At 39.5% G+C, this 144,179-nt stretch overlaps 1 protein-coding gene and 1 long non-coding RNA gene across 3 annotated transcripts; one reads left to right on the forward strand and one right to left on the reverse strand.

Moving 5' to 3' along the window:
* Positions 1 to 8,953: 8,953 nt before the first annotated feature.
* Positions 8,954 to 105,650, reverse strand: RYK (receptor like tyrosine kinase). 2 transcript variants are annotated; one of them, XM_072955149.1, is made up of 15 exons: positions 105,204 to 105,650; positions 72,685 to 72,806; positions 61,752 to 61,851; positions 59,462 to 59,596; positions 56,507 to 56,560; positions 52,612 to 52,756; positions 46,387 to 46,487; positions 43,194 to 43,319; positions 41,846 to 41,932; positions 36,885 to 36,954; positions 29,999 to 30,131; positions 28,626 to 28,735; positions 28,310 to 28,469; positions 11,224 to 11,360; positions 8,954 to 10,078 (listed from the first exon to the last, which is right to left on the reverse strand). In XM_072955149.1, the coding sequence occupies exons 1-15, from the start codon at positions 105,430 to 105,432 to the stop codon at positions 9,967 to 9,969; spliced, it is 1,821 nt and encodes a 606-aa protein (XP_072811250.1). In that variant the 5' UTR covers positions 105,433 to 105,650; the 3' UTR covers positions 8,954 to 9,966. The 2 variants fall into 2 exon arrangements, with proteins under 2 accessions (XP_072811250.1, XP_072811225.1); XM_072955124.1 differs by having other exon boundaries at positions 43,194 to 43,327; positions 46,386 to 46,487; positions 105,204 to 105,636.
* A 672-nt stretch (positions 105,651 to 106,322) lies between these two features.
* On the forward strand, positions 106,323 to 110,038 carry LOC140691529 (uncharacterized). Its single transcript, XR_012067252.1, has 3 exons — positions 106,323 to 106,419; positions 106,729 to 106,884; positions 109,609 to 110,038. It is a non-coding gene; the product is annotated as an uncharacterized lncRNA (long non-coding RNA).
* Positions 110,039 to 144,179: the final 34,141 nt, after the last annotated feature.

The raw sequence follows: 144,179 nt of genomic DNA on the forward strand, positions 1-144,179 counted from the left end.
ATAAATAAAGAAGATGTGGTGTTTACACACACACTCACAGAGGAATACCACTCAGCCATAAAAAAGAATGAAATCTTGCTATTGGCAACAACATGGATTATACTAGGTGAAATAAGTCAGAGAAAGATAAATACCATATGACTTCACTTATATATGGAATCTAAAGAACAGAACAAAATAAAACAGAAACAGCCTATGGATACAGAGAACAGGTAGTTGCCAGAGGGGAGGGGCGTGGGGAGGGATGAAAAAAATGGTTAACTACGTGAGTTAATGAATGCTACTTAGCTTGACTGCGGTGATCATTTCACAATGTGTGTGTGTGTGTGTGTGTGTGTGTGTGTGTGTGTGTGTACACACGAAACCATCATGTACACCTTAAATATATATAATTTTTGTCAACTACACTTCAAAAAAGCTGAAAAAAGATTTCAAAAGTTAAATTAGATGTTTAAAAGGGCCGTCTCTTGGAAGAGACGACACGCTCGGTAGTTTTGCAGGTGAGGGGCCACCTAGACTGCCGGGAAGTGGGGCAGGAAGGGGAGAGAGTGCAAGTGGAGGCACAAAAGGGACGTGTGTAAGAACAACTGGGTTAGTCTGGTGAGTAGCGAGCCAGGGAGGGGAGAAGGTGTGTGTGAGGGAGAGAGCAGGGGCCAGGTGGTGGAGGTACTGTGTGCTAAGATGGGAAGTCTGGCCACTGTGCAGGGGAATCAGATCTGCTCTGGGAACCTCCATCTCACCACGTCACCCTCTCAAACCCATGGCTTCAGCATAGGTCTTGTCATCTCCCAGACTAAGCCACCTCTAAACCCAGTGCTGATCCCACTCCCCCCACAAACCACTAAGTCCTATTCCAACCACTGACTCCCTTAGCCTACATCTACCCTGCAACCTCCTAGACCCTCAACATCCTGCCCTGACTGCCCTGCCCAGCTGGAGCTCACAGCTGACCACTGGAACTCCATCTCATCAGTACCCTAAACCCTCTTGCACTGCTACCCTCACACCTGTCCACACTCCATCAGCCCCACATTCAGTCCTCCCTTCTGTGGCAGACTCCTGGCTGGCTCCCCTAATCTGTTTTCTTCTTCTATAATACAGAGTTTTAGCTGGGGACATGGCTGCCAGCTAGACCCGTTTCCCAGACTTCTGTGCAGCCAGGTGCCAAGTTCCCACCAATGGAATGTGAGCAGAAGTGATGCGTACAACTCCTTTCTCCTTGACCTAAAAGGAAATTACTTGCCTTCCACTTCTGCTCTCACCGCTTCCAGGAGCTGGAACACTGATGTGGCAGAGGCCCAGCTGTGGCCACGCAGCCCCACCAGCACAGCCTACGGAATGGTGGAACAGGACAGTAGGGACCGAGGACCCTGACAGGTTCTGGAAAAGGAGCCACTCTACCGGCCGGTGCCACCCTCTTCCCTTGGGACTATAATGTGAGAGAGAAATATTCATATGATTTAATCCACTCCTTGTTACAGCAGATTTTACTGCAGTCAAATCTGTGGAGAAAAATGCCGTAACCGATGAGAACAGTACCACCATGCATTCCTCGTCTCCACCTCAGCTGAGTTCCACCTTCACTTGGTCCTGATCAGCTCACTTGCAAATTTCCTCTAGTAAAAGCACAAACTCTCATGTTTATCAGGACCCTGTCCAATGTCTAACTCTCAAACCACAATCCTGTCTCTTAGGGCACTACAAATGTTGAGGCCACCAAGGAGGGTCTCCCACCATGTCCCACACACCCCAGCAAGCCTCTCCTCTTACCCCAGTGGCACTGGGGTCCTTGTCTCTGTGCTCTGATTGGACTCCCTGGAGTAAATTCACAGCTCCACTATGTACTACCTGTGCAACCCATCTCAGTCTTCCTTTCCTCATCTGCAAAATGGGGATGACAATACTGCTTAACAGGACCATGAGGGTTGATGAGATAACGCATGTAAAGCGACTAGCTCAATGCCTGGTATACAGTGAGCAATGGCCACTTGCTACTAACACTACTAACACAAATGTGGCCACATTGCTACCTGACGGAGGCCCTCACTGAATCTCCAGCACCTACCGAAGTCGAAACCTCTCAGTATGCTGGGCCCTTCACAACACATCTACCATTTACCCCCAGAATTTTCTCTCATGCCACTCTCTGCCTTAAACACTATGTTCCAATAATACCAAACTGCCCACAGATCTAAAAAGAGTAAAATACACATTCACTAACTTGACAAATGTATATTAAAATGCCTAATTTTGGAGTATTAGTGATTACTCCAATAAATTAATTCCTCTTCCTGGAAAAAAACACCCACCTCTCTAAAAGGCACCAACATGAGAAAGAGCCTATTTTGTATCTTGTGTCTGGGAAGTGATACTGAATTTAGTTTCCTAAAATAAAAGTTAGGTTACCCTTCTTTCTGCTCTAAAATATGATGCTATGCTAAGGAAGTTATGGGGGGGAAAAAAGCAATCTTTATATCTACTTTTAAATCTTATTCTATTATTTAAGTGCACTGGAAATACTGTATCCCATGGAAGGGGAAGGAGGCTCCTTTAAGAGGGACATATGATACATAAGCCAGTCAGTGAGGCTGGCAACAAAGGGATGCTAAAGAGCCAGAAGATGTCCAAAGTGGCCAGCAAGGACGGTGGCGGCAGGGGAAGGCCCTCGGGGCAGAGCCAGCCCCAGGTTTCCACAAAGCCCGGCAACCTGGCTGCAGCCTCCTGTCTCTTCCTCTTCCTGCCTTCCCAGAAGAGTCAGGACGGACCCTAGAGAGTACTTACCACGAGACAAGAGTCTGCTTGGCTGACCAAGAATGTCTGTTAGGTCAAATACAGCTGCCCTCCGCTAAGCTAGGTCATCTGTGGGTCTTCCTAGGGGGAAACAGAGAACATAGGCCAGAGGGCTGCTGCCTAGAGACTCCAACACAGAACTTAAACACAGGTTTACCAAGACACTGCGCTTCCTGACAGAGAGATTACGGCCACGTCAAGCCCATTCTGGCCTGAGCAGGGTACGAGTTAGAAGAACTTCATTCAAAGTATGAACTCTGGTGCTTTTCTGGGGCTGTGACCAAGTCCTCCTCAAGTCCACCAGGGTCCGCAGAACGTCCTGTTCTCTGGGTTGTGCAGACAGCCTGGAAGGTCTTTTTTCAGATGTACATTAAGTAGTGCTGTGACCAAACAGTTTCAATCCCAAAATTAACAAGCCTCATATGAATACAAATAGTCTAAATAAAGGCACAAAAAATATAATCCAATAAATTCATGTGATATTTCATTAAAGGAATAAATAAATGTTTAAGCTCTTTATGTAAGAATTTTTATGGAGACAGCCAGCCAATCTCCAGCTTACTTCCAGAGGTCCTAGGCAGTCAGACCATGAAGCCAGAGGAAAGGCATCTGATGGCAGATACCAAGGGCAAACACTGAGGAGAACATAAATACCCTTGCAAGGCCAGATCTATAAAGTGGTGGCAGAATTATGGACCAGCAGAAAATAGTAAGGCCAGAGGCCAAAGGAACAGCAATCCCCATGGAATAGTGAGGATTTCCGGACATAGACTAAGAGGCTAACGTGCTAGGTAGTAACCCCTGCCAGGCCTTCTCCTCCAGGAACGGCAGTACTCACCCACCTAGCAGCAAGCTGACGGCACTCCCTGTGTTTGCTAAGATGTCACAATCACTGTGCTTCCTCTCATAACTGACGAAACTCTGGAGCATTAAATACACTATGGAAGGAGGCCAGAGGCCACTTCCTTACCCCATTTCTGCACAGGGCAGACATTGCTAGTTGCCCACCAATGGCCACCCCTACTTTCTTACCAACGGAAGCCCAATTTTATCCAAGGTAAGAATGTGCTCAACTAAAAAGTTTCCTCGAATGTGTATACACTGGTGAATGAACAGTATATATCCATTACAGTGAAAAACTGGGCAATTAAAAGAAATAAAGTACTGATACATGCTACAATATAGATGAACCTCAACAATGTTATGCTAGGTGAAAGAAGCTGAAGGCCACGTACTGTATGATTCCATTTGTATGAAAGTCCCAGGATAGGCAAATCTAGAGAAACAGAAAGTAGGCTTGTGGCTGCCTAGAGCAGGGGTGGCAATGGGATTAGGAATGGCTCCTAATGGGTATGAGGCTTCTTTTTGTGATGATAGTAAAAATGAATTCAGTTGTGGTGATGGCTGAACAACCCGATGAATTTGAAAATCACTGAGCTGTAAAGTTTGAATGGGTGATGTGTGAATAAAGCTGTTGAAAGAAATCCAACAAACCTCCTCTCCCAAGATGCCTGACTGAAGCGGTACCCATGTGCTGTATTTCTGGCCAGTCAGATGCTGGTGGAAGTATACTATGGAAAAGTTGTTTCCTCATTAAAAAAACAAACAAAAACCCAGCTAACTCATGCCTTTTGCCTTTCATCCTTCTCTCATCTTCCTACCTTGTAAAAACCTAGGCCTTGGTGGGGTCTCAGAACAAAAGCATGTTGGAGACGAGAGAGCAGCAAAAATGGAGGTCATGGATGGTAACGGATGGTGTCATGGGTAATGGATGGTGTCATGGGTAACGGATGGTGTCCTGGGATCACTGCACCAGCCCTGATTTGTCTCTCTCTGGATTTGTTATGGGAGAAAAATAAAACTCTGTCTCGTTAAGTGATTATAGCTGTATTTCTGTAACTTGCAGCCAAATGCAATCCTTAATGGCACACGCCTATCTAATATCAGCCTGTGCTCATTCTTGGAGCCAAGAAGGCAAACGGAAAAAAGACTCAGAAAGATGCAAAAAAGTTGATTACAAACGTAGTATAAGACACCACGGAGTCAGCCTTAATTTCTTTTTTAAAGGGTAAGTAATTACTTTATTGTCAAACTATGTATGTTTTTCCCAATTTTTATATATTCCCAAGGGAGCTCTTACACCTCTCTAAAAACAAATCACTAAAAAATGCTTTAGTTCAAAATACTGACATATCAATTATGAGCAAATGGCATGATATTATTTGCTCAAAGAGGAATAATTTCAAGTATCATCAATTCCTATTTCTTTTTTTTTTAATGAGTTTCTAACAATTGTTCCTTTAGGGTTAAGCCCTCTAGGCCTGATTAACCTTAATCCTGACAAAGGCCCACTTCCAGTCTACTCATACAGAAAATGTACGTACTTTTATGCAGGATGTTCATGTATCCCAGAGAATGAAGTTCAGTATTATTCTGAAATATTCAGGACAAAAATAAATGTGGAAACACAAATTTTAACTTAACAAGCAACTGTTTACATTTTTCTTTTCTAGCCCCATAAATTATATCACCTCCTTTAACTGTATGGTATGGGGGTGAAGGGCATGGGGGACCTGGAAAAGTCTTCCACACAAGTCAATGAACATGGAGTAATTATTTTCATGGATAACTCTAAAGGTGACCTTACAGAAATATGAATCAGAATTTGCATTTGGGCTAATTGTTCCTACGACCAAAGAGTTAAAAAGGTGGCTGGGAAGGTGTGGATGAGGGGTGCTTAAGCCAGTGGGATGGGGTGGAATATGGTCTTGTCTACCAATCTGTCTTTTTATTTCATGCTTATTGGTAACACATTGCATAAAACTTAAACTCTTCAAATTTGAATATAAATATCTCAGTATTTTAAATAGGAGATAATGCTTTATGGAATTGGCATTTTTTAAAAAGCCTAACTGCTCTCATGTGCAAATTTATATATTTTTACTTACCAATTCATTAAATATTCAACCCTATCATGTGTCAGCACTAATTCAGCAAATAGAGATTTAGATCTGAGCGAAACACAAGTTCCTATCCTCAAGGGATGCACACAGCCAAGTGGTAAAAATAAGCCACCATCTCAGCAGTTGTGAGAGTGCAAACCCAGGGAACGAGGCTGAAAAGCAACTATGGAGACTGGAGGAGCAGGGTGAGGTGCTGGGGGAGTCTCCTGGGCAACTCAGTTTTAGGAAGTATTACAGAGGCCGGATAGGTGGGGTAAGGACCAAGGAAACTGCAGGGCAATGTGGCAAAAGATGATGATGAGCGAGGCCGTGGCGGGTCTGAAGTCCTCAGGAAGTGAACTCAACAGAGATAGGTTTTCATATAATGGGAATGTGTAAAGTTCCACGCATCACCTCCCTTTACCCTCACATTTTCTTCCAATATAAAACAAATAACGTTTACCACAACAAGAGAGACTGCGGAGCAGCTTCCATGCTTGTAGACCAAATGACAAGAACTAAGATTGTTCCACACCCAAAGGGGATTTTTCTCCCTCTGCTCGATCATTCCTGTCACCAGTGAAACACTTCCTGGTACCGTATCTCCACCAGGAAAACACACATGCCCTGTGCCGCCTGTCCCCCCTCCCCCAATACTTCTTTGCTCTCCTTGAGTTACTGCTCCGTTTCCCTTCACAGCAAAACGTTCAACAGCCCTGACTGCAGCAGGGTCTCCACTTCCCCACCCAGTATCTGCACTGCAACGTGCTCCAGTCCCTGCGGCTTCTTAATTAGCCAGGTCCCACACAGGCTTCTTCCTTCACTTTGCAATACTTTCTTCCCTGGGCTTCCATGACACCTCATTTTCCTATTTTTGTTGTTGCTTTTTCCAAATACTGTGTCTTCTTCTCAGTCTTCTGCTGCTGTTGTTATTTCTTCTTCCTTCACTAGTCCATTAAAAGCTGGAGTGCTCAGGACTCAGGCCCAGGACCTCTTTTCCATCTACACTCTCTCCTGAAGCAAGTTCACCCAATACTGTGGCTTTAAATATGGTTTATATGTTATACTCCAACATTCACATGTTCAATGAGACTGCTTCCCTGAGCTGCAGATTCTCATCTATCTACTCAAAATCCCCACTTAGAGGCTGACCAATTGGCGTCTCAAACATGGCTTACAACAAATTACTGATTCCTGCTGCCAAAGCAAACTTCTGTTCCTCCTAGAGATTTTCCATTTCTGTATACAGTGTGGCTACACAGCCAGATGTTCAAGCTCCAAATCAACTAGTCACTCCTGATCACTCTCTTTCCTTCTCCACCCACCCCCAACCCCACATCCAATGGATCCAGGTCCAATCTGCCCCTTCCAATCTCTTGTACTATCTGAATTGGTCCAAAACCACTAATTTTCCTTCCTTAAACTATGCAATAGTTTCTTATAGTCTCATTACTTCTACTCTCGCCTCCCTACAATCTGATCTCTTTAAAATGACAAATTAGATCATGTCACCCCCTTATTTAAAAAATCCAAATCCTCGAATGAAATTCCACTGTGTCTAGAATAAATGTAAATGTGCCCCATGGCCTACAATGCCCCCGTCTGTTTCTGTGTCTCTCAGACTCTTCTCCGACTACATTCCAGCCACAATGGCTTCTGTTCTCTTGTTCCAGCAGCAGCGGCTGGAGGATGGACAGGAAGGGAGGCCAGCTTGTCCCTGCTTTACAGCTTCTGCAATCATGTCCCTTTTGCCTGGATCTTCTCATAGCTGGCTTTGTGTCATTCAGATCTCAGCTCAAATGCCACCTGCTCAAAGAAGCCTGGCTAAATATTACATCCAAAGTTATTTTCTATGATACCATCTATATTTGTTTAAGATAGTGCTTACCAAAATCTTACTTACATTCTTTATCTGCCTCTTCTAACTAGAATGTAAGGCCTAGAAAGGGAGGAACATCATCTGTCTTGTTCCCTCGTATCTTGAGAGGCAGACATACAGTAGACAATCAATAAATACATACTGAAAGAATAACCCAATCCTCCATGCTTCTATAAATACAATTTTCCTACAGTGAGGGTGTTACAGGAAAGGACAAACTATAATACAGTTCCTGGTTACTAGAGCCAATTTATAACACACCAGTGCTTTGTCAATTTGCTTCTTTCCTATAAAAATTACATCTTCTACAAAATCTGTCCAGTGATATTCACAAACCACTGGAATAAGACCAGCCCTGGAAATCTTATAACCATGGAAATCATGCTCTTTTCATCGAAGTCAAAGACTCCAAGTAGTTCAACAAGAAAAATCTGTGTAGAGTCTTAAACCATAAAATAAAATGGCTTACTAACAAAGAGATATGGTTGAAGGCACCACATATCCAGGCAAACTGAGAGCACCTCTCACTACCTGCTAATTTGGGACAGAAGTCGATGACAGTGCTGTTTTCTCTGCACTGATCTTGAGTACAGAACTATTATTTCTAAACAATGCACAAACCTACACACATTAAAAAATGCAATGAACGTTGGAAGGGATGCTAGAGTTGAACCGCTCACTTCATGTGCCTAGTACATAATAGATGCTAAATCAATACTTGTTGATTACATGCCTTCGAAGATTGCAGGTTGTGAACAAAAACATCTAACTTACAGATAGTTCAAAGAGCTTTAAAAAAAGCTGGCCCTTCACAGAGCTGAGTATTTCATAAAACCAAAGAACCAGTGTTAACAAACGGCACACAAAAAAATCATGCTCTTGGTCTGCTTGGGGTAGAGCACATACTGTGTGGGCTATTTTCCCAGATGGGCTGCTGATTCATAAAGCTCTTTTAGGAACAGCAAGAGCTTCCAACTGCAGTGCATTCTGTCCTACGTACCTGTGAGGATGGGAGCAGAGGCAAGCACCATCAGGCCTAGCTATTTAAGAGGCCCACTCAACTCTGCCTTAGGTCAACTAGAAAAACCATAGATACATACATTCCCCGAATTTAATGGCTCTGGAGAAAGTTTCAGCGTTGTAATACTTTCTGGTAATAACAATCTCAACTTTTTATTAGAACCTGGAGACTGAGCAGAGTCAGCTATATTATTGGTGTTAGGGATTGGGAGCCTGAGTGAGACACCCATGAAATGAAACAGGGACATCTAGCTGTTGCATGTTCAAAGACTTACCAGACACAACCAATCATTCATTATGAACAATATTTTCAATACTGTCATAATATAGAACAAATTCTTTAATTTTCAAGTGTTTAAAAAAAACAAATTCATACTCAAGCCAGCCTTGAAGATAAGCACGAAATGTACCAGTTTACATTTTCCCCCCACAACAACACAAGCACCCATTCTGTGCATAGCACTGTTCTAGGTGCAATAAATGGGATTCTTAACCTTAGAAACATGATTTCTGTTTCTGCAATCGTGTTATCTCCTTTTCCAGAGAGTAAAAATAAATAAAATCACCACTGTTTACTACTGATTTGCCTCAAATCCACTTCTGGCTCACAGAACCGCTAATTTCTGCCAAATTTAAGATGTTTCAGTGAACTCAGCTCCTACTTCTCCCAAAATAAAAAAGCAGAACTCCTTTTCATTAAAAAAAATAAAAAAGAAACAATTTCCCATAAAAGGGCAGCTTCTGTTTCTAATAAGTATTTTTTTTCTCTAGATTTTCTTTAAGTTTTCTTCCTCTAATATTGCCTTTTCCTGTACAAGACAAACCAACCTCTTTCTCTGTTTTTCTTTTCCTAAGAAAAAGCTGCATCTTGAAGACAAACCATTCCCAAGACTAGTGATAAATATTAAAAAAAAAAAAAAACAAAACTTTAAAGGTGAATCACCTACATTACCTTGATGAAGTCAAAAAATAAAAAGCAGTTGGCACTAAGATAGCTATTCCAGATATCTGTATTTAAACAATTTTAAAAACTGTTTATTTATTTTGTAAGAATGTACCCCTAGTCCAAAGTTAAGTATGCTTAAAAACATTTTTGGCCAAAAAATTTACAAAACCCTTTTCAGTTCAACCTAATAAAAGTGATACCTAGAAAATATTCCACATTATTCAGTCTGTATTAAAAAGTTCAGATTCTAAAGCATTCCTAAGGCACGGTGTTCTGGAAGACAAATGTGCTTCTGCTGGCGCTGTGTGATGTACGAAGCATCCATGACTGGCTCCAAGTGAGCCCCGACAGGCACCTTTCTCCTGATGCTGTGGGACTGCGAGAGACAGTCAGACATAGGCCCCCAGGGCCGCATGGAACTCTGTGAGACACTGTACCAGCTGCTGGAACTTGGGCCTCTCCTCCGGATCTAAGGCCCAGCAACAAGCCATCACAGCAAATCTGCAGTGACAAAAATGGAACATTTGGCTAGTATTGATACAGCACTTCTTACTTTTTGATCAATTTGACACTAGTTATGTTTTCTGTCTAAATGTGGGTGTGGAGAGGATGACATACTAAGTATTACCATCTGCTGGCAGCTCTGAAATGAAAAGAAGCTTAAAATGAGTTACCTGGATTTTATGTGTAAATTTCAATTCTTCATGAGAACATGTCAAAATATATCAGCAAATAGAGATTTTATGTAACTACCTAAAACACAGTCAAAATAATAACATGTGTTATCCTGCACAGTTGACATGGGGGTCAGGGTGCCCAAGATCTGCCTATAACTTACAGTCAGCCCTCTGTACCCCCAGTTCCTCCACATCTGCAGTTTCAACCAGCTGTGGGCTGTGTTAGTACTCTAGTATTTACCACTGGAAGAAATCCACATATAAGTGGGCCCACACAGTTCAAGCTCTCATTGTTCAAGGGTCAAAGTATTTAAGTTCTGAGAGAAAGAATTTGGAGGAAGAGGAAGTTTAAGCTGTAAGAACCTTGGATCTACAGTGAAATCAGTGTAAAAGCTGCCACCTCACTATGGCATAAAAAATTTCAGGGGATTCTGGAACTGAGGCCACATTCATCTGTGCACTCAATCACCCTTGAACAGCCTCCTACCCACTCCAATACCGTTATATGGGAAGACCAGCTATGTGACAGAAGCAGGAAACAGAACTACCTCACTCACCAGCCAGAACATCTTCCTTAAACGTCTATCAACTGACAACAGCTGTCAAGGTAAGATGGCAACAAGAAAGGCTCTTTATAACTAAGGATGTTCTTAAGGTTGTTTAAGTAAAAGTCAAGTCCTCACTCTACAAAGAATAACCGACAGAGCATTCAGTGTTTTCTCACTGTGTACATTAGTTTCTTGGATTAGATTAATCCCTATAAATACGAGATGCAAAAAGTCCTCGTGTCAAGTGCATTAAGGGCGAATGAGTCTGGCTGACTTTGTGGTTCTCTACAAGAGTCTAATTCAAGTCCAAAGAGGCATTATTCTCAAAAGGAAAGTCTCTGTATGAGTATGGACATCCCTTCTTTTATCCTGACATTGCAAATGGAATGAAACCCATGTCTTCAAGCTCAGAAAAACTTACAGTTCATCAGGACAGTTTATCGGCTGGGCTATTCGGTAACCATCTTTCAGGTACGCGGCCATCTCAAATGGGTCAATGTCCACGTAGGGCGTCTGGCCTAGAGTCATGAGCTCCCACAGTGTCACTCCAAAGGCCCACTGAGAAGAAGAGCAGTGTCACCATGAGGGGACAATTAAAACAGTCGTCATGCACCCAAAATAGCAGATCAACCAACTCTTAAAGAAAGCAAAATATCATTTACAAAAAGAAGTCTACCATACCTAGTTAGTCTCTTGCATGGACAGAAAAGAACATTTTAATGAATGCATCCTTTAATGTAAATGTCTTTATTGTATGTTCTCAGGTAATTAGAGCCACTGGAAAGAATTGTTTTACTGCTGATTACAAGCCCCACTAACCAAAACTGTTAATTATGTCTACAATTTTCATAATATGAAAATGTGTTGCTTTAAATAGTGTAGCTAGTCAACATTTTGAGAAGTGAAAAATGAATATAACTTTAGCCTAAAGGGAAGAGCATCTTGAATAAGTGAAATATGCAAATTATGTAAAAGACAACATAGATTTTTACTATATTCAAATAATTTAAATTAACAGATGAGAGTGTCCTGAAAGAGTATCTTCGAACCTCGCTTGAGTAAAAGATCAGATTTATTAAAATCAACACGTAAAACTACTAGTAGGGGCAGAAATCATAAGCAGTGTCAACAGTGCTCCTTCATGGTCCAACCAGGGCTCCTCCTTTTGCCTGCGGCTTCTGGGGAGTGTGTGGACAGCAGGCAATGCGTCTACAAAGAGCTGCTGCCATGTGGCCAGGAAGGACTCAGACTGGGGACTTCCGCTGCTCTGCTGACAAGCATGAACCCTGAGGTCAGAGGAGCTGAAGGTGGATAAGGAGGAAGATACCTGTGTACATGCTATCGTGTTTATGAATCCTTTTAAGTTCTAGACATCATACGGATGTCTCATTTAACTTTCACAAAAAAAACTATGAGAATCATTGGCAGCTCAATTTTACAGGTGAGGAAACTGAGGCTCAGAAAAGTAACTTGCCCAAAAAACTACTTTTTATTATAAAAGATGAAGGGGGAAAAAATAAAAAAAAATTTTAAGGGGAAAAAAGAGGAAAAATACACAAGAACAAAGTCTGTTTATAAAATCTAAGCATAATGCATTAAATTTTAAGTTATTATTTTTAATAATGAAATCCAGAAATACTGTCTAAAGTATACAGATTTTTAAAGCCTTGTATCAGTGAACAACAGCTTTATTTATTATAATCTATGCAAATAAGAAAACAATGGAACGAGTATCTTTTACAACATCTTTAAAACTATCAATGAAGAATTCTATACTAAGCTAAAATACACTTGAAAAATTAAGGCAAAATACAGTTTTTCAGAGAAACAAAAGCTGAGAGGATGTCACTGGGAATTTGGATCTGCACAAAGAATGAAGAGTGCTGAAAACATATGAATAACAACTACATATTTTTTCCTCATTTTCTTAATAGATTATTTAAAGCAAAACCAGTAACAATGTATTGTGGGGTTTATAATATATATGGAAGTAAAATATATGCCCATAAACAGCATAAAGGAAGGGGGTGAATGGAAATACAGCACTGGAAGCTGCTTGTATGAAACACGAGGTGATATAATATTATTTAAAAGTAGAAGGTCTACATTGTAAACCCTAGAACAGGTTTCCCAACTTCAGCACTACTGACATTGTGGGCTGGATAACTCTGTTGCGAGAGGCTGTCTTGTGCATGGCAGGATCCCTGGCCTCTACTTGCTAGATGTCCCAGTTGTGATAACTGAAAATGCCCCCAGATATTGTCAAATGTCACCCCAGGGTGGGGGGTGGGGGCAGGCAAAATTGCCCCCAGTTGAGAAATGCTAAGCTAGATGGATTAAAGAAAATAAAAAGACACAAATAACCAGTATGAGGAATAAAAGAGGAAACATTTTTACAGATCCTCTAGACATCAAGAAATATTATGAACTCAACTTTATGCCAATAAATTCAGTATCTTTGATGAAACGACCAAATTTCTTGAAATACACATATTACCAAAATACACAAAGGAACAGAAAATCTATACAGCCCACTATCTTTTAAAGAAACTGAGTTCGGGAGGAGGGTATAGCTCAGTGGCAGAGCGCCTGCCCAGCATGCGTGAGGTCCTGGGTTCAATTCCCAGTACCTCCAATAAAATAAATAAACAAACAAACAAACAAACCAAATTATCCCTAAACAAACTGAGTTCATAATCAAAAATCTTTCCACAAAGAAAACTCTGCATCCAAACAGTTACACTGGGTGAATTCTATCAACTTGAAAGGAAAAAAATTGTACAAATCTGGATGAGCTTCCTAGAGCTGCCAGAACGAAGAACGAAGTACCACAAACTGGGTGACTTAAACAGTGGTATCTGCCTCACAGCTCTGGAGGCTAGAACCCCCAAATCAAGGTGTCAGCAGGGCTATGCTCCCTCTGAAACCTGCAGGGGAGAATCCTTCCTTGCCCCTCGATAGCTTCGGGTGGTCTGAACGCCAGCAATCCTTGCTGTTCCTTGATTTGCAGCTGCAGCACTTCAATCTCCACCTGTGTGCACACAACATCCTCCCCTTGCATGCCAGTGTCTCTTTTTATAATGGTATTAGTCATACTGGATTAAGGTCTACCTTAATTGATTATGACTTCATCTTAACATTATACCTGCCATGACCCTCTTTCCAAATAAAGTCACATTTTGAGGTATGGGGCTCTGGATTTCAACCTATCTTTGGGGGGAACACAATTCAAACCACAGTACAGTCCTACACAAACTCCAGAAAAAACAGAGGAGGGAACACTTCTCAATTCATTTTGAAGCCAGCATTATCCTTAATACTAAGACCAAAGAGTTTAGCCTTTAGGAACTTAGTGTCTTTTTCATTAACAGTGATCATTTGATAGAGCAATGCCCACCCTTGAGGTCTGTGCTTTGGGAGGAAGGAAGAGACAAAGATCAGACGGAGACGGATGTATAGTTTTTAAGTCCCCATAGAAACAGAGCCTATTGGAATAAACCAATAGGTTTAAGGGAAATGTTCTATTCTGCTTAAAAATGGAAAAATGATTTCAAATTAATAAGAGGTAAAGGAAGGTCCATGCTTACATCCAGGTAATTTGTCTACCTTTAAGCTTTAATTTATATGAACTTTTAATGATGACAGTGATTAGTAAATGCAATGTTTAGTTTTTAAAATATTGTCCAATTCCATAGGGAAAGTAGTTCACTACACAGATGGAAGAGAGCCCAAAGAAGTGAACTGGGTGGAAGGGTGTTCCCACCCCTCCTTCACAAGATGAGATGTCTGTTCTTATTCACTGATAGTGTCAGCAGCAGGGGGGAGGCATAATCAATCCAAACCAGATTCCAGAGGAAGAAACAATGAGAACCGGTAACAGGAGGATACTGCCACTTGATCAACAACCCCATCTACTGACAAGGGATGTTCTAACAACCTCTACTGTCAGGGACTTTCACAGCAATGCTGGTGGTAACTGAGACCCAGAGTGTATACAGGTACCATACCAGTGTAACATACATAAGCTGACTTTAAAAAATTACTTCTTTCACATTGTTCTGTCCACATTATCACTAGGCACCCACCTCAGGTTCTCGTATTAAATACTGCAGCAGTAATACACCAAAAAAAGAATACGCCTAAGGGAACACTGCAGTTTCACTTCCTTAGAAGCAAACAAAAAAAGTGATTAATTACATGTTGGCTCACCAACCCTTATAAAAAAAATCAAAACCAAACAACACAAGGATGATTTGTGGAAAACTTGCCCTCCAAAGTCTTCTGATAACTGAACCATTTAAAATTCAGACAGACCTATAATTTCCTCTCATTTGACGTTGTTTGAAAGAGGGCAAGAAGAAGGTCAGGATGTTTCACCACCCCCGAGTTTTTACTTTTAAATGTAACAGTCAATAATGTTGGGGCTATTCAGAGATTTCCATTCTGTTACTTCGGGAATTTATAATGCAAAGCTGACCTCAATATATTATATATGATGAGAAAAAAAATTCTGCCCAATTCTAAATGATCTCATTTGACCACAGTAAAAGCATCAAGTGTTCCACGGTTAGGCCTTTCTGTTCATCCTAGAAACCTAACAGCCCTTTCTCGCATATGGAAATGGGTTCAGATTGCACCAAAGTGCAATTAATTTAATCCGGGCAAGTGTTTTCCAAACTTGAGTAACAAGAAGAATCATCTGCGGAGTTTGTTAAAAGTATAAACTCCTGAGTCCCAAATAATTCTGAGGCCCAGAACTCCATTATTTAAACAAGAGTCCTAGCTGGGTCTTAAGATCCAGCAAATTTAGGAACCAGTCTTAGATGTGTTAGCCGTGGTGGTCAGGCAGCAAACACAGTATTTATTTATTTTTATTGTAGTATTGCCTACATACAAAAAACTGTTTCAATTTGGTAAGTTCTGACACGTGTATACCTCTGAAACCATTGCCACAATCAAGATAATGAACACATCCATCACTTGCAACAGATTCTTACAGCTCTAATCCTTTCCTCCCAGTCCTCCCCACCACCACTCCTACTATCCCCAAATAACCATTAATCTGCTTTCTGTCACTAACATTAGCCTGCATTTTCTAGAATTTTACATAAATGGAAAGATCAAACTACACTTTTTTGCCTAGCTTCTTTCACACAGGATAATGCTTTTGCGATTCATCCATGACATAAGCGAGTATCAACAGTTCACCCCTTTTCATTGTTGAATTGTATGACTACAGCAGTTTATCCATTTACCTGTTGACAGACATTTGGATTACTTCCAGGTTTAACTACTAAAAGTAAGGCTGCTATGAACATTTATGTACAAGTAAGTACTGGTAAGGACATATACTTTCATTTATCTAGGAGCAAAACAACTGGATGCAGAATATACAATTTAACTTTTTAAGAAACTGCCAAACTGTTTTCTGAAGTGAATGTACCATACTGCATTCCCATCAACAGTGTAAGAGAGCTAGTTCCTCCAAAACCTTGCAAACACTCCAGCCTACAATTTTAGCCATAGTAACGGGTGTGCAATGGTATTTCATTGTGGTTTTAGCTTGCCATTTTCTTAATGACTAATTATGTTGATCATATTTTCATGTCCTTATTTGCCATCTATATGTCTTCACTGGTGAAGTACTCTGCCCATTTTAATATTGGGTTGCTTTTTAATCACAGGTTTCTGCTGCTATCTGAAAGTATTCTTATGAAACATTTTGGAGACTGAAATGGCATAAAGCAAAGCAGCAATCTTGCTAACACGTGCACAATATCAAGATAAACCACAGATGCTTACGGATACAGTTCAAAGCTCCGACAGCTTGATTCTGAGATGCTGAGTGTAGTGAGTGTCCAAGAAAGGAATTTGGTAGAGTCATCCTCTCTGCTCAAGGTGTGAGAAACCTCTATAAATGGCTACTGCAAAACAAACACTTGAATGTTTTTCACTTTTCACTTTTTTTTTTTTGTAAAACCAAAAATCCTCATTGGATTTCTTCTGGTTAGTGAAAACAGGTACTAACAGAGGTCTTTCACAAAAGCAAAGTGGCATAAAGTGAACTTCTGAAAAGTGGGAAATAACTGTACTGACTTTTGAGAGTTCTCTAAATATTCTGCAGGTCATGTCCTTGATCAGATACATGATTTGCAAATATATACTCTGAGTGTGACTTGTCTTCTCATTCTCTTCATACTATTTCAAAGAGTACAAGTTTTAAATTTTGATAACGTCTAACTCGTTCTTTTTCACATCTTGATTTGATGTCTTACCTAAGACATCTTTGCTTAATGCAAAGCTCCAAGGATTTTCTTCTACTGTTCTCTTCTGCTAAGTTTCACAGTTTTAGGTTGTGCATTTAGATCTGTGATCTGAGTTAATTTCTGTATATGGAGCAAGGTATGAATCAAAGTTCATTTTTTGTAGCTGGATATCCAATTGCTCAAGGACCATTTGTCTAAAGGGTAATCCTTTCATCACTGACTTGCCTTTACATTTTTGTTGCAAATTAGTGGTCCATACCTATGTGGGTTAAGTTTTACATGCTCTATTCTATTCCACTAATCTATCCATAATGTCACCACTATACTGTCTTGATTACTGTAATTTGAAATCAGACCTCCAAGTTTCTTTTTTCAAAGCTGTTTTGGCTATTCTATGCCTTGGCACTTCTGTATCAATTGTATCAATCTGTGAACTTCTATCAAAAAATTAAAAGTCTGTAAAGATTTTATTTGGGAATATATTGAATCTATATGGATCAACTTGGAGAGGACCAGCATCTTAATACTGAGTTTTCTGATCAACAGACAAGGAATACCACTCCATTACGTAGGTCTTTAATTTCTCTCAACAATGTTTTAAAGCATTCATTATACAGGTCTTTCACATTTTTGTCATATTTATTCCTAAGAATTTCTTATTTTATGATGCTTTATGTTTTTTTTTAAACTTCAATTTCTGAATTATATTAGTATATATAGAAATACAACTGATTTTGTACATTGATCTTGTATCCTGTAATCTTTCTAACCATCTAACCTCACTAGTTAGTTCTAGTAGCTATTTTGTATATTACACTGGATTTTCTTCATAGATAATCATGTCGTCTACAAATAGTTACTTTTTCCTATCCAATATTTTTGTGCCTTTTATTTCCTCTTCTTGCCTTAGTGCACTGGCTAGAACCTTGAGAACAATACTGATGAGAGTGGGTGTCCTTGTCTTGTAACTGGTACTAGGTAACAACAATTCAGCCTTTCAGCATTAAGTATGTTATTAGTTATAAGGCTTTTTTGTTGTTGTTGTTAGACTGAGGAAGTTCTTATCAGACTGAGGAAGTTCTTATCTTTTCCTAGTCTGCTGGGAATTTTGGGGAACTAGAAATGAATTGTTTTTAATGGATTAAAATGGATTGTTTTTAATACTATTTCTGCATCCACTGAGATGATCACTTCGTTTTTCTTTTTTAGTATGTTAAAAGAGTAAATTGCACTGCTTGGATTTTCAAATGATAAAATAAGCTTGTATTTTTGGGATAAAGCCAATGTGGTCATAATATTATTTTTAAATGTATCTATGGATTCTAAAGTTTTCTTTAGACTTCTTGTGTCTGTGATCATGAGGGATATGATCTGTAGTCTTTGTCTGTTGGTATTTCAAGGTAATGCTGACCTCGTAGAATAAGAGAATGTATTCTATCCTCCAGTTTCTGAGTTGTATATAATTTGGATTATTTCTTCCTTAAATGTTTGGAGGTATTCACCAGTGCTCTAGAGTTCACTCTGGACCTAGAGTTTTCTTTTTGGGCAGGATTTCAACTAAAAATTCATCAACATTTAAAAATAGATATAGAGCTATTAAATAGATATAGATTATCTACTTTTAAAAATAGATTCATTTATTTTATTTTAAAATTTTATTTATTTTTGAAAGGGCAGGAGGTAATTTGATTGATTGATTGATTGATTGATTGATTTTAATGGTGGTACTGGGAATTGAACCTAGGACCTCCTGCATGCTAAGTGTGCACTCTACTGCTGAGCTATATCCTGCCCCTGGAGAATCTACTTCTTGAGTGAGCTTTGAAAATTCTTGTTTTCCAAAAAATTTGTCTATGTCACCCACGTGTCTGAATTTATTTGGAGAAAGTTGATCAAAATATTCTCTTACTGCTTAATAGCTGTAAGAATCTGTTATGATACAATCTCTCTCAATCATTATACTGTTAATTTGCAACTTCTTTCTTTTTTCCTGATTAGTCTGGCAAAAGACTTACCATTAGATATTCTCAGAATTAAGCATTGGTTTCACTGATTTTCTCTTATTTTCGGTTTCATATTTCACCGACTTCCATCTAATCTTTATTATTTCCTTCCATCTACTTACTTGGGGTCTAATTTGCTCTTTTTCTAGTTTCTTAAGGTGAAAACTAAGATCACTAATTTGAGACTTTTCTTCTTTTCTAATATTGATGTTTGATAGTATGTATGTCCCACTTCAGCAGCATCTCCCAAATTTTGAAATGTGTCATTTTCATTCAATTCTAAATACTTTGCGACTTCCCTTTGATTTCTTTGTCAATACATGGGTTATCTGGAAGTGTATTATTTAAATATTTGAGGATTTTCCAGATTCCTATTTTTGATTTCTAAGTTAATTCCACTGTGTTCACAAAACCCTACTTTGTATAAACGAAATGTTTACATTTATTGACTTCATTGCCCAGAATATGGTCTACATTAGTAAATATTCCATATGCACCTGAAAATATGCATTCTGCTGTTGTTCAGTGAGTGTTCTATAATCGTTAATTAGATCAAGCTGGTTGGTACTGATATTCAAATCTATATCCTTACCGATTTTCTATTTTATCAATTACTGAGAAAGGGGCATTGAAATATGTTCAATTATCTTTTAGAAGAACTTAAGTAATAAGAAAAACCCCATGTATATTTGACCAGGCAGTTACCATTTCTGGTACTTGCTCCTTTGTACAGATCCGTATTTCCATCTAGTATTACTCATTACTAAAGGACTTCAACATTTCTTTTTGTTGTTGTTGTTGAGGGGAGGAGAAGAATTAGGTTTGTTTGCTTGCTTGAATGAAGGTACTGGGGACTGAACCCAGGACCTCCTGCATGCTAAGCATGCCCTTTACCCTTGAGCTATACCTTCCCCACTCACCTTAACCTTCCTTATAGTGTGTGTCTGCTGGTGATGAATTCTTTCAGCTTTTGTATTTCTGGAAAAGTCTTTACTTCCTTTACTTCTCCTTCTATTTTGAAAGATATTTTCACCGAGTATAAAATTCTATGCAAGTTTTTTCTTACAATACTTTAAAGATACTGGTTTACTGTCTTCTTACATTGCTGCCCTCTACCTTCACTTTGTCCCTTTAGGAACCCCAATTACACATAAATTCAGCAACCTGAAGTTGTCCCACAGGTTAATGAGCAATCCTTCTTTAAGAGCTTTCATGTCTTCTCTCTTCTATCTCTTGCTTTACTCCCGTATCAGACAAGAGGTATATCTCTTCCTGCGACAAACTATACCTTTCCCTGGGCTTATGAGCCCATTCGCCCATCATGTCTTGGACCTCCAATAACCACATGTCCAATCTCCTTCTCCCCATTGTTCCCTGGCCTAAAAACCAAACTAAACAAACCGAATAAAATAAAACGCAAAACAACACAATAAAACCTCTCTTGAGCATGCCATCCCATCAAGCTATGACCCTAACCCTCCTCTTCACAGCTGAACTTCTTCAAAGTGTAATCTACTTATTGCCCCCACTTTCTCACTTCCCAGAGCCCTTGACAAGTGCTTTATCTATCTCTAATGACTTACTAAACCTGCTTGTTCAAAAGCGTCCAATGATTTCCTCATCCTTTCTGACCAATGCAGATATGTTTTATAGACTAGAATCTCCTTGAAACTATTTCCTTCCTTGGTTTCTAAGACACAGCATTCTCCAGATTCTCTTCTTACCTTTCTGTTTTATTTCATTGTTTATCTTTCCTTTCTCACTAACTAAAAATAAAAATTCCCTATATTCTTCCCTTGGCTTTCTTCTCTCTTTGTATTTACTACGTCTGAGATCACTCCCTTGTTCATACAATCACCAGTTTTATGAACTTGATGCCCAGTTTCTAATATCTTGCTTCTGTGTCTTTCCAGAGTTCAAGACCTACGTTCCACACATCAGCATCTTGAACTCCACGTGCCCCACATCAATCACGTTTCCCATCAAAACCAGATATTCTGCCTATTGTCCTCTATTGTGCTGTACCTTTGTAGTGACTTAGAATTTACTGCAACAGGAGAACTAAAGAGAAGTACAGATCAAAGTTGGAGCTGAAGTTTTCAGAATCATGGGCCCTGGGTAGAAAAGCAAAGTAGACGTGTATGCAACATATCTTACAGTTAAGAGGGAGACCTTGGGCCACAAAAGTCAATTAATAAATCATTTACTCATAAATAACAACTGAAGTCAAGAGAACAAATGGGATCTCTGAAGTGAAGTCTGTGAGAGTGAGACAAGGAGAAATGTGAGGACTCAGTACAGAAACAGAGAGGAGAAGAGGACAGTGTGAGGCCATTTGGGATGCTTTTACACAGTCAAGTACATAGCTCTCCAAGGATAAGATTAATAACACTGGCTGTGAATGGCCTTCAAATAAATGACCCAAAAGACACACCACACACATCAACTTCAATTTTGTAAATATGTAAAATATGGAACACCTGCTAAAGGAAAATAATTAAGGCAGAGTTCCCCACTGTCCATTCTGGGAAAGATGACTTGTGCATGAAGATACAAGGCAGCAAGTGACAGGTATCATTAGGTAGACACAAAATTCTTGATAGGTGCCACTAAGTAGATACAAGGTTCTCTGGGCATCCAAAGAAGATCTAATCAAATGTCATAAAAGCAGCTGGCATGTTTGGATCCAGCAGGAATTCCAGATTGGCTGAAGTGTATATAAAGAAATGCACAGTAGAAAATATGAAGCTATAAAGGGGAGGGAAGGTTAAGGACCGGAAAACTCTGAAGACCAAGGGGAAGGATTTTGGAGCTTTCCCTACCAATTCCTTTAATTAAGAGTTCACTTTGAAGATCAAAACAGCATGCAGGAATATTCTTAGGAGTAGAAGCCTGCGTTCACTCAATTTTCACTAACATTAACTAACCAATTTTCATAAGTGTCCAAAACTGACACTATGCTGCACACATGGTACAGGCTTTATTAGTATATATCCCTTTCTAAATACCCAGTTTTTGAAGTTTTAATGTTCTATGAATTTTAATTTTTCAGTCACATATCTTCTAGGCCTTTCCAATAGCCACAGCTGAAATATGTATCTACAGAATTATGATACTTTAAAAAAGATCTACTATTTAAAATTTAAGATCCAATTAGTAAGTTCATACAAGTGACCTTTAAAGGGGTCCTCTGAACAATTCTTCAATGTAAACTATTAACCCTAAAATCTTAATAATCCTCCATATTTATCACCATGGCAAATATTTTTTTATTCCAGCTAAACAAATGTACCCAGGTGCATAATGACTATATATAAAATGCACTGATTGCATCAGGTATCAAATTTAGTTCATGTTGCCAACTCAACTTCCAAAATCAGCCATCTTTAGATACAGAGTGTCATGCATGACTGAAAAGAGACCTCTTCTGCTATGTATCTGTCCTAGGATCCATGATTTAAAAAGACAGAAGAGCCAGTATTGGAGCCCTACCTACCAGGCCATCACACATGTCTGCTATTTATGGTACTTCTGTCCACTGTACCAGATGCTCAGACATTGCTCCATCAGAACACTGGGGCCATTTGAAGGGAATATTAAATAGAATGATAAGGACAAGGTAGGAAAGGGAAGAAAAGAGATGTTCACATGATTTCTTGAGGAAAATATCTGTTCTTAAGGAGAGCCAAATAAAGAAAATACATCGAGGGTCACTACACTGTCACAAGACAGCAACTGGTCTCTCTGAAAAGATATTAACTTTTGCTAGAGTAAATCCATTTATTCCTCATCCCCAGGAAAGATTAGGTCTACTAAAATAATACTATTTCATAAAACTAAACAATATGTTCTTTATGTTAATATTAAACTTTAAATCTTTATTTCCTAAACTAATGTCTGAATGATCTTTTCACTTCTCCAGCTTTTTCCTAATGTCTTTTTATCAATTCTTCTTAATGTCAATTCAATATTTAAATAAATCTAAGATTATTGATGTGTAATATCTGCAACCATAATGGAAACAAAATAAATACTGGGAATCTAAGTATTATTCTAAAATTAATAATGAAGAAATGGTATAAAATAGAAAGTTTTCTGTCCCTTTAAAAATAATAAGCATTCTTACGGGGGAGGATACAGCTCAGTGGTAGAGTACACGCTTAGCATGCGCGAGGTCCTGGGTTCAATCCCCAATACCTCCTTTAAAATAAATAAATAAATAGAAAGATAGATAGATAAATAAATAAACCTAATACCCCCCCAAGACAAACAAACAATAATAATAATAATAAGCTTTCTCTGAAAACTATTGCTCTTTGATACCACAGTAGCTCAGAAGACTACTCTTCATGGGCATATGATAAGTGTGAGCTTCTTCTGCTCAAGTATGTTCAGAGTTGTGGCAGTGACTTTCCATGGCACTGGGCAAACACAAATATTAAGAAATTCTACTGCAAACAGAATATCTGTATAACTTTACAGACTTTCTAGAGATAAACTCTAGAGATAAACTCTTCACAAAAGAAATAATGTCAAGGAACAAATTTTCATATTCTCTGCACCTTAACAACTGTCCAAATACCTTAAAGGATCTCTTCATTGCCACAAACCACACTGATAAGATTAGCCCGGAAATTATTTGCTTGGCTTTTTTCCCCAAGAAAATGCTTTTTAAACACAATGTAATACTATAAAGGCAAGAAAACCACCAAGAAAGAAACTCTTAATTATACATTCCTGATTGCATTTAGTCTCTTAAGAGAAGATAAGTCTCGAGAGCATAATTATGTTAGCTACTATAATCAACTAAATAATTCAAAGAAGATATAAATCAAGAAATCTATTTCCAAACAAAAGAAAAGAAAGTCACCAAAAAAATCTATGGCAGTACCACATCTGATGAAAACAGAGTAAGAACAGTATCCAGATAGTCTTAAGAATGCCCATAATGACGTCATCTCTTAGAATAATATTAGAGATTTATAACTAGTCAAATCTAGTTGTGCGTATTTCCTAAGTTCAACAGTTAAAAGCTGATACTAACATTAAGAATCTTGACATAGTGAAATATTGAATCCTTCCAGTAAGAACTGAAAACACAACCCAGAGAAGCAAGTATTATTTTTAACATGGAAAACTTTAATATATTTCTAAACAAATCAAGTAGAATTTTTAACTATAAAGAAATGCCAAAAGGACTTTGAAAGGACAGAGAAAATGTCCCTTCCAAGGCAGTTAATGTTGCTACATTAACAGCTAAAATACGAATTTTACATGTGTAGATATTCTGGTGGGAGTGGGATTACATTACTTATTTTGCATTTGACTCTGAATGAAGTTTTATAGTCCAAAAGTAGATTATTAAATGTAGCTTTTTAAACCCCCAATTTTATCTATATAGGAAAAGTTGGTACAGAGCATGATTATGTGTACATATTTTCAATACAGATGTTTAAAAGCAACTTTAACACGTGTGCTTTAATATAAGAATTCAAAAAAATATTCAATCCCACAAAACTGAAAGGCAGGATTTTTACACTAATAGTCACAGTCATAGGAACAGTGTTCCCATTCCTTTCAATCTAAATTATCCAAGGCAAAAGATATCTAGGAGAAAATATATTTTTTTAAGGAAATGAATTTATAAGAATCTTCTAAAGAAGAGAAATATGAACATTTAGGAGCTGACCATGTTAAATGTAAATCAATGGGTATTCTCACCAACACGTTCTAAGTACAGCTCAGAAGAACTTGGGTCACACAGACATTTCAAATAAGTTTATGCCAAGACATGCTAAAACTAATTATAATTTTAAAGTATTTCTTCTGTTAAGTTGCTTACCATTAAGTTTGTGGTGATTTTTAAACATAAAGCTGTCAAGTATCAAACAGCAATAACGTATTTGGTGTGACTGTAGCCTGATGGGCAGCAGATTCTTACATAAAATATGTGAACTCTCAGAAAATTTGTAAACTATCATAACCATAAAAATAACTAATTCTAAGTACAACTTTGAAATATTTGCTTAACTAAGCCACGTATCCTTTACATGGACTTTACCAGCTCATACAGGGCAGTGCACCCAGCTGAAGAGATGCAGATCACACTGCTTAGAGATGTGTTATTAACTAAGGTCCCATTGGCTGAAATGTATCATCTAATTTTTACTCTGGAGTTCCTGTGAAATATGCAATCATAAATGTTATAAAGAGTAACTCCTATTACTACTTTAAAAATGCAATGGAATACTTACACAGATAAATACATTAAATTAAGCAATGCATATTTTGGGGGCTTCCACTGCGCAAGCAAACAGCACTGCTGGCTACCTTGCATACTCCTCTGAAATATTAGCTATCAGTGTTCCCTTTTCTAAGCAAACAAACAGTCTCCAATCTCCTGAAGTTACATGACATGCTTACAGATTCTATTTCCTGCCTGTTAGATGAGTTTTGGGTTCACCACAATTGCCACCTCATTTCTAAGGCAACTATGCTGTATTTCAATGAGTAATAAAAACATAAAATTTTTTAATCAACCATTGAAAAGGATATTAATAGATAAACAAGATTACACTGTATAGCACAGGGAAATATACACAAAATGTTATGATAACTCACAGAGAAAAAAATGTGACAATGAGTGTGTATATGTCCATGAATGACTGAAAAATTGTGCTGAACACTGGAATTTGACACAACATTGTAAAATGATTATAAATCAATAAAAAATGTTAAAAAAGAAAAGGATATTAACATCTCAAAGAGTTGAATGAATTAATCTTTCAAATCAATTATGGAATGAGATTTTTCAAAAAAAAGAAAGTGAGAAAAGTCTCTCTTACTTTCCTGCATTCAAAAATGTTCAGATGCAGGCTTTTCTAAAGGGATGGATTAGAAAACCATACAGCTGTAATTCAACATAGTTCTAAAACAAAGTTAAACTCATTTTTTCCCCATGAAAAGAACTGTGCTTTAAGGCAGAAACCGGCAAGGGATTGCAGCTATAACTCAGAACCTCTGAATAAAGACCTGGCAACCCTAAGAACAAGCACCTTATCAGAGAGCACAACCATCCTTGCTGCCATTCAGGGCAGCAGCTGTGTGCTGGCCTAAATCAAATCCGCTTCCCTTTTTTACATCATTTGGGAAAAACAAATATCAAAACCAGAAAAGCAACCCCTCCTTTCCCCTAAAGAAGTCCATGTTCTCTTTGGACAACTGAGAGAACTGTGTGAGCTGCTTTGCATGTTTGTCTTGCTTTACTTGGAATTTTAACTTCTTCACATTAATGTTAGAAAGAGAAGTTTTATTTTGCTATCACAGCTCTGAAAGAACAGGCTAGGCCAAGCTCCCCACTGTTATATAAGCTAGGCCCTCGGGGTTCTGAATCTAAGAGACAAGATGCATTTCTCCCACCTCCACCCATTCTCCAACGTGCCCCACGCCTCTGGCTAGGAAAGACCCTGGTGACATGAGGCCAGTTTCCACCCACTAGTAACCTCTGCAGCAGCTCTGTGAAGCAGACAACATCTTTCTCACCATCACTCATATTTACTCTGCCCATCTGTCAAGTGTCAGGTAAGTTGTTTTTTTTTTTTTCAGAGTAGTTGATTTTAAATTAAGTTAAAACAAAGTATTATGAAGAGATGCAAAATAAAAAACCTTAATTTACAGGGAAAAAATTTTAAAACCTATATATGTAAATTGGTCATTCACATCATGTTTTATCAAGACATTTGATGTGTAGAAAAGCACAATATAACAAACAGCTAACCTAGCTTCTGAAAAAGAAAAAAAAAATTAGAAGATCATAATAACAAGAAATGGCTCCTCCCTTAACAAATCACTCTCATTTCAAGGATTTTGAATTAGAATATTAGTTTTTCAGAAAGGAAATTTTAGCTAATTTCAATTATTGAGTGTAGTGGATTGAATGGTGGCTCCAAAGATATGTCCACATTCTAACCCTCAAAACCTGTAAATATCACCTTATATGACAAAAGATGTGATTAAGTTAAGGCCCTCAAGGGTAGAAGTGTATCCTGGATAATGAGGTGAGTCCTAAGAGTAATCATACGTATCACTGTGAGAGAGCAGGGGGAAGTTTTGAGAAACAGACACATGGTGGATAAGCTGACACGAACATGGAGACAAGAGATGCAGCCAGAAGCCAAGGAGTGCCAACAGCCACCAGAAGCTGGAAGATGCAAGAAAGGTTTCCCCCTTAGGGCCTCTGGAAGGAGCAAGGCCCTGCCTGCACCCTGATTTCAAACTGGGCCTCCAGTATTCAACTGTGAGAGACTAAATCCATTGTTTTACCAATAAGGTTGTAGCAATTTGTTACAGCAGCCACAGGACACTAGTACACTGAGGGAAAGTGTGTATTAAAAGAGTAATCCTTAAACCATACAAACTTAGAAGTAAAAGGGTAACCCTATATTATAAATAGAATACATCAATGAGACACAACATACAATGATATAGTAACCCCATTTCTACAAATGAAACTTTAAAGCAAATTTCTCTATAAGATTTTACATGTAACACTAATAGATATCATTTGAGTGAGACAAGGCGACTTTATAAGCAGAAGTTTTACCTAATCTCTAAATATTCAGGTACAATACTAAAGTGCAGTAAGCAAGAGACACGAAAATTAATTAATCTTCCAAATCAGACTGAAAAGTGACAGAAATTAAAAACAGTTATAAATGCCTACAAAAAACCCACAAATAAATGTGGCTTCTGAAACTATACATCACTAAGTATAAAGGATCCCACTATATGATCTGCTTGAATGGGCAAAACTGACATAAGGGAAGAGAGTGACGTGGGGAATTATAAATTGATCAGGCCATAATACTTGGAAGAGGTCACTTGGAAAAAAGAAAGCAATAACTTGATCATTCTGGGAATAATCAAATACTGTAACCTGTCTAACTTCAATATTATCACCTGAAAATGGAATAGTGTCTACCTACCTCATAGTGTTAACAGCCCTCTCACAGATTATTGTGAGGACGAAATGCGATTACACACAGTGATGGCCCATGGTTTAGATCATAGTTTATCTCCATAAACTGGCTGACTGGGAACTAACTCTACTTGCTTTCTGAATTCCTTACTTTGGGGAACAGTTACCAGATTTTTTTAAAGAATAGAAGAGCATTTTTAAAACATTTGGAGCCTCTTCTTCATTTTCATTCTGTTCATTTCTGGGGGTCTCAGCACTTACCACATCACTAGCACTGGAGAATTCATTATTAACCAGACTTTCGAGAGCCATCCACCGAACTGGTCTGTTTTCATTGTCCCCCAAACAATGATAGTCCATGGGGAACAAGTCTCTGGAGAGGGCATTGTCTGTGATCTTAACTTGAAGTGTGTCATCAATGCTGAAAAGTAAAGACAGTGAACATCAAATGCAATCAGAATACTTAAAAATATGGACCACAGTCACTCAAATACAACACAATTCCCACGGTGATTCCAGGAGAGAACCCCACATCCAGGGGGCACTAAACACCAAACAACGAGCTCATGGCACCTACACACAGTTCCTAGCAGCCAGGTCTTTGTGGATGACTTCCCTTCTGGCCAGGTAGCTCATCCCACAGGCAATCTGAATAGCCATGTGTACCAGGTCTTGTTGAGAAATTGCCTGTGGTAACAGAAAATGACAATGTTTGCAGGCAGCACAAAAATGATGAGGGCAGTTGCTTATTTTATTCCACAATCCTACTCCATCCCAAAATACTTCTTTACACCTACACACTGAGTTTTAAAAAGCTACTTCTTGACCAAGAGTATGTTCCCATAGCTCCCTGTATTTATGTCTGCCGTAGTCCTTATCATCCTGCAATATGTAATTTACCATTTACTGCACTGTCTCATCTGTTAGGTCTGTCTCCCCAGCAACCAGCATAGACAGTAGCTGCTCAATAAGTTATCTGTTCAGTGAATGAATTGTCAAGGTCATATTTAATAATGCTTATTATTATTTTACAATAGGTTTTTAGTAGGAGGCAATCCTCTGGGGACCACTTTCAAACTAATGCAGGTCTACAGCTCTCCATAGTGACGGGCTCCTCCAGAGCCAGGGTGCCAGTGCTGCAGGCTGAGCAATGAAATCCCTCTCCAGGTGGTGCTGACGGGTCACAGCCTCCAACCACCTGCTGGAAAGCCTAGCTTTAATCTGTCAACTTACCGAGCATCTCATAGCTATAAAGCCAAATATTCAATGCAGCTTTTGAATCTACTTTCTCCTGGCTACTCTAATAAGTACATTATTACAAATCCTAAAACCAAATTAATGAGGCTACAAGGTACAGGAGAGAGCGAAACACCCACTAGACTTCACTACCACTACCTTCATAATGTGTCTGGAATCCAACAAATGCCTCACAGCTATGTGCATGAGTAGTAAAGAGAAAGAAACTCTTAGATGACTGATATCTTGCAAGCAAGCATATTAAAAATATCCCAAATTATCCCCCACAATCTATACTTCCAGTCATCACCAGCTTTTTAGGGGGGTAGGGGGGTGTGGCAGGCATGTGTGCAGTATGGACCAAGTGGCTCTGTAAAGTCGATTTCCATTCCTAGAAGGGAGATTCAGCACCAGAGCCCGCAAAGAGTTATCAGAAAAATGACTGAGACGGTGTTACAAAAGGTTTGAGGTGATTATGAATAAATACACAACGGTTATACAGGGAAAAACTTCAGCATCAGCAAAGTGTAAGCCTCAAGACAGGAATCACAAACCATCTTCTTCTAAGTCAACAGGTTATACATATCTTCTGGTTCATTCTGAGTTTTGTTTTGCAGGCCTTCAGACACTTTATATACAAAAATGTTAACATCTACTTTCAGAAATATTAGAAGCTACTGGTAAATAACTGGTGCTCAGGCAAAGTTTTCTCACCTGCGGATTATTGGCCTCCACTAATTTGCACTGCCGTAAAAACAATTTAAGATTCCCCCAATTCATGTAAGGCAGTATCACCATGGGTTTTTCTCCTTCTTCTATACACACATGGGTAATGGGAAGAAGATTTCTGTAAAATAATAAGAAATCAGGAGAAAGACAAGTGAAATCTGAAACGTCAGGGGTTTATTTTTAATTATAAGTAACAAAATAAAAATTACCTAAAACAAGAAAATCTCAAACATACTTAAAAACATGATTATCATTAAAAATGTAAAATTTTAAATGACTGTAATGTTTCCTACAAATGCACTTTCTTGATAGGGAAAAATTATAAACTCAAAAGATGTTTCCTGTGGATTAGAGTCTCTTAAAACACACTCTAGCCACACTAAATCTTTAAAGGGTAATCCCCCTAAAAAATGACTTGAGCATGAGCATATTATGGTAACATTTGGTTCATCATCAGGCTTAAGAAAAAAGCCCCACACAGTCTGCAGAGCAGTACGATAACCAAGAGTCTGAAACTGCCACAAGAAGCCAAGAAGTCTTCAGTACATCACATGGGATTTAGAATCTGATTTCTAAATCCTAAATTTACCACTCATTGTCTGTGTGAACACCTCTCTTGGCCTTAGTTTCCATACCTCTAACATGAGGATGCCACCAACCACACAATGTTGCTATGATATACAAATAAAGCCACGCACGTAGGAAAAAATCTTGTTTGTTTTAAAATTTCCATGGCACACATAAATACTTTCATCCTATTGTCTAATGACACCTCTTCCATTGGTACCTGGAAATAACTATTCCTTTTCCCCAAGATTATGTAACTTTTTACAAAATTACCTCATTTCCCCGACTAGGCTGAAAATTCCTAGATGGAAAAAACTAAAGTGAACTCTTTTTTTTCTTTTTTACACCCAATGCTTTGTATTCTGTGCCACAGAAATAAGCATTTAATAAATATTTGATAAATAACACCAAATAACAGCCTTAAAAACATTCCTACTTCTTAACTTAGTAAATTCTGCCTCTAAGGATATTAATAAGGAAATATTATTAAACATAAGAAAGTTACATGGACAAGGATGGTTAATGCAGTATTACTAGTAAAAAGTTGCAAACAAGTTGAATGTCCAAATATAAGGAAGTATACTGAAATAAGAGGATAGCATAAAACAACCGAACAGTCACAAAGAGGTGTTAAGAGAATACGAGTGAAAGCTTATTTTTACAGGAAAGCAAGACACAAAATTCAGTTATGTTTGCAAGACACTTACAAATATGGAGAAAAAGGAACAAAACTGCACAGAAATATGCCAAGAGTTGTTGTCTTTGAGTTGTGGGACTTTAGATCATGTCTACCTTCCTTTTCTGTATTTCCTAAATTGTCTCAATTAACTATGTATCTCTTTTAAAACCACAGTCTCACAATTCTGGCCTAACAATGCACAAGTGAACGCCGAAGGCCCCCCCTCATGCTGTGCAGGAATTACTAACAGGGAAAGAAAGCACTGACCCTGAGGAGCCGGGAAAATGAAGACTCAGAGACCAGTGAACCTGCATGAGGCCTCTCTGTAGGGCCTCTGCTTACATTACAGCCTGAGAGCGGCAGTGATGCTTAGTCTCTCTTTACAGGTGATGAAATCCATGCAGGGAGAGAGGGGTAAGGTAATCTGCCAAGGACAAACAGCAAGCACACGGAAAAAAAAATTCAAATCTTCATCTGATTCCAATCCCTTGTTTCCCCCTGGATCACTGCACAGTCCCTCCCAGCAGAGCAAGGCCGAGTACAGGGGAGAGGATAGAGCCTCTTCTCACATCAGGACCCATGCATACTACGGTGATGACAGCAGGAGGGGGCGGGAGGCGGAACTGGAGGAAGTTGGTCAAAAAGGTACAAACTTCCAGTTACATAAGATAAATAACTCCTAGGGATGACTATACCTAACACTGCTGTCTGAGATGCAGGAACACTGCTGAGAGAGTAAATCCCAAGAGCTCTCATCACAAGGAGAATTTTTTTTTCTTTTCTTCTTTCTTTCCTTTGTATTGTATCTATATCAGAAGATGGATGTTAACTGAACCTCCTGTGGTAATTATTTCACAATATGTGTAAATCAAATCATCACGGTGTACGCTTTAAACGTATACAGTGATGTACGTCGATTCTCTCTCAATAAAACTGAAAAAAAAAAAGACTACAGCAGGTTTGCACTCAGGTTTAGCTGAGCATGCCATGGTTTCGGGGTAATAAGAAGAGCCATGCATCAAAATTATTTCTCTGTTCCTTTCCTCATGACTGAAATTCACTGAGCAGAGCTTTTTAAAGCATTTGCTCCAAGCCCAGTCATTTTGCTGGAAAAGATCAAATCCTTTATTCTTTCATCAGAGGATTAAAAGCCCTCGGGAGAGGTGACAAGCTGCATGAAAACATTTCAAAGTGTGCATGGCTACTCTTCATTCTGCCCATTTTGCTAAGGAAAGGAAGATAAAGAGGAAGGCCTGGGATCTGTAAGAGTGGATGAGCAAGGGCAGAGGCAGGTGCTGCAGAGAACAAGGCAGAGGAAAAGGCAGGCTCTGTGGGGAGCTGAGGCAAGAATGCGTCCAGTCCTCGGTCTGGCCAAGCGCCTCTGCAGAGTGGAGCCGCAAGGCATTCAGCAAAGTGCCTGCCATCAGGCACTGCTGCATGGTATGTAGGAACATTGTTAAGACAGTAAATCCCAAGAATTCTCATCACAAGGAGAATTTTTTTTTCTTTTCTTCTTTCCCCCTTTGATAACCATAGTTGTCTGTGAGCCTGTTTTTGGCTTGTAAATATAATTTGTATCTTTTTTTTCTTAGATTCCACATACAAGTGATATCATATGGTATTTTTCTTTCCCTTTCTGACTTACTTCACTTAGAATGACGATCTCCAGGTCTACCCATGTTGTTGCAAATGGTATTTCATTCTTTTTTATGGCTGAGTGATATTCCATTGTGTATATATACCACAACTTCTTTATCCATTCATCTGTCAATGGACATTTAGGTTGTTTCCATGTCTTGGATACTGTAATTAGTGCTACTGTGAACATTGGGACATTGTGTCTTTTTGAATTAGTTTTCTCTGGATATATGCCCAAGAGGGGGATTGCTGGATTATATGGTAAATCTATTTTTAGTTTTTTAAGGAACCTCAATACTGTCCTCCATAGTTGCTGCACCATTTTACATTTCCACCAACAGTGTAGGAGGGTTCCCTTTTCTCCAAACCCTCACCAGCACTTATCATTTATGGACTTTTTAATGATGATCATTCTGACTGGTGTGAGATGATACCTCCTCGCAGTTTTGATTTGCATTTCTCTAATATCGGCGATGTCGAGCATCTTTTCATGTGCCTGTTGGCCATCTGGATGTCTTCTTTGAAGAGATGACTAGGTCTTCTGCCCATTTTTTGACTGCGTTCTTTTTTTTTTTTTTTGATATTAAGCTATATGAGCTGTTTGTATATTTTGGAAATTAGTCCCTCGTTGGTCTCATCATTTGCAAATATTTTCTGCCATTCTGTAGGTTGTCTTTTTGTTTTGTTGATGGCATCCCTTGCTGTGCAAAAAGCTTTTAAGTTTAACTAGGTCCCATTTATTTATTTTTGCTTTTATTTCCATTACTCTAGGAGCTGCTTTGAAAAAACTATTGCTGAAATTTATGTCAAAGACTGTTCTGCCTATGATTTCCTAAAGGAGTTTCATAGTATCAGGTCTTACATTTAGGTCTTTAATCCATTTTGAGTTTATTTTTGTATGTGGTGTTAGAGAATGTTCTCATTTCATTCTTTTACAGGTAGCTGTCCAGTTTCCCAACACCACTTATTGAAGAGACTGTCTTTTCTCCATTTATACTCTTGCTTCCTTTGTTATAGATTAATTGACCACAAGTGGGTGAGTTTATTTCTGGACTTTCTATCCTGTTCCACTGACCTATGTGTCTGTTTTTGTGCCAGAACATATTGTTTTGATTACTGTAGCTCTGTAGTATAGTCTGAAGTAAACGAATGTGATTCTTACAGCTCCTTTCTTCTTTCTCAAGATTGGTTTGGCTATTTGGGGTCTTTTGTGTTTCCACACAAATTTTTAAAATTTTCTGTTCCAGTTATGTGAAAAATGTCATTGACAATTTAATAGGTATTGTACTGAATCTATGCATTGCCTTGGGTAGTATGGCCATTTTAACAATATTGAGTGGAAAATAACAATATTAAACCACACAATTTTAACCCTTCAAAAGGACATCTTCAGTCCCTCAATACTGTGTGTTCAACTTTTTTAAAGGCCTCTGGCTTTTTTATTTTCAGTGAAACTAAAAAGATTATCTGCATACAACAACAACAACAACAACAACAACAACATAATAATAATAAAAACTCAATCCAACAATGGGCAGAAGACCTAAATAAGCAATTCTCCAATGAAGACATACAAATGGCCAATAGGGACATGAAAAAATGTTCAATATCACTAATTACGAGAGAAATGCAAATCAAAACTACAATGAAGTATTATCACCTCACAGAATGACCATCAGAATGACCATCATTCAAAAGTCCACAAATGATAAATGCTGGAGAGGGTGTGGAGGAAAGGGAACCCTCCTACACTGCTAGTAGGAATGTAATTTGGTGCAGCTATTATGGAAAGTACTATGGAGAGTTCTCAAAAAACTAAAAATAGACTTACCATATGATCCAGCAATCCCCTTTCTGGGCATATATCCAGAGGGAACTTCAATTTGAAATGATACATGCACCCCAATGTTCATATCAGCATTGTTTACAATAGCCAAGACATGGAAACAACCTAAATGTCCACTGACAGATGACTGGATAAAGAAGTTGTGGTATATTTATACAATGGAATTCTACTCAGCCATAAAAAATAATGAAATAATGCCATTTGCAGCAACATGGATGGATATGGAGATGGTCATTCTAAGTAAAGTAAGCCAGAAAGAGAAAGAAAAATACCATATGATATCACTTATATGTGGAATCTAAAAAAAAGACAAATGAACTTATTTATAAAACAGAAACAGACTCACAGACATAGAAAACAAACTTATGGTTACTGGGGTGTGGAGGGAGGGAAGTGGGTGGGAAAAGATAAATTAGGAGTTTGAGATTTGCAGATACTAATTACTATATATAAAATAGATAAACAAGTTTATACTGTACAACTCAGGGAACTATATCCAATATCTTATAGTAACCTATAGTGAAAAAGAACATGAAAATGAATATATGTATGTATATGTATGACTGAAACACTATGCTGTACTCTAGAAATTGACACAATACTATAAACTGACTATACTTCAATAAAAAAAGTATATCTGTTCATTACTTTAATCAATGTCCCAAGTATATGGTAAACCTACGCAGACATCAGCTTCAGAATTTGAAACCAGAAAAATTTTTTTCTCCCCCAAGAAACATGTAAGTTTCTTTCCCTTCTAATAATGAGATTTATCAAATTTTAATGTTTCCTTCAGCTTTGGTTTCCCAGAAATTAAGAGTTGTTTTATGCTCAACCACAGTAAAAATAACTCCTTACTGCTGGCTTGTTTCCTTTTCTACCATCACAATGACAGAAAATTGTTTTCATTTTCATTACCATTTTATTGATCTTACTATAGCTGCCTTCTTTTTAGGTTCACAGATTCTTTTGAACATGAACCAAAGCATAAATAAAATTCAAAGATAAAACAGTGTAGTCATCTTATCTTTTGGTAGACTCAAGTAACTGCTCAAAGTACACAGAAACTACAATGCATGATGCCTTTTGCACACATCACTTTCTTTTTTTTTCCAGAAGTCCATTAATATCCTCCAGTGACAATGGACACCATTCCATATTTAAAACATATGTGACCAAAGTTTCAGTAGGCATACAAATTAAGTTGACTCTATACAATAGTTTAAAAAAACCCAAACAAATCTTGCCCCAACACTGACCCTGCTGCACATTGTGATACTATATTTAAGCCCTTTTTGGCTTAGAAGATAGAATTTTTTTTGTTATAGTTCTGTGAAGAGGTTGGTATTAAGCTTTTTAAAAAAAGTTCTTCATATAGAACTATAAGTATTTTTTTAAAACTCATACTATGAACTAATGAGGAGAGATTGGCTAACTAAAATGTGGTCCATCTGTTCAATGTACTGCTAGGTAGTCTTTTTAAATGTGGACATGAATTTACTTACATGAAGAGTTAGATACATTGTTCTGCTGTATCAAGAAGCATGTTAACCTTGTTAAGGATAATGGCATTGTGATTATATAGGAAAATATCCTCAATTTCTCGGAAAATGCATGCTAGAAATGCATCGAAAGTGCTGAAATGTCCAATTTACTCACAAATAAAATATCTATCTATCTATCTACTTATATGTACCTAAATAGATGACAGATACATATATACACATGCACAGCAAAAACAGCCAAAATGTTAATTATTAATGAATTCAGGAGATGGGCTTATTGGTGTTTATTATTCTTGTCTTTGGTACTCTATATGCTCAAAACTTCTTAACAAACATTTTTAGCATATGTGTATCATTATACTATTTTTGAAGGGACATATGCACATAAATATGTATAAACTCTTCCTTGAAAGCTCAGCTATAATTATCCAGATGTGAGCTTATACCCTTCTTTACACTTTACTATGTTTTTTATTTTTTGTGCAATGAGTATGTATTCCACTTTTATATTCAGGAAAAAAATTAAGCTATTCTAAAAACATCTGCAATTCAGAACACATCAGAACATTCTTAAAAATGTAGCATACAGTGTTTACTATGCTTAACATTTAAATGCTGGGTGGTTTCTCCTCTTACCTGTGATGAAGACCTCGTAGCTTACAACTTTCAGTAAGCATCATTGTCACCTGAATTTCAGAAGCTTGATCTGCGTAAAGAAAAAGACATTGTCATATATAGTATGATAATATTATATATAACATCAATATTTTCTGGTACTAGTAAGTAGTTACATCAGACTATACAGTAAATTTTCATAAAAGTTACAGGCATATCTAAATAGGTCTAGGCTGAAATTCTATTGCAGGAGGTAGAGTCTCACTGACAAGGTCAACATCAACAGAAGCCATTAAAGATAGATTTGACTATGTAAAAATTAGAAATTAAAAGGTTCCAGAAACAAAGTAGTGAAAGTAATAGCAGACTGGGGAAACAGCTACAACATAATGTATGTAAAAGGCCAACTTCATTTTCCCCTCTTCTTTAAAGAATCTATACAATCAATAAGGAAAAAATGTGAAAAGGAGGCAAAGAATATAAACATAATAGTTTACTTGAAAAAAACAAACCACACAAATGACCAACAAAATTTCAAAATGACTTTCGGTCTCACTCCTAAGTAAAGAAATGCAAGTTACATCGGGAGAAGCCATCCTCCTCGTCAGGCTGGAACAGACAAAAAAGCCCGCTACCTGCCAGTTTAAGCAAGAGTGTGAGGGAACAGGCTCATCAACAGCATGTTGGATAGGTGGGGGAAGCAGTATCTAACAAAATTTTTAAGTGCACGTACCCTTCACCATCATCAGTCCCACTGCTAAGAGTCTACTCACAGAAGCTCACCAATTGTACAGCTGTACAACTGTTCAACTGTAACAGCCAGAAACCCTAATAACCAAAGTGCCCAGTGACAGAGAACTAGTTAAATTAGCACACAAGAATACTATGCAGCTATCTTTTTAAGAAGTTTTGTCTATATGCACTGACAGAGGAAGATCTGCGAGGTGCATTAAATTTTAAAAGTAAGGTGCAAAACTGTGTGTGTGTGATCAGTCGTATTTCAAAAACATATTTATTTGGAAAATTAGATATATTTGGTGCTTTTTTTTTTCTCACTCATGGAGAGTCGTAAGAAATTGTTTATGGTGGTTACTTTTAGAGGCGGGAGAATTTATATTTTGTAACTTTCTGTCCTGTTTACACTTTCTAACTTAATATACAACTATAAAAAATGACCACAGGAGTTGTGACTGGAGATTGTGGTGCATTTTATTGTCTTCTTCTTCCTACCTCTCTGTGGTTAAAAACAAACAAACAAAAAGAATTAATATTACATTAGCAGAAGAAGATTTAATTTTCAGATAATACCCAAAATTAGTATGATTATTCCATTTTATTTTCAGCTTCTTAACTCATGCTTTTTGGTCCAAAGTAACAAAACAGAACTAAAATTGGCTTTTAAGTTCAATGTTTTGAAATAAAACATGATAAATGCAATTTACCAATGTCTTTAGTCTGCACCTTCCAAAGAATTTGAAGCCATCAAATATCTGCACAAATCTACAAGGATTTCTTATCTTACAGGGATCACTAGCTTAATGGTACAGAGGATTTTCTCCACTGTTTGAAAAGAACATTTCCATTAAGTGAATAATATATTTTCATTATAAAACTGAAAATGAGTTTTAATTTTTTAAAAATGGTTTTTAGATTTCAAAAACAAAATTAAGAGTATATTGTTAATACTTTCAAAGAAACTAATAATAAATTTGTATGTCAACAGTAAAAAAACAGTAATAATAATTTATAAATCTTCTTATCAATGCAGTAGAAGAGAGAAAAAGATAAGACTGGCAAAGCCAAGACCCACATCCCAGCTCTATCTAGTAAAATGCTGAACTAACAGTAAAATCCAGACCACTAAACTCAGGCACCATGATCACACATTCTCTCCTTAAAAGTGGAGCTGTCAAAGCTAAGAAATCATAAATTTCACTTACTTCCAAGTCTAACTAACCCATGGAATCACTCCCTCTCCCACTACTTGCTACTACTGTCTACTTTCCAGACAGCTTCACTTGGTTAAAACTTCTGTAGGAATGCAAATTGAGTAGACAAAAGCAAAGAACTTGAAACACTTGCTACTGCTTTAGAAAAAGAACTTTATCCCAATGTATGCTGGAATAAACTCTAGTTATTTAAAAACTGTTTAAAATTTAGGATCATTTAGTAAATGGTAGAATGCACCTTTTTACTCTTTCTGATCTGATTTTTAATAAAATTATGGCTAGGATTCTTTAGGGGCTGGAAGGATGTTTTTAGAAATAAAAACTAGTAATAGTTGGAGGTCTGCAGCCAGTTGGTAAGGGTTTACTTTCCTGTAAACTTGTACAGAGATCCAAGTAGAATAAAAGGTAACTTCAGGATGTGTCATTTTTGGAATAATTTTTCAAGTTCTTAACTTTGATAAACATGTTCTATTAAACAAGGGGCACTTGTGCTGGAAGATAGGCTAAGAAAACTTTGGAGAAAAAATAATTTTATATATTAAGTAAGAAAAATCATTTTCCTGGATTCCTTACCCAGTCTGGTCCTAATCTTTTAATTTTAAATACTGAAAGGTCTACCCTTAATATATATACATTTGAGAAGTATACTATACAATAATTTACATTCTAAAAGTTATAAGAAAGAACAAAATGATTTTAAAAATCCACTTATTTCTAAGCTGTAAAAAATTAGAAGCTATTAAAGAAAATAATACTGTAATATCAAAATCTCAAATTGATTCATTTTATGGAATTCAATTTCACAATATTCATTCTGTAAAAATCAGATTCCTAACTTCAATCTCTGGAAATTTATATTGGAATATTCATTAAATCTCTGTGAAAAAAATACAAATCTTTTAAGAAGCCAAATGTCAATTTCCAGCTTATGTCCAAAGGCAAAGGTCATTCTTTTAAAAACTATTTTTTTTTTTTGCATTTTAAGCTATGCTTCTAACTGTATAGCTTGTAACAAAGCTATACATTTGTCAACGAACTTCATCAGCTCTACATAGCTTCAATTTAAAAATAAAAATAACATTCCCAAAGAACAGATCTCATATACTCAATCATGTGGAGTTATTTAACAATTTTGAGGCAAAGAATGTGGTCAGCACACTTCCTCTGTGTTTCCCATGCAAACCATGACCATATCCTGGCTAAGGACTCACTGTGCTTTCTCTTGTTTCCGTCTGGCTCTGAAAGAACATTATAATTACGGTGGTAAGACACAGAAACAAGCAAGTGGCTACAATTCAAATGTATACGGAAAGAGAAATCTTATCTTGTGAAACAGTTCCAGTATCCACATTGTGTTTTCTTATCACTATTATTTCCTTTTTTCCTCCTCTTCCAATCCTAAATCAACCCAATTCTGAACAGAAACCTCTTCTGTTAATTCAAGATTCATTCAGAACAAATTAACAATAGCCTAGTTCTAAGTTATCCATAGAATATTTATCAACCCCAGAAGAAATACTAGAACGAAAGGGAAATGTTTCCTTAAAAAAAAAAAAAAAAGAAAATATAACAAGAGGCAGCAGTTATTAAACTTAAGGTTCAAATTTTACATTTACAAAGAATAATATGGAAAATATCCTTCAAAACTAGTCAGAAAACTTAGTTTGACCAAACTTAAATACCAATCTTTAAAATAAGTGTTTTGAGGTTAGGAGAAGTGAGTGACTAAAATAAATACTGAACAATATTGTAAGTTAAACCATTTGTTTGGAAAAATAAGAAGTATGAATGTGTGTTTGTGTTTGCAGTATTCTTAAGCAAGAACTTCTGCTAAATTAAAAGAAACAAAATTCCAAGGATTTTCTTTAGATTAGTATAACCCAACTTTTTAGAAGCACTAAACTTAAATTCTTCATACTTTCCAAGAATTCCTTGAAGTAAATTTAGAAACGTTAAGTTCTTATAAAGTAACTTTGTAAACTTCATAAATGGTCACCTTGCTACTCATAATACTAAATCTAATTTTGCCCTCAATTTCTACACCTGAAATGCTAAATTTGTTTTTCCAAAATTAATATCCAGTTATCTCAACTTATATCAGACACTGTCAGACATTAAGCACTATTTAAATTACCAACTTTTCTTTCCTCTTAAAGTGAACAAAGAGACTTAGCAAAGAATTAAGATTTTACAAATATCAATTATAAATCATTAAAATTCTAACATCTAATATTTTAAAAGGTCTTGCTAATTTACCAGTATTAGGCAATAAGCCATATATAAAAAATATTCTAGTATACTGAGAATCTCTAACTGAAAAATTTATGTAAATCAGTAAGTGAAAAATTAAACATCACATTTCTCCAAAAGGATAGTACGTAAAAAGTATTCTGTTCATGAAAATATAAACATTAGAAAACAATCCAGTAACATCTACCAAAATTTTAAATGTAAACACCTCCTGGGGCAGCAATTCCAACTACGACTATACTTGCAAAACTATACCAAGAAATACACACACACACACAGATATTTCTGCAGGTTACATATAACAACAAAAAAAGGAGGGAAGAGGGAGTGAGAGGAAGGTAAACAGCAGCTATTCATATATGGTATGGTGGGTCTGGGGGGCATTTTTTCCTTTATAGTCCTCAGTGCTGGGGGTGGGGGTGAGCTGAAACAAAGGAAAAACTACTAACAACGTTTTTTAAGAAGGAAAAGCCAAAGAATTTTAATCTTGGGGAGAACATATTAGACAAAGCAAAAATGAAGTCACGTGAATGCAGTTTAACTAGAAGCCTGAGTACTGGGTGTATCTAGCAAATGTTTAATGTCTTAATTCATTAGCTTTTATTTTCTATACCTTAGTGAGAACCACACAAATCTCCTAAAAAGTTAGACTATATGAGCTAACTCAACATGGACTGATTTAAAGGTCTTGCACACACTGGGAATTTGAGACAGAATTTCACTGGCATAAGCCACCTCAGACAGAAAAGTATTATGGGAGTAGCACGGGAAATAAAATCCTACCTTTAACTGTTTTTACAAATGTTTGTTTTTCTTTGTTTGGATCCTTTTCATCTACTAAAATCCCATGGAAGATACGCCCAAAAGTACCTAAAAGGGAAAATAATAATTATTGAGATCATATGATAACTTTCATAAAATAATAAGTAACTTTCTGGCACAACATAAATTAAACATAAAAAGGGCATATGTGATTTATTACTCCATTACTCCAGCCCTAGAGTAAAAGGAACTCAAATCTTTGTTTTTTAATGTAAGAAGTTCTTTGTAACTATAAAATATCTTGACTTGTCTTTAGAAATACTATATTTAAATTAAGTATATGACAATTCTTTCTGAAATATCCTAAACAAACTAATGACACAGCCAGGAGCACTGGAGCTCAGTAATGGGTATCTACAGAGGCACTTCTCAGTTTTTAGGCTTAGCCTCAGAGCAATGACAAAGGAGAAAAATGGACTCTGCTCATACATTCAAATACACATCAAAAACTCTGTTTCCGTTAATTACTATATGCCACTGAGGACAGTTCAAGCCCCTCCCTCAGCTGTGACTGACCTACAAACATTCCGACCAACAGATGAATTCATACTGACTCATATGCATCCAAAACATTCCAAATTGAATTATGGAAGGGGAGAAAAAGAAATTCTCTATTTAATAACTTGAAGAGTTCAAAAATTAGTATTTTATTATTAATTTCTGTCCTCTTCTTTCAGCATTCTCCCCAATCAATAACCTAAAACTCAAAAAAGAAACCAAGGACCAGCAAGTGAAGAAGGGAAAGGTACTAATATCTACCAAACACCTATCATGTGTTAGCTCATTTAATGTGCATCATTTCATCTAATCTTCACAACCAGCCTAAGAGTAGAAAACATAGTCCTAATTTACAGAAGAGGAAACTGGACATGGAAGACAGTTAAGTGATCTCTCCAAAGTCACACAAGTAATAAATTATGGGACCAGGGTTGGAACTTGGGCATAAATCCAAAACCCATGCATGTTTCTTCTGCTAGAACCCTCCCCACTTTCCATCACAGAGATAATTACCTCGAATATTTCCAAGAGGCCTGCTAGGAGGTAAACATCTTTAGACAACAACTAAACAGAAAATATACTTTAAAGGTGACAAACACTAGTACATCAAGAACTGCACAAAAGCTGTATTAAGGCAAATTAAAGACCTAAAGAAAGGGGAAATAAAAATCAGTTTTATAGAGGGAATAAATTGTGCACTGCTTCTTATCCTTAGACACAAAATGAGATGAAATTCCTAAAATTTGACAAAAAATTTTAGAATACTAACATTAAATCTTTCTTGAAAACCTGATTTTGAGATAATAAATACCTTCTTGGAGTACATCTTTTAGAGTTATCCTCTCCCTGGATATGGCTATGTCCTTCACCTTAGCTTTGGCCTCCGAAAGAGTGACGCTTCTCAGGTCGTTCTTCTCTATTCGCAAGGTAGGGTAACCTGAGGAGCCAACAAGGCCAAACCAAGAAATATAAATACCCTTATTATGGCACCAGGGTTAAGTAGCTCAGTTAGAACCTCAGGACTCAAGCCACAGGAATGGATGAATGTTACTGATCATAAGAGGAACAAGGCACACACACGAACAGGTAGAATTACTCATGAAGGCCATACTAAATTTTAAAGAAACACTTTTCCACCCACCCCAAAATCTTAAAATGCAGAATTAAAACAAGAAACACTATAAACAATATTACATTACTACCACTTCAAATGCCTGTCAGCCAAATGAAACAAGTTTGACTCAGGCAATTTAATTTAATCCCTCGTATGGACTGTTTTCCTCCCCAACGATTTTCTAATACAGTCTTCTAACAAAAGAATTTTTCAAACAGAGGTGCTTGTAAAAATATCTTTTCTAACAAAATGTATAATTAGTTTAATCATTCTGGCATCCATACAGCCCAGTCATACCACTGTGAGATTCATGTTTGTCTTTCAGTTCCCTTAATTCCTCACTCAATATGATGATAGCAAAACAAAATTTCTGGCCATAAATTAAAATTTTCATTATAAGAAAGGAGGTTAGAATAAAAGGAAGACCCAATGTTACCAAGTAGAAATTGGAATGGTATCTCCATTGGAATGGTATCTGGGGGAAGAAAAATCCCTAAAAAATGAGTGGGCTTAGACAATGATCATCAATGGCTGCTAGAAGAGTTATAGGAAAGGCTTCGGAAAACTTTACAATGGATGGATTAGCCTGACAAAATCTGACTCTACTGATCAGCAGTTTGACCACGATATGTCTAGGTGTGTGTGCATACGTGAGTATTTATGTATGTTTAATCCTGCCTGGAGTTCTCTGAGTTTCTTGCATCTGTGGTCTGTTGTATTTGGTTATTTTGGAAAATTCTTGGCCATTTTGTCTTCAAATACTTTTTCTGCTTCTTTTTCTTTTTTTTTGTTTATAAAGAAATGTATTTCCACTGTTTTTTAAAGCACTGTTTTTATCACATATAAGAAGTGAATTACCTATTTCCTTAAGGTAATATATATAAAAACAAGTAAATTTCTTATTGGTGGTAACTCAAAAAATTTTTTGACAAAAAATGTATTTCACTGGTTTTAAAAAAAAGTATTTTTCTTTTAGCATATATAATAATTTAATTATCTATCTCTTTAAGGTTATATCCACAGTCAAGAATTGACTCTAAAAAGCTTTGCTCTTAAAAACAACAATGTGTTTCCTGTGAGTAGTTTGAACTACACACATCTATCACCATATTTCCTGAAGAGCACCTGTCTTTCTTTCCTTGGTGGAGATGTTAACTACTATTATGATTTCTCCTAGGTTTCTTTTAAGCTAGTGTCCCCTCCTCGTCTTTCCTTTTTCTTGCCACTGTCTTATGAAAGAATTTGGGTCAATCACCCTGGAGAATGTCCAGCAGCTGCCCCTTCTAGTGCCATCTAACTTGTATTCCTATCTCTGTATTTCTTATAAACTGTAAGTCAGTTTTACAGCCTTAATTACATGCAGGTTAACTCTTAGGGGAGAGAGGAGAGATGAGAATAATCCATCTGGGAGTACAAAATATCTATTCTTAATGATGCTAAGTTTCAGTAATGGGTTCAGGAGGTGACAATCTGATCCCCAAAAAGGTAAAGTTCCCAACTTCCCTTTGTTCACAGGGTTTAAAACAGTGATGATCTTTTCATGAATCAAGTATTAGGGGATACAAACATGATTTTCTAATTCCATCATTCCTTCCACACTTATTAGCTGAGATTCTTCTGTAAAGAAACATTTCCATCATCAACCAGCACTACTGGTTACTGCAAAATACAGTTCACATAGCCAGTTGTCAGTGAAGATTACTGGTGCCTTAGTTAACTCACATAATGATCAATTCTTTTTAAAAAAAAGTATCATTACAAAGTTGTAGATTTTTACACATTTTTACATTTCACATTTATACACTTCCAATCCACTGTAGTCATTATCCTTTTTGCTGCTCAGTGGTGCCATTTTGGGGAGCTCCTGCCTTTAGCAGCTTTCTTAATGTTTGACTCAGCAAATGTCCCAGGTTTATCTTACACATTCCTGACCCAGTCCTGGAAGCATCTGTTTCTCCAAAGAATCCTATTTTTAATGGGAAACAGTTTTGAAAGGCCACAAGAGGGCACTGAGTGAAAAAGAGGTAATTTTTAGTTTACTAAAGAGTAAATGCCAGTGGGGGAGGGTACAGCTAAAGTGGTGAGCGCATGCTTAGCATGCACGAGGTCCTGGGTTCAATCCCCAGTACCTCCATCGAAAAACTAATTAAATAAAACTAATTACCTTCCCCCTGCAAAAAAAAAAAAAACTTTAAAAAAAAAAAAAGAAGTAAATGCCAGCCCAAAGAAGGTAACAGTTAACTGCCTACAAGAAACTAACTAATCAATGGCACCACTGGATGGAGCCCTGACTTGCAGCCCACTGTCTATCCTGACGACTGTATTTCTTATTTGTAAGGTGACTGTCTTCATTATGCCCAAATTATACTCTATGAATGATTATTTTTCCCCCAAATCCACACGTTACAGTATAAAAACTTTCATCAAAATCCTATTCAATAAAAGGGGGAAATTAGCTCCCATGCTCTCAACTCTAATGGCTGCTAATTCTTTTCATGATCAGAAGACAATGTAAAGTCCACACCAAAGCCCATGAGATCATTAAACGGTGCATTAACACCCAAGTCTCTGGCTTCATGCAGCTCAGTGGCTTACTCTTACTAACTGAAAATCTTCCTTCTAAATCTGTATAGAAGTGATTCAGTAGGTTTTTAAATATAATCTATAGAATTCTCCCCAAAACTAATGCTAGCAATTAAACTTAAAATTTTAACACTCCAATTTTTCAGAATGTTTCATTAAATGCCCTAGAAAGGCTAGTGCTGCACCTGTTGGATACTATGTACATAGCACGGTGCGCATCCCACAAGTAACTAACTACACAGGACCACGGACAGAGAGACCATCGACAAGTTTAGTAAATTATCTTTAGAATTAAATTAACTCTTACTGGTGATAGGAGTGGCATTGTTGGGTGTGTCGGCTCTCAGATACTGAGTCGTCTGGGTAGATGGCTGAGACAGCCCTTGGGAACTACTGCTGGCACTGATGCTGCAAACAAGTTTTAACAGAGAAATACATGGTGAGTTAGCTTCAATGAGAAATTTCCTCTTTCCATATATACAAAATGCATGGAGCCATTTTAACCAGCTGAAAATCCTAATGGAGATCACAATAATGCACGGATCTCCATCACAAAAGTTCCATATTGAAATTTTAATCTACCTAATAATGTAGAGCTCTATTTTTTCTTTCCTTTTTAGTTTTATAATCATCAGGCAGGTTTTTCATATCAAAGTCACTCACAAATGTGGTATTAGTCCTCAGACACCACAGACAGCAGTTCTGCCTTACACAATGATGTGTTAGGGAACTAAGGGTCACCTCTCAGGAAAAGAGCCCAAGCCATTCAATTAGATTGCTCTTTAAAAAAAAAAAAAAAAGTAGAAAGACAGGCCTCTCTTAATGATAGTCCAAAATCAAATGGCCTTCAGATGAGGGGGTATCAAAGCAAATCAAATGTGCCAACAGGCTCAAAGCTTGGGAAGGGGTTTCCTACCTGGTTCAAGTCTGTTTAATCACATAAACTTTGCTTCTTCTACTCCCCAATCCCACCTTTTTAGAATTTATGGAACTTATTAGAAATCTCTAGCACTTGAAGCATTCCATTATACCATATTCTTTAAATAATCAGGAGACCCAGAACACGGCAGGCTCAAATGACTGCAAACCCTATACTCAAGATTACTACAAACTAATGTCCTTTTATCTTGTTAGTGGACAGCAACTTTATCCCAGATCACCCTTGGGCACATCCCAATTTCACTGCTTCAGCCCTTATAATTCTGCAGAAGTGGAGAGAGAAACACAGAAATTCAGCAGGAAGAGTGAAATCAAAGAGTAAAATCATCCCTGCCAGGACAGACCTTCCATGCTCCCTTAGCTACAGGATCAACAGAGGATCCCAACTTTCCTAAATACATAAAATCTTTTAACTGACCATACCCCACACAATAGTTCTGTATTTTCAAAACCTGAAGATTGAAAAAAATACATAGTGACAAAAAGCTGCTATCCAAGAATTGATCTATGTAAGTCAGCCCATGCAGTGGATGTGGGACAGTACGGTGAAGAGATAGAGAGCATAATCTTGAAATCAAAACTGCCAGGACCAAAATTTATTTGCCAGCTGTATGACCTTGGGCAAACTAATGCTTCTGGAGCCTCAAATTCCTTGTGGATAGAATGAGCTTAATACTACCTCTCGACAAGGTTGCTAAAAGAGTTACATAAAAAATACAAAAGTAAAGCATTGAAGGGCAGTGTTTGCCCTCAAACATATATTTACATATTATTAGTAGTAATTATTTTTATTACCACCAATACTATGTAGCCCCAATCCTTAGAACCATAGGGCACCTGTTTTCGAAGTTCTGAGTACTACTCAAAGATTACACTGGGAATCAACGTTGTTGAAAGTCCCTGACTCAATAATGAGGGAACAGAAGCACTACCATCCCCAAAGAAGGGGGAAACAATGGAACGCAATTTACTTGCCCGTAAAATGGGATTAAGAAAACCTACCTCCCAGGAGTTTTGTGAGCCTCAAGTTGTATAATATACATGAATGTACTACTTAAATATTACCTACAACCAACATACACTGATGGTTGAATAAATACGCACAGACTCCAGATTATTTACTAGTTACTGTGTCTCTCTCCAGTAACTCAACAGTAGGTGGCACTCTTGTACCACCTCAGAATTCCTGAAAAGCCTGGGCACACAAAGATGTTACGAGCTCGTCCATACTCAGTGGTCCCTACACCTAGCACAGCATTGTTAAATGGTCAGAACAAAGGTCCTTTGAAACCCCAGGCTTACTGTTATGAGAGAAGCAGGGAGCAGTTGGGGATCCACTCTGGTATCTATTAAAGTCCGTACCTACACGGCTACGTCACATGAGGTAAAAGGTGAGACAAAAATGTACATTTGCTAGCACTTAAGAGTTTAAAACTAGTATAGATAAATCATCTCATTTGGCTTTCATAAGCAAGTAAGATTAGTTATGAAGGTATTAACCTAGGGCAAAGGTCATCATTTTCCTTAAGGGCACTTATTATAATTTGTATTTTTCTATGTAATTCATTTATTTATTTATTCATTCAACAAATATTTACTGTCTACTACATTCCAGATACTGCACTGGGTGCTGGGGATACAGCAGTGAACATAACAAAGATCACTACCCTCATGCAGCCTATTCCTACCAGGGATATCTTAGTTAATTTAATGTCTGTCTTGCCCAAGCATACTATAAACGCCACGAGGGCAGGAAAAGTACCTGTTGTCTCACTCCTCCCTTCCCAGCACTTAAGCCAGTGCCTGCCACAGGAGGCCTCAAGTGGACCCAACTGAGCCTTAGTCAGAGTGCAATTAACTTAGTGAATCAATCAATCAACAAACAAACAAAAACACACTTCCTTGGAATAAAAAGCTATAAACCAGACAGAATGGTTGCTTCTGACATGAACTACTGATATCTATTGAAAGAGGCAAAGAATTCTTGCTGTAATAAAATGGTCTCCTGCCTCTCTACTCATTCTTCATTCAACGAATTCTTCGTGCAGCATTCATTCAACCGATACCTGTTAAGACACTAGATACAGAAACCAATAAAGAGAAGTAAAGGGGACCTTGTCACCAGTAACGGCAAGGGTGATGGGGTAAAGGAGATAGTGGAAAATGAAGATACTGCCGAAGAACAAGTTCAAGTATCCCACAAAAGAGAGCTGAACTCTCCTACAGCCAAGAGCTAATGGGAAGGACTACAGAGCAGACAGGGTGCAGACCAGCCCTCTGTGGAAGGACTTGCACGTGGAGAGAAGCTCCGCATCTCCAGAACAGACCCGCCCGGCACAACACAGAGACCAGGAAGATCAGCTCCTATAGCGTCAGGAGAGGGAAAGCCACGCACGTGGGCAGGCAGTTTCACTGTCTGCTTCTGAACAAGCTCTGTGTGTAACAGGCCCCTGAGTGTCGGGAACGGAAGAACTCTCCATCGCCCCCGTGCAAGGAACTCCACAGAGCCATGGGTTCCATCAAGCCTCACGGGGCTGTTGTGAGGATTAAGGGAATTAATGGATGTAAAGCATCGGGCATACAGCAAGTGCTTCATACAATGGCAATTCTGAGTTATTATAATACTGTTATTACAATAATGAGTCCCTCCTGTCGCTCTGCCCTGGTCCTAGCAGCGCAACCCTGAAAAAGTTATTTAACCTCTTTAGGCCTGTTTCTTCACCTTTAAAACAAAGACAGTATCTTACCCACAGGGGGCTGTGAGTGTCAAATAAGACAGTACATGTAAAGTGCTTGGTACCGTACTGGTAAACAGCGTGCAATAAAATGGCAGCCCTTGCTATCTCCGTGGCCCCAATGCAGAGAGAAGACGCAAGTGTCTGTTAAATGCCTCTAGATTACTGGATGGGAACTTTCTAGTCACCACTGTTGGCTTGCCTGGCATGTAATAAATAACAGCTAGTAGAAGAGGAAAGAGCTGAAGAAGAGCCTGGTCCATTCACGGCACCTCTCTGAAATCGTAACAATGGCACTTACTATATGCACAGCTTGTTCTAAAAGCTCACAGTATTATTTCACCAAAACTTCACAACATGCCTACCAAGTATGTGCCATGGTCATCTCTGTTCTAGACATGAGGAAAACTGAGACATTAAGAGGCCACAAAACTTACTCCACTGGGGCCACAAAACTAGTTAAGTAGCACAGCCAGAATTCAGAGATGCTCTGGTTCGAGTCCATGCTCATAACCACTAGGCTGTACTCTGAAAACAAGTGATGCTGAAAGCTTTTATTCAGGCAATGTCTGGAGACCTTTGCCTGAAAACTAGAGAGAACGGGAACATCAATTCATGGGTGGTAATGGATTATTTCAGCAGCGAAGTATATGCCCCAGGGAGTCTGAACTTCTTGCACAGCTCTGGCCTCTGTGGGTTCACAGTCCCTCCCCCTGCACATACGGAGGCATTTGAGGAGAACACAGTTAGCTAGACTGACTCCTAAATGCCATGCTATTCAGTGACCTCTAACTCTGCTGTATCCTCCCTCTGAGTCCCATCAAAATGTTCCTGTTACCTCATTTCCCTTTCAGCTCTTTATCAAACCTGGATCTAACTTCAACACCACCATATATACAAAATATACTTGGAAACATGCCACCTGTGTATTTCTCTTCTTGCTCTGACCTCCCTTCTCCTCTTTCCCCACTCAGATAAAGAAAGTGTAACAGTGGGGACAGATAGCACTTAGGGGCGCCCTGTCCCCTTGTGTTTTTGTTTATGTCAAGTGTCTGCTTACCCACTGTATGTCTGACACGTGTAGGACTGGGGAGTCTGCAGGAAGACATATGCTCCCTAACTGGAAAAAGCTTACATTCGAGCAGGAGAGATAAGTACACACACACAAAAAAATGATTTTAGAAGGGAAAAGTACAATAACTGCTACCAAAAAGAGAGACAGAGAAACAGAGAGGGCGGGAGAGAGAGACAAAAACAGGAGGGAGAAATTGACGGTTGGGAGACTTAGCAAAGATTTCATGAAAGAGATGGCAAGAAGTGGAAATTTGAAGAATGGTCAGGGTTTGGACTAGTGGGAAATGCAGGGAGCCCTGTGGGCAAAGGAGAGCATGAATGAAAGTCCTAGAAGGCAAAGCGTACGGCAAAAGTAAGGAACAAGTAATCACTTGACAGGAGCATGAAGTAGGGATATAGTAAGAAAAAGAGGCAAGTTCAAAAAGCATGGAAGGCCCATCTCTTCACAAAGGAGGGAGCTTTGAAAGCCAAGTTGTGAAGCTGGAAATGTCCTCTCGTCAGCAACTGGGAATCACCGAGGAGGGACACGAGAATCACGTACTGGGAAAAGGAACCTGTCTCATCACTCCATGTCTACCTCTCACACTATCCTGGCTGTAATGTCCTCTGTGTCCCTGAGACTCACCCAGGCTGGGACAAGCGCGTTTTCTATTCCCTCACTACAATGCACATGTCACAATCATCAAATTTACAAACTTGCATAATTATGGGTTAATGCCAAAGAGTAAACACTTGAAGTCATGAAGTATATCATTATTTTTTTTATTCCCAGCACTTAGCATAATATCTAACCCAGCATATCTCGAAGGCTACACATTAGAATCATCCAGGAAGCTTTAAGAACAATACTGATATCCAAAAGCCACCCAAGACCAATTACTCAGAATCTCTGGAAGATGGAACCCAAACACTGATATATTTTAAAAGCTTACCCAAGACTCTAATGTGCAACCTGATTAAGAACCAATGGTTTGAATACTACTCAGCCATAAAAACCGACAACATAACGCCATTTGCAGCAACATGGATGCTCCTAGAGAATGTCATTCTAAGTGAAGTAAGCCAGAAGAGAAAGAAAAATACCATATGAGATCGCTCATATGTGGAATCTAAAGACTCATGGACAGAGAATACAGACTTGTGGTTACCAGAGGGGTAGAGGGTGGGAAGGGATAGACTGGGATTTCAAAATTGTAGAATAGATAAACAAGATTACACTGTATAGCACAGGGAAATATACACAAAATGTTATGATAAATCACAGAGAAAAAAATGTGACAATGAGTGTGTATATGTCCATGAATGACTGAAAAATTGTGCTGAACACTGGAATTTGACACAACATTGTAAAATGATTATAAATCAATAAAAAATGTTAAAAAAAAAAGAACCAATGGTTTAAATCATAGCACGTTCTCAATAAATTTTAATAAACTGGATGGATGCATGCATGCATAACGATGGAGGGACAAACCAGGAGGAAGAGACAAGGCTATTTTAAAAAGATACTAAGAGTCTAGAACAGAGTCATATCAAAGGGGATAGAAAAAACTGATCTCTACTTCCTCCCCGCCAACTAATATACTATAATTTCTGACTTCACAAATTTAAAAAAATAAAATGAGAGAAACACAAAGACAGTAACTCTTCCTTAGGCTAGGGTTTAACCATTCTCCCTCTCCCCCTGCACCACGGTGCACCAGTGTGCATGGATGTGTGAGGGCTCCCATGTAAATGCAAATAACTACTTTTATTTTTTTCCTTCCCCAAAATATGTACGATACCTGTCATCCAGTTCAATCCTTTTCATACTATGAAGGTGCAAAACAGCTAATATTATTGCTACAAGAAATATTACTGCACAGCAAACCCCTACGCTGATATAAAACACACGTGTAGAAGTGGTTGGAGCTGCATGTACAGGATCATCTGAAATAAAAATGAACAGCACAGTAAGCTTTTTAAACGAATATCACCAATTGCTTTGTGATCCAATATACACAATGAGAACTCTGTTCTTTGTAAATAAGATATTCATTTCATGTCCATTCTTTGATAAGATCAGTTACCAGTAGTAAATTCACACAATTTTAAAAATGTTTTTGTTGTAGTTTAAAACAAGATAAGTTTTAAATAGAACTATTGATTAACAAGTAAAATCCACAAGTGGTATGTGTATAATAAACCATGTACAGCAGTGCTGTCCAGCTTAGGGAAATGTCCTACAGTGTGCCGTCCAACACAGTAGCCACTGGCCAGCTGTGCCTATTAAGCACTTGAAATGTAGCTGGTACAACTGAGAAACCGAAGTTTTAATTTTATGTCATTGTAATTAATTTAAACAGCCACACGTGGCTAGCAGTTACCATGCTGGACAGCGAGATCTACAGATCAGATCCTTTATATTTCCTCAGCATCGACGCCTGGGGTGGAGAGATTAGACAGCTTTGTTGCCAATGACCACTGACTCACAGGGGAAGTAATGTGCAACAGAGTGACCCACAAGTTACAACAAACACAGTTTTCATCTTTTTCTCTTTTGAGAGTAACAGAAATTATTTTCGTAACTGTTTTTAAAGATAAAAGCAGAAAAATAAGATTCATGAAATAGAATAATATTCAGCTTTATATTTTTCAAAAAAGAGAGCTAAACAGAAAGAAAGCCTCAGAAATAGTGAAAATAATTCAGAGACACGTGTACATACACATGGGGCAACTGAGAAAGAGACACAGAGACAAAGATCCATACAAAATGAGCGAGCAAAGTGGAAGACAGAGAAACAGACAGAATTGGCGTAACTGGAGGTTCAGGTAAGTTTTGATGAGCACTCACATCACAATCCTACTAAGGAATTTGGATTTCATCCTAAATGAGACGGGAAGTCATTGCAAGGTTTCAAACAAAGGAATGACACACATTGTCATTCTTAAAAAAAAGAAAAGCAAAGATGACTCTGCAAGTTGTATGAAGAACACTGGGGAGGAGCAAGAGCAGAAGCAAGGAACAAACTACGTTACTACAGCATCCGAGAAAGACAGCAGTGGCTTGGACAAGAGTGTTTTGGTGAAGGTGAGAAGTTCATGGATTGGGAAGCAGAGTCAACAGTCTGCTAATGGATTATACTCGGAGTAGAAAGAAAAAGAGGAATCAAAGCTTTGGCTTAAAGAGTTAAGTGGATAATGTACAATTACAAAAAAAAAAAAAAAAAAAAAGAGGCAGGCTGGGGAAAGAGAGAATCAAGAGCTCTGTTTTGTCCAGGAGTTCCCAGTACACCTCTAAATGGAGTTGTCAAGTTGACAGAAACACAAGTTTCGAGTTCTGGGGATAGAACAGGACAAAAGATCAAAGTTCAAGCTTTCAAGAACTTAGAAATAAGACTGCTTTCTAAAATTTAAACTTTGCATCAATAATAAATCAGAACAGATCGATGCAGAGAGACCAAATGGCTTCTAGGGCAGCCGGACTTACTGCAGACTGAATGAAGGCATGACCTTCCTAAGAATGCCATGGGCTGTTCCATCCTGGAGGGAAGGTCCCCAAGGCCGGTGTGGGCAGCACCTATCTAAGCACACTGCAGGGCAGCGGACAGGACAGTGCTCTGCCGGGCAGATCCCTCAAATGCACCCTGCCTGATTACCTCCAAATTCCAGGCTAGTGGATGCACTGTTCCCAATCCTCACTTTGACATTTCACCCTTCAGGTCTCAGGTGAGATGCCACTTTCTTCAGGGTGCTGTCCCTCACTCCCTCGGAGGGAGATACATGTTCCACATCTCAGGGTTCCCAAGGCACCTTGTGCCTGCCTTATCACGGCCTGCCACTCAGTGCTGTTAGCACTGCCTCCTGCCTTGTCCATCTCCCCTGCTACAGTAGAAGCTCCTGGGGGCTTACAGAGTCTGCTTTGTTCACAGTTTCATCCTCTGCCTCAGTCACACCACCTACACATCACAGCCTCTCAGTAAAAGTTGAATGGATAGATACACAGAAACAGAGAGGAGGAGAGAGGGAGCAAGGAAGAAACAGAGATCAAAGATATGCAACACTCTGTTCTCCTGGTGAGGAATAATATCCTACTAGCATTTAAAAAAATGAGTAAAATCACCAGTTTTAAAAGTAAACTGGGGAGCAGTAATATTTATTTTCTTCTCAAAGATAAATCCAAATGAAACACTCCTAAAAAGCAAATAAATCTCGCATTATTTTATCTTAAAAAGTGGTCTACTTTGAGATATCCAGATGTTTTGTGCCTCCTGAGGTGAAATAAAATAGAAAGCACATACTACCATCTATTATCTATTCTTGCCAAAAGAGTTGGTCTTAAATCTAATCAAGTTTGAAATCTACCCACCAGTTTAGGAGAGAGAAAAACATGTTAAATGACACCACAGGACGCAGATGTGGGAAATTCTATGACATAAATGAATTTCTTCAACAAATAAGTGATATTAAAAGGAAGGGAGTGGTTTCTGATTAATATAAAATATATGTCAGCCAAATAAACACAGCTTGTGTAGGCTTCATCTGGATCCTGATTTAGAGAAGAAACTATACTAAGTTTTGAGACTGTAAGGTTCATTTGAACAGGGACTAGCTATCAGAAGAGGTCAAGGAGTTACTGTTCATTGTTCATTCTGTTACATGTGATAAATCAAATCCAATGAATAGATGTTAGGTGACTGTGAATTTTTTTTAATGGCCTTTTAAAAATAGGTTCACATTGACATATTTACGGGTGAAATGATGTGATGCCTATGGTGCGCTTAAAAATACTCTATTTCTCCACACCCACCGACCCATCTGAAAAAGGACGAGGGAAATAATGGTACAGGATTGGCTGATGGTGACCATTACTGAAGCAGGGTGATGGCCATGTGGGAGTTCATCAGGGCATTCTCTTGACTTCTGCATACCTGAACCACCCCCATTTTTTTTTTTTTTAGTTTATTTCCACAAAGAGAATCAAGTGACCTTTTAAGATACTATTATCAAAACTATCTTGGGGGAAGGGTATAGTCCAGTGGTAGACTGCGTGCTTAGCATACACAAGGTCCTGGGTTCAACTCCTAGTATGTCCACTAAAATAAACAAACAAACCAACCTAGTTGCCTCTGTTCCTCCAAGAGAACAACTATCTCAGGAAGAGTAAGGCTTAATGATGTGTCCATGTCAGAAAAGGAAAAAAGAAGTCTGAGTTATACTACCTTATACAACCATTACCAAAAAATAAAAATCTACTTTGACTTTTTAAACATCTGTAGGTTTAAACAACATGGACTATTTAAGCTTGCATTTTCACCTGGATGAAATTAGCTGAGGGTTACATCCAGGCCACAAATTACATTTTCTAACCTTCTACTAAACAGATGAAGATCTTACACATATATCCTGCTCATACTTTAATTATGACCACTCAAAATGGTATAAATTCTTGCTTAAGAAAGTTTTTATATCATTTACAAACAATGTATGAATTTTTTCTTCACAAAATTTTCAATATTTCAATAGTGTCATCTGAATATATCAACCTCCCAAACATCAGTGAAATAAATAGCAAGGCATCATTTAATCTTTTGATGAACTGGAAACCATAAAGCCTCCAAGCTTCATGAAATCATGTTCCTTTGCAATCAACCACTTTTCATCCTTAATGATGGAAAAAGACAATACAGTAGCACTTACAAATAGTTCTGCTAGTGTTTTTGTCCAAGGCTGAAGTTTTTACTTCTTCGAGTTCTGAATTAAAAAGGAGATAAGAGATGCTTTAGAAATTCTTTCTTTTCCATGAAAATCCTTAAATACTATAATTATATTTTCTGAACTTTCTCTAACAGTTTTGTGTTCTAACAGAACACTGCCTGAACTAATTAACAAAGTTATTTGTTGCAAGATAATAAATGCTACATTACTATTCTGATAATCATCACTACACTCATCAATCAATGGTCTATGCCTGTATGAGCCAATGGATGTTACAGACAGATGCTCAATGAAAAAGGGTTTCTATGGTCAAGAAGTCTACGGAAAGTTGCATACTATAACCTCTGTGGTGGTTCACAGTGCACATAAGCAGAGGGTAAAGGCTCTAAGGAGTTTTAGGGTAAGGTAACTTGCCTGATCCAGTAATTTCCATCCTCATATGATAAAGGAAACTTTTCTTGCCAGTAACATCCATTAACATTCTATAAAGTACAGGTATGTTTGCCGTTGCAGACAGTTTTCAAAATGTAGTAAGTTGTGAAACCAGATAAATAAATACATTAGGATTCACTTATAAAAGTAAGAGTCATGAACATCAACTAGATGACTAGGGTGGAAAGTATGACCACTAAATAAAAAGGGTGGTACTAAACTGAAGTCTAAAAGAGAATAGAAAATTACATCAACTATTAATTTTCACGCACATATTAAACAAATAGCGAAGGGAGGGGGATCATTCTGAGCATCAGCTGACCATCGCCCTAGTGGATACTAGCGCTGGCGGGCTCCACAGACCCCACTGCGCCCAGCCCTCATTCTGCCTTTAGCACCAACAGATGAGCAGTGATGCAGTCACCGTTCACTTCCCTAGGGACCAGGAATCGGGTGTTCGACGCTCCTCGCTGACGGGCTGTGCAAGCTTAGGTGGTCACTCGTGGGCCCAGGCTCTTCATATCAATTATATAATGACTTTGAACTAGAGTCTCGAAAGTTCACTTTGGCTTTAAAATTCCATGAAAGTAGGTACACAACTGGATACACAAGAACTAACAAATGTATCAAAACGCCAATGCTAAAAGGGGTTAACTTTTCATTTTAAAAATGTCCACTCTGGATAAAGAAGTTGTGATGTGTGAGTGTATATATGTAAAATATATAACGGAACATTATTCAGCTATAAAAAATAAGGAAATCCTGCCATTTGCAACAACACAGATGGATCCTGAGGGCATTATGTCAAGTGAAGTAAGTGCGACAGAGAAAGACTATGAGATAACTCTATGATCTCACCTATATGTATGCGAAATCTAAGAAATTAAGAATTTTTTAAAAACTCATAGAAAAAGAATCAGATTTGTTGTTAACAGAGGCAGGGGGTGGGGAGGGAGGAAAAACTGGAGGAAGGTGGTCAAATGTATAAACTTCCAGTTACAAGATAAATAACATATAATGTACAGCATGGTGACTACAACTAACACTATATGTTAATTGTATAATATATGTGAAAGTTGTTAAAAGGGTAAATCCTAAGAGTTCTCATCACAAAGGAAGTATTTTTTCCCCTCTCTTTTGCTTTCTCTTTCTGTTGTATCCATAGAAATGATGGACGCTAAGTAAACTTACTGTGGTCATCATTTCACAATGTACGTAAATCAAAATCACTGTGCTGCACACCTTAAACTTACACAGTGATGCATGTCAATTATATCTCAAAAAAACTGGGAAAAATATATAAAGAGGATAATTGTTTATATTTATTCTAATTAAAAGATTAAATTGAAGCTTAAAAAATGCCCATTCTACTGCAGTACAACTTTTTTACTGACATGTATCTGGACATCAGCCATTAAGACACATGTGCTGGCCTCAGGGTTTTTGATAACACACAGAACTAAACTCAACTAGGAAATGTGTTTAAGAGACAGTTTGACAATGAAGCAAGAGCATGGGTCTGCATCTCAGCTGTACCACACAGCTGTCTGGCCTTGGCAAGCTGGTTGGATTCTCTGAGCCTCAGCTTCCTCCTCAGAAAATGGAGCTAATGAGAGAATCTACTGCTTAGGGTTGTAAGGACTAAATGGGTTTAATGTGTGCAAAGCACCTGGAACACAGCAGTCACTCAGAATTTTAGAGGGGTTTTCTTTAGCATTTTTTTGCCTACCTTAGCTACTAACCAACTCTACCTATGTGACCTTGTAAATTCAGGTCACTTTTACCTCTCTGGAACTTAAAGTCAGTGGGTTGGACTAGATAACTTTTAAGAAGAACTTTAAAATTCTTTGATCTATGATCTAATATGCTGGAACTCTTTCATATCCACTGTAATTTTCTGAGTAACAGATTAGTCAAAACAAAAACTACTAACATTTATAAGTACCTATATACGGTATTCTAAGCTTTAGGCTGGCTAGATTCAATCAATCTAAAATCAACCAACTGACCTCTTTAAACAGGTTATTGTGCCATTTTACAGATGAAAACACTGAGATTTAGGTTAAAACACTTGTTCCAATATTCTGTCAAAAGCAGAGCTGTAATTCTAATGCAGGTCTTTCTGGCCTCAGGGCAATGCTTCTGCATTACAGTAATTTATAAAGGAAACACAGTTAACACTCTCTTACTCAGGGACCCTAACAAAATTACCTGCTTTCTTTACCTCTTCAGCCACTTTAGTGCTACTTCACATTCTTAATGGAAAATGTCCTTAGCAATTTTGATCAAAGATTTTGAGAAAGCAGGGACTGAGTGGGGCCTGAGTGAGATTCCTGGCAACAAGCTATCTGGTGATTATCTTGCAATTTCATCTGTTCGTGCTCTCTCTTTTCTCATTTGCAACCACAATCAAGCTTTGATCACAAATCTGTAAAGATGACAAAATCTATTTTTGACCTTCTCACATCTATATAAAACACATACTTTGGTAAATAAATTCCTTACTTTTGTAGCACATTTTCCTTCGTTTGAAATTTAGGACTGTAAAGTTTTTTGAAGAATTTACTGTCAAGTTGAGCTGCATTAGTATCATAACCTCAGAATCTACTTTGCCGGTACAGGAAAGCTCGACCCGAAACACTGTTTAAAAAAACAGTAAAGAAAAAAATATTTTAATTTTCTAAAAATCAACATTAATGCCCGTTAAATAATTTAGAACTTATTTTTGTTGCAATAAAACTAAAAATAATATATTTACATAAAATACTAAGGAGAAACTTGCGGAGAACTTAATCTACAGACTATACAGCTTTGGACATTAAGCGCATTATAGATACAAAAGTTAGCATTAAAGAACAAATCAAGACAAAGGAAGAGAGTTGTTTTCAACTTCTGCTCATGATTCTTTCTTTCTTTCTTTCTTTCTTTCTTCCTTCCTTCCTTCCTTCCTCCCTTCCTTCCTTCCTTCCTCCCTTCCTTCCTTTCTTTATAAATCTATATTTTAAATTGGGGGAGGGAGTAGGAAAGAAAGCACCCCCTCTACCAGGCCCTACTCAGTGGCAGCTCCTTGTTCCACAGGGTTAAGGAAGACTCTGAGGAAATAAAGGTTGTTTGGAAAACTCCAGGTGTCATTGCTTTGTATGTTGTGATGGGCAGAAGGGATGAAGCGAAGTATGAAGGCCCCTCACACCCTCCGTCCTGCCCCAGGCTAAGTCCTGGAACCCAGGGGTAGAGAAAGCACCTCTTTCACTCCTGCTTCCTTCCCGGGACCGCTGCCGGCCACGCAGCACTAGAGAAGGACAAGCAGGAAGAGCAACGCTCATGCCGATCAGCTGGGCTCAGCTCCCTCGTGATTTTTAACGTATCCCTTTGTCTCCCAAGTCCCCTTATTATAATACAGTAAAGCTACAGAATCCTAAGGCAGGCCCTGCCACCTCACTAGTCACATCAACAGTCATAACAACAAACATTACTGGATAACAGGGAAAGACAATTCACCATCAAAATGCAATCATGAATTTATTGCTCTTAATGAAGAGATTAAATAGAAATCTGTAAACAAAACTGATACATTTTCAACTATGTGTTTAAAAAAACTTCTCTAAGCAGAAACTGGATTTAATCAGTTATTGTAGCAATGGGATAACATTGCTTTGGTTCACTTAAAAAATATCTCTGTTTAAGATTCTTTTTCTACAAATTTAGAATGTATCATTCTACCATCTGTATCAGTGTATGAGCGATGTGCATTTCTGAACTCCTTTACTGGCCCATGTAATAATAAAAATTAACCAGCCTTCCCATGCTTGCCTAAAACTTATGTCCCTAATAACAGTGAATAAGACTGCCAGAAAAAAGTTCTGTAACACTGGGGCTTATATTATACCTTTAAGTTTTTTAAATTTTCATTTGTTTAAAATCTCACACCTCTGGAACTTTTCTCAAAAGGTTGGCTCAAAAGTAGTTAAATTGGTGCAAATATGACAGTTAAATCATTGACTCAGATCTGTCCTGAGTGTCTATCCCACTTCAGATGCTACGCTAGGCACTGAGGGTAGATAACAGAAAAAGGCAGCTCCTGCCCTCAGAGTGGCCACAGGCTAGTAGGGAGAGACAAAGACAAAGAATTACAAGATAATGTGATAGCTCTAAACAGTGAAATACAACTCCTGTGGGGCAGGAAAAACAGAAGAGTTAACAACTGGAGGGAGAGGAGACAGAAAGGAGAGTGCAGATTTTGAGGTTTGCAGAATATTTAGTATGAACAGAAACTCACAAGCAGAAAAGATGAGAAGATGGCTCCAAATACAGAGATGAGCATGTGCAAAGGCACGGCTCTCAGAACTGCACGTAGCATGCCACTGCCGGACACTGCGGCAAGTGCAGCGACTAGGCTAGACAGGCAGGCAGGGGTGAGCACAGCACAGGGGCTGGCGAGTCTGGAATGTTGATGGGTTGATGGGGGTGAGGCACGGATGAGCTTTATGTCATGGGGTCAGAAGTGAGTGTTCAACGATCATGGGGGCTGCAGTGTGGAAACTAATAGAAGACAAGTAAGACCAGCCATGGGGACCTAGGAAGGGGCCAGCAATGCATAAAAGGAGATAAAGAGCTGAGGGCGGATAGTTCTGGAGGGGATGGAAAAGAGGGGCTGGTCTAAACAGTACAAGTAATGACTATCTATAAAAACTACTTTTCAAAATACTTACACTACGTATCAGTAGTTAAACTCTTCTTTGAGGGTATGGGGGACATAGATAAAAACAGTATGTTAAATTCTGTCATTGAGACTCACCTGATAAAGTGCGTGGAACTTCCCCCTGAGCAGAAATGTTGACCTGGGGCATGTCCATAGCCACAAAATTGTCTACTTGGAATCCCAGCTTATATTCAACCTATAACATGGAGAAATAAACAAATTGGATCCATGATAACAGAAAGGGCACTAACAGCTTTTTTCACTGATTAAGTCATTACCTAATGAATGCATGAACCTTTCACATGTACAAATAATCTAGCTATTTTTTTAAAAAGTCAAAATTGTCAGAAATAGTCCTAGAAATGTTCTTTTTTTTTTTTTTGCCCCAACAGCTGAAGGAACCAATCCAGGCAAATTCAATACACACAAAGTAGCCAGAGTGGGAATCCAGCTCTGCTGAGTCTGATTCTAAGACTTTCCCCACAAGACTGTGCTGCCTCTCATATGATCCATTAGATGACTGTTTTGGGGGTGTGTTTGTTTGTTTTTTTCCTTCTGGTTTTATGGAGATATAATTGGCATACATCCCTGTTAAGTTTAAGGTTATAGCAAAATGATGTGACTTACATACATGATGAAATGCTTATCACAGTAAATTTAGTAAGCATCCATTATCTCATATGGATACAGAATTAAAGAAATAGAAAACATTTTTTGAGATGAGAACTCTTAGGATTTACTCTTAACAACCTTCATATATAACATACAGCAGTGTTAATTATGTTTATCATGTTGTACACTACATCCCTAGGACTTATTTATCTTATAGCTGGAACTCTGCAGTGCCTTCTGACTGCCTTCATCCAATGTCCCTCACCCCCACCCCGTCTCTGGTAACCACAAATCCGGTCTCTTTTTCTATAAGTTTGTGTATTTATTTGTTTTTAAAGTATAACTGACCAACAACACTTTGTTAGTTCCTGTTACACAACACAGTGATTTTCTTCTACACATTTCAAAATGATCACAGTAAGTCTAGTTACAATATGTCACCACAAAGATATTATTTAGTTATTGCCTATACTCCCCACACTGTAAATCTCATACCCTTGACTGCTTTTTTGCAACTGTAAGTTTGTGCCTCTTAATCTTTCTCACCTAATGCTTCCTCCCCCTCACCCCACTAGCCTCTGTTAACGTTTGTTCTCCGTATTTATGACTGTTTCTATTCTGTTGTGTTTGTTCATATGTTCCTCGGAATTTTTAATTGGATAAAAATTCAATCTCGTAAGCCACCCTCTATTTCATGTCCAGAGCAGTACCACCACTCTCCTGTAAAATCTGCCATCTAGGATTCAGAAATCCTGCTGAGAACTATAAGCCATCGACGGAAAAGCCCTGGAGAGGCAGACAGGAATGAAGAGCCAAGGAATTGAGGTGTATAATTTACAGACCATGACTAGCCACCAATGTCTTCTGCAGCTGATAAAAGCCAAGCTCTGACTGGTGGATGAAGGTCTGTTCTACAAACTCACTCACCCCACAAGCAGAGTCCAAGGCACAAGTTTCTCACAGAATATCTATCCAAGCCACATTCTCTAGTTCAGCTTTCACCATTAAGAAAGCTTATGTTTGGATGCCCATCTAACCTCTGTATCTATATCTCTATTGATTCAGAATCCAGAAAAGGAAGAGAGGTGACTAGGAAGGCAATCCTGGAACACCTGGCCTACAGAGGTAACTCAGTAGAACCAATCAGCACCAATAAATGAATACAGCTCTGCTGCTAGAGATGTTCATGAAAGAAACAGCTCAAACTACAAAGCAACAGGTGAAATTCAGAACAGCTGCCACCTTCAAGACCTTCAACAAGACCTTATGTTGTTACTCTCAGGACATGCTACTCTCTGTTCTGCCCTTGGAGTCTCAATAAGAATGGTACCCACCTACCATTCAGAGGTCACAAGGGCAGCTTTGGTGGAGGCTGGGATTGGCAGAAGCCAAAGGATTGTGGGTTGGGTTAGGAAAAGAGCAGCAGGAAAGAGATTTAAGAAACCATTCTTTAAGAAACTTAACTAGGAAGAATGGAACCAGGTAATGGTTTGGGGGCGGGGGCAGGGGCAGGGTGCAGATTTCAAAGCCTTTCCTTTTTTTTTTTCACTAGGAGATACTCAAATGTGTTTATATGCTAATGAAAAAAAACAACAAAATGGGATATAACAAAGATGAAAGGAAACAGGAATAGAGTAACCTCCCAGGCTATAAGAGAAAGGATGGACACTCAGGCATCAGCTAGGTCAGAAGATGTTTAACCCATGGATAAGAAGAAGGGCTCAGTACAATGAACATTAACTCCCCCTCTGGATCTTCTTGCAAACTCTACTTTAAAGCCCCTGAACACTAGAAGGGTATGGAAATACTAAACTTCTGCCTGACAGTTAAGACAGGTATACAAACAATTGTTACAGGCTGTATTTGATAAGTGCCAATTTCACAGCAAAGGAAATGCTCTTGCTGCTGCACATCAGTGACTCACTTAGTGGTACCTTAGCTACAAGTGTTCGCTAGCACCTTAGTATGCCGCAATACTGTCACTGCCACCAGGGGGTGCGAGAGAGCTACGGCCCAGCAACTTTGGGCCAAGAACGAGCAGGCTTCCGGGCAGCACTCACTAACATTGAGAATACACTGACTACATCCCTATATCCCTGCTATCTCTTTTAACAGGACAAGAAGGGCAAGTGCATGAAAAAAAATTAAGTCCAGTCAGCAAAAACTGGACTGGAACCGTGAGACCGAGGGACCGTAAGGTAAATTATTAACTTCTCCAAGTTTCAGTTTTTATAGAATGAGGCTACTACAAGTTATGAGGATCAAGTAGGATAATTAATACAACACAGCTGTCAGTCTGGCACAGGTCCCCTGATAAACACAGACCCCAGTGGCATCAGCAGTCATTCCAGAGAAGCCTATGCCCCACCGCACTTCCCCATAAGCACCACCCGACACCCGACCCCAGAATTCTGACACCAGCCTTCCTGTGTTCTGCCAAGAACAATGCTGCAGCCCTTCTGTTTTACCCCCTTCTTGGGAACCCCAATATTCTAAACAGCCTCCCACACTCTCAGCCTCTTCACAAGTGTCTTACCCATCATCTCCTGGCTTTCCAGTCATTCAGTTCCTACAGCCTCCATCTCTCAGTGCCTAGGCAGCAGGGTCAGCATTCTTTTAGGATCATTACATTAGGTCCTTTCTACACATCCCTTCCTCATGCAAACTCCCCTATACTCTGAAGCTCACAGCTTCTATTCATAATGACTATCTCTCATGCCATCAACATCACTGACACACAGGACTTGCAGAGGCCTTGGTCCTTGGCCCGTTTTGTCTCCTGCCATCTTCCTGGTGGCTTCAATATTAACTATTCAGTATTCCTATGTACTCAAGAATTGTTCCATAACCAAAACAAATGCAAAAAACCCACTCTACCAAAGATCCCATCAGTACCTCTGATCCCTACAAAAACAGTTCTTTTGTCTCCAACACTCTGATTCAACCAACATTTATAAGCCCAGTGCTGTGCTCACAGATGGGATGCAACGATCAATAAAGCTATTTCCATCCTCTTCTGGTTGGACCTGGTTTCACTTTCCCACAGCCTGTGCCCCAAAGAAGATTATGTTACTGACACAGTTACATTGTCATCAGGACTCTGACCACCTCTCACTCTACTCCTGCTGCCCAGCACTGCTGGAGGAAATCACATCCCAGAAAGAGAAGGGGTCTTAGACAAGGATGACCCCCAGGCTCAGGGTAGGTCCTTAATCCTGCTCAGCAACCTTTCCTCACCGACGCCTCTGTCCCTCGTCTTCTCACTCCAAATCTCACAGGATCCACCACTTCACTCCTGCTGTCCTCCCCATTTCCCTACTCTCAGACAATGCCCTTGTCCTCTTTGGCTGGCACACAGGAACCCCTCTTTTGCCTTTTTTTCAGCACCAGGCACATCTGTGAGAGCACTCAACCTCTGCACGCCAGTCCTAAGGAGAGATTTACCCTCCTCTCCAAATGATAAGCCCTTCTCTCCCAGAACACTAGGTTCACGCCCACTTCACCACCAAAGGGGTCTCGTATTATCAACTGATCTCTCTCACTCTCCTGCATCTTCATTCTCTCCTCTCATATGCCCAGTTACCTACCAGACATAGCTACCTAATAATCTTACAATTCTGAAATGTAACAGATTCAAAACCAAACTTACGCTTCCCCTGGAATAAAGACTTGTCTCAGCTACTGCAAGCAGAGGCACAGCTAGCCAGGGACCAGAACTCCTGGGGCAGCAGACAGAGAGTGAGCGGCAAACAGGGTCAAAGGCCCCCAGCTGCAGTGCTGAGGGTGGGCGACAAGAACAGCACCCGAGAGTCTCAGTGTGGCAAGAGGAGGGCAGGGCAGGAGGGAGAGAAATGAGCCTGTGAGTGGAGCTGGGCAGAGTTAGGAGAATGGGGAGAGGTGGCAAAGGGGCTGGGTACGATTTCTGGGGAAGTCCAACACTTTGGCCAACAGCAGCTTGGAAAACTAAGAAGTGTGGAAGCATGATGCCTGTCCTTTGCTCCCGTCCTTTTTGAGGGACTGTCTCAACATGTAAGGCATTCCCAAGGCAGTTGTCTTCTTCCTCCAGAATCTTTAGAATATAAAATTTTAAATTGCAGTTCCTGGTATTAGAGAAGAAATTGTCAATTATTAAAGTCCAATTTTCTCTACTTTGGCATGTATCAATCTATATGGAATCTCACCTGCCAATGATTCTTTGAAGAAACAGATCTGCTCTAAAGCTAGCATTTATAATCTACTGGAACAAAGGAAATCTGAGCAGCAGTTGTTTATCAGAAAAAAAGAATGAGCCAAAAGACTTGAGAAGAGAAACCAGAGAAAATATAAATATTTGAATCAGCTAAGAAATAAACATTTTTGGTAGTCTTTCCTTACTTAGAAATAAATGGCAATTGCAAATAGGCAGCTGATGAGTAAAGCCACTTCCTTTTGGAACACAGTACAAGTTTAAAGTGAATACACTTGCCTACAGCCAAATAGCCTTTTAATTTCTCTTAAATTACCAAAAGTGCTGCCTTTCTCATAGAAACCCCACTCTGCAGGGGATATGGCAGGCTGGCCCCAGGGGCTGCTGTAGGAACTCTGGACAAGTTCCCTGCAAACTCTCCAGACAATGATGAAGAATTCCTGAGACCAGAGAACAGCTAGGGGACGGGAGCACGTGGGGGGAGTATTCTGCTACATTTTGGTGTATTTTTGCCTTTCAGCTATCTAAAATACCTACTGACACTTAACAGATGCAGTTGCATGGTTTTTTCTGGATACTGGAGAACGCTAAGAAATACAGAAGAAACCAATTATCTGTTAAAACCACCAGCAGTCTTTTGGTATTTCTGGGGAGTGTGTGGTCTTGTGAAAGAGAAGCAACACCAGAGTTCTCATCCCATCTGGAAATGCAATTAATCCACTGTATCACCCACCACTCACTAAGGCAGTGGGACACACATGTCAAGAATAAGACACAGCTCCAGCCTGAGAAGACCATAATCAGTTTGGCAAGACAGAAGAGTCACATGAACACTGGAGAACAAGTACTACAAAAGCTTTGATGATGTATCAGAACTAATACATCTACAATGTGAAGTGACATATCAAGGAGCCTAGAAATCTTTGGAAGCAAATATCTCATCTTCTGGCAATTCTTAAAAAGCAAGAACTGTGAAATGCTACAGCCTGGGAACCACGGCCTGCTCCTAAAAGTTCCTAACTGCATCCCAAAGCCAACACGATCAGGTGAAGAACTCACTGCTGTGTCTCTCCTACCCCTTTGCATGACTTTCCCATTTCAAAAATACATATATACACATACATACACACACACGTACATCTTACCTGTGCACAGACTATCTTTAGAAGGGGAGACCAAAATCAGGTAACAGTGGATGCCCATGGAAGGTGAGCTAGGTGGCAGGACTGCTTGGGGATGGCCAAGGAAGATGTAAGGAATTTATTTTCTACTGTGTATCCTTTACGCCTTTTGAGTTTTTTTACCATGTACATATATGGAATACTCAAAAGATTAACTTTTAAAATAAACAAACTTCAGTTAATTATCTGTGCTAAAATCACCAGAGACTATGACCTAAAACTGGAATTAGGAGCTGCTGTAGAGGCTCAACCTGAAATTAAATTAACATACACATATTCCTTAGTTTTTTATCATAAAATGTCTTAAGATATAACATTATTAGCACTTTCCTATAAATTCTTACACCTGCTACAGATGAACTGTGAAATCAGTTTAGCTGCATATTCAAACTATGAATTCCATTCATTTTTCCAAACTTACAACTTTATTCAGAGCAAAAAATCTGAAAAATCCCACGTATGCAACTAGTTGTCAACTAGTTTGTCAAGTGTGCCCAAACTATGTTTTCACACTTTTAGAAACAGGAAATTTACTGCTCCTAAAGCAGCACATTCTAACTTTGAAAAGCTCCCCATTTGTTGAACTGTGGCCTGTGGCTTCTGCTTCGTAGTCAGGGAGCTCCTGTAACTCAGCACCAGGTGCCATACCAGGCACAGAGGACACAGAGAAAGACAAAAGGAGGTTCCTACCCCTAGAGTGCTCAACATCTTGGAGGGAGACATAAAAGAAAATCAACTACTAAAACATTCTTAGAGTATGAAGAAGGAAAGAGAAGGTCACTGTGGGTACAGAAAAGGGCACTTGACATAGTCAAAAAAGAGAGGTGACAGCAGGCCCGAGTCTCACAAGATAAACAGGAGTTAATGAGGTAAAGACTGGGAACAGGGCATTTTTAGCAGAGCACACAGCAGCAATGTCCAGAGCAAAGGATATTCAAGACTGCCAGACTGAGAAAGAAAAAAAATTAAGTACTAAACAATTAGCTGTAGGGCAGGTAGAAAAGAAAGGCAGGAATGAAATCACTGAGTCTCCCTAAGAAACTGGAACTTTATTCTGATGACAACCATGAGCCTTTGTTGGGGGATGCAGCAAGAGGTCAGCCCAGAGGCAAGGAGACCAGTTAGAAGACTATTTCCATTTCTAGTTAAGAAACAATGAAAGTCCAAATTACAGATGAGGCATTCGGTCTTGAGAGATGTAGGAGAAGAATTTAAGGTGTAATTAATTATGAGACAGAATCAAGACAGTACAGGAGAAGGAGTCTAGGCTTCTGGCGTGTAAGTGAATGGTGATGCTCTCCAACAAGTCCGGGAACTCCTGCTTTACAAGGACTACCACATCAGCAAGGGCAGCCCAATGCGCACTGATGATGGTATTTAAAATCTGCACAGAAGTGGTTTGGAGGTCATGCTCTACGAGATAATGAGATTAATACACAAGTACAAGAGAGCTATACCAAGGCTCCTCCTGACCCAGCACGTACCCCAGGTCAGTACTGCTTCCCGTTCAGACATATATACCCATCTGAGCCCCTTCTAACTACTCTCCTCCACTCCAGTGTCTTCCTTGTGGCAGGCTCCTAAAACTCCTCTGGCACCCACTATCAGCAGTCAGATCCGTGAAACTGACTCCAAATTAAAAAAAAAAAATCCAGGTAATGTGTATTTTTAAAACAAGTGAGTACAAGGAGGTCTAATTCTGTTCAATTCTAACAGCCACCTTCCACACTGCCTTTTTATTCACAAGTCAGTGCCCACACACTTGCCCAGGAAACACGCTTGTGAGACACCAGCATTCTTTTTTCCCAAGTGGGCCCAGAAACAGTCACACCTTGTTCCAGGTCAGCAGTGTACCCAGAACAGAACCTCTACTATCTTGTTAGAGTTTTCACTATTTTAAAATACCCATATTATTTGTTTTTAAACTCATCAACATTAAAGGTAGGAAAAGTAACAAAGGACTAATTATTGGCTTTTTGGAAAATATAAGAAGCTTCTCTGCCTGAAAAATGTTCACAGAAACACTGGATCTCAGAGTTGCAAGGGAACTTAAAATTCAATACCGCCACTCCACAAATGTTTAAATTCTTTCCATAACACTCCTACCAAATGGTTACCCAGGGCAGATCTGACCTCTTCCAGTGAGAGGGAACAATCACACTGGCTACAAGGGAAGCCCAGTTCTAAACACAGATGCAAAAACTAGTGGTTGCAAGGGTGATGAGGAATGGGATTTTTATGCATAATTTCAAATTACTTCCCCACAATTACTTGTTCATTGTAAAGGAGAAAACTTTACAATGGAGAAACTTGGTGACTTGAGTGATCACAGTTAACATCAACACCAAGGGAACAAGCCGACATCACATGCACCTTGGAGGACAGCCCTCCTGTGGTGTTACCACCAAGCAGACACTCCTGAATCTCATCATGAGGAAGCCTCACACAACTCAACATGAAGGACAGCCTACTGGCTTGTATGTTTCAAAAATGTCAAGGTCAAGAAACACACAAAAAAAGCTATGGGGGAAAAAAAAGCTACAAAGAAGATGACTGGAGTAACAGATGAAATTGAGTTCAGTAGATCAGATAACAGTAGTGCATCAATGTTAAGTCTCCCGATTTTGATCACCGTACTTTGGTTAGGTAAAGAATGCCCCTGTTCTTAGAATATACACACTGATGTATTTGGGAGTAAAGGGACACGATGCTTGCACCTGCACACAGTTCAAGGGGAAAAAGTGTGTACACACAAGGGTGAGGAGAGAGAATTAGTAACAATGATAAAGTAAGTAAACAGAGCAAACCAGCAACAATGAACGAATCTAGGTAAGAGATATATGAGAATTCTTAGTACTGTTCTTGTAATTTTTCTTTCTATTGAAATTATTTATCAACTTAAAAGTCGCACCACCCCCCTCAAATAACAGTAAAATCGCACAATGTTATGTAAGAATACTGAAAAATGTGTTAGCCCTGTTTGCTTGAAGAGTTCAAGTGCTTACTCATTCAAACTAACAGATCTCAGATTAAAATGTCTCAGATGAACCTCTTCTGAATTATCTATACCATTTATGTTAGCACTTCAGCATACCCAAGTTACAGTTTACTAAGTGTTCTTAGTTGTTTCACATGCATTTTCACCTTCTGTTTTTGCAGATTACACCCTAAAGAGATCTACCCACTCCTAAAAGAACACCCCCATATTTGAACACCCCAAGGCTATAATATTGGACAGCTGAGGTGCTCCAGGCAGCAAGGTACGTATGCTTTACTCAGGATCCAAGTTAATTCAACTTTAAAATCACAACATTCCTGCAGCTATGTTCTAATGCATGTATGTGTACGTGTGTACAATGCTTCTCTAATGTATGTGTGAGTATATATAAAGTGGATATATGCATATTTATCTAATCACTTTTACTTATCTGATTGGCAAACAAATATACTTAAAATATTTAATATTGAAGAAATTGAAGAAATAAGCACCTTATTCATTATGTAAGCAATGTTGGTTCTTTGGTACCATCCTGGGAAAGGGAAGGGAGAGGCAGTTTGGTAATATCGATCAAAATTTTAAACATGCACACTCTTTAATCCAGCCATTTCACTTCCTGGTGAAAAAGTACCATTCAGCAATAATGCCCAAAAATTTCTTGAAGATGTTCTTTATGTATGTTTATACACACACATATATACCTATATGCATACACACATATATACAGCTACAAACATAAACATACATACACATTCACACACACGTATTTTTTCTGTATCTACATTCATCAATAACTGAGGTAGACACAGAAACAAAAGACGAGCTACCCATTGTTTTCACCATCCCTTTACCATGGATCTTGCCTGCCAAACAGAATGAAGGAACTATTTGTAATAGTGAAAGGAAACGTTCAAAATAGCAAAATGCTATTAAAAATCCACGTGTCAATGAAGCACTTAACAAATAACCATACATCATACATTCATGCAATATTATATCTGAAAGCCATTAAAGAGACTGAGTTAAATCTGTAAGTAGAAAATTAGAAAGATGCCAAGATAGAGTAGTAGATAAGGGGAAAAATACTGTATAAACATGTGTCATAAAATCCCTTTTTTGTTTAAAAAGGAAAAAGAAATGAGCCTTGAAGTATACCAAATTATAAACAATGGTTACTTCTCAGTACAGATCTACAAAGTCTTAATAGTTCTATAATACTTGAATTTTTCCAATAATTATTATTGTTTTCTAAGTAGATAAAAAAAGTGGTCAAATTTAAATGATTTGCAAAAAAGAGCCGGACAGACGCCATTTTATAATAACTTAAAAAATAAACTCTACATTAGGTATTCTTTTTTGTTTTTAGTAACAAAAACTATTTTTATGTCCCAAATAAAACCCTATACAGAAGCCTATACACAACACTGATAAAAAAAACTGAAGCTGCCAGGGGGAGGTGGGCGCTACACTCAGCCTCTCACTCTTCGACCTAAAAGACATGTTAGAGGGGCCCAGACAGTCAGAGGAAAGGTGAAGAATGCAGTAACAAGTAAACCAGGCAAGAGGCTCCTTCCGGTTACAGAAGCTGAGCCACAGCACACATGGGAGCCTGTGTCTGCTGTCCCTTACTTTCACCGTCTCCCCGTAAGTGACAGAACTATATCCATTACCTCAAACATGTTTAAAACACCTATCTTACCAATTCCCCCATCCCCGATTCATGTCGCTTCATCGTAACAACACAGTCATTAGCAGGTCCTACTGTCCCCTCTTCCAGCTAGGGCAACATACTGGATTGAAAAGCCTGAAAAGATTTAAGTGTTCTGTCATAAGCTTGTCACATAAATAATGGCTACCTTGATTTTCAAGGATTTGAGAAAGTCTAGAGGAATAGGTTCAAGATTTAAATGTGAAAAGACCCAGTACTGCTATAGCCCTCCACCCACGCACCCTCTTGTGCAGCTGGCAGTCCACCCCTCAGACAAAGCCCTTGCCTCAGCCTCTGGGCCTGGGAGGTCCTGTCTTGGCATCTTTGGTTGACCATTCTCTTACCTTGGACTTTGCATGCCAAGTGAAGTGCAGGAAATTTGTCTCGCTGGGTACTAACAGGTTAAAGGACAGAGCGTAGTGACTAATAAGATCATTTCTCACATAATAAAGTTCTGCATCAAGACCTAGGGGAAAAAATAGAGAAAAAAAAGAATTAAAATACCTAAAATACTCTCAAAAGCATTAACCATCAGTATTTCAAATACTGATAATAATAATAGGGCAAAAATAACATTGATTTACAAATGTACATCACAAACATATCTCAGAATGTGCTGCCTTACGAAGCAGGAAGGGCACTGGGTTTCATCATCGCCAACAAAGATGAAGAAGCTGACTCTCAAAACAATGAAGTGGTTTTCTGGCTAAATACACATGTGCTAGAACCAGAACTCATAGCCACTGGATCTTCCGAGAACCGGTGGGACACTCTTCCTTTTGGACACAGTCCTTCTCAGAGAAACACCTAGAAACAAAAGCCCCGTTACCCTGCAAAACTGATGAGGATTTAGGAGGAAAGACTGGAAATGGAAGGGAGAAAGGAACTTGAGTGAAAACATCAGTATGAGCCAAGGCCCTAAGACCCCACCAGAGCTGCCCTCTGTTTGCATCACCACCGTGTGCCAGCTGCTCCAACAGCATTTTACCAAGGTACACACATACCAGTTACTGCACAAACACATCCTCTTTCCCACCTAGACTACAAGGTGGAAAACTCCGTAATTCTCATATTCCCTGCAGACAGAAGTAACAGAGATGACAGAAAAACGCTGGAGACTTCAAATTTCACTCATTCCCATACCACTTTCTCAGTCAAGGTCACATCCAATCTCTAACATATACCATGTTTCTCAGTTATTTGATACCCTTTCATCCTACGTATATTAAACATTTTCTTTAAAATTAATTAATTTTTAAAATAAAAATTTTAAAGGCAAAATTTAATCACTCTCTTGAGTGGAAAGCAGTAATTATTGTGAAAAAACACAAGGTAACAAAAAAAAAAACCTCAAATAAAAGGAAAACAGAACAATGTTACTAAATGCTAGCTTAACACTGCTGCCCACATCAAGGCAGAGTGAGCCAGAGCCCAGCTCATTGATTACAAAAGGGAGGAGGTGGATAACAGCAAGCAGAGGGGTAAAGGATCAGAGGTTTTCTCCATGATAATACAAAAGAACTGAAAGAATAAAAGCAGAGAGTAACTGTCTATCAGTTGATTTACTGTTATTTAAAGTTGTGTCCAGGTGTCCCTCTAGTAATGCATGGGACATATTCCACACTTTGGAGAGAAAAAGGTACAGGGGAGGCCAATTGGAATGTAAATTTCATATTTACTGAGCCTTATACCATGAATCTGAAACACCCTGCGGTATGCAATGAGGTCAAGGTGGGGATCCCATACCTCCTGTGATACAGAAACAAATAACTGCTGCAGGCATTTCTCTTGTAAAATTCGTTTTCTCACTTTTGAAATGAATCAAATACAATCAATCATTAATTCAGAAATGGATTTGAGGCTTACAAAGGGGAAAGTAACGCTGCTTTATTTATCCTATAGAGGATACCAGATGCAATGAGAGAAAGTTAGAGGTGTGTAACAGGCTCTCCCTGCCGGCAGGACAGAAAATGCTAGCAAACATCTAGGGAGCAAGGACTGGTGGTGTTGGAGGAAGGGGCAGGGGAGGCAGGAAGGGTGGAGAAGGGTAGGAGGGAAGCGCAAGAAAGCTGGGTACAAAGCAAGCATCGGCAATTTACATAATTTACACAATAACTGTAAATAGCTTAAATTTTGCTTGTTCTTAAAAAAGTCTGAGTCTTACTCTAGCCTAGATTGATGATGCTGTTCACAAGAGATATACCTAGAACAAATTTTTAAAATATAGGCCAGGTTAAAAAAAAAATGGAAGAAAAAACAAAGAAGTATGTACGGCAGTACTGACATCAGACAAATTAGAACTCAAGGTAAAAAGATTTTATATTAGTAAATTCATTAATTAATATGAAATAATAAGAAAAAGTTCATACTCATAAAAAACGTAAGAAAATACCAGTAGTGCAACTGACATAAGAGTTTCAAATATAGAAAGCAAACACGGACAGGGAGTTGGGAGTTCGAGATTTGCAAATACTAACTACCACATATAAAATAGATAAACAACAAGTTTCTTCTGTAAAGTACGGGAACTATATTCAATATCTTGTAGTAATCAACAATGAAAAAATATGAAAATGAATATATGTATGTATATATATGACTGAAACATCATGCTGTACATCAGAAGTTAAAAATCAAGAAGAAACAAACATCTACAATCATAGCTGGGAACTAACATCCTTCAGAAAACAAAAGATCAAAACAGATAAATTTTATTACAGACATAGAATTTGAACAATATATTTATGGGACATGAAACGAGAGATCATCAAGAATTAGACCATTCACATTTTAAAAAAAATGAATTCTAACTTGAAATAATGCAGGCTACCTCTGAGACAGGAGGGAAGGGGGCACGGTATAACCATTAAAAGAATGACACAGCAATTAAGGATATGACCATAACTGGTTAGAACCAACTCAGCCCAAGATGGTGGAGCATCAGACTTCTAGAGGACCTTGAACCTCATCATATGCTCATTATAATACATGAGCATGCTACATAACACACCCACAGGCACCATGACCTTCTGAGGCTGACCATAAAAGGACAAAAAGTGGGTGGTGGTCAAATTCCTGCAGATCTCAACCCCTTCCCCACAAAACAGCTGGACTAATCCTACCACTTGTTAGCATATGAAATTACTGAGCCCATTAAAACTAACAACACTGCATCCTGCTGCCTTTCTCTCACTGTCTTCTGAGACAGCCCATACTGTCAATGGAGTGTGTATCTACTTTAAACTAAACACCCTCACATCCTGCAGCCTCTGGCCTTTGGGATGGCCTGCATTCTGCCTATGGAATGTGTATCTTCTAAGCCTCTTTCACCTTCCAGGATGACCCCATCTCCCAGAGCTGCCTTTTGCCTTCTGACATGGCCTGCACTCTATAAAGTGTGTATCTCCTTGAGTAAATCTACTTTCACTCTACTATGGCTCGCTCTTGAATTTTTTTCTGCACAAAATCAAGGATCCTCACTTAGCAGGGTGCATCCCAGGGACTCACCGGAGACCCGGGACACACCCATTCTCTCACGCCCCATTTTCCTGCAACACTTTCTCTAAACAAATAACCACAATAAAGAAATAAAGTATAAGGTGATGATTATTTGAAAAGATTAATGAAACAGTTAAACTCTTTTGCAAGACTAAAGAAAAAAAGAAAGGAAACACAAATTACCAATATTAGGAATGAAGAGGGAACATTACTACAAATCTTACAGATGTTAAAAAAATAATAGGAATAACTTAATGACAATAAATTCAATAACTTATAGAAAAATCCTTGAATTTACCAAAACTGACGAGAAGAAATTAAAAATCCAAATAACTAAAACCTTCCCCCAAAGCTCCAGGTCCAGATGAATTCTATCAAACATTTAAGAACAATATAAAATCAATCTTGCACAAACTCTTTTAGAAAATAATCAAAGAAAGAATTTCCTAACTCCTAAGTTACACTGATATTAAAACCTGATGAAGACATTGTAAGAAAATCACAGACTGACCTCCTTCATGAAATTAGACATAAACGTTCTCCATAAAACATTAACAAACTGAGTCCAGTAATGAAGAAAAAAGAATACATCATGACCAAGTGTTTATGAAAGGTAAACTTTTAAAAATCAATATAATTAAACACATTAACAGAATAAAAGACAAAAATCCAGATCATCTCAATAGATGCAGAAAAAGCATTTGGTAAAATCCAGAGTCTAATAATGACCCCCCCCTCAAAAAAAACCCACCAAAACAATAACAAAAAAAAAAAAACCACTGTCAGCGAAGTAGGAAGAGAACTTCTCAGTCTGGTACAGAGCATCTACAAAAACGCTACAACTAAAACAAACAAACAAAACACACTACAGCTAACATCATACTGAATGGTGAATTTAAATTCTTATTTCTAAGATCAAAAACAAGGCAAGGATGTCCACTTCCAAGGTTCTATTCAACCTTGCACTGGAGGCCGTAGTCAGTGTGTAAGACAAGACAAAAAGGATGAAAGTTAGAGAGGATGAACTACAGCTCATTATTCAGATGATAGGATTATGTATGTAGAAAACACTATAAAGTCTAAAGTACTACTAAAACCAATTCATGAATTTAGCAAAGTCTCAGAATTCAAGGCCAATATTAAGAAATCAACTGTATTTCTATATATTAACAACAATTAGAAAATAAAATTTAAAACTTAATACCATAACATTAAAAATTGTCAGTATCTAGAAATAATTCTAATTAAAGTGAGACCTCTACACTTGAAAACTATATGACACAGTTAAGAAAAATTAAGAGATGACCTACGTAAGTGGAGAGATACCACTCTCTCAGATAAGCCGCAGCACTATTAAGAAGTTTCTCAAATTGATCTACAGACTTCAAGTAATCCTAATCAAAATCTTAACAGTTTTGAAGAAACAAATTAATTCTAAAATGAAATTTAAATGTCAAAACAGTCTTGAAAAAAAAAAGACAATGTTGGCAGACTCATATCACCTATTTCACAACATGATGAAGAGCTAGAGTAATCAAGACAGTGTGGTATTGGTGTAAGGGTAGACGTATCAATGGAACAGAAGAGAACCTAAAAATAAGCCCACAAATGGAATTTCAACAAAGGTACAATGGCAATTCAACTAAAGTGATGCTAAACCAAACGGATAAAGGTACGGGGGAAAAATCTTGAGCTCTATCTTACATATCACACAAAAATGACCCAAGATAGCTTACAGACCTAAATGGAACGGCTAACACTATAAAGCTTCTAAAAGAAAATGTAAGTGAATATGTTCATAACTTGGGTTAAGCAAAGATTTCTTGGACTGGCCACACAAACCATGGACCCAAAAAGAAAAAACTGATAAACTGGTCATCATCAAAATTAGAACTTGTTTCACAAAAGACATTAGGAAAATGAAGTTCAAGTCACAAACTGCGAAAAAAGATTCACAATAGATCTATCTAAAATGTCTTGTTTCTAGAAGATATGAAGATCTCTAATGTCAAAAGTAAAAGACAGCCCAATTAAATATAACGGGCAAAAGATATGAACATATATTTCGTAAGAAAAGATGTGTAAATGGACAACAGGCATAAGAAAAGGTGCTAAATATCATTAGTCATCCACAAAATACAAATTAAAACAATGAGATACCATTTCCGCCCACCACATGAATGACTAAATGTTGGCAAGAATGAGGAACAAGTGTAACTCTCATACATTCCTGGGAATATAAAAATTTGCAACTACCTTGGAAAACTGCAGGTTTCTTATAAAGTTAAGCATATGCCTATTCTATGACTCAGTAATTCCACTCCTAGCTAATTATCCAAAAGAAATGAAAACATGTGATTTCACAAAAAAAACTTCTATGTGAATGTTGATAGCATTTTTATTCAGAATAGCCAAAACTGGAAACAACAAAAATGTCCATTAACAGATGAATGAATAACCAAATGTGGTATATATTCACACAATGGAATACTCTTCAGCAATGAAAGTAAACTAACTGTTGAGACTGTAACAAAAGGGACAAATCTCACACACCATATGTGTGAAAGAGCCATACACAAAGAGGATACCCTACATAGTTATATTTACATAAAGTTTTAGAGTAGGCAGAATTAACTGATGGTGATAGAAATCAGATCACTGTGGTTGCCTGGGAAGGAGACTGGGTGGGAGATTGGTGAACTGATTGCAAAGAGAACTTCCCAGGAAGATGGAAATGTTCTGTATCTAATGGGTGTTGGTTACACAGGTGTATGCATTTTTCAAAACTCAACCAACTGTCCATTTAAAATCTGCACATTTCATTATAGGTAAACTTATTTTTTTTAAAGATGGGAAAAATGAGCCAACAATAGTTTTTACAAAGCTTGAATACCATAGACTTACCAGCATCAACATAACAAGTTTTAGAAAAAAATAATTAATATTAAGTGATCACAACTTCCTAATTGAAACTTCAAACTTCTTCCACAGGGAAATAAAGAATTCTGTTTCTACTAATAAATAACAGCTATAATGTTATTACTTGTAATAATAACAATAATGTATAAATATTTAAGTTTTCCAGACAGTTCAAACTGTCAAGAACACCCAGGGGTTCTGTAAACTCAACTCCCCATAAAGCTCCTTCCCAGTATCTTGGCTGCCTCATTCACTGGGAATTCTGGAACCAGTTCATAAAATTTCTGTACAACCTTCTCCTGTGACTTATTATGGTAGTCTCCCAACATCCTTGAAACCAACCAACTCTCAACCCGTCCTTCAATGTTCCTTTTATTCCTCAACTCCAACAACCTTAATCCATACCAAAGCAACCCATTTCTATGGACAGTGGCAATATATAAATTGCTCTACCTTCAAAATTTTGAACTGTAGTATCTCAATAGTTAGTAGCTCTTTAGCTCCTTCCCTTTATTGTTACAACAGCTGTTTTCTGGGCTCATAATATGTAGTGTCCATAATCTTCTTGTTTCTCCCATTCAATTGTAACAATCATTTCCTCATTTTCTTCTTATTGGCCTCAACTCCAGTTACTGTAATGACTTTCTCACCAGCACCCTCAACTTTCCCCCACAGCCTATGTCAGATATGCATACCCTACCCTTTAAACACCCAATCTTGAAGCGACTTGGCTCCTCTACTCCCTGTTTTCTCTGGTACTACATCCTGGATAAAGCTATTTCCACAAATGTCACTACAGAGTCAACATCTGAGGAGTGGCCAAGATGGCAGAATAGAGGGAGCCTAAGCTCACCTCCTTCACAAGCACTCCAAACTCACCACTAACTAGAACAACGATTGATGACAGTCACTACAAAACCCTGACTTCTGTGCTCAACAAATAAATTAATATTCTTAAGCTACTGACACCTTGGAGCCCTATGATCCATATCTATAAACACTTAATGGCCACCAAGATACACTGAAAATTTGAAATCCACTACCCTAGACTGAGGTACTGAAACTGTAACACAGACGTTAAACAGAGTTGCTATTTCCTGACTAGATTCTGAAACCATTTGTTTTGAAATACAGCCACTCTTTATTAACTACAGTAGTTATTCCTTGGTTGAAAGGGTCTGAATTTCTTCAAAGAAACCATTAAAATGAAATACAAATTTTCACCTATCAAATTAGCAAATGCATTGTTTTGTCATAAGACAGTTTCCTTTAACACCAATTAGCTTATATGTGGTTAGTAAATAAAATAATGATACTAGTGTAATACAGAAATTGTGTCAGTTCACATTTGAATTTCCCCAGGCAAGGGGAACTGAACAGCAGGTAAAGAATTACAACTTTCAGTGGAAAACGAAAAGACCCTCATTCAGTTCAAGTACTGCCAGGCCTATTTTAAGAAAACTAAAAATGAGCACCCAGGGCCCCCTCCCCAGAGGAGTACTGCCAGTCTCTGCGTGGTTCCTGGACCTAGCAAGCTGCACTTCCTCTTATGCCTAACCTTAATCCTAACCTTTATGGCAGCCCCACTGGCTTAGAAAGCTACTTTCATCTGCACTATCTCAAGGTCATGCAAGCCAGTGATTTCCATCCTATTACGTTGTAACATCTTTAACTCTCTGAAGCAGCCTCAGCCAACCTACGTGGTTTGACTGGGCTGCCCAAGTTAACGCATAAGGTACCAAATACGATTTTGTTAGTACTTGGTTTGAAAACTGCAGAGGTCTTCAGTGGTCTGCCCTTAACCTTATTTTTCCCATAAATCTTGTTATTTTCAATGACATGGTGATTTTGAAGGTTTTTTTGTTTGTTTAATTTTTAGGAATGTATTTCATGTTGTAACAGAAATGCTTATATTCTTTCAATACAATACTGAATGTGAGGCAGGGTGTGCCAAGCAACCAATTTGTGAACATACATCAATGTTTTATAAATATTTATACTCCAACTCAGTAAGTCCACTTCTAAAAATCCATCCTAAGGAAACCAAATATAGATACAAATGTCTATGTATTAAAATACTAATCAAAATAATATTTAAAATTGAAGAAACAATATAAATGTCAGCAACAGAGTAGCAATTAATAAACTATAATACAGCCATAAAAGGGAAAACAACAGTTTTCAACAGTTTCTCTTTCTCTGGAGAAGGAGGTGGAACCCCAAGCCATTACACCCTTTCAGTCAAATCTCTCCCTGTTCATCCATGTGACATACTGCGCTTCCCCTTTGAAGACAAGTTTTAATGACTAAAAAACACTGAAAAAGACTATGAAGCCATAATAGGACAGTTATAAATTTTAGTGAATTGAGCTTTGCTTAGAATGGTACAGCAAATAAGAACAAGGAAAGGTACAAACTTATATAATGCAAATTTTTAACAATGTCTGGCACCTAGAATAGTTTGCACATAAAACAGGTGTTCAACAAATGTCTCGCAAATTAAAGTTAAATGTGTATGTACAATGTGTATTTTACACTTCTCAAATAAGAAAGGAAATACCAAAAAGTGTGAACAGTTGTTGATTATAAATGGTGAATTACGGATTATTTTTATTGTATGTTCTTATTCTTTTTCTTCTCTTAAATTTTCTGTGAAAGTTAAGTTAAACTGGGAAAAATAAAAACTGGTTTTCAAAAACATATTAACTTCCTTCAACTTGACCTTAAAATATTCAACCAAAAGGTAAAATTTGGCAAAGCACTGTGAACTGAAAAGAAAAGATCAAATCTCGGAAAGAATTTTCACATGCACCACTGACGATGGGGCTGAAGTGAGAAGAAAATCCTTGGACTACGCATGCTCACTGTCTGAATGAGGATAACATGGGAAATCCTGAAGATGACGCGGAAGGCAACAAACAAGATTTAGGCCAGGAACTGTATTCCCATTCAAATGCTCAACATATGCAAATACAACAGATTCTCAGACGGTCTCAGAAAATATACTAATTATGTATTCTTTCTCCCAAAAAGTTACTCCAAAACACACTGAGAAGTTAAGAACACTTTTATTTTCAACAGGAGATAACCATTTTATACTGAGAAGTATACTTCATGTATGACAATTTGAGTATAATCATGGATCTTTATGGCTCTAAATCAAAATGCAAAGAGTCCAAAAAATCCCAATATTAGAAATGCAAAGAGAACCCAACGTAAGTACAATCTGCCCAAAATATTAGAACTATGAAAAGAACCCCATGTAAGTATAATCATGGTACAAAACTATCAGTCTATGATATTAGCATGCAGAGGATATATGTATGTGTGTGTGTATATATATATATATATATATATATATATATATATATATCTCCATAATTAATACAGCTAAGTGGACATATGGACACACCAAGATAGTCTCTAAAGGAAATTCAATTCTCTTGAAGCATCCATAAAAGATTTAGAAAAAGTGATCAGCTATAAGGAAAACAACAATCAGTTTTATAAAGGAGAAGCTGTACAGACCACAATCTGACCACTGGTAAGGAGACAGAAAGGAAGGGAAAATGTTAATATTATAGATTTTGAAGTACCATCTATCTCAAAGAGTCATCCGTATTCTAAGATTTCAACTATATATAGACAAATGAGAACATGGAAAAAAATATTGGAAAGATATTTACCAAAGACTGTCAATGCATGGTTAAATAATGTATACTTTTCTTCCCCTTTATGGTCTTGTACACTTTTCAAATGGCCTATAATAAGTATGTTTTTACTTTGATAATCAGGAAATAAAGTTAAAATAAAAAGAATTTTAAACAAATTGACTTTTAGAAAAAGATGAAATCTGTAGAGAATGTCATACTTTATTTCTGAATGTAATATTTTTCTTTCCTTCCCCATCAAATGCTCAAAAACAATTTTTAAGAAAGAGAAACATAAAAGACAAATGAAGATAGGATCTAAATAATCTACCTTTCTCACTGCTACTAATTATTAGTGTTTCAAATACAACAATAATAATTAAATGAAGTCTCAAAGCAGGGGTAGTAGATGTCAGGGGTTATCATTGTCTGGGAGTGGTGTGGTAGGCTCCACAGAAGTGAAGTGGGCAGCAAGGAATGGCTAGAGAGGCAGTGAGGGAAACAATCTATTCAGTAATGCTTTACTGAGCCAGTTCTGCAGCAAGCCAGAAAGTAACACTCTGGGAGATCAGGACCCAGAGCCTGGTTCCAGCAGCAGTGAGTGACTGAGAAGAAAGGCTGAAGTGTCCTGATCAGAACAAGGAAGTTCTAAGGACTGAGAAGAGGACCAAGTCTGAAGTGGCCATTTCAATGAGTGCCTTATTTGGAAAACAGACCTGAGAAGTGAGACACCAGCATGGTCAAAGGAGTAAAAACTGAGAAGGTTTAATATCCTTTGGAATTAAGAGAGGGAAATAATGAAAACAAGGGTATTAGTACTGAGGATCATCTTGCATCCAAGTGACTCCAACCACCCTAATGGGTCAAAGGTCATCTAAGTAACTATCACTGATGTCAAAAGAGAAGACGATACTGAGTCACTGTCCTGGGACAAAACAATCAAAGTAGGAAAGGAAGGATATAATGTATGATAAAAGCTGGTCCCTTAATGAACAATCCAAAAAGGAAATTAAGAAACAATTCCATTTATAATAGCATTCAGAAGAATAAAATACCTAATAATAAATTTAAAGATGGTGAAAAATTTATATACTATGAAACATTGCTGAAATTAAGGAAGACCTAAATAAATGGAAAGACGTCTCATCTTCATGGATTAGAAGACTTACTATTATTATTGTTAAGGTGGCAATACTATCCAAAGGGATCTATCAGTGCAATCCCTATCAAAATTTTAACTGCCTTTTTTGCAGAAATGCAAAGCAGATTCTCAAATTAATATGGAATTGAAAGTGGCCCCCAACAGCCAAAACAATCTTGAAAAAGAAGAACACAGTTGAAAGATTCACACTTCCCAATTTCAAAGCTCATCACAAAGCCACAAAACCAAAACAGTGTGGTACTGGCATGATAGACATCTAGACCTATGCAATAGAATTGAGAGTCTGGAAATAAACCTACACACTTCCAGCCTATTGACTTTTGACAAGAATGCCAAGTCCATTCAGCAAACGGTGCTGGGACAACTAGATATCCACACACATAAGACTGAAATTAGACCCCAACCTCACATCGTATATAAAAACTAATTCAAAATGGATCAACAACCTAAATATAAGGACTAAAACTACAAAACTCTTAGAAGAAAATATAGGAGTAAATCTTCATGACCTCAGATTCATCAGTGGGTTTTTAGATATGACACTATATTCAAGAGTAACAGAAAAAAAGTAGATAAATTGGACTTAATAAAAAATAAAAACTTCTGTGCATTGAAAGACATTATGAAGGTGAAGACAACCTAGGGAATGGAGAAAATACTGTAAATTATGTATCTGATAAGACAACTCAATTTAAAAATGAACAAGAGGGTGGGGATAGCTCAGTGTTGGAGCACATGCTTAGCATGCACAAAGTCCTGGGTTCAATCCCTAGTACCTCCATTGAAAAAAAAAAAAAAGAGCAAGGGACTGGAATAGACATTTCTCCAAAGACACACAAATTGCCAACAAACACATATCATTAGTCAATAGGGAAATGCAAATCAAAACCACAATGAAATATCACTTCACATCTACTAGGATAGCTTCAATTGAAAAACAAACACACACAATGAGGCATCACTTCACATCAACTAGGATAGCTTTAATTAACAAAACAGAAAACAGCAAGTGTTAGTGAGGATTTGGAGAAACTGAACTTCTGTACATTGCTGACAGGACTGCAAAATGGTCCAGCCACTGTGAAAAAGTTTGGTGGTTCCTCAAAAAAGGTAAATGCAGAATTCCCATATGACCCACAACTCTACTAGGTATATATCCAAAATTGAAAACAGGTACTCAATCAAGTACTTAACAAACATGTTCATAGCAGCATTATTCACAATAGAAAAGATAAACAAACAGCCCAAATGTCCATCAACAGATGAATGGATAAACTGTGGTATATACATAGAATGGAGTATTATTCAGCCATTAGAAAGGAATGAAGTACTGACACAGGCTACAATGTGGATGAATCCCCAAAACATTATGCTAAATAAAAGAAGCCAGATACAAGCAGTCTCATATCATATGAGTCCATTTACATGACATAGCCAAGATAGAAAATCCAAAGAAATAGAATGTAAGTTGGTGGTTGGTGGTTGTCAAGGGCTGGGGAGAGAGGGAGATGAGAAAAAACTGCTTAACAGGTGAGGAATTTCACCTTAGAATAATGAAAACGTTTTAGAACTAGTCAGAAATGGTGGCTGCACAACACAGTAGATGTACTAAATGTTACTGAATCATTCACTTTACAGTGGTTCATTTTATGTCATGTGAATTTCACCTTAACAAATTATTATTTTTTAAAAAGAAAAGAAAAAAGCTGGCCCATCCCCTACAAATGGGGAGGGAGTATACTAAAACTGGCTTCCAATGAATGGAAAGGGTTATGAGGAAATTTTCACCCACAAGAGGAAATCAGGTTTCAGTCAACGTGAAGAGATAAAGCAGCACTATGAAAGAGTCAGAGGAGACCTCAAAGCAGCACTGGAGCACCACAAGATAAAAGAGAAAGTGCCCACAGAAAGGAGCACAGAGCAGGCAAACTACAGTGGATGGGGGGTGGAAAGGGGCTATGCTGGAAGGCGCACAGGAACAAGAGCACACAGCCATGGACTGAAGGGGAAAGCAGCATTTTGTTCTTAGAATGCATAGAATTTCTCTATTCCAACCTAAGACGAAAAACATTTCAGTTGTTCGACTACAGTAACCAGACTTAAATTTTCTCACTGCCAATCCCAGCAAAGTGGGAATGATGCTCTCTTGTTAGAAAATATGAAATTTGTTACAAATTTATTTTTAAACAACCCAAATTCCAAACTGAAAACCATTAGTTATTTCTACAAAACTCTCAATATCCATCAAGAAAAATTCATTTTCTGCTAGACAATATTAAGTTCATATTGCCCTGTATTCTACATGACCTGGCCTCTGTAGCTCAAGTTCAAATAATTCATTAGTTCAAAATTTTTTCCAAATAATTTTTAAAAGTTAACTATTAGTTTCCAAAGGTCAATTAGTGCCAATGACCAAACCACCACCCATTAAAAAAGAGTCACCCTGATAGCACTTAACAGAATACATTCCAGGGAGCTGTTCACATGTCTGTCTCCCCCACTACCCTGCACATCTCACAACAAGGCTGGGTTTAGTATATGTGTAGCTACTCAAATGTTAAATGCATTAATGGCTGCTGTTGATAGAAATCAACTACATTAAAGATGGATTTTAAGGGAAATGATATTTTTAAAAAAACATCAGGAATCAGTTAAAGCAGAAAAACAAAAGTGATGTCGTGGAAACAGAACTAAAGCAGAGGTTTTCCTAATAAGTAGCTGAGTGACCTTTGGTAATCAATTATTTAACCACCTTCTCCAGGCATCAATTTTCTCAAAACAAGGGAGTTAAACCAGATGATATTAAAGTTCCTCCTCAGCCACAAAATTCTATTATTCTATGATATCATCCATGGTTTCCAAATGTCAGCCAAAACTCTATTATTCTATGACATCATCTACAGTTTCCAAATGCTAGTCAAAACTTAAACATTTATTTAGTCAAGATAATCTTCAAGGTTCTGAGGACAGTGTGGTATATGAGCCAGAGGAAAAAAGCCAAAACCACTTACGATGTATGAAACCACTTAATATTTTTTAATTCTTATTTTATTGACATGTAGTTGATTTACAATGTTAGTTTCATGTGTACAGCAAAGAAATTCAGTTATACTTATATATATATATACACTCTTTTTCATTTCTTTTCTTTTCTCCAGATTCTTTTCCATTACAGCTCATTACAAAAAACTGAATATAGTTCCCTGTGCTATAAGTAGGTCCTTGTTGTTTATCTATTTTACGTACAGTAATGTGTATCTATTAAATTTGTGTATCCCAAATTCCTAATTTATTCCTCCCCACCTCTTCCTCCCTGGTAACCAGTTTGTTCTCTATGTTCTTAAGTCTATTTCTGGTTTGTAAATAAAATTAGTGTCTTTTTTTCTTAGATTCCACATATAAGTGACATTATAAGATTCTGTCTGACTTACTTCACTTAATATGATAATCTCTAGGTCCATCCATGTTGCTGCAAATGACATTATTTCATTCATTTTTTATGGCTGGGTAATAGTCCATTAGTCTGTGGTGTGTGTGTGTATGTGTGCACTGTATGTACCATATCTTTTTTTTTTAAAAAGGTTAGCTCTAGCACTCATATCTTTAAAAAGTTTATATGAATATCTAGTCAAAACCAACAGGGTTCTCTCTCTTGAAATGTTACATACACAAATTTCCAAGTAGATCACAGGGCTGTATACTTTCTTGGAATGTCCTCAGAAGGCTCTGTCATTGATAAAGTAACAATAAAAACCCAAGAGTCCTTTCTTTCAAATAGAGAAAGACAGAGATAGAAGAAACTATTCAAACTTCATCTTCTTTCCTTGTGGCTTGTGGTTTCCTCTTCTTCCTCCTCAGAAGCCTCCTTACCCTCTAAAGACTACATCTTCTTTATCCAGTCATCTGTTGATGGACAGTTAGGTTGTTTCCATGTCTCGTCTATTGTAAATAATGCTGCTGTAAACACTGAGGTGCATGTGTCTTTGTGAATTATATTTTTCTCTGGATATATGCTCGGGAGTGGGACTACTGGATCATAGGGTAAGTTTATTTTTAGTTTTTTAAGGAACCTCCATACTGTCCTCCATAGTGGCTGCACCAATTTACACTCCCACCAACAGTGTAGAAGGATTCTTTTTTCTTCACACCCTATCCGGCTTTTATTATTTTAATAGTAATATACTTTTTAATGATGGCCATTTTGACTAGTGTGAGGTGATACCTCATTGTAGTTTTGATTTGCATTTCTCTAACAATTAGCAAGTGGAGCATCTTTTCATGTGCCTGTTGGGCAACTGGATATCTTCTTCTGCCCATTTTTTGATAGGATTGCTTGTTTTTTTATACTAAGCTGTATGAGTTGTTTGTGTATTTTGGAAATTAGTCCCTTGTCGGTCTCATCATTTGCAAATATCTTCTCCCATTCCGTAGGTTTTTTGTTTTTTTGACGGTATCCTTAGCTGTGCAAAAGCTTTTAAGTTTAATTAGGTCTCATTTGTTTATTTTTGCTTTTATTTCCATTACTCTAGGAGCTGGTTTGAAAAAAAATATTGCTGCAATTTATGTCAGTGTTCTGCCTATGTTTTCCTAGGAGTTTTATAATATTCAGTCTTATATTTAAGTCTTTAATCCATTTTGAGTTTATTTTTGTATACAGTGTTAAAGAATGTTCTCATTTCATTCTTTTACAGGTAGCTGTCCAGTTTCCCAAGCACCACTTATTAAAGAGACTGCCTTTTCTCCATTGTATATTCTTTCCTCCTTTCTCATAGATTAATTGACCATAAGTACATAGGTTTATTTCAAGATTTCCTATTCTATTCCATTGATCTATGTGCTTTTTGTGCCAGTACCATACTGTTTTGATTACTGTAACTTTGTAGTATAGTCTGAAGTCAGGGAGCATGATTCCCACAGCTCCATTCTTCTTTCTCAAGATTCTTTTGGCTACTTGAGGTCTTTTGTGTTTCCATGAAATTGTAACATTTTTTGTTCCAGTTTTGTGAAAAATGTCCTCAGTAATTTGATAGGGATTGCACTGAATCTGCATATTGCCTTGGGTAGTGTGGCAATTTTAACAAGTATTGATTCTTCCAGTCTGAGAACATGATACATCTTTCCATCTGTTTGTGTCTCTTCAATTTCTTTCATCAATGTCTTATAGTTTTTGGAGTACAGGTCCTTTGCCTCCTTAGGTAGGTTTATTCCTAAATATTTTATTTTTTGATGTGACAGTAAATGGGATTGTTTCCTTAATTTCTTTTTCTGCCACTTCATTGTTAGTATATAGAAATGTGACTGATTCTGTATATTAATTTTGTATCCTGCAACTTTACCAAATTCATTGATGAGCTCCAGTAGTTTCCTGGTAGCGTCTTTAGGATTTTCTATGCATAGTATCATGTTACCTGCAAACAGTGACAGTTTTACTTCTTTTCCAATTTGGATTCCTTTTATTTCTCTTTCTTCTCTGATTGCTGTGGCTAGGACATCTAAAACTATGTTGGAAAACAGTGGTTAGAGTGGGCATCCTTTCTTGTTCCTGATCTCAGAGGAAATGTTTTCAGCTTTTCACCATTAAGTATGACATTAGCTGTGGGTTTGTCATATACAGCCTTTATTATGTTGAGGTATATTTCCTTTATATGCACTTTCTATAGTGTTTCTGTCATAAATGGATGTTGGATTTTATCAAAAGCTTTTTCTGCATCGATTAAGATGATCACATGGTTTTATGGTTTTTATTTTTCAATTTGTTAATGTGGTGTAGAACACTGACTGATTTGCAGCTATTGAAAAATCCCTGCATCCCTGGGAAAAATCCCACCTGATCATGGTATATGATCCTTTTCATGAATTGCTGGAGTCAATTTGCTAGCATTTTATTGAGGATTTTTACAGCTATATTCATAAGTGATATTGACCTATAATTTTCTTTTTTTTGTGATATCTTTGTCTGGTTTTGGTATCAGGGTGATGGTGGCCTCATAGAATGAGGTCAGAAGTGTTCCTTCCTCTGCAATTTTTGGGAACAGTTTCAGGACAGGTGTTAACTCTTCCCTAAATGTTTGGTAGAATTCACCTGTGAAGCCATCTATTTTCTACTTCTTCCTGGTTCAGTCTTGGCAGCTGTACCTTTCTAAGAAGGTTTTTCTTCTATGTTTTCCTTTTTTTTTTTTGGTACACAGTTGCTCATAGTAGCCTCTTATGATTCTTTGTATTTCTGTGGTGCCAGTTGTGACTTCTCCTTTTTCATTTCTGAGTTTATTAATTTGTGCCCTCTCCCTTTTTTTCTTGATGAGTCTGGCTTAAATGTTTATCAATTTTGTTCATATTTTCAAAGAACCAGCTTTTGGTTTCATTGATCTTTCCTACTGGTTTTTAGTCTCTCTTTCATTTATTTCTGCTTTAATGTTTATGATTTCTTTCCTTCTACTAACCTTGGGTTTTGTTTGTTCTTCTTTCTCTAGTTGCTTTAGGTGTAAAGCTAGGTTGTTTGTTCGAGATTGTTCTTGTTTCCTGAGGTAGGCTTGTATCTCTATAAACTTCCCTCTTCGAACAGCTTTTGCTGTGTTCCAGAGATTTGGGGGACATTTTCATTTGTCTCTAAGCATTTTCTTATTTCCTCTTTGATTTCTTCAGTGATCCTCTGGTTGTTCAGTAGCATATTGTTTAGCCTCCACATGTCTATAGTGAAACCACTAAATATTTTAACCAATGCTAAAAGGAAATAAACATGGAGCTCTTATTTCAAATTTTCCTAGTTAATGGAGACTAAAAAGCTGAAATAGATACAATAAAGTAGCAATTTGCCCATCAGAATCTCATAAATCTAGCTATAGTCAAATTATATGTAGAAAATTTGCTGAGACCTAATATTTAACTACATAAGACAGGGAATTTACAAGTATTAGACTGTAGGAAAGGGGTATTTTTTCTTCACAGTTAAAAAAATAAAAAGCATATAAATCTTGAATACCCCACAGCTGTTTAAACAATTATCTTGTAGATTAAGTAAGATTTTTCATGCACTCTTTGCCCATTTCAGCATTTTCCTCCTATATTTCTCTTGCAACCATGTCTGGATAAAACCAGGTCGAGAGTGTATACATGTACACACAGAGAGTATAAAAAGAATTAAAGTGAGCATTTATGAGAAAGAAGACATGCATGATCAATAACAGACAAAGTAAATATGCCCTTCCTTCCACCCGCTTCTTACAGGCTGCCTCCTCATCTCCAGCCTAAAATTGGCTGGAGAGGTAGCTAGGGAGTCCCTGAGAGGTAGCTAGGGAGTCAAGGTCAAAGAAGGGAATCTCCTGATCCTCCCAAAGAAACACCAGGCACAGAAAGGAGTCTCCTGATCCCCTCAAGGAAAAGCTGGGCACCTGCGATCACTGAGCACCCTTCCTCACTTTGTCACTTTAGGAAGAATACATGATGTGATCAAAATCAACAGCTCACTTACAAACAATCCACTGGAGTGGCTATTAGCTGCCACTGCCTTAACAGACCAGGCCACAGGGTGCGACTGTTCTCTTACTCAGCATTCCCCCCTCCCCTATCCTCCATTTCAGTACACAACTTCCACTGTAATTCTGTGATCCCTGAAAATGGATACCCAAAGCTATGCATCACAAATGCTTTGCTCACGACTACCTCTCTAGAACCTGTGACGACATCAGCTTTGGGAGAAGTTGTGTGGAATCAAAGGGAGAGTATGGTCACTTTTTTTTTCTCTTCAAGAGTATTGCCACTTTTGATTTCAAATGGATGATTCATATAATTCAGTCATCTTCCCCATCCAAAAGTAATATAGCAAATGGGTAAGAAATTACCAAGAGAGTTGGACACTAGAACACAGGATCAGAAAACAAGCTTTCACATCCAATTAATATATTTGTCATTAAAAAAAAACCCATAAAAGAGTTTCCCCAAAGGTGTGATATATATCACAACTGCAGAGATGTTAAAGATGCTTCCCAATTCCTATCCAAGGATAGTAAGTAACAAAAACATAACCCATAATCTTCAGCACCATAACATAAAACATGAAGCATGCCCTGCCATAGTGCCAGAATCTTTCAGTATCTGGTAAAATGATCCTCTGGAAAATACTTTATCATTGGTTCCTGCTTTATTTCAGGAAGAAAATGATCTCACCAGCTCATACATGCACTGCAGGTACAGCTCTACAGTAGAGATGGACTAATTTATTCACAGTCTGACATAACCATCATTCAACTTCTTTCATAGCCAACTCTGAATAGGAGCATGTTCTCTCAGTCAGCTGTGGAGGCCTCAGTAACTCAGCGCTAGCTGTCATGACCAGGAGCTCAAAGCACAATGGAGAACTCATACGCGTCACTCCTCCCTGCCAGCAAATCCAGTGCCAACTTGGAGTCATGTTTCAAAGATACCTCGATTCTTTTCTCAGGCAAGTCACTTAGCTCTCTGCTAGAAGCTAGTTTCATGAAGGCTGGGATCTTTATCTGCTTTATTCACCAAAACATGTCAAGCCCCTAAAATAAGGCCTAGTGTATGCTCAAATAATTTTTCAGCGAGTAACGAATGTTGCTAATCAAGGCAATCAACCACTAGGTGGCATCTAAATGACTTCTCTTTCCAACATTCTATGATTTTGGTTTTCATCCAAAAACATGCAAATCCCTGACCAATAACTAAGATTATTTTGAGGATTGTGTAACATTTTCATATACATTATAGCAACTGGGATAACAGACATCCTGTTATACACTGAAAAGCATCTCATACACGAGGGAACCAACACTCAGAAACATGAATTACCTGCCTATCTACATACGGCAGATGGAAGAGATGGAAATTAAAACTCATACAGATTTCAAATCCAGTACTGTCCCACACCATGTTTTCTACTATAAACCAACATACCTGGACATGTGCATGCACACATATACAAACCTTAGAACTTTTTTCTTGAAATGGGACTAAACTGTCTCATTTAACAAATAAACTAAGGTGTTAAACAACCTTAGAAAAGAAGCAAACAATCAAAAAGATAATCTTTGGCTATTCCCACTTCTGGACAAGACAGAATAACAAGACCCGATTAACCCTCTTATCTGAAATAACTAAAAAACAGAAAAACTATGTCAGAGTTCAGAAAGACAAAGACAGGTAGAGTATGCAGGACAAAGTGTCAGAGAGGAAAGAGCTGCACAGACAGAGAATGTCCAAGATCTGCAGGGGGCTGCCCTTCTGGTCTTCAGCTGAGTACTAATCAGCGCATGTATAAGGAAGCTGCGCAATGACAGAGAAAGATAAAATGTTAACAGTGCCTAGCACTTACACAGGTTTTGGAATATCATCTTTGACACCAGCCAGACTGAAAAACCACATGAGTCACAGGTCACTGGAGAAAGTACACAGAAGGGTCCTGACTCAGTAATCAGGAATAATGAGACCTACACTGATCACTGCTCCTGTCCTATCAGAGTCTTAAAAGTAAGACTTGAAAGGATCAAACTGTTTCCAGGTAACTTAACTGAGTCCCGGAACAGAATCCAAGAATATTTATAGGAATACAAAAATATCCAGCACCCAGGAGGGTAAAATTCATAATGCCTGCCACCCAGTCAAAAACTATCAGGCATGCAAAGAAAGCAAGATAGATAGACAGATAGACAGACAGACAGACAGATCAATCAACTGAAACCAACCCAGAACTAGCACAAATGTTAGAGTTATCAGACATCGAAACAACTATGATAACTATACCCCATATCGTCAAAAAGTTAAGTAGAGACACAAAAGATATAAAAAGACGCAAATCAAATTTCCAGAGGTGAAAGCTACAATGTATGAGACGAAAAAATACACTGGCTAAGATTAACAGCATGTTAGCATTTCAGAATAAAAAGTGAGAAATTCTACTTCCCAGCCAGCTTTTAATTACTGGAAGAGGCTTTTGCAGAATCTCTCTTGAATACTTTACATCCTTTAACTGTAGTGTGGAACACCAATCAGCTGAGAGAATACTATGTGGCAAACCATGAGGTGGCCTTAGCAAAATAGGGAAAAGACAGAATGTGATGGGTACAGTGATACAGATGTGTTTGTACAAAGTATAGAGCTATGGAAGCCAAGATGCAGGGCACCTTCCCTGGGGGACAGGGGGTTCAAGGGACAAAGGTTTGGGGAAATTAGGCAACTTCAGAAGAAATAAGTTATCAGAACTGATTTATTTAAACTTCCACTCATAAGAACAAGTTCGGTCCAATCACCTTATGCGTAACAGCTTAGCGGGCAACGGGAAATGATCAAGAGAATGATGACCCCAGTAAGGCATAAGATAGTGAATCCAAGAAAAAAAAAAGTATGAGTCATTCATTTATTTATTCACTGAACATTTACTGAACATCTACTATATGCCAGGTACTGTTTTAGGTGTGGGGATATAGAGTACAACAATATAAAAGGTCTCTACTTAAACAGAATTAACTTTTCCTACAGGGGGAGATGGAAACAACAAAAGTGTCAGGTGCTTAAAATAAAGCACAGTGACAGAACAGAGTGACACTGGGAGTCAATCCTAGAAAGGCAAGGCTGTCTGAGGAAGTAATATTTTAAGTTGAGATCTAGAAGGCTCCAGCCATGTAAAGAGCGGGGGAAAGTATGTAAGGCAGAGCAACCATCAAATACAGACACTGGGGTGAGAAGAGCTTGGCATCAAAGGAACTACAAGTGGTGTGGTCTTGGGGCAGGGACAAGAGAGGAAACAGGTGGCAGGCAAGAATCTCTACATAACATTCATTTCTAAATCAGGAAGATCTAAGCCTAGATATTTGATATTTCTGAATTACTGTTAATTTCTTAGGTATGATAATGGTTATTACAAAACTGTAAAGAGTGATTATCTTTTAGATACATACCAAAAAGTTGTTTACAAAATTTTATGTCTGACGTTGCTTCAGAATAATCCAAGCAGAGGAGGAGGGGAGTGAAGACAAGGGAGTGGACTGGGGAGTGGAGTGGTATAGACCAAACAAAACTAGCCATGAGATGACAGTTGTTGAAGCTGGATGATGGATACACAGAGCTTCATTATAATATTCTGTCTACTTTTGAATGTTTGAAATTTTCCATAATAAATATATTTTAAAAGCAAATTTACTTAAAATATAAGGGGAGGAATTAAATATAAATGTCTCCATCAAAGGGGATTCTTTAGGTGGTAAAACTATTCTATATGATACTATAGTGGATGCATTTATAAAATCCATATATTACAACTGAGTAAACCTTAATGTATGTTTTTTTTTTAATTCAGGGGAAGGGGGAACAGAATGAAGGTAGTCAAAAAGTACAAACTTCCAGTTACAAGCTAAGTAAGTACTAGGGATGTCATGTACAACATAAATATAATTAACAATGCTGTATGATACATACGAAAGTTGTTAAGAGAGTACATCTAGTTCTCTCACAATGAAAAACTGTTTTTCCACTTCTTTTATGTTGTATCAATAGGAGATGATGATGCTCAGTAAACCATTTGTGGTCATCATTTCACGATGGATGTAAGTCAAATCATTATGCTGTACACCTTAAACTTATACAGTGCTATATGTCAATTATATCTCAATAAAACTGTAAGAAAAAAATCATCTAGGAGGTCAGGGAATCCTAGGATGAAATACAGAATGTAATAGATGCCCCCTTCCAGAATCAGCTTTCGTGGGATTCAGATGCACCCGTAAGCTTTCATCAGGGGCCCTGCAAAGCCCTCGAAGTCTAATCCCTGACACAGTATGTAAAACTTGATTTGTATAGGTATCCACACCCTTGTCTAGGAAAAGGCCCTGAGGCTTTCACAAAACAAGGTTGCGATATTTCTCTTGCCAGCAACTTTCTACGTGAAAAGTGAGTCGCTACTGCTCTTACATCTAAGGGTAGTATCTCACTGCCATCATTTGCCTTCCCTGCAAGGGCATTACCACAAATAAATAATAAATACCACCAGTGAACTTTACAACTCTGACAGAAAGTTGTGACAAGTACCCCCCCCCGCAAAAAGGTGGCAAACTATGTCTAAGAGTTTCCTGTACAATACCACCTTTTTACAGTACTATCGTTCAGTCTAAAGTACATCATTATTTTTTGTGCTACTAATAAAGAAAAAAAGCTGTCAATTAACTGATGACTCACCATTGATTGTACAATGGTTCCAATTTGAGATGTTCAAATGTGGAAAAACTGTACATCTGATAATCTATGAAACATGGAATTCAAAAGGCTTATTAAGGTGGGAAGGGTATAGCTCAAGTGGCAGAGTGCATGTTTAGCATACACAAGGTCCTGGGTTCAATCCCCAGCACCTCCTCTAAAAATAAAACAAGTAAGTAAACCCAATTACCTCCCCTCACGAAAAAAAATTTTTTAATTAATTAATTTTTTAAAAAGATGTACTGTACAATATGGGCAATATAGCCAATGTTTTATAATAACTTTAAATGGAGCATAACCTTCAAAAACTGTGAATCACCATATTGTATACCTGTAGCATGTAATATTGTCCATCAACTGTATTTTGATTAAAAAAAAAAAGGCTCATTAGCTGGGCCCCATCTCAGATCTCCTACACAAATTGCTCAGAGTAGGTCCGGGAATCTGTATTCTGTTTAAGCTCCTCAAATGATTCTGGTTAGATAAAAGACTAAGTAAACTGCTAACTTTCAGGGGCAGCACAGTAAAGAAAACATGCACTTTGTGGAGTCACACAGCCCCAGACATCTCTGTGACCTCCAGAGAGTTCTGTAACTTTCCAGAGCCTCAGCTTTATCTATTAAAAGAAAAAGCCAATGCCGTCTACTTCTAATGGTTGATAAAACAAAAGAGAACATGGAAAATACTTGACGCATAACAAGACACATATTTATATAAGAACATGTTCATTATTTATGAACAAGACACAACATTTTATGTCTTATGAACAAGAATTGGACCTATGAAATTACTTCTCAGAAATATTCTACTATTCAGCACTGACACTTGCTGGGCACAGTTAAAAAGAGTCATTCATGCTCAGCATCACTAATTGTTAGAGAAATGTAAATCACAACTACAATAAGGTATCACCTCACACCAGTCAGAATGGCTATCATTAAGAACTATACAAACAATAAATGCTGGAGAGTATGTGGAGAAAAAGGAATCCTCCTACACTGTTGGTGGTAATGTAAATTGGTACATCCACTATGGAGGACAGTATGGAGGTTCCTTAAAAAATTAAAAATATGCTTTGTTTTTGTTTGTTTGTTTTTGTTTTTTAGATTCCACATATGAGCGATCTCATATGGTATTTTTCTTTCTCTTTCTGGCTTACTTCACTTAGAATGACATTCTCTAGGAGTATCCATGTTGCTGCAAATGGCATTATGTTGTCGGTTTTTATGGCTGAGTAGTATTCCATTGTATAAATATACCACATCTTCTTTATCCAGTTACCTGTAGGGGGGGTAGAGGGTGGGAAGGGATAGACTGGGATTTCAAAATTGTAGAATAGATAAACAAGATTACACTGTATAGCACAGGGAAATATACACAAAATGTTATGATAAATCACAGAGAAAAAAATGTGACAATGAGTGTGTATATGTCCATGAATGACTGAAAAATTGTGCTGAACGCTGGAATTTGACACAACATTGTAAAATGATTATAAATCAATAAAAAATGTTAAAAAAAAAACTAAAAATAAACTTACCCTATGATCCAGCAATCCCACTCCTGGGCCTGTATCTGGAGAAAAATATAATTCACAAAGACACATGCACCCCAGTGTTCACAGTAGCACTATTTACAAGAGCCAAGACATGGAAACAACCTAAATGTCCATCAACAGATGACTGGATAAGATATGGTATAGTTATACAATGGAATACTACTCAGCCATAAAAAACAATAAATAATGCCATTTATAGCAACATGGATAGACCTGGAGATCGTCATTCTAAGTGAAGTAAGCCAGAAAGAGAAAGAAAAATACCATGTATCACTCATGTAGAATCTTAAAAAAAAAAGACACAAATGAACTTATTTACAAAACAGAAATAGACTCACAGACATAGAGAACAAATGGTTACCAGTGGGTAAAGGGAGTGGGAAGGGATAAATTGGGAGTTTTAACTTTGCAGATACTAATATATATATATAAAATAGATAAACAGCAGGTTTTTTCTGCATAGCACAGGGAACTATATTCAATATCTTGTAGTAACCTATAATGGAAAATATGAAAAGGAATATATGTATGTATATGGATGACTGAAACATTACACCAGAACAGTACACCAGAAATTGACACAACATTGTAAAATGACTATACTTCAATTGAAAGAAAAGAATCCTTCAATAAGTGTTTACTGTGTAATTTAGCAAAACATACACATTTGTTTCGGCACATCACATTTTCAGATAAAAGCTGTCTAATAACATTTTGATTAGAAAAGATTGTACTTGACATACATCAATAAAAAAGCATACTTTTGAGTATGATACAATTTCAGAGTAGCTAACGGCTCTATCTCATGTCAAGTTTTTATTTTGTTTTAGTATGTACAGCTGGTAAGTTTTTTCAGAACATGGGCATGACTGCATTAAAACCCCAAGAGAAAAGCTATGGAACTCGTCAATTCAGGATATTCAAAAAAATACCCATGTTTCATTTGTTTCTCAAGTTATCCTCAAAATCCAACAGTATTTTAGGCAGCACCTTCAGAACTGACTAGTCAATTCAGGATGTGACTCATAGGGGACAGGTTTAGACATAATTTGATAGCGTTCTCCCACGTGTGTAGCACGAAGAAGGAAAAAAACTCAAAACCCACAATTGCACAATGTCTCAGCCTCGCTCTTCTGATGAACAACACATGGATTCAAGTTAACGCTGCGTCAGTGCCGCCAACCCCACCCAAAGGCCCAGGGTGAAGAGCTTGTGCAGGGCCCTAACCCGTCTCCACCAGCGCCCCACCTTCTCAGAGTCTGGGCAGCGGCAGGATATGCCAGACACCTCCGCAGAGAGGACACCCTCACTGCCCTCCCCAGCCAAACACTGGGCCTGAGGTTCACAAGAACCAGAGGTGCTGGGAGGAGAGGAGCACATGGCTCATCTCATTTTTCTTTCCCTCAACCATTTCCTAGAGAGTCCTTCAGTTCTGCTGCCCAAATCTGAAACTAGATTCCTCTGTGACTCCTCCCTTTTCTTTAGCCCTCAGGTCTCCTCTACTAAGTCTTCCCCAAACTCTGTGCAAATTCCTCACAAACCCATCCCACCCCTTCAACTGCCATAGTTGGTCCCTCTTATCAGCACAAGGCTGACTCTGTCCCATTTCCCAGACCTAGCTTTTCAGTCTCCAAGACACCCTTTTCACTGGGGCCAAGATTATCTTTTCTATAACCCAGTCCTATCCATGCACTCTCCTTCCCTAAATTCTTCAATAGTTTCTCATTACCTATAACATAAATTTCAAATTCCTAATCCAGCTTCAACCTACTTCCCAGCTTTACACCCTGACACTTTGAGGCTTTGCCAGGTTTTCTCATCTTAACCAAATTAGACTTCCTACTGCTTGATTTCACACACATTTGCTTCCACACATCTATGGCTTTGTTCACACTATTTTCTCTGACATGAAATGCTCCTCTTTTCTGCCTTTCAAGCTCATTCTTCAAGATGAGGCTCAAACGTAATCTTACACACTTGTACATTATACATTCTTTCCTGGAACACCCTCTTTAAACCCCCCAAGGCTCTCCCCTCTCCACCCTTCTAAAGTCAAAAGTAATCACTCTCACAATAACCAGCAATGTAACTTACCTCAGTGTTACAGTTATAGATACAACTGTTAGTCTTCCCTAAGAAATTCTGAGTTACCCAAGAAAAGGAATTTAGTAATTCTGAATTGCCATTTTCTACCACAATATATGGTACTTGGTTGGGCTTCAAAAATTTTTACTGGACTGATTTGGGGAGCAAAGATCTCAACTAGTAATGAGCTGATTACAAATAAGATGTGAACAACGCTTAACTCTTCTAGAGGGCATTTATTTTAAACAAGAAGCAAGTTATCCAAGGTGAATTTCTAACTGGTGGGAGGCAGAGTCTATTCTCAGAGGTCCCTCTGACCCCTACGGATTCCCCATCACCACCACCACTGCCACCATGACCACTTTGTACTATACCTCCCACCCATCAGCATTTTGCTCCCAAACCCCTAACACTGACGCAGCAACAGACCACTTTCACCAGCTCTGGACTTCCAGAAACTCAGTACTCCCAGAATTATCAATCATAGAGAACAGGAGAGGACGCAGATAATAGTTAAGACCACAGAGGAGCACACGCAGCAGCAGATCTGCAGATTCTTCGACTTGAGCATTTTGGTTACTCCCAGCCCCTCTTGAGCTAACAAAGAGGCATATGGATTCCAGATTGAGTCAAGACCTGGCCCTCTACTCACGGCCCAAAGGGCCCCAAATCAGAGTCCTCATCAGTAAAATGAGCAAATGGATGCCTATACTGCAGCCTGGCAAGAGGAGGAAACAAGAGCAATGAAGCCGGGCCTGGGGACACAGAGATGCCACCTATAGATTAACAGCTCCTCAGGCTTTTGGACTCTCTGTACCAAGGGACTTCCACTGGGACTGCTTGCCCTACTACCAAGGAATAAGCTGGTTATATACCTCCTCCAAATCTGCGTCCCCATCTGCAAAATGGAACATACACACCTAAAACAGGGATACCTTTATGCCTGACACAGGCAAAAGACTGCCACTTAGCAGCAGCACTCTAAAAAGAGTCAACCACTTGTGCAACCGCCACTATTACTTTTTCTAATATAATCACCAAAAATTGCTACACGTCACCCACTCAACAGTCAAAGCCCAACCCTAACTGCCATTTACACTTTGTGGAATGACCACTAGCCTTTATCCTCATTTCCTCCCAAAACGCCTCTAAAATGATAGTAATGAAATCACAAAAACATTAAACCACAAAGACAAACAGAAAGGAAAGAAGATAACAATACTTCATACATTTCAACAAACTTTTACAAGATGGGAAGCAGCTGAAGGAATGGTCACCACTTCTCAGGACCCCTGGATGCACCAAGGGCCACCAAAGACCAGCCTGAGACTCAGGCCTGTCAAAGGAAGAGCCTCTGATGGGGGTATTCAAAGCTGTCAGACTGCCAGGTCCAGCTGGGGACCCAAAGTTTTTTCTGAAGAAACTGAACCACAGAGGCAGGAGAGCTGTAAACAGGAAAAGTCAAAGTCTACAGCCTGAACAGCAGCACCCTCCGTCCCTCCCCAACCACATAACCCAAACCCAGACAGCTGGCATATCACCGAAGCCAGACAGCTGGCGTATCACCGAAGCACATCAGAGGCAGCAGGCTGGAGGTGTCTTCTCTGCAGACACTGAGGTGCTGGTGTGTGTGTGTGTGTGTGTGTGTGTGTGTGTGTGTGTGTGTGTGTGTGTGTGTGTGTGTGTGTGTGTGTGTGTGTGTGTGTGTGTGTGTGTGTGTGTGTGTGTGTGTGTGTGTGTGTGTGTGTGTGTGTGTGTGTGTGTGTGTGTGTGTGTGTGTGTGTGTGTGTGTGTCCCAATGAAAAATCCACCCACACTCCAAGTTAAGTCACTGGACTGCACACACATGCACATGCTCCCTCTCTGCTAATCAACTTTTCAGTACCTGGCTCTTAATTACAGACAGCCAAGGATCAACAGATATTTGCAATATGAATAAACATAAAAAGAACCCTGAAATGAAAAGGCACACTGGAGGAAGCAGAAATGTTTTAAAAATAGTAAACATATAGAAAAAGTTAAAAACAACATATGCATGCCTCAAAGATAAGAAAATACATCCATAAAATTAAAATAAAATGGAAAGAAAAAAATGAAATGAAATGGAAATGGAAACAGAGAACAAAAAGAGTTCTAAAATTTTAAATCATCATCATTAAAATTTTAAAAGTAAAAGCCTGGAAGGCAAAATTGAGGAATTCTCCCCCTCTTTCCACCTCCAAATACAGAGATATAAGAGGTAACATAAGTGAAGAATATCTGAAGAGCAATTCCAGGAGATTCAATAACCAAACCAATAGACATTTCAGGTAGAAAAAACAAAAAATGAAGGGTAGGAAATTATCAAAAAAGTAAGAGACGTTTTTGAAAACTGAAGGATATGAGTCTCTAGACTGAAAGGGCTCACCAAAAGAGGGACGACAGACAGACAGAAGGAAGGACCCACACAAAAGCTTACAAAATTACAGAATTTTTTTTAAGAAAAAGACTGAGCTTTTAAAAAAAAAAAAGAAAAGAAAAGAAAAAGGGATCAGAGTGGCTTTGGATTTTCATTAAAAATCCTAAATGCCAGAAGAGTATAAAAATGCCATCAAAATTGCAAAAAAAATTATTTTCAATCTAATATTCTAATTTCAGCCATATCACCTATGAAGCATGAGGACAGGACAGACACCTTCAGACATGCAAGGCCTCAAACAACTGACCTCCATGCAACCCTTTAAGAGAAGCTACTGAGGATACACTTTAGCAGTACGAGGCAAACCAAGAAAAAGGAAGACAGGAGATGGAGGAAACAGAGGCTCTAAAACAGGATAGAAGGGAACAGGAGATGCAGGAAAAACAATCCTACTGTCCAGATTGGAAGAGGATGGAAGGCTTCAAAGCAGGGAGTCTCTAAGAGAAAATAAAGTGCAACTGATAGATGATGCAATGTGTTACCTGGAAAAAACAAATCAAAAGGCATTTAACATATTTCTTGAAGTATTCAAGAGAACATAGCCACAGAAACATAAGAAGTAATCAAAAAGTTTAAAAGGCAATTATTTGCTCCAGGAAAAACAAAAACGTGTACGAAATGAAAACATTACCATGGGTCACTATTTAACTCAGAAGTGAGTTTATATATGTAAGTACATGTATATGTATATAAATGTAAGGCATAATAAAATGTAATACACACACACACAAAATAATGTAAATATGGACTGCTGGTTTTATCAAAAATTATGTATCTGTATTGAGGGGGCCTGAAGGTGAGAAGAGGGCAAGTACACAGTTAATGATACTAAGAAGTCAAATGTTTATTCTACATTGATTTCAAATAAGAAAACAGACGGGGGGGGGGAAACTGTTTGAGATAGTAGCTTCCACTGGAAAGTAGGGCCTGGAGGACAAAAAGGCCAAAGACAGGAGACCACTGTTTTTTAAGTCTTTTCGCACTTTTTTTTTTAAAAACCTATATGCATGTATCAACTGGATTAAAACAACCACTAATTCTCATGTCAAGAACAATTAGTTCAGTTTATAAAGTTGTCACTAACAACTTCATTTGTAAGTTGCTTACTTGGAATTCCAAATTCATTGTCTTAGAAATATTATAAATTTTCCCAAGTTCAGAAGGATACAAAAACATGGTATAAAGTATTTCAAGTAGTCTTAAACACCGTAAGAGTTTCTGTGGGAAACTGCATTCTGAGAACTCAATATGCCTGGAATACATCTCAGCTCTACCCACTTGCTCTTTCCCAGTCAGGGGTGGCTAAGGAATAGATACCATAAAGTTAGAACACCTGAGGCAAATGGAAAAGGATGGAAGGAAAGACTTGGATCCGGCAGGGTGGAGAGTCAAGAGACCCACTGTAACATATCAACTCTACACGCATTAGAGAAAATAATCATTGTTGGTCCCTCCAGCCCCAGAGGTAGACAGAGGTTGAGCAGCAAGGCAACCCTCCCGCCTCTCTTCCCAATAGCTCATTTCTGGGCATAAACTTGATGCTCATCAATCAGGAAACAAATAAATACATCATTTCAGGTACTAATTAACTATGATTCCTTTTTCATCATGCCATAATCAAACTTCTATATAAACAATTTTCATTTCATTTAATAAAATTTCATGGCCTATGTCAACACTATGTTTGTTTTTTAAGATTATAAATTTTGTGACCTTGAGCAAGTGACTTAAAGTCTTGCTTTCCTTGTCTCTAAAACAGGAATAATGATGTCTACTTCATTGGGACAAAAGAAAATCAGAGGCAGTGATGTATATAAAACATGTAGGGGCAGGTATATGGCAGGCATTCAATCAATGTCAACCTCTGGGTGTCCCCTGTCCCCTACCCCTACCCAGTTGGTTTCTTACATGTAAACAAAGTCACAAATTATATGCAGGCTTTTAACCAAAAAACCTTTACAAAACCACGCATAATACATTAGTTTTTTTAACTAATGTGATATAAGTCTATAAGCATTCATTATTTTTCCTAAACTCAGTCTTTTTACAAGTACTAATCCAATTTGCAATTTTAATTCAGCAAAACTTAATTCAGCTAGACTAAAAGAGGATTTAGAAAGGCAGGACATTAACAAAAACACAGCATCCTTCTTTGGTTAAAGACTACAAATCCATGTAACAATGTCTGAACAGTCTGCTAAAAGCAATTCCATTTCAACACTGAGTTGACCTCAAGAGACCTCAAGAAAGTCTTACAAGTTAAAAACATAAAATGAAGTAACAGATAATGGATGCTTAAACGAATAATTTTTTTCCTTCAAACACTCAGATGTATCACAAATCGGAGGTGAAATAAAGATGAAAAAAATGTGGTTTTTTGGGCCCATAATAACACAAAAGAAACTGAATGTCTAGCTATCTGCAACTACCAAAGACTTCCATTTGGTGCCATTTCTATTAGACCATCCTCTTAGGAGTCATTTTCAGAATCCAAAGTCCTAACAGGGGAACACTATTATTTTTCAAATTAATTACCCAAATGACAAAGCTAATTAGGTACTACAGAACCACCAACTGACCCAAAGCCAAGTTCTCCTTCCCCCACAAGGTATTCAAAGTAGGAGAGTGGCCCAGAAATACAGGATCAGTCCGAACTCCAACACATCCAAGACAAAAACCAAAAAAGTACTGAAGAAGCTAAAAGGTCTGCTCCCTGGAGATTTATTCACGATTGTAAAATATGCTTATTGGTCCCAAGATTTGGAGACTGCCAGAAAAATGTAGTGCTCTTATAACCAATCTCTCTCAGTTTAAAAAAAAAAAAAAAAACTATGATAACTGGAAAGTATGAGCACAGTAGTGTGGCCTCTACTAGGGCATCAAAACCACAGCCCGGGGTTTGCGGGTTTAACCAAAATAAAACGTGGATTTCGAGATACCGAAAATCCAGGACTCTAGAGTGACACGCACAGAAAGGGTCAAAGAAACTCAGAGCGGCAGGAAGGAAGAGGGAATAAGGCGAAAGGCTGAAGAGACTGTAAGGAGGATGGAATGGGGTGGATCCCCCGCGGCCGAGGGGTCCCCGGGTCTTTTCGCGGCGCGGGGCGGAGGAGAGGGCGGGGGGAGGCCAGAAGGCTGGCCTGGGTCGGGGCCGGGCAGGGACCACACCTCCCGGCCAGCAAGGCAGGCAGAGGCCGGGGCCCGGAGGCGACCCCGCGCACCGGGAGCCGACTCGCCTGCGGCCCAACGCACGAGGACTGGGCCGTCGGCGGCCGGAAGCACCGGGGCCCGGCCCGACCTGCCCGCCCGGGCGGAGGGGCCCCACTCACCGATGAGCCGGCGCACCTCGTCCTCGCTCAGGTAGAGGCTCACGCTGGGCCCCGCGGCCGTGGGCGGCAGCGCCGGGGGCCGCGGGGCCGGGGCGGCGGCGGCGCCGGGCGCGGGCAGCAGCGGCAGCAGCGCGAGCAGGAGCAGCAGCGGCGGCGGCGGAGCCCTCAGGCCGCGGGCCCCCGGGAGGCGGCCCCGGCCCGGCGGCCCGGGCCGCGCCGTCCCGCGCATGGCCACCGCCGCCGCCGCCGAGGAGGAGCGTGGGCCGCCCGCCGCGCCGCCGCCGCCCACCCCCGGCCCCGAGCCCCTCACAGCCCCGAGCCGGGGGCGGCCGCCCAGCTCATCGCGCCGCCGGCCCGTGGCAGCCGGCCGCCGCTTCACACCACCGGAGCGCGCCGCCGCCGCCGCCGCCGCCTCCTCCTCGGCGGCATCGTCCGCTGCGGGGGGCGGGCCGCGGAGGCGCGCCCGTGCGCGCCGCTGCCGCCCCGAGAGCGCGCGCGCACGCACCGCCCGCTCCGCTCCGGCGCTTTGATTTTCCAGTTCCTCCGCGGGCGAGGGGGTCTCTGGTCACCTTCTTAAGGATAGTGTCCCCGCCCCACGTTGTCACTAGCCTGATATTTGCTCGTCTGTTGTCTGTAACACATACACACACTCCCAGGACGGAGGGTCCCTGCAGGCCCGCGCCGCTCCTACAGCTGAGCAGACCCAGGGAAATGCCTGGATGCGGCTGCTCTGATTGCAAAGAGAAACATGCTTTTTGTTTGGAGAGAAAATAGAGAAAAATAGAAATCACCTTCTATCCTGCCAACAGAGGTCAACATTAACATTTCTCTGTCTGTTTTCGCAGTTATACATACTATATACATTTATCTTGCAAGAAGATCTTGCTCAGCAAACTTTAGTAACCTTATTCTTACACGTTACACATTTTTATTTTTAATAATCGTTCGGCGTCTGTATAATCAACCTGTATTTGGAGTTGTTACCCCGTGGTCCATGCAGGCTTTAACAGTTCCCCCTACCCCATATGAAATCGTGTCCAAAAGTGTGTGTCTCGCAGCCTGTGCTGTGTGCAGGCTTGAGCACACACAGAGAAGTGGTATGTACTTATTATTTGTTCTAGGAGTCCCTGTCCCTTGAGGAGGTTAAGAATCACGAATACACCTCGTCTGTTTTAAAGGCAACTCAGAGAGCCCGTTCACCTCGTGAAGTATTTATGTGAGCCACCCACTGCCGCGGTTAAACCTGCTCCAGGGTCCCTTTCTCTCTGCGCAGGCTCCCAAGCGTCCGGCCAGGCCCGGGTCACCTGGCCCCTGTGGGCAGGTCCCTGCTCTGCCCCTATACCTCGCATCAGGCCCGCGCCTCTGGGAACAGCTGCCCCCGGCCAGGCCCAGCTTCAGTGCACAATTGCTGCACCAGCAGTGAGGCCCTGGGAGGCTGCTATTTTTATCCTGTGGGGAGAGTCGGAGAAAAGAGAGGGGCTCATGAGACGGGAAGTCCTGGAACTTGATTTCTCTCCTTCTTTAGCAAGGGATGGATTCCACTTAGAGATAAACCGGCCTCGAACTTCAAGCCTCAGCTCCCCAGCACAGAATACTGTGCCCATGATTCTACAAAAGGAAGCTGGGAAGAGGATGAGGGCTGAGGAAGAGTGCTCCACCAGAGAATGATAAAATCACAAAGGTCAGCAAAAATACTTCTTTGGGGGCAAACACTGCTACCTATTGGGGGACCAGAATTCTGTCAAGAAGGGCTTGGGGCTGGGAAGCTGTGTGAACAGGTTCTCAATTCAGACAGGAAGTGGTTTGTTTGTTTGTTTGTTTAAAGGATGGCATATCCCTGCATGTTTGAAAATGACTCACAGTCCCCAAGTAAGGAAGCTCCTGTCTTCAAGGCAATCTCCTCTTATCAGTGACTTCTTGAGGTAGTCTGTGATATAAACAGAGCTCAGAGCTGTTTGTCAGTCAGGCCTGGCTGGGTTCTGGTACTTTTCAGTGGTGTGACCTTGGGAAAATTACTTAAACTCTCTGAGCCTCTGGTTTCCTCATTCATAAAACAGGGGTGATAATGCCAGACCCACAGGGCTTTTACAGGATTTAACTGGAGAAGATGTGAGTAAAACACCTAGGCAGACACTGGAGTGGGTGGCTGTCACACCCATTGTTATTATTATTATAGTTAATCCCTTCCCTCTAATGACCACTTCCTGGAAAGTTTCCTTGCCAGTTACTTCTAAACCGTTCAAACCAGGGATCCTCAAGAAATTCATTCAGTTTAGCATCATGCCTGGCCCAGAGTCAAACTCGAGACATTAATGCCAGACATCACATTTGTCACTGGGACACAGGGGTGAGTAAGGAGCTTCCTTGAGGAGGTACGACAAATATTTATTGCACATTTTCATCAGTGCTATGAAGAAAAAGTTAGTGGCTGTGGAAGTGTGGTTCCCAGACCAGTAGTAGTATCACCTGGGAACGTGTGGAAATGCAAGTTCCTAGGTTCCACCCCAGACTCTGCGAAGTGGACTGCAACACACAGAGAAGTGATGTGTACACTTCATCACTTGTTTTAAGGAGTCCCTGTCCCCCAAAGTGTATCACAGGCCCTCCAGGTGATGCTGACCACTCTGTCGAGAAAATCTCAGCTCTGAACACTCTCTTCTGGACTACTTTAGTTGCCGCCCCACTGCCTCTCTGCTTTCCCTTTATTCCTTTAGCTTGTTCTCAACACAGGAGCCAGAGCCATCCTGTTAAACCTTAGCCAGATTATGTCACTCCCTGGCTCTTAGACTGCCAGTGGCTCCCTAATTCGTCTAGAACAAAAGGCCAAGTCCTTACAAGTTGTCAAGGCAGTTCTCACTCTGCCTTCCTCCCTACCCTTCTGATCTTACCTCCTTCTACTCTCCCCCTCCTCACGTAGCTCCAGTCACAACGGCTTCCTTGCACATCAGACACAATCCTACCTTAGGGCCTTTCCCTGTACTCTTCCTCATGCTGGAATGCTCTTCCTCATGTCATCCACATGGCTTCATCTTTCCCTTCTTCAAATCTATACTCAAACATTAACTTCTGAATAAGATTAAAATTGTGACTTCCCAACACTTTAACTCCCCAGAGGAGGAACCAGTTCCCAGTCTCTCTTGTCTCTGTCAGGTACTTGGTCTCACACAAAAGTCTTCCTACAACCCCTAACCCATCTCTGAAGGAGTCCCCTCTCCCTCCCTTATCAGGGTATGGGTAGTAATTTTTGAAATTTCCCAGTAAGCCTCAGTGTGAAAATGCTGGGAAGCCCTGACTCCAGCCTCCTGAGGTTTCTTTGCCTGGAGGAAACCAAGGCAACAGATATGGTCCTACTCTACCCACTGCCCCGCTCTTGATTTTGCTTGTCACTGTGGTCAACCTTATTCTCCTCTGGGAGACAAATTTCAGAAGCCCCAGAAAATACTATCTGCCCAAGACTTGTTTCACTGCTCCTGAAAATGGCCAGCCGTGGGCTTGAGATGCAGCAGGGTGGGTGAGTGGCAGCGCTGGGCCAGCCCGGGTCGGGCGGGAAGGGGTGGGGCCTCCGGGTTAACGGAAATGACTGGGGTGTTCATGCGTAGACTGATGTCCACTCAGAGTCCCAGCTCGTGTCCACAAGGATAGACGCCAACACACGGAGCCCTGAGAACAGCTCCCCCACCTGGACTGCGCTCACTCAGCTGGGGCAGGGATCTAAAACAAGGGGACTGGCTCTAAGTTCTGAAAATAGCTCCTTCCTTTGCAAGCAGCAGTTGGGAACGCTTCTGTGAGCAGTTTACTTTTTAAACCTTCTCCCTCCACAAGTGATAAGTATATTAACCCATTGTGTTGTGAAAGAGTCCAGTGGCTCGGAAGTACACAGAGGTAAACATGAATATCCCTCTTGACATGAGCCGCCATCTGTCTCCACCACCTCCCAGTTTGGTGTGTGTTCTTAGAGCCTTTTGTCTGAAAATTTACCTACATATATATGTACTTAGACAGGCAACTCTATATGTGTATGTGGTTTCTTTCAGTTTTTCAGAAATGGGATCGTACCAAAGGTAATGGTTGACATGACTTGCTTTTTTCCCTGAACAAAATAAGTTGAGGTCTCGAGGATGCTTGCATTTCATGGTTCTAGTGATGGACCAGACATCCTTGCCCCTGCATCTTTGTGCATGTATGTAGATATTGAGAAGGGTAGATTCTCAGAAGAGTCGAAGGGAGTTATCTTTTAATGTTGGTAGATTCCACTGAATTGCCCTCTGAAAGATTTTTACCAATGTAGGCTTCCACCAGTGGTATGTATGAAAGACAAGGTAATGTATCACTGGTTTTCATTTTGCTTTTGACAGTCTGGGGAAAGAAAAATAACTTGTTTAATCTGCATTTCTCTGATTACTAGTGTGAACGAAAAATACTGCAAACCATATCAGTAAACAAAGAATGCTGAAACTATCAAGTCATCAGCCACTACGCCCACCCCCCAGTGAAGACAAGCCTGCAGCCCGGCCTCTGCAGCCACTCACAGTGGTGCCCTCTGAGGGGACACAGAATAAAAAAGGACAGGATACTGGCCCTAGATAGCTAGGTGCTTGTCAAAGGAATGAATTCAGTGAGCTCAAGTGTTTGCTGCCTCCCATACATAGAAAAGCACTAAATTCTTAAACTTGAGATGCCTGATTTTCTTTAGATAACAAGCAATCTTTTATTGTTCCTACTACCTGGTCTTTGTTGTAAAGCTCCTATATATCCTAGCTCCTCCCCTATCTCTTCGGAGCAGTCCATCAGAGCCATCTGAGAGGCTGTCATCCCGGCTCAAGTTCTCCTGCCAAATAAAGCATAACTCTCAACTTTCAGGCTGCGCATTTATTTCAGTCGACACGAGGGAGATAGAGCATCTTCTGGTGGGTATTAACTGCCCACTTAATTTACAGCTTTTGCCTGTTTTTCTAGTGGGTGGTTTGTCCTTTTTCTTGATTTGTAGTTATTTTCTTTTACTGTAATGCTTGTCACTTAACCTTACTTGTGATGTCCTTTACTTAATTTAAATTTTGGATTTTTACTTTAGATGAATCTGACAGTCGATTCCTTTATGGCTTCTGCGTTTTGGGTCTTGCTTAAGAAAAACTCCACAATTAATAGTTTTTGTGTTTTCCTAATGCCTTTGTACCTTAAAAAAATAGCTCCCTAATTCATCTGGAATTTATGTTTATATAGCATAGGACACTATTTTATTTAATTTTTTCATATGGGGAGCCATTTCTCTCAAACACTATTTATTGCATTTATTGACTATTCCACTCTTAGTTGTTGTAACCAATTGTATTATTCAGGTATTAGTCAGGGTTCTCCAGAGAAACAATAGGATATAAACATAAATAAATAAGTAAATATATATATTTAGTAAGTAAATAAATATACATATTTTACTTATTTATTATATGTATTATATGTTATACTATTTAGAGAATATATTATTATATAGAATTATTATATGGTATATAATAACATACTATATTATTATATAGACATATATAATAATCTATCTATCTATATATAAAGAGGGAGAGAGGGTAGATAAGAGATTTACTATGGGACTTGGCTCACATGATTATGGAGGTCAAGAAGTCCCAGGATCTGCTGTCTGCAAGCTGGAGAACCAGAAAAGCCTGCAGGGTAATTCAGTCTGAATCCAAAGGCTGCAGAAGAGGTTGGGGGCAATGGTGTAATTTAAATCCTAGCTGAAGGCCTGACAACCAGGAGTGCTGACTTCAGAGGGCAGAAGATGTCTCAGTTCAAGCAGAGAAGGAATTCAATTTCCTTCTACATTTTTGTTCTTTTCAAGTCGTCCTTGGATCAGATGAGGCCCACCCTCATTGGTGAAGGTGATCTCTACTCAGTCCACTGATTCAAATGCTAATCTCTTCCGGAGACACCCTCACAGATATATCCAGAAATAATATGTTGCCAGCTATCTGAGCATCCCGTATCCCAGTCAAGTGGACACATAAAATTGACCATCACAAGTCCACCTCTTATAAACTTGGCACCCATTCTCATCTCCTGAAACTGTACTTAATCTCTAAGTAAAACAATAATAAGATCATAGCTCTGCCAGCGTGATACAACTATCCTGTGTGCACCTGAAAACACGCTAATTTCTTCCCCAGAAGAGGAGGGAAAACCCTTGAGTGATGTTTATTCTTCTCCTGATATCATGCAACTTACATACTCTGATGTGAAATTAATAAACTGATATAAACTCAATACATCTTATGCTACATGACGAAGGAATAAGAATGGAAAGAAATCAAAGATATTTGCTTAATATATGTGTATACTCAAACATTCATAACAAAATAAATTTTTATTCATAGTGAAGTGTGTTTGGGACAAATGGTTCCCAAATGGAAGAAATAAATATGACAAAATTTATTAAAGTTACACTCCTTATTGCTATAGCTGGTCACGTGATTGTAGCTGGTAGTTATAACTACCTTTTTCTCCTGCCCATTCTGTATTCCATTTGCCTTCAGTGAGCACCTCAGCTGGTTTTTGGTTCTTCATCTGGTAGGATGACCCAAACCTGCATTCCTAAACGGTCTGGCCGTTACTAATCTTGCCTGGATCTGAGACAGGATGAAAGGGGGCTGAGCACAACCACTGAAGGAGTGACACAGCAACTGAGGACAGGACAAACTGATTAGAACCAAGAGGGCGGAAGATTCAACTTCCAGCCCTTCCTCATGAGCCTCATGGCACAGCCACAGAGCCATGATAATTCCTAGGCTGACCATAAAGGTCCAAAAGTGGGCAGGGCCCGATTCCTGAAAATCCCTGCCCCTTCCCCAAAGTGGTTGGAATAATCCTCCTACTCACTAGCATATAAAAATTACCCAGCCCATAAAACCTAAATCTACTACTTTTACTTTTAACCGAACACCCAACACCTCTTGGCTTCTCTCCCTCTCACCTTTTGAGACGGCCCACATTCTGTTTATGGAATATGTATCTCCTAAGCTCTTTTCCCTTCTGAGTGAGACAGACTCCACTCTGTCTATGGAGAGTGTTTCTCTCTAAATAGTCTTGCTTTCCCTTTACTATGCCTTGCTCTTGAATTCTTTCCTGAGCGAGGCAAAAACCTATTTATTCTCCAACAACAGATTGGATTGTCATAGTCATTGTCATTGACCCTAATCACAGAACATAGTAAACTAAGGGACATCCTAAGAGATCGCCTGTATTCTGAACATACTCTTCGTTACTTGTCTTCTGGTTTCCACTGTTGCTTTTGAAAAGTCAGTTGTAACTCTTAACTGCCACTTTGACTCATTATCTGTCTTTCCTTTATGGCTATTTAAAGAGATCTCTTCCAGTGGTGTTCCACAGTTTCACTAGGGTGTATGTAAATGTGGCTATCTTTGCATTTACTTTGCTTGAAATTTATTGAGATTCCTGGATCTGGTGTCTTTTTAAAATTCCAGGAATTTCTCAGCTCCATTTCCCTTATCATCCCTAGACAGTTCGATAGATAAATACCCATTTTTTTTTTCTGAACCCTTTGAGCATAGGTTGGAGACATTATGCCCCTGTACCCCTAAGCACTTCGTGGTGCATTTCCTAACAAGGATATTCTCTTTCATAAACATAGTACAATTTTCAAAATACAGAATTTAACTCTGATTACAATACTATTTTCTAATCCATGGTCCATATTCAAATTTCATCAAGTGTCTCAACAAAGTCTTTGTAATTGTTTTTTCCTGGTCTGGGATCCAATCCAGATTCACACATTGCATTTTTCTCTCATGTCCTTTTAGTTTCCTTAATCTGAAAAGTTCCTCAACCTTTCTTTTGTCTGTTCTTGTATTTTGTAGAATGTTACCCAACTGGTGTTGCCTGATGTTTCCTCATGATTAGATTCAGGTTTATACATTTTGGGCAAGAACATCACAGAAACCATATATTTTTCTCAATGCATTATATCAGAAGGCAAATGATGTTGGTTTGGCCCAAACTGATGATATTAATCTTGATCACTTGATTACTGTGCTGTCTGATGCATTTCTTTTTGTAAAATTGCTGTTTTTCCCCTTGCAATTAGTAAGAAATTTGGGTAGAGATACTTTGAGATGATGTAAATCTCTGGTTCTTCATCAAACTTTTATCCACTAGTTTGATCACCCGTTGATAATTTTCTAACTTTATTATTCGTTCCATATTCAGTTGGCATTCAACCAAAAGGGAGACCTTTCCTTTTTCTCCTATTTATTTTTATAATTTATTTATATCTGTATGGATTCATGAATTCTTATTTTATTGAATGATTATAATCTCATACTATCATATATTTTCAGCCTCAAAATATATTTGGGGATATTTGAGATTTGGCCAGTGAGAGCCCCTTCACTTGGTCCCTATGTCTTTTGGTACATCTCTAGCATTGGTTGAGCATTTTCTTACTTTATGGGACAACAAAATATTCTTGTCTCCTCTTGTACTTTTCTGTCCCAGCTCTGAAATCAGCCCATTTCTCTTAGGAGCCCCAGTTCCTTTTAGGAGAGAGTGGTATTCAGAGATCAAGATTTGGGAGCTCAAGTATACTTATTGCTACTGGGGTATAATTGGGTCTAGGCCCTCTAAGGAGACAGAGCAAGGAAATGTACATATTTATGTATGTACATTCCTGTGTGTATATGTGCCCCCCGCCACGGATCTATGAAATCTATGACTTTTCGTCAACACCTCTGATTCCATTCTCACACCATTTCTTCCTCATTCCCTGTTTGTGACTCCTTTCTCCGACAGACAGAAACCTGGCTCCCACCACCCTCGGTATATCTGCTTATCTATTCAGTTCTTCCACAGGTAAGCACACTCTTGGTCCTGCTTGCCAAAAATTAGCCCCAGACACACCAATCTCCACCCCGATTCCCTGCTCCCAGGCATGCCAGCCAGAGCTCTGCCTCCCTGGAGGGGAAGAAAGGAAGGCCAGTTAAAGGCTGGGCCCCTGGCCTGCCACTCCTCCCCTCTGAGGTACACTGGCCAGATGTCAGTCCTAATTCCCTTTTTATTTGTGTCTGTCATACTGTTCATTTCATCCTTTTCATTTAAAAAAAAATGCTATAGATTTGATTTTAATTTACAAATTCTCAAATGGTTACTTTTCTACCACAGCCAGTTCTTGGTTTTTTTTTTTAAATAATAATAATAAAGTATCTAACATTCACTGAGCACTTATTATTGGCTACTTAATCAAGGTAAGTGTTTATACATGGATTATTTTATTTAATCTGCACAATAATCCTACGATATTGGGATTATTTAAATCCACACTTTATAGATTAGGAAATCGAGGCACATTCTTTGCCCAATTCCATCCATACATCTAGAAGGTGGTAGAGCTGGGAATCGATTTCAGGTAGTTTGATCAGGAGCCCAAGTGCATTCTGAAGCAACTGCTCACGTGCATTTAAACTCTGGTTTTTGTTCTCATTCTTTCCTCAGTCATCAGTCTTTCTTGTCAAGTTTGCTGCTCTCTTTTAGGTATTGGTTTTCCTCAGATACTTCCTGACTCTTGACTGCCTCCTCCTCCATGGGCTCCTGAACCCGTGTTGGTCCTTGAGGATGCAGGTTTATGTATGTATGTATGTATGTATGTATGCATGCATGCATGTATGTATGTATATATGTATGTGATGAAGGTACTGGGGATTGAACCCAGGACTTTGCGCATGCTAAGCCATGCACTCTACCACTGAGCTACACCCTTCCCCCTTTTTTAAAAGATTTTTTAAACTTTTTTTTCTGGAGGGGGGTAGGTAATTAGGTTTGTTTGTTTATTTGTTTATTTATTTAAATGGAGGTACTGGGGAATTAAACCAGGGCACCATGCATGCTAAACATGCACTCTACCACTAAGCCCTATGCTTCCCAACGATGTATTCTTGAAAAATTTCTTCTTCTCCTGCCTCTCCTCCTCCTCTCCCCGCCCCTTCCCACCTCCTCCTCCTCCCTCTCCTTCTTTGAATGGTGCTGTTAGGTGTACCTGCTATGGATTCATCAGCCAAAGAAAGAAAAGTCATTTTTTCCCCTCCCTATTTGAGAGGATCTTTAAGCTCCTGGTATCTTTAAATGCCTAAGGTCAGCCTGGCTCACCTGAACCCCAGAAGAGATACCAGCCCTGTGTTCTCAGGAGCTTGGTTAGAGAAGCTAAATTGGATGAATTGGGAGTGGAGGCGGGGGCTAGGTTAGGACTTCCAGGGAATGAGGGATGTAACCAGTTGCCGAGAAAACCTCACTGCGGCTGGAAATGGGGAGAGTTTCAGGTTTTGTGAGGAGGCTGGATGTCTGTGGACACTGCATGGTGGCTCTAGTTGCCACAGGGTCCCCTGTAACTGAGCCCTGTCTGTGACAATGGCCCTGGGAGGGCCATTTCAGAGTTCTCCCTGGAGCATTAGTGCTGGTCCAAATCTGCATGGCAGGAGTAACACTGAAAACCCTCCCATGGGTCTTCTATGACCAGAAGCTCATCTTTCCCCATTGTTCTGGACTAGACAAGCCTGGGCTTCTGGTATGACCTGAGGAAAGGGGAAAGAGTCACCAAAAGTGACTGGTACAGGACTTTTTGCTGACCATTATGAGTGGGTCTCAGAGCAAGGTTTGACTGAGAAAAATAAAGCTGTATGTCATCCTTGCAATTTGAGTCCTGCGAAGTAGTCCTTACCTGATAGGTATGAGTTTTTTAGACCTGGTCTCATTCTACACAGATTCTGTCCTTTCTCCAAAGCCTGTGGAGTTCCTTCCCTTACTCAATAGGATCCCTTCTCTTCAGCGTCTGTCACCATCCAATTCTATCGGGAAATACATGAGACCCTGCAGGACTCTGGGGGTTCCTCATTCTCCCTGGAGAAAATATCATCTTTGTCGGTGGTCAGTTTGCACTACTTAAAACCCCTGCTTAACGCAACGTCTGCATTTCCTCCAGGTAAGTGCTTGTCAGAGGAAAGTCAGAGTTCCCAAACTCTGTTCTGTGTTACAATGGCTTGATAAGAGGCTTACAGTTGCTCCACCAAACTTTGTAAGTTTAGGAAACATGGCATAGCAATGCCTGCTTTTGGAGAATCAAAGGTACATTAATATAGTGAAGACTGTGAGAAGTCCAGGTGAACTTTACTTAACTCAATAATTTCTGTACTGATCAACTGCAGGATGCTTTCTCACAGTGCACCTTGTGGCATCACCAGTTCTGCAGACCACGTTTGGGAAAGTGGTATAGTGGAAGACGCACTGGGCTTAGAATGAAAGGGACTTTGTTCTAATCCGCCAGGTCCCCTCGATGGGGTCACTGTGCTTCCCGGGAGCAGCCGCCTGCAATTTGCAAAATGAAATGGGCAGACTTGAATTTTTTATTCAGAACTGAAATTGAATCTGCCTTTTTATTTGACCACACTTAGAAGATTGGGACCCATGGGAGGAGCTGAGAGTTTATCCAGCAGTAAGGAGAAAACACTGAATAACAGTGAGGTAGATCTGGACTTTGACCCCAACTCCCTGACCCTCTCCAGCTCTGTGACCCCAGCCAAGTTATAGGTCCTTTATAAATGGAGTCAATAACACCAATTCTTATATATTTATTTGGGGGTGTGTGTGATTAGATTTATTTATTAATGGAGATACTGGGGATTGAACCCAGCACCGCAGGTATGCTAAGCACACGCTCTACCGCTGAGCTATACCTTCCTCACAGTAACACCCGTTCTGCAGCAGGGATTAGGAGAGGAGCACACGAGGCTGTGCATGCAAAGCACCCAACCGGTTGCCTGGTCCATAGGAAACATGGCTGTGAAATCATCGTCCTAGTGATGATCCCACTGGAGGGAAGCTGGCGACACTCTTCGAGATTTAAACATAATTGATTGGAACCCCACCTTTGCTTCTACTCAGGTTCACACACCCCTACAAAGATTGCCCTTGTGTTCCTAGGATCTGCAGGCTCTGATTTCGTCCTACTCAGAATCCCCAGTGTCACCAGGGGCACCCTCCACCCCTGCTCTCAGTTGTCCGAGCAGATCCAGACAGAACCAAGCCCTTTCCTCCATTTGCAGGATCGTGGAGGGCAGTGTTTATGTAATAAACTTTATTAAAGATAATGGGGTAAAAGGCAGTGGGGTTGAGGGCAGAACGAGAGGGGTTCTAGACCAGCACAGAATGGTCCAAGTCTTGAGACACCTCTGATCTTTACATGAGTCTCTCTCCCACCGTGGCCCAATTCTCACCAGTCACCCACTGGCTAGATGGTACCCCCTCCAAGGCTTTCCCGTTCGAGATGCCCTCTAACTTCCCTGGATTTTGGCTTATTACCTTTGTAGAGGAGTTTAACTGTCTCTCTGTTTTAGATTCTCAGTTGTTGACCTTATGCATCCACCCAGGTGTTTTGTCAAACAAAGAGCTTTGTGCTCAGGAGGAATGCACGCCCTGGGGGGAAGATGCAGCTGCAGTCTTTTATGATCTTAAATATTAGCTTTCCGCCCTCTGTGCCGCAATTATCATTATTACTGAAATACGCCTAGAGAGACAGGACAGTCAGACAAGCATGTCATGTGGTTCATTCTGGTGAAAATTTAGAGGATGGGCTAGAAGTGAAATGTAAGATCAGAGGCTGGGGAACCAGGCAGCAGGCCTTCCACATACACTAAGTGAGAGAGGGCTGGGCCTGAACAGAGCAGGACAGTGAGGATGGGACCAGGGGGCCTGATGCGAGAGATATTTATGGGATAGGATCTGTAGGCTTGATGATAGTGAGTAAGGTTGTGGGGAGGAAGCAGAGGCCAAGGATGAATCCCAAGGGTTTGCATTTGGGAACAGGTGATGGTGATGCCACTGTGGACAGAGGATAACAGCAATATTAATGCTAACCTCCCTTACCATCCTTTCCTCCTGCTCCCACTAATGATCAGGGCCATTTATTGAGCACAGACAGCATGACAAGGCACTCTGATGTGTGCTTGACACACATTGCGATTCATGAGACCATTTAATCCTAGAAGGAATCCATTATCATCCCATTTTATTATTCAATAAGCATTCCATGAGAATGCAGTAACTTTCCCAAAGTTTCACAGACAGCAAAAAGCACTTGGAACAATTTCGGGTTGTGACATAGTGATTTTGGTTTGGGACACGCCGAGTTAGAGGTTCCTGTGGAACGTCCTGGCAGAAATGCCCCACCAGCAGATGGAAATGTCGGTCTGAGCTCCGCTGAAAAACTGAGCTAGAGATATGGCCATCCATCCAGAGGTGGCAGGAGAGGCCAGGGTGATTAGTCTGAAATGAATCAGGGAAGCATGTGTAGAGCGAGGGGAAAAGAGAGGTGAGATGATGCTGAGCGCATCACCGTAAGGGACAAGAGGGGAAGAGAAGCTACAGAAAAGGACTGAGCAGAGAGCGAGGAGAAGCAGCCGAGTGTAGTCCAGTAAAAGCTGTGTATCACATCTGCGAAACACTGCCAGGGGAGCCAAGATCTGAGGGATGCCCGACTCATCTGTCAACCAAGGGGGCGAGAGGGTGTGAGACAGAAGGATCTGGGAACAAAGTCTCCAAGAGGAGGACACAGACTTAGAGATAAGTACCTAGAAAATCAAGCACAGCAGGAAAAGGACAATTATTAAATCCAAGGAAAATGAAAAGTTGTTCAAGAAAGCAAAGGCAATTAAAGTATACTTTGGGGCTCACCTGTGACTACTATTTATATTATCAAAATAACATAAATCGTAAATACTGATGGCAGGAGAGAAAGTTCGTATGCACGAGAGTCTTTTAAAAAAACAAAATCTTCTATCTCCCATACTTGGCAATCGGTAAATAATGCCTAAAAATCAAGAAGCAGCAATGAAATTGCATTCTTAGCACTATGGAGGAAAATATTTTAAAACATGAGTTAAGGGAGTCAAGTGAGAATGGGAGTAGGGGCAGGACTGGGGACCAGAAGACTGTTTTTCTAATGTTGTAGGGAATTATTTGACTTTTACAATAATATGTATGTATAACTTTGATTTTAAAAAATTAAGTCAAAAGATTGGAAGGGGATATCGAAGGGGACACCATCATTTGGAACATGAGGAAGGGGATCCTGCCCGCCCCGTGGACTGAGCAGCCTGGAAGCTACATTAACTCAGGAAAAACCCACGTAGCTCACGAGACAGGCTAAAACATGAAGTCTTAATTTGTGGCAGACTAATGGCTGAGACATCAAATAGCAGATTCACGCCCTGCAACCACCACAACAAGCCTGCGAGCAACGAGCATGGCAGACGCCTTAGCTTATCATTTCAAAGAGGTTCTATTCTCTAGTGGATGGAGACAAAACAGTCTGGAAAGTTTGTATAAACTCGGAGAACTGGTTTTCCCCTCCGTGTGTGTGTGTGTGTGTGTGTGTGTGTGTGTGTGTACGTACATATTTCTTCCATCTCCATAAAAAGAGCTTTGTGCTGGAGGAGGACTGAGACGGGAGACAGAGCTACGGAGGAAGAGCAAGGGAGATAAGCAGTGGAACTGTTTTCCTCACAGCGGGATTCTGATGTGGGAGGGTGGGAGGGGGGAAGCATTGCCCTGGGGACCACAGAGAAGGAAAGGCTTGTGGGCTCAGTGTCCAAGCTGCAGTTGCCCAGATGGGTCTTGCACTGAGGGAAGCCAGAGGAATGGCAGCACATTTAGATGTGAATGGATCCCTGTGTTTTGCAGGCCCAAGAGTGGCGTGGAGGCTTCTGTGAGCTTGTAGTGAGATACAAGCTGGCCTGGCTGGGATGAGCTTGGCGTGTCCCAGGAGGCAGAGAGACAGGCCTGACCCTTAGTACTGAGGGAAGGGTGAGGTGGGGCTTCGTGGGATGGGGCAGGATGTGCCACTGACCACAGCTGTCACACCATCATTTCTGAGAGAGCACCAGAGACCACAGGACATTGGTAGCTGACAACAGCCTGGGTCCCGGAAGCATAGGAGACCAAAAATGGATGTTTCTCCCTCTGCATGGTGAGTGATGAGAGAAGTTCTCAGATTATGCTGGACCAGGCAGCAGTGAAGAGGAAGAGAAAATAATCTCTGGGTTCCAACTGGATAACCATCCCAAATGTGGCTAAGCAGTCCTGGACTAGGACGCATCCACCAGGATCAGCTTGTCCCTCAGAGGCCAGGCCAGAGTCACAGCATCAAAATAAGGCCAGTTTGCATAAAAAAGAACAAAATACCGCCATTTGCATCAACATAGATGGACCTGGAGATCGTCATTCTAAGTGAAGTAAGCCAGAAAGAGAAAGAAAAACACCGTATAATATCACTCATATGTGGAATCTAAAAAAAAAAAAAAAAAAAAAAATTGAACTTAATGAACTTATTTACAAAACAGGAACAGACTCACAGACATAGAAAACAAACTTATGGTTACCAGGGGGAAAGGGGATAGGAAGGGATAAATTGGGAATTCGAGATTTGCAAATACCAGCTACTATATATAAAATAAATAAACAACAAATTTTCTCTGTATAGCACAGGGAATTATATTTAATATCTTGTAGTAACTTATAATGAAAAAGAATATGAAAAAGAACACACGTATGTATATGTATGATTGAAACATTATGCTGAACACCAGAAATTGACACATTGTAAACTGACTATATTTCAATTAAAAAATGAAGAAAAAAAATAAGAACAGTTCAAGGAATTAATAAGGTTCTATTTTACACAACTGAGTTTTGTGAATGGCCATAACTGGCTATTATTTTCATTATGCTGTTAATATCCTTTGACTCGAGAGGCCACAGAGGCCCGAACACCTAGCTGTCCTCACAGTTTAAGAGCTGTTGTTTATTACGAGCATATTAAGGGCCAAGTGCTTTACCCCCAAACCTCATTTAATCCTCATAGATCCAAGTGATGTAGCCCCCCTTTTTGCAGGGAGAGAAGCTGGGATTTAAACAGGTGGTGTAACTTGACCAAAGCCGGCGGTAAATGGCAAAGCTCGAATTCAGGCTCTGTCTGTGCTGATTCCAAAGCTAGAGCTGATGTTGAAGAATGACGTGTCCCAACTGGGCTTAGCCACAGAGCCTTGTTTCTAGAGAGCAGCCTGTGTCTGGACATCAGAGAGGGAGCAGACACATCCACTTCTGGGGGTCTGCCAGCCCTCCGGAAAAGTGTTGATGGGGCACGAATGATGGTCCGTGGTGTGGAAGGGCCCTCGGGTGGAAGCCCTGATGTGAGGTTTGGTGCTCCAGCCTGTTAACAGTAGCAGAGGCAAGTATAGAACAAGAACCCTGAAAGTCTTCAAGCTCGAGGTCTGCTCTTGCCTAAAGTGATTTTGAAATAATTGAGGAATTTCCTAACTTTGGAATGCACTCAGTACATTTCTGTGAGGTGAGGTGTTCAGTTCACGTTCTTTCAACTTGAGCCAAAGAGCTGTCAACTTGGATCACGAAAAGATTGTAACATTCAAAGCTCTCTGTTCTGGCAAGATTCATCAAGCCCTGTGCATTTCCCTATTAAATTCTTCCACATCTGTCGTCTCTCTTTCTTGGGTCCCCACAGTGGCTTACACCTTCATCACGTCCAGCCCACGCTCCTGCAATAGCTTCATGCATTCAGCAGGCGTGGACTGAACATTACCCCGGGTCAGGCAGCAGGCTCAGTGCTGGGGACCAGAGATGGAGAAAATGTGGTTCCTAAAGTACTATGTGCAGAATCGATAAACAATAAGGTCCTACTGTATAGCACAGGGAACTACATTCAATACCTTATAATAGCCCATAATGAAAAAGAATATGAGAAGAAATATTTATATGTATAACTGAACCACTATGCTGTACACCAGAAATTAACACAACATTGTAAATCAAAAAAATAAAATAGGAGGGTGGCTATAGCTCAGTGACAGAACACATGATTAACATGCATGAGGTCCTGGGTTCAATCTCCAGTACCTCTGTTTTAAAAAAAAAAAAAAAGGAAACAGAAAAATAAAATAAAGTAATAAATATATTTCTTATATAATCAGTTGTTCCAGAAAAAAAATGTATTCCCTATCCTCAAGGAGCTCCCAGGCCCCCCTTCCACACTAGTAATAGAACTACTAGGCTGTCCAGCTGGGCTACATTTCCCTACCTCCCCGGGGCTTAGGTGAGGCCATATGACCAAGTTCTTGACAAAGGTACATGAGGGAAGTGATGTGTGCCTCTTCCAGGTCCAGGGCATCAGGTTCGCCCCCTCCATTTCTCTTCCCTCTTCCAGATTGGCTGGGTCTGGTGGTGACCAAGTTGCCAGCGTGCAGTTAATGACACTGACTCAGGGGATAGCAGAGCAATGACTTAGGACTTGGGTCCTTGAATGATCATAAGGAACAGGTCTCACCTCATAACTGTTACATAGGAGAGAAAAATAAACATCCACATAATTTAAGCCACCATATTTTGGGAGGTTTTTTTAAATAGACATTTACCTTTACTCTAACCATAACAAGAATTTTTTTTTTAAAGAGTAGCCCAAAGTATTCCTGGTGCTACAAAAAAAGTGTGAACGTCAGTTCGGATCGGGTAGAAAGGAGGAAAATAGAGGAAAGAGGAGGCTGCCCAGTAGAGGGCGCCCTTGCACTGCCTCCTGAAAGATGAGTGTTCTCAGAAAAGTTGACTCACATGTCTCATCTACCCTTTGTTCTTCTGCTTCGCTGTTTTTGTCCAGGTTACTTCTTTCAGATATAGTCTCTCTCATCCCTACTCTCCACCCAGGTTTCAAGACTCACATTCAGTCTCATTTTCTCCAAGGAAGACTTTCTTGACCTGTTCCCCAGGAGTGATATCTCCATCTTCCAAAGTCCTATGACACTTAGTCTTTATTAATTATGTCTATCTCTACCTGCATCTAGCCCTTTTCGGTAGCCTTCCCACCACCTGGCACACTGCCTAGACTTGTTCTGAGTTCCCTAAGGGTCTCAGTGTACCCTACATGTCAATTGCTTTTGTAACACATTTGCCTCAAAACTTAGTGGATTAAAATAACAATTTATTTTTATTGTTCACAGTTCTGGGGTTTGGCTGGGCTCAGCTGGATGGTTCTCACTTAGGACCTTGAATGCTGTTGCATTCAGATAACAACCAGGGCTAAAATCAGCTGAAGGCTTGACTCAGTGTGTGTCGTTCAGGATGGTTCACTTCTGTAACTAGCAGTTGATGCTACTGTCGGCTGGGAGCTCAGCAGGTCCTGGTAAGCAGAGAGCCTACATTTGGCCTCTCCATGTGACTTGGCTGTCGCATAATTATAGCTGGATTCCAAGAACGAATACCCAAGAGGATCTTGCAAGAGCCTTGTGACTTAGCCTCAAAAGACCCAGCGTATCACTTCCACCACATTCTTTTGGTCAAGCAAGTCACTCAAGCCAGACCAGGCAGGGGAATTAGACTCCACTTCTTGATGTGAGGAGCAGCAGGTGCAGCAGGCAGATGAGGAATTAATGACAGCCATCTTTGGAGACTATCTCACACCTTGTAAGCATGGGATCCGGAGTGATGGTCGCTCCCCAGTCAGAACAAGTGACCATCCTGCATTTCTTCATTTACAGTTCGGAGCCTCAGGGAGATGGTGCTTCCCTTCCCCCCAAGTCAATGAGAAGGAGTCAGTGTGATTCTGGCATTAACCTGGAAATGGGAGAGGCTTTCAAATGCCAAGCTGGCCACAAAATCTGGATGGCTCAGTGCTGTGAGCCGAGAGGTTGCCAGGAGAGAATGGAAGAAATCATGGAGAGCAAACGTCTCTGGGGAATCAGGGATAAAGTGTCTGTTCATCTGTGTTTCTTCTGAAAGTCACTCATCACCCACCCTTGCCCACTAACATGGGGGTTAAGGACAAGGACTGGAGCAGAGCTAAAACTGGGAAGGGCTGTGTGAGGTTAAACTTGGAGGAAGGTTTTTTCTTATCCTAAGGGGCTCAGCCCCTTAGCCACCCATTTGAGTCGAGTTTAGGCCTTCGGCTAAAGGAGGAGGGGACCATTCCCCACAACCTACCATCCGCCACATGGACCTTTGAACTCTGCCTTAATGAATAATGCCCTCCCCGCACAGCGTCCATATCCTACTCCCTAGAAGCTATGACTATGCTGTTATGTGGCAAAGGGGAATTCAGCTTGCCGATGGCATCAAGGCTGCGAGTCAGCCGACTTTAAGATGAGGAGACTCTCCAGGGTTATCAGGCAGGCCCGGTGTAATCTGCAGTTCCTTAAACATGGAAGAGGGAGGCAGAGTCAGATAAGGAGATGTGGCAATGAAAGCAGAGGTCGGAGTAATGCGACTGCTGGCTTTGAAGGTGACAAGGGCCATGAATCAAGGCATGGGAGCCTCCAGGAAGAGACACAGCCTAGTGGACACCTTGATTTCAGCCCACAGAGACCCATTTATAACTTCTGAACTATGGAACTGTAAGACAGTAAATCTGTGTTGTTTAAAGCCACTAAGTCTGGTGCAAATTGTTACAGCAGCAATAGGAAACTAATACAAACTCAAAGGACCTCAGTGATTAAAATGGCAATCCCTTGGGGGAGGGTATAGCTCGGTGGTAGAGTGGGTGCTTAGCATGCAAGAGGTCCTGAGTTCAATCCGCAGTACCTCCATTAACAAATAAATAAACTTAATTATCCCCTCCAAAAGACCTGATGAAATAAAATTTATTTTAAAAAATAATAAATAAAAATAAGCCAGAAAGAGAAATAAAAAACCATATGATATCACTCATATGTAGAATCTAAAAAAAAGAAAAGAAAAGAAAAAAAGAGGGCACTAATGAACTCATTTACAAAACAGAAACAGACTTACAGACATAGTAAATAATTTAATGGTTACTGGGGGTAAGGGGGTGGGAAGGGATAAATTTGGGAGTTTGAGATTTGCAAAGGTTAACTACTATACATAAAAATAGATAAAAAACAAATTTTTTCTGTATAGCATGGGGAACTATATTCAATATCTTATAATAATCTTTAATGAGAAGAACATGAAAACAAATGTATGTTATGTATATGCATGACTGGGGACATTGTACTGTGCACCAGAAATTGACATATTGTAACTGACTATATTTCAATTAAACAATAAAAATAAATAAGAAATGAAATAAAACAGGAGTCCTGTCACTGGGGACAGGGCCCCCACCCCTACACCTCTTTTGACTAATAACATTCAACAGCAGGAAACCCTTGTCAGGACCAGTCAGGATTGCTGAGGTGAGGGGTGGTGAGGGAAGGGGCAGAAGCTGAGCGTAGCAGGCTGCTCTAGCCGAGAAACCTGGAAGAGGGGAGGGGATGTGAAACAAGGGGTGATTTTAGCAGTTACTGTTGATCATTAGTCAGTGAAAATCTATGATATTCAACTCTATCATTCCTTGTATTAGTTATCTATTGCTGCATAACAAATTATCCCTACATTTAATAGCTTAAAACAGCAAACATGTATTATCTCATAGCTTCTGTGGGTCAGGAAACTGGAAGAGGCCTAGCTGCATGGTTCTGGTTTGGAGTCACTCATGACATAGCAATCAACCTGCTGACTGGGGCTAAAGTCATTTGGGGCTGGAGGATCTACCTTCAAGCTCACTCACATGATGGTTGGCAGGGTAAGTTCCTACCGGCTCTTGACTGAATAACTCTGTTCCTCACCTAGTGAACTTTTTTCTCCTTAGATGATTTGAATGTCTCACAGTATAACAGCCTCCTCAGAGTGAGTAATGAGAGAGAGAGAGAGACAAAGAGAGAGTAAAGAGAGAGAGAGAGAAGAAAGAGACCGAGAGAACAAGATGGAAGCCAAAGTCTTTTATTATCTCATCTCAGAAGTGACATGCCACCACTTCTACAATGTGCTATTGGTCAAACAGACCAGCCCTGATACACTGTAGGAGGAGACTACACTAGATGTGAATAGCAGGGGATGGGATCATGGGGACCATTGAGATCTCTGGTTACCACATTCCTTTGCATGTATTAGCTGGAAATCTATAATGGAAAATTCTCCTTCATCAACTATTCAGATACTCTAATAGACATTTTGTATGAAAGAAGCAAAATAAATTCTCTATTCTTCCCTTTTCTTTACCACTTTTTAAAATAGTGAGTAGGCTCCTTAGCATCCACTTATCTGACCAATAAATTATCTCTAATATCATTATGAACTCATGATTTTAAATGCTTATTCTGTTTCAATCAAGTACTCAAATAAGGCATTATTTTCTCAGACATTTTTGTTTGTTTGTTAATTTTGATATCCAAATTGTTCCATCTTGGGTTAGTGGGAAGTCCTTCCTGTTTGCTGTTGTGTCCTTTTGGCATGAATCCAGTAGTCTCTGATGGCTTCCTTGTTTTCTGGTATCACAGGATATTCCAGGCTCGTCTTGTACATTTCCTGCCCGAGAGCTTTCTCCAGAGAGCCCTGGTTCCTTTTAATTTTTTGGTTTATTCTTCCATTTTTTCCTTTTTAAAAAATATATAATCAAATATGTATGTATACACACGGCTATATTCCTCCTGCCTCTTTCTTAAAGTAAAGGTGGCATACATACACACTGTTCTCTGTGTTGCTTTCTTCACTTAAGGATATATCCTAGAGATCATTTCATAGCAGAATATATTGACATTTCTGATCATGTTTTACAGATACATAGTATTCCTTTGTGTGGATATACCCAGTCCCCTATTGAGAGATATTTGGATTGTTTCAGCGACAGCATTTTAAAAGCAACAGTTATTTGAAAGATATGATCAGAGACTTAAATAATTAATGAAGTTTAAGTATTCAAATGAATGTATGTAACTCCAGGGTTTTATGTGATATAATCTTTTCCATAATTCTTCAAATATAAGGGGGAAAGGATCCCAAGCTGATCCTATTTTTCAGCTAGGGAAATTCACGTGTAAAGAGTGAATTCCTTTAGATATCTTCGATTTTATTTACCCCTATATCTCATATCTACTTTTACAATGAAATTTGTGTTGGCGACTGGAAAGATATATTAGCATTCTTTATTATATTAACAGTAAGCCATTTCTCCACCTTCAATTAAAAGAAAAAAAATCAAAGTGAATTTTGGTTTTTCGTAATGAACTCCCTGGCCCCCACACACCTCTTGGACCCATCTCCACCACAGAAGATTTTGCTAAGGGCTTCTCACGCAACCTTCTCAAGTTAGAGACCTGAACATACATGATGATGCAAATCATGATATTGACTTATGACACAAACACCCAGATCTAATATAGACAACTTGAGAAAAAGAGCCTCACAAATCCTGATTTAAAGACATCTACCCTAACCCTCTATCCCCTACACTGACTCTTAACCCTGTAGATGTTACACATAAAAAAAAACCAAAACCAAAAACAAAAAAAACAAGATTTGTAACAACTGGAGTTTATTCTGTCCCCCTAAAAGGGATCTGATAGAAAAGATGTTGACCAGATGGATCATTCCTAATTCTGTTCATTCATCAAGAAACACCAGGGATGGAAGGAGAGGCTGAAGAAAATTCCTATCCCCAGGCCCATTCTCAGACCTCACATTCCTCAAGATAATTTTGGTCAAACTTCTTATTTATTTATTTGGCTTAAGGAATAGTAGAAAGTCTTACAATTCCTACTTGTTGGGAGAAGAAATGGTATAGATCTAAAATAAGTTTCATTTGGATTAAAGATTTAAATATTTTCTCTATAATCACTTTGTTGAGAGATCTTATCAAAACTGGATGTTGAGTATTGTCAGACACTTTTTCTGCCTCTATTGAAATGATCGTATGATTTTTACCCTTCATTCTGTTAATGTGGTGTATCACATAATTGATTTGTGAATGCCGAACCATCCTTGCATCCTTGGAATAAATCCAACTTGATCATGGTGCATGATACTTTTAATGTTTTGTTGAAATTGATTTGCTAATAGTTTGTTGATGATTTTTGCATCTGTGTTCAGCAAGGATATTAGCCTGTAATTTTCTTTTTTTGTGGCATCCTTGTCTGGTTTTGATACTGGGTAATGCTGGTTTCAGAAAATGTGTTTGAAAGCATTCCACCCTCTTCTATTTTGGGGAAGAGTGTGAGAAGGATTGGTATTAATTCTTTTTTAAAAGCTTGGTGGAATTCATCAATGAAGTCATGTGGTCCTGGACTTATGTTTGTTGGGAGGTTTTTGATTACTGATTCAACTCCTTGCTACTAATTGTTGTGGTCAACTTTTCTATTTCATTACAATTCAATCTTGATAGGTTATATGTCTCTAGGAATTTATCCATTTCCTCTAGGTTGTTTAATTTGTCAGTGTATAATTGTTCATATTAGTCAGTTATAATCCTTTATATTTCTGTGGTATCAGTTGTAACATCTTATTTTTCATTCTGATTTTATTTATTTAATCCTCTCTTTTTTTCTTGGTAAGTCTAGCTAAAGATTTGTCAATTTTGTTTATATCTTCAACGAACCAGCTATTAGTTACATTGATCTTTTCTCTTGTCTTTTTAGTATTGATATCAATTATTTGTGCTCTAATCATTATTTTCTTCATTTTACTAACTTTGGGTTTCATTTGTTCTTTTTCTATTTCCTTGCAGTGTACAGGTAAGTTGTTTATTTGAGACTTTTCTTGTAAGGCTGGCTTAGTGGTGATGAATTCCTTTAACTTTTTCTTATCTGGAAAGCTTTTTATCTCTCCTTCAATTCTGAATAAACTTTCCTGGGTAGAGCATTCTTTGTTGGAATTTTCTTCTTTCAGCACTTTGAATATATTGCACTCTCTGGCCTGCAAAGTTTGTGCTGAAAAATCTGATAGTCTTATGTTGGTGTCCTTGCACAAAACTAGTTGTTTTTCTCTTGCAGCTTTTGAGCTTCTCTCCTTGTCTTTAACTTTTGACATTTTAATTATGATGTGTCTTGGTGTAGATCTCTTTGATGTCATCTTATTTGGAGACTTCAGGGCTTCCAGGATCTGGATGTCTGTTTTCTTTCCCAAGTTAAGGAAGTTTTCAACCATTATTTTTTCAAATAAGAGTTCTTTCCCCTTCTTTCTTCTTCTATAAAGTGAACATTAGTCTATTTGATGTTGTCTCATACGTCTCTTAAGCTATCTTCACACTTTTAAATTCTTTTTTCTTTTTGCTGCTCTGATTGGGTGAGTCTCACTGCCTTGTCTCTGAGTTGAGTGATCCTTTCTTCTGCTTCACCTAATCTGCTGTTGAACCTCTCCAGTGTGTTCTTTAGTTCAGTTACTGTATCTTCAGCTCTGTGACTTCTAGTCAGTACTTTCTTATATTTCCCGTCTCTTTGTTGAAGTTCACACTGTGTTCATCATTCTTTTTCCTAGTTCAGTGAACATCTTTATGGCCATTACTTTGAACTTTTTATTAGGGAAGTTACTTATTTCCATTTCATTAAGGTTTTTTCTGAAGTTTATCTTGTTCCTTCATTTGGAACATATTCCTGTGATTTCATTTTGCTTGACTCTCTGTTGGTTTCTCCTTTTTCCTTTTTAATTTTTATTGAAGTACAGTCAGTTTACAATGTTGTGTCAGTTTCTGGTGTACAGCACAATACTTCAGTCATATAGGAACATACATATATTTATTTTAATATTCTTTTCACCATAGGTTACTACAAGATATTGAATATAGTTCCCTGTGCTATACAGCAGGACCTTGTTGTTTGTCTATTTTATCTCTATTAGTTGACTCTTTGTAGGTTTCTGTCCAGTAGATGAAACCACCACCTCTTCCAGCCTTGCAGGGGTGGCTTGTGTAGGAGATGAGCCCTGTTGTTCAGCCCTCCCTCAGCTCCTGGCTGTCTCTCAAGCCTCTGTGCTTGTCCAGGCAGCCTGTTATATTTTGTCCAGTAGACGAGGATGTGCCAAGACTTGTCACCATTCCAAAGTGGAGGATTTCAGCACCTAGATTCAGGCTGACTGGAAGCCAGACCCTCAGGCAGCAGCTTTTTAAAGTATGCAAATATATACAGTCCTGAGGGGCTGCCAGGGTGAGCCCCATTTGCCCTCAGAGCCGGGCGCTCTGGACGTGTCCACTGGGTGGGCTCCAGATGAGTGTATGAGCTCCTTTCTGGGAGATACCAGAAGGCTGGAGCAAAGCGAGGGGAGAGAGAGCATAAGGATGGCACCCACAGCCTGCGTTTCCTGAGAGCAGCTCCATAGACCACTAAATGTGACCCAGAGCTGAAGCCTGCCCTCAGGGTGCAGCTCCAGGACTAGCAAAGAGGATCTTTCACAGAAAGGCTGGTGGGTGTGCCTCATTCTGCTTTCTGTGCAGTGCCCCAGGGGTGGTAGCCTGCCAAGTCTTGTGGGACCCAGGAATGCAAGCCCCTCCAGCCACCAGAGTGAGGCAATCAAGAGGCGTCCCCTGGGCATCAGTTGCATAAACCCGACACAAGACCTGTATAAAGCTTTCCTCCAGGAGACGTAATAAATACTCTATATGACAAGCCCACACTAATGTCATACTCAAAAGTAAAAAGTTAACGGCTTTTCTTCGAAGATCAAGAACAAGAAATGTCGGTGCACTCTCACCACTTTTATTCAACACAGTGTTAGAAGTCCTAGTCAGAGCAATTAGGCAAGAAAAGGAAATAAAAGATACCCAAATTGGAAAGGAAGAAGAAAACCCTACTTTATCAAAAAAACCGTTAAAAATAATAAACAAATTTAGTAACGTTGTAGGATAAAAAATAAGTACACAAAAATGTGTTGTGTTTCTTAACACTAACAATGAACTATCAGAAAGAGAAGTTAAGAAAACAATCCCATTTACAGCTGCATCTGAAAGAATAAAATACCTGGGAATAAATTTAATCAAGGAAGTGAAAGATCTATGTATTGAAAACTATAAGACATTAACGAAAGAAATTGCAGAATATATTCCACGTTTATGGTTTGGAAAAATTAATATTGTATAGTTCAGTTTGCTTGAAAAGAGGGGCAGAGTTATGTCTAATGCTTCAAACCAATGAATGTCAAGGAGAATCTAATACCTGGTGCCTTGGGTTCAAAATTAAAAACCCCAAATAAGTTTCCTTACCTCTCAGAGAAAGCTAATTCCCTCTCTAAGGCTAGTTAAATTCAAATGGAGAAAACACTAATTCAAAAAGGTATATGCACCCCCATGTTCATTGCAGTTTATTTACAATAGCCAAGACACAGAAACAACCGAAGTATCCATCAATGGGTGGATGGATAAAGAAGCTGTGGTATATTATATATAATATATATTTCGTATACATATGATATTTTGTCATCTCCAGCAACATGGATGGGCTGCAAGGGCATTCTGCCAAGTGAAATAAATCAGAGAAATACAAATAATGTATGATCTCTCTTATATGTGGAATCTAAAACAAAAACAAAAACCAAGCTCACAGAACAGATCGAAGGTTGCAAGATGCAAGGTGGGGGCGTGGAGGGACAGGAGAATTAAGCAAACTGTTTTATTTTTTAAGTTTAAATAAATTAAAGAAAAAATTTAAAAAGCAATCCATGTTCAAACAGTTGAGTCTACTTTAAGTGCATACCCAGGGGGAAAAATTTTAAATACTAAAAAAACCAAATCATAGAAGACAAACTAGAAGAAAATAGAATCAAATATTGATCAAGATTCTGGACAGGAAATATATTTGTAAGCTCTGAAGTGGAAAAAAAGAAGAAGGAGGAGGAGAAGAAGAAGAGGAAGAAGAGGAAGAAGAGGAAGAAGAGGAAGAAGAAGAAGAGGAAGAAGAAGAAGAAGAAGAAGAAGAAGAAGAAGAAGAAGAAGAAGAAGAAGAAGAAGAAGAAGAAGAAGAAGAAGAAGAAGAAGAAGGAGAAGGAGAAGGAGAAGGAGAAGGAGAAGGAGAAGGAGAAGGAGAAAAAGAAAGAAGAAGAAGAAGAAAGAAGAAACCACAATGAAAAAGACTGACAAACATGAACAAATTAAAATTTAAAACTCTGCACTACAACAAAAACAATGAAAATAAAATAACCAAACTAAAAAAGCAAAAAGACCAGAACAGGGCAGTAGGGTGGAGGCTCTAAACTACAATTGCCACAACCAGAAGGTTAACATCTTTGTTATAGAAAGAACTTATAAAGCTTGGTTTAAGAAATTAAGACTGGAATAAATAAATAAACCAACATCCGCACTGACACATCACACATCACACAAGTGGAAACACTACTATAAACAAATGTGGCAAAAAATTAAAGCCTGTGGTATTCACAGAAATATAAATTAAAACCAGGGAAATGTGTGGTTTTTGTTCACCACAGTGACAAAATTTAAAACAATGATAATTCCTAATCCTGGTGACGGTGCTAGGAACCAATATCATAGGTAGTGCTTATCACTGTGTAAATCTTGGAACATGATTTGTCATCTTGAATTAAGAGCCACAAAAAATATTTTGATACTTTGACTCAGCTATCCCACATCTGGGGATTTATCCTAGTGAGATAATCTAAAGAAGAGAAGAACTCTTCTTGGTGACGTCCAATGAGTGTTACTGACATCTCAGAGGGTTCTGGATGACTTGCCTTTTTGTGTATAATGCTCCTGGTGCGTGGCATTAGGGGACACCCCTCTCCACCTCAGTTGTTGTACACAACAGCTTTGGAATTTTAGTTGAAGAATGAGTAAGAGGTTCTCAGTGAGGATAAAATGAGGACCATGGGGGACAAGAGGGTTTACATCTCCATCACCATGGGACTGACTGCCTCACTGTTTTTGATGCTTTATGGGATAAGCAGAAGCAGAAGAACTAACAAAGGGCTAGGTGAGACTCCAACGTCCAAACAGTGCAGCTTCAGAGCCTCAATGGCCAGGGGCCACGCAGAACAAAGAGAGGCGCATTCTCCTACCCGCTCCACTCTGCCGCAGACCAGCAGCCTGTCAAGGTGCAGAGTTCTCAGCAGTGCTCCACGAGGTTCCTGGCAGCAGAGGTGCTGTGAGCAGATGACAAGGGTAATGCCAGTCTGGTCACAACTACAAACAGTGAAACTGGGAAGTTCTGATTATATTTATAATATTGAAAAAATCGCAAACAGTCTAAATGTCTAACTCTAAGTGAAGGAATGTGCAATTAATGAAAAAGCACACAAAGTTGAAAAGATGGCTCATGGAACTCTCAGTTCCTTCCTGGATACATGGAAGAATACATTGTCCGGGTCTCCCCATACCCTGCCGTGACTTAAAATATGGCCCCATGGCTGGGAAGTGGTACATGTTCTACTGGGCTCAAGCATGTAAGATTCCATGCACCATCCTTCATCACAATCAAGAAGACTGCACGTGCAGATGGAGGTGCCGTGAGGTTTAAGTAGCTTCCGTCTCTGAGTCACCCGTTGGCAGACAGCTGCCTGAGGGCCACTCAGGGCCACAAGGGACATTGGAGAGATAAGGAATAAAGCTTTATTATTTTAAGCCTTTGAGATTTGGGGGTTGTTTGATACTGAAGCACAAGGTATTCTAAACCCGAGAGGCAACATAGAAAAAGTCTCAAAACACAAGATTTACAGAATGCAGATTTACTCGTAAGTATAAACAAAGCAAGGCGTTTGGGTTACCATCCTGATGCTGTGTTTCTTTGCATTTTTTCTTCTTTACACCTAAACTTTTAAAAATTGTTTATAACTAAAAATAAATTAGTGTGAGATAAGGAGGAAGAGAGGGAGAAAGGAAAAGGAACAAGGAAGACCCTGCCCTCCAGTTTCTTTGCTCTCCTCTTGGAGCCTTAGGTCCCACAGGCTTCCTCTCCACCCATCCAACAGCTCCACCCAACCAACACCCGTCCAAACAGATGACTTTTATCAAATGACAGCTGTGTGCTGTGCACCATGTAGGTTCACTAGACACTGTGTCCCAAACAAAAGTCTATAAAGGGGGTGCTAAAATGATCATTTTACAAATGTGGAAATTGTGATTTAGTAAGGTTGTTGCTTGTTCAAGTTTATGTAGCAAGTTAGTGGCAGAGCTGGGATTCAAACCCAGGGTGCTCTTGCTTGTCACCAACCTGTTCAGCTCTAAATAATTTAGCTCTCTGACATATATGGAAAGACTGTGATTTTGGAAAGTTCCCATACCTTTCTGCTTGGAAAGTCCATTCCACTTTTGCTCCTTACCTCCCACATGATAACATGCTTTCTGTTTCCTGAACAGAGCTAGCTTTTACCTAATTTTTGTATCTTAATGTGGTTATGAATAACAGGGAGGCAGGAGTGATGGTTTCCCAGGTATGTGGTGTGGCTGAAGAGACCTGTGTGGGACCAGTTGTGTTCTTCCCTCCCCACTGCCTGGTCCTTCAAAGGCAATATGATGTGATGATGTGCTGTGGCCCAGGTGAAGGCAAACAGAGCTGCTCAGGTCTCAGTTATGCCCCCATGAGCTCTGTGACTTCAGGCCATCCTCTTAACCTTTCCGAGCCTCTGATTTGTCTTCTATAAAAAGGTAGTAATCTCTGTCTACTTCTTGTGAAGCCCACATGGAAGGAAAAGCTCTCTGAAAAGTGTCAGTGCTGGAAAAGTGCAAGGTAGTGTTATTATTTCCATAGCAGATATGCGGTCAGGAAAATCATCTTATTTTCTCATTGCCATTGGACCTGGTTCAGGTGCTTAGGGTTGGCTCAGATTTTGTCTCTTCCTGTTGAATAGCCAGGGCTCATTTGAGTTCTCTGAGCTCTGAGAGGTGAAGCAGGTAAGCAGAAGAACATCTATGTCTGAACAGACCTCTCGTCCACTTTGCCTCTCTTCCCCTTCCCCAAGGTTGTGCCTAGGAAAAACCATCTACTTCTTACCAAATATCTATGCTGTCCTACATTTTCTCACCCTCCTGCAATTATGTGGAGCCATGTGATCAATTCTGGACAAAGGGCTGTGGGTGGAAGTGATGATCCTCATTTCTAGGCTGATGCATTTAAGAACCAGGGTGCATCTCTCCATCTCTATTTCCCTGCTCTGAAGAGGTTGACCAGAGGACCTGGCTACAATTCAGAAGAGCTTCCATCAGTCTGGGTACCTGAGACCTAGCACTACAGACCTCTGCCAGTCCACCTTGGACATGTATCACAAATGAGAAGTAAATTTCTGTTCTATATGACTAAGATTTTGAGCCTGTTTGCTACCACAGTGAAGGCTGTCCTCTCCTGGCTAACCCAGACCAGAGAACCAGTGATTCTCTGTGGGAAACTTAAGCCTGGGACAGGACACCAGGAAGATGTTTAGTGGCATTTGCTTTTGGCTGCCAGAGCCCCCAAATCACTCCTCCTCATACTCAACATAAAGAAAATAAAGTATATTTTTAGAATTATTACTCATTCATTAAAAATATTAAAAACATAAGTGGCAAAGAGAGATAGGGAAGGAGGAAAGAAGGAACAGAGAAAGAAAAAAAGAGAGAGAGGAAGGGAGGTGAGCTGAGCCAATCAGATTATCCAGTCTTGTGAAGGCGCCCCTGAGAAGTCCCGTGAGACATGGGAAGGTGGTTAAAGAGGGCCTTGAGCAAGATGAGTAAGTGGAGGGAGATTAGAACAAGGCTGCCAAGAAAGAAAAACAAAATAAACCTCCCTTGTTTTGGACTTTCCTGGTTGTGTTTCTTGCCTTTAGGTTTCATCATTGGCTCAACAAATATTTACTGAGTGTCTACTGTGTGCCAACCAGGGTTCTGGGGCTGGATACTCAGCTAGAACAAAACGTAGTACCTGCCCACAGGGACTGAACTTTTTAGAGCAGAGACAGCAAACCCATACATATGTGTGATGCAGTGTGTTAGAAGATGATGCATCTCCATGAGATGGAGAGATAGCAGGGAGGAGACAGAAGGTAGGGTGGCTCCAGTGTTTGCAGAGTGGTCGGAGAAAGTCTCACTGAGAAATCAAAACCCTAAAGAAGGGGCAGAAGCTAGAAGAAGGAACAAGGAAGCCAGGGTGGTTGGGTTGTGTGGCCAAGGAAGGAAGTGGTAGGGGATGACATACAAGAAGTACTGGGGAGGGCGGAGCATGGTAAGGACTTTGCTCAGAGATGGGAAGCTGTTGGCGGATTTGAGCAGCAGGATAGTATGAGCTAATTTACATTTTAAAAGAATGATTCCAGAGGGGAGGGTATACCTCAGTGGTAGAGCACATGCCTAGCATGCATGAGGTCCTGGGTTCAATCCCCAGCACCTCCATTAAAAAAAAAAAACAAAACACTCACTGTAGAAAGATGGTTCTGGTTGCTGCATGGATAGAGTTGCCAGATTTAGCAAATAAAAATTCCTGGTGTGTAGTTAAATTTGCATTTCAAATTAATGAATATTTTTTAGAAGAAGTGTATCCCATGTAACATTTGTGACATATTTATACTAAAAAATTATTTTTTTGTTTATCTGAAATGCAGATTCAATTCAAGGTCCTGAGTTTTATCTGGCAACTCCATACATGGAGAAAGATTTAGGACATAGAGGTGAAAGCGGGAAGATCAGCTAGGGGTGTTGCAAGAATGCAGGTGAGAAATGAAGGCGGTTCAGACTGGGGAGGAGGTCGGTTGGTGGGGAGAAGTTGTTAGTTGGATTCTGGCTGATATATGAGGTCCCCTGTATAGTCTCTCTCTCTCTCTCTCAGACCTTTTATGTGAGCTAGTTTGCTTCATTTTGCCACCAAAAATAGAGGAAAAGCAGTGGTGTTCATTGGGAGGATGTGGCTGGGGACCTACTGGCATGAGGGAAGGATGTGGGTTTTACCACAAGTTCCGCATAGTTTTAGAGAAACCACGAGAATAGAATTAGTCGCTTGAAAGTAGAAAGAAGCCAAAGTCTGATCACAGCCCTGAAAGAGCTCTGCCCCTCCCTGCTCAGGAGCATGTAATCTGCCCCCGGAGGTGAGAAACACTTTGGCCATGACACTTCCTGTTTGATTCCTTCCCCTTCACTTGGTACCAGCAGGCATCTCTTGGCTGGAGGAAGAGTAAGAGAGAGCCTGTGGGGGAAAGGTGACTTGTAACTGGATCTTTCTGCTCAGATCTTTTGTTTTGAGCCAATATGCTGAGAATATCCTTAGAAGACCAGGGCAATGTCTTATAGATGGTTGGATCTCGGGGCAGGGAAGAGAGCGCCTGTGATGTGTCCTAACATATGTGACTCACAAGCAGCTCGATGCAGATACGACCACCCCTTCTCATGGTGAGGAACTGCACAGAAAGGTATGGCGACCTCCTTGGGGTCCCTCTGCAGAGCAGAAATCACTCCAGTGCTAACGAGCTGAGAATCTGACAGGAGATAAGGCAGCTGTACAGTTTTCATTCCACTAAGCGTTTAAGACCAAGTGTTTGATCAGGAGAGAACCACAGAAACATAATCATTACCAGCCGGCTTCCTGCCTTGCCTGACTCCTGCCTCACTCCTTCGATTGGTCAACACAAGTGTACTGAGCATCTTCTACATGCCAGAGTCCATGCCAGGCCCCGGTGGTGATACACTGGTGAACAAAAACTGTGAGCCGGAGGTTTGAAGGAAGAGGATGGTTGACCAGGCCAAGGTGAGGGGTGGGGCGATGTCCCATGAAGGGAGCTTGTGAACATGTTCTGTGGCAGGAGGGAGTGTGGACAACACCAGGGATGGAAGAAGGCTGGAGGGGAGACATACAGATGCCAGGACGCAGTGTGAATGGCAGGTCATGGTTAAGGACTTGCATTTTTATCCCAAGAGCCAGGAGACGCCATGGAAGTACTTAAGCAGGACTGTGACATTCTGAAAAGATAAAACTCAAACGTCTGTTACTAGAGGACCAGTTAGATCAGTTAGGAAACACCCATATGGGGAATCTGTTCCAGAGAATGAAAAATAGACAAACAAACAAAAACCCCCAAACACATACAAAGCCCTGCTACCGTGGTCATTTGGTTACGTGGGCCCATTGAGTGAGCACTGGGGTGGCTGAGAAAAGAGACTGACCTTGATAGAACATGTTTTGTTCACCTGACTCAAAAAAAAAAAAAGAATAAAGAATGAATGCATCATGTATGACTGAAGCACTGTGCTGTACACCAGAAATTGACACAACATTGTAAACTGACTGTACTTCAATAAAAAAAGAAGGAATGAATGCAAACTAACAGCGTGACCTCTAAGAATATTGTTACATGGTACAGAACAGCATGATTGTATTCTACCATTTGTGTAAGAAATACATACATAGAAACAGTTGATTCTTGTTCTTCATGGAGGTTATGTTCTATTAAGCTGCCACAAACACTGAATCAGCAGATTGTTCCCAGGGAAAATATGGGGTTAGGTTCCTGCAGGCTCTGGTCACAGTGTTTTCATCAACTGATCAACACATATGTAATTTACTGTATGTGGGTTTCAGTTTAAAGACATCTTACTTCATATGCATTATTAATTCATTAACATTGAACTCATAGCCGACAGCACGTCTGAACGAAGCTCATCCAGCACGTGTATTTTCTCCACAAGGCACAACAAAGTTTTCTTGCGCACTTAGGAACCTGAGACAGCACTTCAGCACTATGATTGGAGGCCATTTTAAACAGCAAAATCATTAGCACAAAGCATGAAAATTCAAAAAGATGTGACACTACCTGGACTGCACCAAGGACACGTGTTTACAGGATGAGAGCTGAAGCCGGGAGGCAGGGCGCCGCCTTGTTTGACCTCAGCTGGGAACGTGCTTGTTGCGAGTCTCCGATTCCTCCTTGCTCCCCACAGGTCTGTGAATGACCGTGCAAGGGCCTCGAGGGCTGATCTGGGGGTTCCCAGGAAAGCTTAGCAAGTAGATGAATTTGCAAATACAGAACACGTGAATATGAACATCAGCTTTTATAGGGGAAATAGTCTCAGACTTAGACATAAACAAAAACTAAATACTACAGGAATAGTCATCAACTCTCTACCCAGATTCACCTACCGTTAACATTTTACCCCATTTGCTTTATCGTGTGTTCTCTCCCTCCTCTTCCCATGGACAGACACACACACACACACAAACACACACACACACACACAATTTTTCTTCCTGAACCATATAAGGATAAGACACACATCATGGCCCCTTTACTCCTAAATAGGTCAGTGTGTATTTCCTAAGAAAGGGATCCTCTTTCGTAACCACTGTACGCTTATCAACTTTGGTCAGTTTAACATGGATACAGTACTTTTATCTAATCAACCACTCCCTTTAATTCTGGAACATGTCCACAGCCTTTCTTTGTGTTTTATGATGTTGATGCTTTGTAACTGCCACTTAAAAAAAAAGAAAAGAAACAGAACGTTCTTCATTTGGGGTTTGTCTGATGTTTCCTCACAGTTAGATGCAGGTTAGGCATTCTTCCCTGGAATGCCACATAGGTGGTGACGTACAATGTACCTGCCCTAAAACATGCGGAATGTCTGTGGAAGGAAGCTGTAGAAACTAGTGACAGGGATTGCCTTTGGAGAAGACAACTGAGAGTCAGGAGGAGAGAAGGGGGAAGGAGAGTGACTTTTCACTGTGTCCTCATATACCTTTTGAATTGTGTGCTAGGTATATGGAGAACCTATTCACAAACTAAATTTTTACAAAAATTCTATAAGTTGGTGGATCTGGTATGATGATCCCATTTTCCATGTGGAGAAACAGGCTCAAAGAGGGCGAGCGAGAGGCGGGAAGGCCTCCACTTGGGGCTTGTGGCCAATGGCAAGGCCCACGCCAGCTGTCACTTGAACTGCTCCTCCAACACTCGATGTGTGCAGGTTGCCATGAGGGCCCAGAGGGGACGGTGAGGGCCGGTAGGCAGGGAGGCTTCCTGGGGGTGGAGATAGACACCTGAGCTGAGTGTAGAAAGGTGAAAAGTTAGCCAGGTGACCAGATTATAGGACTAGGGGGCAGTGTGAGGGAAGAGGAGCAGGAAGGAGTGTATTTCAGCTAGGAAGTGCCTTGGATCCAGGGTGGTTGGCTTGCAAAAGCGCGTGCATCATTTGCCATTGGGATCTGCACAGATTAAGATCTTCCCTGGCAGTCCCACCCTGCTGTGCGAGGGCGAGCCTGGGCTTGCCTTCCAACAAACACTGCACCTGGCTCTCCACTTCCAAGCCTCCTCTCAGTCTGACTATTCAGTCTGTTTGGAGTTGAACTCCCTCATGTGGCTGGTTTCCATAGTCTCTTGGAAAACTCAGTCCTCTGAGCTCTGTGTCTCTCCCTTTCTCTTGAGATGCCATCTGGGTACCTGGGTAAATAAGTGCCTTTACTATATCCACTGAAGATTGGGGTGAAAGGCCTCAATACACCAGGTCCTCTGCACCTCTCCTACTCTCTTTGAAGAAAGAGGCATCAGTTAACATAAGACTTGAGACTGGGGCCATATGACACCTGGGGTAACGTGCCTCCAGGACCAGCTACATAACTTGCAGGATCCAGTGCCCCCTTGTTCACAAAGGAGGAAAAAAAGTACTACCACAGTTACTAAAATAGTAAGCTTTTCCTTTCTTCTGCAGTCTCTCTCTTGATTCAACATGGTGTTTTTTATTTGCTATTGAATGCTGTCTTTAAGTAAAGAAAAATTAAAAATTTACACTGTTGCTATGAATTTTACCACCCATCTTTAAATTCTGCAATGCCAGTTTTAAATTTTAAAAAACTTAAAAGCATTTAACATATGTAAAATCACAGAAACTATACAATTTATGCATGCATGCGTTTGTATTTCACTCCTACCAAACAGTGGAAACGTTGCATAAAACTGTTTTGATTTTACTTCTTCATATGCTTACCTTGTACCAACCAACATTCTCTACCTTCACCCTGCTGCTGAGCAAGGAGGACTGAACATCAGAGGAACTCTGGCTTGCCCAGTGTTGTTATCTGTCATCATTTTCAGAGTGAGTGAGTCACTAATACAGGGCAGTAATCCAAGTGAGAAAGGATACAGTGGGGTTCCTTGGTTATTTGTGCTTCTTAAAATGCCACTGTTTTGTTTCTGCATTTGAAGCAAGTTCTGGTTCCAAAGGAAAGCATGGCCTCTCGGGGCCGTCATCTCCCACTTAGTCATGGACATGACACGCTTTCCTGTCCTCGCTTTGGGTCTTGGTAGAAGCCCATACGTTGTGAGTTCACCGGAGTTCTGTGCTCCTGGCACCTGTGCAAATGGAAGGCACGCATATCCCATACCCCCACTGTCCTCCTGGACTGCATGTACAGAGCACAGGCTCAAAGATCGAATTAATGATAAGTTCCAAACAGGAATAAGTGGGAGGGCGTAACTCAGTGGTAGAGGTGTGCTTAGCATGCACGAGGTCCTGGGTTCAACTTCCCATCCCTCCATTAATAAAAAAACTAAATAAATAAATTAAGTAAAAACGTAATTACCCCCCCCCCCCCGCCCCCAAACCAAACAAACAGGAATCCGCGCGTTAAATCGACATTTGCATGGAAGCCCTTCTGGGTGCAGATCCAGAATACAAGGTAAGCCTCAGGGCCGGCTTCACCCACGCTGCGTGACAAGGGCTGCAGCGACCAATGACACTCACGCACGCACATTGCACGGACCTCCTCTGCTCATGGACGTGGTCCGTTGTCCCATCGGAGTTTGTGTGTGTGTGTGTGTGTGATTTACAAAACACAAGTTGAAGGTAACGTTATTAAGAATTTCAAGACGGTGACAATCCACCATTAAACGGTGCGTGAGCCCTTCTGCGCGCGGCGCCCTCTGTAACTAACTACACAGGTCGCGCGCGCACGAAGCCGAGGGGGCGGAGGGCCGCCCCCTTCCGCTCTCCGCCGCCTGCCTGCTGGATGTCAGGGGCATAACACGCAGCCTCAGCAGCCACCAAGGACCATGTGGACGAGGGCCACGCCTAGGAATGGCGGAGAGGGACCAGGGAAGCTCAGAGGGACCAGGGTCTCTCACATTTTACCAGCCTGGAGAGCCAGCCTCCAGGCTTTTACATGAAAGAATAAATCTGCGTGTGTGTTCCAAGTCACCATTACATTGTTTTTAAAAAAAGATTGGTAGGGGTATAGCGCAGTGGTAGAGCCTGTGCTTAGCATGTGTGAGGTCCTAGGTTCAATCCCCAGTACCTCCATTAAAAAAAAAATACACACACACACACACATATATGATATAAATATGTATACTAAAAAGAAACTTCCAACAACAAAAAAAGATTGACTAACTCAACATACATTTTACCCTTGATAACAGATTTGATATAACAACTTCAGTTGAGGGAAGAAACAAAACTGACTCATTTCTACAAGCCTTAGAAATAGGAATAATGTTGTAAAAAGGAACGCATTATCTGTCTATAAATTTAAACGATGTACTTCATTGGTTTGTATGATTGGAATATGTATGGAAATTAATAAACTGTGTAAGTTTAAAAAATGTGTTTTTAAGCTACTATAGGGGGAGGGTGTAGCTCAGTGGTAAAGCGCATGCCTAGCATGCATGAGGTCCTGGGTTCAATCCCCAGTACCTCCATTAAATAAATAAATAAACCTCCCTCTCACCAAAAAAAAAAAAAAAATCTGTCATCATACAGATACATAAGCTACTATAAACCAAACCCAATCCTACCTGATGTAGCACCTTTGTGTCCCTTTTCCTGGGACACAGGTACTTCTGGATCCCCTGCCAGCCACTTGGAGGCCACAGGGAACCAGAGGTGGGCTCTTTAGCTCAAATATCCAGCTTCCCAGCTCCCTCCAGCTATGAGCATGGAGCTAAACTCTGGGCCATATCTGAAGTGCCTTCCTATGGGGTTTAGCTTCTACCAGGGTTTGGCAAACTATGGCCCATGGGCTGGGCACCTGTCTTGTAAATGGAAGTTTTATGGGAACACAGCCACACAGGATCATTTAGGTATTGTCTATGGAGGCTTTTGAGCTATGATGGCAGAGTAGAATACTTTGTGGTAGTTCTATTTATCTGATCCTTTAAGGAAAAGTTTGCCAAGTCCTATCTTAGAAGATTTCACTAAGAATGGCGCCAGTCCCTCCTGACCCATCTAAGCCTGTGGGCTTCACCACTGCTTCCACCATCATCTTGCTTTTTTTCCTTCCAATCCTCAGGCCAGAAGGGTCAGGCTTTCCCTCAGGTATGCTCATAAAGATTTAACAACAGGCTCTCTGGGAGGGAAAAAAAGCCCTTACGTGTAGAGTTTGCTCATATCTGTGGTGTAAATATCCACCCTGTGGCTGATTTCGAACTAGAGTTAGGAGGAGATGAAGATAATCATCTCTAAGGAGCCATCAGAGACGCTTCCAGTACAGTACTGGAGCCACTTCCTTTACATCTGGTCTGGGCTCTTCCACCAATTTTGTGTTTAATAGAACCCTAGACTCTAATCAGCCAGGCCTGGCTTTGATATACTAATTGCAGCTGAAGGAATTTCGAGAATTTAGTTCCCTGGCTTTCAGCAAAGTAAAATTTCCCTTTGACCATGTCAAGGTTTTTTGTGTTTACATTCTGTTTTGTTCATTTCAATACATGTTTTGTCTACAGATTGAGTCTAATATATTAAACCCCACAAAAATAATATTATTATAACATGTGATTCCAATGTTACAATTGTGTAAATATTATTTGCTGCAGAATCAAGTCATATGACCAGAACTCTCAAGGAAAAAAAACAACCTTCAATTACTAAACATCTGTAGGTCAAAGGAGAATGTTCCAGGCCTCCAAGTCCATTTTTCTCTATGTTTATATTTTTAACATTCAGCTTCTATTTTTTAAGAAATCTCACTTACTGTTTTTTGAATTGTTTTATTTTAGTGTCACATCTTCATAGGCAATGCATGGATGTTAAATTTTCTGACTCCCTGAATTTCAGAAAAATGTCCTTGTTTTGTCTTCATTTGAGGGGGTAAAATGGCTGGCTACAGCATTCCAGATTCATTCAAAATCGGATGCAAAATCTGAAGTCAGGCTGAAACTTGTTTCTTCATATGTAAACTATTTTTTTTCTTTCTG

This window comes from Vicugna pacos, chromosome 1, assembly GCF_048564905.1.
Source record: "Vicugna pacos chromosome 1, VicPac4, whole genome shotgun sequence".
NCBI lineage: Eukaryota > Metazoa > Chordata > Mammalia > Artiodactyla > Camelidae > Vicugna > Vicugna pacos.

Coding starts and splice junctions, on each gene's coding strand:
- RYK (XM_072955124.1), bottom strand. CDS start 105,432: ATGCGCGGGACGGCGCGGCCCGGGCCGCCGGGCCGGGGCCGCCTCCCG. Junction 61,852..72,684: donor CTTGGCATGCAAAGTCCAAG/GTAAGAGAATGG, acceptor TCCATGTTATAG/GTTGAATATAAGCTGGGATT. Junction 30,132..36,884: donor CTACGAGGTCTTCATCACAG/GTAAGAGGAGAA, acceptor ATTATTTTACAG/AAATCTTCTTCCCATTACCC.